The 144,179-nt window shown below is 36.7% G+C and overlaps 1 pseudogene; it reads right to left on the bottom strand.

Annotated features, from left to right (window-relative positions):
- Nucleotides 1-37,499: 37,499 nt before the first annotated feature.
- On the bottom strand, nucleotides 37,500-121,888 carry LOC125930379 (tubulin alpha-1 chain-like; annotated as a pseudogene).
- Between the last annotated feature and the right edge of the window lie 22,291 nt (nucleotides 121,889-144,179).

The raw sequence follows: 144,179 nt of genomic DNA, 5'->3' as shown, positions 1-144,179 counted from the left end.
TATATATATATATATATATATATATATATATATATCTGGCAGAAACCCTGATAATGAGGAATGGTTCTATAATTTCCTAAAAGTTTATGTATAAATTTCACATACTAGCAAATCTAAATACATCTGCTATTAAAAGCACAAGTGTGCCCCCTTCTGAATAAATGAAATATTGAGTCCTATATTTGCTCTTAAAATAACTACCTCCCTCTTTCTGGACCAAACTGAATAAATGAATTTGGGCAAATACTAGCAGCAAGTTTTAAGAGCACTCTTTTCTAGAAACATTCAAGATCAAAGGCATTTAAAAAATGTTCAGATGTTATCTGATTTGTCTGTTTATATTTGTCTTTTGCCACAGGAGAAATCTTCTAAAATAAAGCACCAAGAAGCAAGTTTGATCTTACCCTGAGCAGAGAACCAAAAGCCAGTTTGCTACATAACCCAGAGTGGAGCAGAATGAGCTGGGTAGAGAGATGGCAATTCTTTCAGAAATTGCAACAGTGATAAAGATGCCAGGAAGAAGTGAAGTGACATTTCACTGAAACATCAATATATTTTGAAAGACAGTGGCTACATAAGGTAAGTATCTATGTTGATTTCAAGTTCTCTCCTCTCCCAGTTTTGCAGCTGAGGAAATTAAGGCTCGGAATGAGTAAGTGTGTTTTGGAAAATCATTTAATAATCAAGCCATACCTTCTTACCCTCAATCCAGTGTTGTACCTGCAGTAAAATGTACTGATCCAAATTAATTATGCTGTTAGTTTTATATCTATCTGATAGACTTCATCTTTAAATCCATTCTTTTCGATAGACTCTCTTTTAATCTCCCTTCCTGTAAATTCAAAACCAAAAATAATTGTGACCAAAATATGGCACCATGTTTGATTTGATTATTTTAGGCAGTGTGCCACTTGACAATTACAAAATGCTATAGAAACTAAATGTTGATGATGATGAAAATGATAACAGTAATATTTATGATTATGTCAGTCGTGAAATGAAATGTTATGATAAAGTCCTACATTATTAGAAGCTGATAGTTAAATGCTATCTTAAATTACAGTTAGATTTAATCTTAAACCACCTGAATAAATGAATTAATTCAGAATTAAGTTCTCCAATTCATAGACAGGAAATATGGTCCTTTGTCTTCTACCTGCTGTTATAGAGGCAAAGATAGCTTATTTCCTTTCAAATACAAAGGTGGGCTGATTAGGCCTATAGCAATTATGACAGATTTTAGTGGAATGGGTAGCTAAATCAGTTATCTTCTTTCCCAAATCTTATCATCTCAATAGATTAAAAAAACAGATGGGAATTGATGAAATTCATAGAAATATATTAAGATTTTTATTTCTTTAGGAAATTACATAATCTCTTGGCCATTTGACTTCAGTTGAATGTAGTTTTTCACAGATAATATAAAAAATCTACATCCCCCATGTAAATATATTATTTTCTTTTTTTTCTTTTTTTTTTTTTTTTTTTTTTTTTTTTTTTTTTTTTTTTTTTTTTGCCAATGCATTCCCTGAAAACATCAATGGCTGATGTTCTCAGAACTTTGGATGAAATAAACACAGGTCTTTGGATGAAATAAAAGCAGTCTATCGACTTAAATTCTTTTCCAACACCATTCTTCCATGATACTACAAAGATTTCCAACAATGTATTTATTACTGAATGAGGTCTTCAGAACACTGCATTAAAAAAAGTACAGAATATTGAATCTTTAAATTGTTGTCCCCAATGAATACAACTAACAGACAAAAGTACATTTGTAAATGTCAGTTGCCATAAGGGTTACACTTTTGCTAATGATCAATCCCAAGATTAAATCAATCATTGTGCAAATACTATAAAACCATGAAATTTCTACACTAACTTCCTTATATTCTCTTGAAGTCCCATCACTAACTTGTGCCAATATTCATCTACATTTAACCCATGCTCACTCCTTTCTACTGCATAATTCAATATCATCAACTGCATTTTTTAAATGTTTATTTATTTATCTTGAAAGAGAGAGAGAGAGCACACACACGCGCGAGCAGGGGAGGGACAGAAACAGCTGAAAGAATCCCAAGTAGGCTCCGTGGGCTGTCAGTGTGCAGTCCTACAAGGTGGGGACTCGCCAACCATGAGATCAGGACCTGAGCCGAAATCAAGAGTTGGACACTTAACCGACTGAGCACCTAGGCACCACTCATCAATTGGATTTGGTCTGGAAACCTGTTATTTGGGCCGAGGTAAGTCATTTTCAGAGAATCAACATATGTAAAAAGCTCTATGACTGAATTAATAGCCACTGTATTCATTGCCTAAAAATATGTTCTCAAGTAAAACATGCACTATGATCCTCAACTCACAGTCATTGCTGATTATTCATAATTGTGCAATGAACCATTGTGTAAACAACCTCTATACTTCTTATTTAGGGAAATTTTAAAACATCCAGACTAGTAATTACATTGAATAATAGCTTAATTTAAATCATAAAAGACCTCTAGTGGATTGTTTATTTCTTTTCCACTATGTGATATGTTTCACACAGAAAGGAGTTATACATACTCATGAATCAATATGCACAACCAAAAATTAATACTGAAAATAAATGCATTTTATTCTATTTTTTCTTTAAATTGTAGAAATTGAGTCCAATATTCCCATTGCCACTTATCCCAACCTTTACTTCATATGGACACCACCTCCTGACCTTTGAAATTGACCAATTTGTGTTTTTCATCTGACAATTATTTAACTATGAACACTTCCTCTAACTATTATATTTTTGTCAGGGGATTTGTGTATGTGTGCATATGTGTGTGTGTGTTTTTTATCTGAAGTGATTATTAGTGTGGCATCCAATTCTCTTTCTCAAATAACTGCAAATCATCTCTTCATTGTGAAACTGGTAACTGAAAATCACTATCAACCCTTGTGGTCCTTGCTTGAGTGATAGAGATATAAACCTATCTAATCAACATGCCTCTTATTGCAAAGACTGGTTCAGCAATGACCAATTAAAATAGATTCAGTCTCATTACAGCACTGAGAATTAAAACAACGAGATACTACTACACATTTTTTTTGAATGGCTAAAATCTCAAACAATGGAACAACAAATACTGACCAGGATGTGGATCAATTGGAACTGTCATTCATTGCCATTGAGAATTCAAAAAGGTATGACCACTTGGGAAGACAGCCTAGCAGTTCCTCACAAAGCTAAACATAGTCTTACAACATGATCAATATGCCAGCAATAATGCTCCCTGGTATTTATCCAAATGAAAACATGTCTACACAGAACCTGCACACAAATGTTTATAGTAACTTTATTCAAAAGTGCCAAAACTTAGAAGCATTCAAGAAGTTCTTCAGTAGATGAATGGATAAACAAACTGGTATATACAATTGAATACTAATCCAAAATAAAAAGAAATGGGCTATCAAGTCACAAAAAGATATGGAAGAACCTTAGATACATATTGCTAAGTGAAATAAACCAGTCTGAAAAGACTAAATATTCTATGATTGCAACTAGACAACATTCTGTAGGAAGCAAAGCCATCACTGGTTGCCAGAGGTTCAGCAGGAGGGAGGGAAGGATAAATAAATGAATCACAGGGAACTTTTAGGGCAGTACAACTAGACCTTGTGATACTGTAATGGCACATATGTGACATTGTGCATTGGTCACAACCCATACAACTGTATAGCAGAAGGAGTGAATCCTAATGTAAACACACTACGGACTTTAGTAAATGAAAATATATCAATACCAACTCCTCAACTGTAATAAATTTACCACATTAATGCAAGATATTAATAGGAGAAACTGCATGTAGGGAGAAATAGTATATGAGAACTCTATTTTCTGTTCAACTTATCTGTAAACCTAAACTTCTCTAACAAAAAAAAAATCTATTCATTAAAAACAACTGATACAATGAATCACAATTCCAGAAACTGTTAGAATTACTGGAGAAAAGAAAAGCCGATTAAAGACTACTTAGGGCTACCGCGGGAAGAAAGCTTACACATAAACAAAGCCAGTATCAGTAAAACAAGGTGAATGACAGGAAAACAGAGAGAGAGAATGACATGGAATCTTGTATCTTCTCAGTCTTCTGGAAGGCAGCTGTGCGTAAACTCAGCCCTATCCTTATGCATCTCAAAAATATCAGCCAATAGAACACCTTTGGCTCAGAATGAGTAGGGTTTTCTGCCACTTGCAACCAAAAGACTTCTTAATAATACAGCCCTACAGACACAGATCAATATCACAATCCTTATTTTAGATTATGAAATAGAATCCAAGATTACTTTTAGAGTGGGGAAAAGAACATTTTCAAGTAACATGATGACAGACCTTCAGAAATGGAGGTAAAGACAATGAAATAGATTTTTGTCCAAGCAATGTTTTTAACATTGGATATGGCAGACACATAGACGGTCCACGGAATTATCTCAGTGGCTACTGAGATAAGTAGAGAATAAGCAGAGACCGCAGGTGAATGTAAGCAGTGCACAGATAAGGCTCCCAAAATCAACAACAGTTCCTCTTCTTTGTTTATTGAGCATCTTTCTAAGTTCTTCTTTGAACAAAGAATTGTTCAGTCAAGATGAAGTTTGAAAAACATTATATTTGGAACATGAGTAGTTCCCAAGTTCAGGCCATGCTCAGTACCAGAGGAGGCCTCCAAATGAACCACTGAAATAATAACATGGAAAGTGAATTTAGCAACAACTTCTTGTTATAACAGGTACACTGGCTGGATCAGAACAACCGCCACCTTTCTAAGAAGAGAAGATCAGCCTCCACAGGTATAGAGAAGCTTAGTATCTTGGAAAATCCACTTTGATGTCATAATATAGAAAAAAAAAAGAGAAAAGACGTCAGCACAGAGGTGTCTGGAGAGCAAGAACCAAATGACATCAATCTCAATGTATACCTTGTAGATGAGGAGTCTGATTTTATGTAGGATCTCTCAAGATGGTCTTTCCAAATTACTCTTTCTTCCTAGCATCTTCTATTCCATGGTATTTTATGGAATAAATGAATGGATGAATGAACAAGCCCCTCGAATTGTTCAAAGCAATGCCCCTACTGCTGTCACATTAATATCCGTTGTTCAGTCTCATAGTACCAGCTATTTAGGGTAGGTATTTTAGTCTTAATGCGATACTGTTAAAATGACCTCCTAGCAAGTAATGCTCAGTTTTTGGTTCTCTCACAGTCTCAGCCCATCATTTTCTAATCTATCTCCAAATCATCATTTCCACTCCAAATTTCTTCCAGGCAATTTCTGAAATGTTTAATTTAATTTTTAATACTGAGGTTCATTCCTATTCAACACAACTCTTGCCTTCTGACAAACTTATTTTGTGTCTGTAGGAAGACTTGTACACAGCTATAAGAAGTTAATAACAAACATGATAATATTAATAACACTGCTGTGTCACACTGTACTTACTTCTAAAAGACTGAAATATATGATCCATTTTAGGAGCTTCTAATTTCTAAATAAAACACTGACTGACTTCTCTAAGGTGTCCTGAGGATTCCACCCCCAAAAAACTGTCTGTTTAACAGGTACAATTGGCAATTCTGCCAACTGGGATTCCTGCTGCTAATGTGGTTTCCCATATTGTTGTGTAGGAAGCATTCGTGACATCAGCTTCAGAACTAACCATGGAAATAGCAGATCTCACACACACCTACTCTCCACAAATCATCATGGACAGCTTCCCTCTTTCATATTTGTAGGAAAGAGGGGAGCAGATGATTTGTGTTTCTTGAGGGGGTGGAGATAAAAATTCCCCAGCTATTTGTTGTACATCACAGTCATGGAAAATGTTTCAAGAAAAATTTGAAGCAGAAATGAATAATTTTGGACTCTGATTTTGCCTCTACTGCTCTCTCAAGAAGTGTACATAACAAGAATGTTTTTCTTTTTATCTCAGAGTTCTGGCAAACATTTCAGAGACTGAGGATTAATCCAATTGCTGAAAAACTGTTTTTAGTCATAAGAAACATGGAAAGCAATTTTTATGAGCATTCTGAATGACTATTTTTATGTCAATAATATTGAAGATGGAAAAAATAACAAATTAAGGCTCTTTCTTTTTAATTAGCTCATTTAAAGGGCAATGTAGTTTTTATAGAAACAGGTATACTTTGACAAATGTATATCCTAAAGAGAAAAGTTTCTAACAGATTAAGCTGTATGAGAATTTTGCCACAGGATTTCTTTCTCACTCAACAAATTTATGTGATTTTGAACATGGCTGTTCATGATTAGGCTTAAAAAAATAATCTATGTTGTAGCTCCGTTTTTATCTGTAAGATTTTAGCTTTTAAGCTTCTTTGTACAAGCCTCAAAAGAAGCTTCAAGTAGTCAGTTTGGGCTATGCCAAGTGTCGGGTTTTAGTCCTACACACATAAACCTCATGCTCACATATATGAATTTAAACACATTTTGATTTACAGGTGGAAATTAGTATTATAACAGGTAGATGGGAACAATAATGTTATATTAACAAGAGAATTCCTAGGCATAGAATCAGGAGCTCATGTTATGATTGAAAGAGATACAAAACCATTAACTTATGAGAGAGGGATATGGTCCAAACAATGTCAAAAAATCAAGGCTAATTGTGAGGTGGTAAGATGGGTATTTTTCTACCAGCTAAACTAGCTCCACCATATGGAGTACACAATCAGTTCCCAGTGTATTTGACTCAACAGTTTTTAAAGAACAAGATTTTAACTATTTTTCACTGAGGAGGAATTTTCCTTATTCAAATGTTATAAGTAAAGTAAGACTCTTTTGATATTCTTATTAGTTCATTATTTTAAATTTGCATGGTTCAATTTGGAGAAATATGGCTATACCATAAGACAGGTTAAGGTGCTCAGCACAAGAAAATTTCTCTCACATGATAAACCTTATCAGGATGGTTTATCTCACAGGATAAACCTTCTCTCACATGATAAACCTTATCAGGAGGATGCTATAGCCATCCTCATTCATGTTTGCTGACACTGTTCCTAAAAGAGAAGTAGGGGGTGCCTGGGTGGCTCAGTCGGTTAAGTGTCCCATTCTTGATTTCAGTTCACGTCATGATCTCATGGTTTGTGAGTTCAAGAACCACAACGGGTTCCGTGCTGACACCAAGCCTGCTTGGGATTCTCTCTCTCCCTCTCTCTCTGCCCCTCCTCCATTCATTCTTTCTGTCTCTCTCTCAAAAATAAATAAATCAACTAAAAAAAAATTTTAAAAGAGAAGTAGAAATAGTTTATACTAAAATAAATTATATTTATTGACCTTGCCCCTACTAACTCATATTTAAGTTATGCTTTTGGTATCAAGTCAACCATGGGAGACCCACAGAGCAGGTATCTAATTTTATTTCTGCACTTTTAATGAGAAGGCACAGAAGAGCACCCATCTATAAAAGAAGCTCTTCATACCTATTTCACACTTTTGTTTCAAGAAATGGCTGTAGATCTATGCACCTAAATACACCTAAAAGAGACATGAAGAATATTAAACCCTATGACATTTTCCTTTGGAGGTTTTTTTTTTTTTTTTTTTTTTTTTTTTGAGCTTGTGAAGAAGGACTGCAGAGATTATATAATGTAGTCCATTAAGTTTTACAATGAATATTCTTTAGACCCAAAGAGGTAGACTTAATTGTACTCCAAAATGTTTAATCCTATAGGCTTGAGTCCTTAACTCCAAATAGTTGGTATAGCGTGTGTCATTCTGCCCAGTTGTTATTTGCTAAATGAAGGTCACTGCATGGGTTCAATGAGAGACGGAGTACACAAAGGACAATGCTGTTTGCAGGTCTTCTGGTCAAGATCTTCCTATCTGGCGTCCAATTAACTGGTTTTTTGGTTTTTTTTTTTAACTTAAAAATGTTTATTTATTTTGAGAGAGAGAAAGAAAGTGGGGGCAGGGGTGAAGAGCAGAGACAGAGGGAGAGAGAATCCCAACCAGTCTCCATGCTCAGCACAGAGCTCAATATGTGGTTCAAACCCACGAACCACAAGATCGTGACCTGAGCCAAAATCAAGAGTCAGAGGCTTATTTATATTATACTAATTATATATATTTTTTACTTATTTGTAAAATGAGAAATTTAGAAGCAACCTCTTAAGATGTATAATGTGAAGACTTAGTAAAGATGAAATGCATAGCACAGAGAGTACTCAACAAATTTTAGACATTGTGATTAGTATTACCATTATCAGTCCAGTATATTTTTTTTATTGTTCATTTATTTTTGAGAAAGAGAGAGAGAGGTACAGAGTGCAAGTGTGGGAGGGTCAGAAGGAGAGGGAGACACAGAATCTGAAGCAGTCTCCAGGCTCTGAGCTGTCAGAGACTGATGCGGGGCTCGAACTCACAAACAATGAGATCAGACCTGAGCCGAAGTGAGACGCTTAACCGAGTGAGCCACTCAGGCGCCCCTGTCCAGTATATTTCTAAATAAGTCAGTAGATGGATGGATGGACAGATAGACAGATAGATAGATAAAATAGCATATAATAGAACTTTATTCAGAACATTTTCTGTCCTTTGTGTAAACTGCCAGTCTTTATTTCTTACTTTTCTTCTCCAGAATATATATTTTTCCAAGTGTATTTTCCAAGTGTATGTGTGTGTATATTGTTTTTCCAGTGTATTTTCCAAGGAACATTTCTAACATCCAACAAAACTCATGCAAGATAATTAAGTACCAATGTAATGGGGAAAACGCACCAACAAAATATGGCCAAAATCTTTTCCTCACTACGTTATATTGATCACCACAGTTCCTAAGTTCTCTAGGAAAGTCTTAGCAAAATCTTCTCTCCACAATGGAATTACTATATAAATACTGTAACAAGAAATGATAAGGCAATTGTTTACCGTTCTGAAAAACAGTTTTAGAAACTTCTAGGGAAACTATATCCTGCAAAGTGACGGTTTCCTGAAACACTTAAGTAAGGATTTGATCAATAAAATACCTATCTCTACAAAAGTAATAAATTAAATGTGAAGCTCCTGTTAACCAAGTGATATCTGCAAACGAAAATGAGAGTAACTGCCAATGTGTATTCTCCGTGTGTTACAAAAAAGTCAAGTTAATTGATATAATGTACCTTCATCATACTTTAGTATCACGTCTCAACCCAGAGCATATTATTATTCACATTTAGTATATACAACACAATACATATGCATGTCAAAATAAAGAAAGCTACTGGGTATATAAACCACAATTTCTTTCTCCACAATGGAATACTCCTTGGCAATGAGAGAGAATGAAATATGGCCTTTTGTAGGAACGTGGATGGAACTGGAGAGTGTCATGCTAAGTGAAATAAGTCATACGGAGAAAGACAGATACATGTTTTCACTCTTATGTGGATCCTGAGAAACTTAACAGAAGATCACGGCAGTTGGGTGGGGGGGGGGGGGGAAAAAAAAAGTAGAGGGGGAGGAAAACAAAACCGAAGGGGGGGGGGGGGGGGGGGGGGGGGAAAGAAGGATGGGTTTTGGGCATTGAGGACGGCACCTGTTGGGATGAGCACTGGGTGTTGTATGGAAACCAGTTTGATAGTAAATTTCGTATTAAAAAAAAAAGCTACTGGGGCTGTTTGTTTCTTTTGCTTTTTTGTTTGCTTGTTTGTTTTTGATAAAACGCTGCATTCAAGTACAAGAGCTATCTAGGATTATGAAAAAAAGTGAAAGAAAATGGTGGTGTAAAGAGAAATCAAATTAATGGATAGCTATCTGTTCAATGACTGTTTGCTTGTGAATTATTATCAGCTCTCTTAAAATTTGCAGAAGTTCTTGCTAACCATGTCACTTCTTTCCATCTCTCACAGGTCTTCAGAATAAAGTTGCAGAGCACACGGTTCTGGGTTCAGGCTCTAGTTCCTCTTTTAGCTCAATTCCTGTCTAGGTCAAAGTCTCAGTCTTCTCATCTTTAAAGTGAGGTCAATAATAGTGTATTTCTTATAAAATGCTTAGCATAAATGCTTTGCACATAGTTAAGTATGCAAATACATATGTTACATATAAACTGTTTTTTGTTTTTCTAGGCAATGTTCAAATGCTACTTGCTCAGCAAAAGTCAAATGATTTTAAAATTAGCCCAAACCAATTATTTTTTCCTGGCTCCCATTCTACTTGGCCATGCAGAGTGTGAGATTTTTCACACAGGAGACATTTAAAATTTAATTAATTACAGTTATTTTTGCTACTTCTTCTTTACTTAGACATGAAGACTGAACTTATTCATTTATTCAATTACTTGTTTTTACTCTTCCACACTTACTTTCCCGCTTCTCCTAATACTCTTAAGTGTCAGGGAGCTGCCTCTTTTTCTAACCCTGTCTGATTCTAGTGGTAGCACATAGGGGTTCTTGCCCTCAGTACAATTGCTATTTGATGCTGGATAATCCTTTGTTGATGAGGCAATCTTGTGCATTACAGGACGGTTAGCAGCATTCCTGGCCTTCACCAATGAGATGCTAAGCAGCACCCCACCTCCTTGTGACAATCAGCAATGTCTGCAGACATTGTTAAATATCTCATGTAAAAACTACCCCCAACTGAGAAGCACTACTATAACATTGGTTAACCACATGCTTTAGAGTAGGAAAGTCAGCTCCTTTCCCTGTTTTACACAATAGCAGGCATTCAATAATAACTTGTGAAAATAATGGTTGAAAAGTATAAAAAAAAATCACCTCGCCTTTCCAGTCCTTAGTTTCTTGGTCTCTAAATAATACAGGAATCTGTTTTGAAGAGTTTATTGAATGACCCCTAATGGGATTTAAATGAGGTAATACACTGACCCTCAAACAACATGTAATTTTTTTAACGTGAATTTGAGAGAGAAAGGGAGCGTGTGTGAATAGGGGAGGGTACAGAGAGAAGGAGACAAACAATCCCAAGCAGGCTCCCTGCTGTCAGCACAGAGCCCAATGCAGGCTCAAACCCATAAACTGTAAGATCATGACCTAAGCTAAAATCAAGAGTCAGACGCTTAACCTACTGAGCCACCCAGGCACCCCAAAGGCACATATTTGAACTGCATGGGTCTACTTATATGTGGATTTTTTTTAACAAATTTTTTAAAATTTTTTTATTGTTTATTTATTTTTGAGAGAGAGACAGTATAAGTGGGGGGAGGAGCAGAGAGAGAGGGAGACACAGAATCTGAAGCAGGCTCCAGGCTCTGAGCTGTCAGCACAGAGCCCAATGTGGGGCTCGAACTCATGAACCATGAGATCATGACCTGAGCTGAAGTCAGACGATTACCGACTGAGGCACTCAGGCACCCCAAATATGTGGATTTTTTAAATAAATACAACAGAGTCCTGCATATATATTTTCTTTTATGATTTTTTAAATAATATTTTTTCTTCTCTAGATTACTTTATTGTAAGAATATAGTATATGGTACATAGAACATACAAAATATGTGTTAACTGTTTATGTTATTGATTAGGCTTCTGCACAACAATAGGCATTAGTATCTAAGTTTCAAGGGAATCAAAAGCTGCATGCAAAATTTTGACTGCACAGAGATCGGTGCCCCTAACCCTTCTACCATTTAGGGTTCAACTGTATATGTCAGCTCCTGGGTTTAGTTTGGAGCAGAAATCAAGTGGGATTAAACTTGCAAATATTTGATTGGAGAAAATGGTCATGTGAGAGATAAAGGGATGAGACTTGAAAAACTGGAGCCAAAGGACCATGAGGCAAGTTTGACTCTAGAAGGAGGGTTGGGTGGGAGTGCCCTTACCGGCCATACAGTCTAACAAAGTTTCAACAGGCTGAGGGAGTGTCCTGGGGCTATACTCAGTCATTAAAGGAGTCCCATCTGCCTTAGAATCTCTGCCATGCTTGTCCCTCACCAGGAGTCATCCATGGGAGATGCAGCTCCAGTGCACCCACAGCGAAGGGTTTCAGAGCTCACCAGCTGGAGCCCTTGATCAGTTACGCTCCTCGTAATTAGAGGTCTGCCAGATTCATGTTCATGGATGCCATGTATTATGCATAATGCTTCAAACAGATTAAGGTCTTATTATTATTAATTATTACCATCCTCATTATAATTACTAGTCTTATTCATAGGCCAGCTACGCTATGCAGCCGCCCCCATGTGCTGGCTCTCTTCTGAAATTCTATAGCACATACTGTTTGCATCACCTTCTTCGCATTCATCAGACATCTCTACAAGGACATCTAATGGGAATCCCAAAATTAACATGTCCAAAACAATACCTTCAATTCTGTCTACCTGGCAACATCTTCCTTCCCAGTCACTGCCATCTCAAAAACGGGCACCATCATCCAATCCAGTTGCCCAAACCTCTGGAATTATCTTTCACTCCTCTCACACATCACATTTGATTCAAAAGCAAATCTTGTCACTTGGCCTCCTGAATCCAACTATTTATTTCTTCCCCATGTTCTGCCCTTCATTCCATCTGCCATCTTTCCAGAGTAACAATTTGCACCGAGAAATGCTTGGGCCCAACTGCTAACATTGTTACCTATGCCAGAAGCTGGCAAATTTTTTCTTAAAAGGCTAGATAGTAAATATCTTAAACTTAGCAGGACAAGAGGCAAAATCAAGGATTTTATGTAGGTCTTATAGAATCATTTAAAATGTAACCATTTTAAAACACAGAAATTATTCTTAGCTCTCAGACTAACTGGCAAAAGCAGTCAATGAAATAGATTTGGTCACGGGTTGTAGTCTGCCAACTACCAGCCCAAACTATCATCTCTCAGCACATAGGTCATCTTTCCAACTTTTTGACTTCCAACAAACACTATTCTTTACAAGATAGCAGGATGAGTCTTTTATAATGAAAATAAATTATATAACTCCATTTCCCTCGACCTTTCAACAGCTTCTTGTAACAATTGTTACAAAATTCAAAATCCTTACTTTGACCTTTAAGAGCTTATTGATTTACCTCCCACCTCATCTCTTTGATTTCATTCTCCATCACACTGCCTCTTAATTTCATCCTGCAGCCACACTGGTTCTTGAGTTACTTCAAATGCTATTTGCATGCTCTGCCTCAGGGCCTTTGCACTGGTGTTCTCTTCTGCTGTCCTCTGAAAGAGCCACCTCACATTTGTCTCTGCTAAAATCTTTATTTTTCAGAGAAGTCTTTCCTTAATGCCATATCTAAAATGTCACTGTTCTGTCACCCTCTCTCTTCTTACCCTGCATTGTATTTCTTCACACTCACTACTGCCAGGTAGGATGTTCATTTGTTGGTAGCATATCTCCTCCACTAACATGTTAGCTACAAAAATACAAGGATTTGATAGTTTGAAGACACCTCCACGTGAGAAGAGTTCCTGACACTGAATAAAAAAGGCTGTAATATTTTTTTAATAAAAAATAGAGTTATATGACTTTTGAATCATTTATTGCATCATGTAGGTTAATGCAAAACACCTGAAGATTTGAGACCCATCTTTCATTTCTTTCTATTCTGTTACTCTTATTACTTACACATAATTGGTACTAAACGTTTATCACCATTAAACCCATCAAGCATATCTCACAGTTATCTCCTTTCTTTCACTAAAACAGATATGTTTCTTTGTTTTGTTACTAGGAAAACAAGTACTTATTGTTTTTCTTTTCTGATAATAAAACTAGTGCATACTGTCCATTAAGAAAAAGTACAGAAACAAAATATATACAAATTAAAACTCCCCTAAACTCTCAGTTCTAAGAGACAATCAGCAAATGAGTTGACCAAGCCCTTTATTGTTTTTCTATGCACAAATTACATCATTTTTACTGTACTAAAAACAGGATCATAGTCCCCATAATGCTTTAATGCTTGGTGACCTTTCGTTGTCATTGTTGTTAACACTAGGTCTCTGATATATGTCCATGACAAGAATTTATAATTTGAGATTTTGCCTTTGAAAAATTAACAAGGAAAGTAATTGTCCTATTAATTAGGAAATTTATAGATGAAATTATTGCAGAAGTGACAAATATGGGATTTTTAGTGAGTAAGATGACATTTGGAAGTCAATGGTAGATGGTGAGGTCTAGATATAAAGTAGACATCGTGTCATCTGCAGGTTAACAGATTATCTAAAACACACAGATTAACAGTCTAAATTTTACAGGAGTAGGAATAAGATTGAGAAGTATAATAAAAGAAGTAGCAAAACTGCAACAGAACAGTCAAATGGATATGCTTTTTGGCAATAATTGTGAAAAGTCTGGAAATGAGTAAGTGGGAACTGCTAGTGGCTGCTATATAGAGAGAATATAAACAAGATTAAATAGATCAAGTTATAGCATGATGACTTCTTTAACAATCTGGAAAAGGTTTGGGAAACATTTAACCAAAGACACACACTTTATCTGCAAAATTAAGATCAGAAAACCTATTTTCTGGTTAACATGAACATACACATTTCAAATGGTCTGTTATTGCATTGTAGAACCTAAATTATTATTGCTGTTATCTTTTTCCAGGAACCTTAACTTTCAGTTAGAGATGTCAAACATTTTCACACGGCAGAAGTGATACATTAACAAAATAAAGGTCAAAAAAAATTTGTTATCATTTTTAAAGTGAGTTGTTTACATGCAATCATTTTTGGCATGCATGGGGTTATTAGTGTTTATATTGACCAATCTTTTTGCTGTGTGTTTTCTTTAAACTTTTCAATTGCTTTCTGCTCAGATGTTGAGTGTCTACCTTGATTTCATCTCTGTTCAGTGATTCTAGACTAATCCTTTGAGCCAAAAGCTATTGCTGCTAAGGCAGTACTTATGATATGCCCATAACCCCTGCTTGAGATGTAGCCCTTCTCTGTATTTATTCCTCCCCTGGCTGTTGGAGCCATGTGGAAACATTCTAAGTCCCATTATAATGATTTTTTAAATGTTAATTTATTTTTTGAGCGAAAGCAAGTGAGCATGTGTAAGAAGAGGAGGGGCAAGAGGGAGAATCCCACAGATTCAGATCTCAGCACAGATCTCAGGAATCTTGAGATCACAACCAGAGACTAAATTACCAACTGGATGCTTAACCCACTGAGCCACCCAGGCACTCCCCCTTTTTTTTTTATAATAATTTTTTAATGTTTATTTATTTATTTTTTTGAGAGACAGCATGCATGTGAGGGAGCGCACCTGGGGGGGAGGGGCAGAAAGAGGGAGAAAGAGAATAAGTCCCTTTAAATGAAAGCATGCTTAGAATGTGTGGAACCATACATCACTCTTTTCAGCACAATCAAAGGTGGCTTTATGCTTTATTACATGACATCTTATGAGAGCTGTCAATTTTCTTAAGTTCATTCCGTTTACTTTGAAATTGAAATATGTTCTCCACATGTAATCTAAATGGGTTTGAGAGTAAAGTTAAGGCAAAATATATTAGCTTAACATGTATAAGTCTAAGATATCCTCACCCTGCATCTCTTAATATTTCTCAATGGTGATCATGGCTTTTGGGGTGATCTCCTGAATTTCAGTAACTTAATCTATATGGAATCTCATTTTTAAGTGGCACTCTCATCTGTGGCTATATATAATAATTATAATTAATATTAATAATGTACTCAGTATATATGAGACACTACTTTTAAGCACGTTACACATACAAACTTATTAAGGCCTTAGAACAAAGATGAATATTATTATCTCTATTTCAGATAATGAAGGTGAGCCTCAGAGAGGTTAAGTAACTCACCCAAAGCCACACTGGAAGTAAATGGCAAAACTGATAAATGAACCATGAAATCTGGCTCCAACACCCATTCTGTTAATAATTATGCTCTATTCTTCTTATTAAATTAAATGATCTGTTGATCATTGGCATCTTTTAGCAGCTGCAATATTATTAATGCAAGATCAGTAAAAGACTAATAATGTGTGACAAGGGGAAAACTGAGATTGGCCCTGCTTAGTATGATCTCAAGGCATCAAGAATTAGTTTATTTGAGGCAACAGCTGTGTTTAATATTATTATTGGCACATGGCCCATGGCAGGAACTCAATAAAGGGAGGATGAATCCATTCAGTCAACAAATACACACTAAATTCCTGTTATTTTGAAGCACTGTGCTAAGGTGCTCTCAATATTAGGATAGATAAGTCAACAGATGCCTGTACCCTTAAGGAATTTACATCCCAATGAGAGAGAAAAAAATTCACAAGCCAGTATCAGATGGTGATGAGCTCCATGAATGAAATCAGCAGGGTGACAGGTCTGAGAGGATAGGGTATAACTTAAAAGAGAGTATGTACTCAGAAATGGCCTCTTGGAAGAGATGACATTTCAGCAGACCTGAAGAGTATCTGTTTTAACTTGATAAAAGAGCAATGTCTTGCAATACGAGTAGTACGTGATGCCAGATGTCACATAATCACAGGTGAGCCAATGGTTCTTCTCTCTCTCTCTCTCTCTCTCTCTCTCTCTCTCTGTCTCTGCGGGATTGTGGGTAATAGTCTCCCGTGCTTGGATGCTCAGTCTCAGGCCATGGTGTCTGGCAGATCTCAGTGATTTTTCAGAATATTGGAAGGTGCCCACAACTGGCACTAGTGTATTTTTTGTCACTTCCAAGCACCTATGGACAGTCCTTTGCTTTTCCATACAAGAGTAAGCTTAGGAATGTTTTGCTTCATTCTTTGTCAGGCTGCCTGCATATATAGACCCTTTCCTCTGCCAACTTATTGCCAGTTACATTAAATACATTATATGACAAGAGCTAATTATTACTGCACATTGGTCAAGATGTGTGCAAGTATATACAATGACTCTCATGCAGAAAATGATGCCATTGAGCCAAGAGACAGCAGTGAATCCGTTAGTGGTAGTGAAAGTCGTCCTACACAATTACCCTCCGCTCTCTTGTCTCCCTCACACCAGCCACAAAGGTTTTCAAAGGTAAATGCAGGTTGGGGAGGAGCCAAGATGGCGGAACAGCATGGAGGTTTTTTGTGTGTCTCGAGTCCATGAAATACAGCCAGACCAACACTAAACCATCCTACACACCTAGAAAACTGATTGGAGTATTAACACAACAATCTGCACAACCTGAACCACAGAATTCAGCAGGTACATGGCACGGAGAGGTGAACTTAGGGAGAAAGAAGCCAGCGGCGGGCAGGGAGCTGCCTTTGCAGGCAGAGAGAGGATGGAGACTAGGGCAGGGGAGAATACGGGAAAAGCACCCCTCCCCAAAAGCAGCTGGAGAGAAAGTGGAAAATTGGAAACAGCCACAGGGACTAAACTAAAAAGGGAGAAAGGAGAAAGGAGAGGGTTTAAATTCCAATAAGACTGTAAACAAGGGGAGCACAAAGGCTGCAACTCTGCAGCTCCATACCTGGTGGTGCTCTGGTAGGAAGGGCGAATCCCCAGGAACAGAGCAGGGTCCGGGAGGTTCTCAGGCCACACAGGGAAAAATCGGTTCCACTGCTGGAAGGACATTTGGTAGAGACTGTTGAAGCCACCTGGTCCCAGCAGACCCCAGAAAATGGCCACATTTGCTGGTGCTGGAACAAGGATGTTAAGGGTGAAGCCTGATGCCAGATGTGTGTTGTGATTTTCCATAATCCCTGAAAATCTGCTGCTACACTATCTCGCAAACTTTTTCTGGGGTGGGCTAGCACCTGGCCACAGTCTTGGGGCACCGGCGGCAGCAGAGTCCAGCAGGTGTTCCTGGGTGCAGCCGGCATTCGGCCATTGCTTGGTGAGACCCTCCCACAGAGGAGCAGAATGGGTCAAAGCCACAGTCCTTCAGAAGTAAGGGGCCAGGGAAAATAGGCACATCTGAGACAAAACTCGGTAGAGAGGTACTGCCTGGGGCTTGGTCACAGACAGTGAAGAAGCAGGGAGTGGACGAAAGTTGAAGACAGAGGACGGGTGCCTCAATGCTGATCGGAGAGAACAGAGTTCCCATACTAGAAACTGGATAGCCGAGTGACACCATTTTCACCACTCCTGCGCATGTGCATACGCATCTACCAGCACTGTAACAATTCACCCCAGTACGCTAGCAGCGCCACCTAGTGGAGAGCGGACCTGTTACACTGAGCCCCGCCCAACTGGGCCAACTTTGCTCTTCAAGAACACAAATCTCACCACCAGCTTAGAGTTTATGGACTATAAAGCGCTACCATAGACAGACTTCTAGAGGAAAATGAAGTAATTTCAGTCCTACTTCAATCTGTCAGCAGGTTCATCTATTCAATTTTCTTTCTTTATTTAATTTTTCTCTTTTACACTTATTTTCTTTTTCTTGAACACAGAAAGAGAAAAAATGCATTTTTATTTTCAATTTTTATTAAAAATATTTTTCTTTAATTTTTTTACTATATTTTTTACTTTTGTATAAGTTTTTTCAAATTCTATCTTAATTCCATCATTTTATTTTAGACTACTTCAATGTATTCACCTTTTCAAATTTTCAAATGATTTCCTTCTTTTCTTTTTGCTTTTCCTTTTTCCTCTTTTTTGTTTCTTTTCTTTTTCTTGAATGCAGAAAGTGAAAAACTTCATTTTTAGTTTCAATTTCTATTAAAAATATTTTCCTTTAATTTTTTTACTATATTTTTTTCTTTTATGTAAAGTTTTTCAAATTCTATATTACTTCCATGATTTTATTGTAGTCTACTACAGTGTATTCATTTTTTCAAATTTTCAAACGATTTCGTGTTTTTCTTTTCTTTTTCATTTTTTTCTTTTTCTTGAATACAATAAGAGAAAAAAATTCATTTTTATTTTTAATTTTTATTAAAAATATTTTTATTTTTTTCCTACTATATTCTTTATTTTGTGTAGATTTTTTCAAATTCTATTTTACTCCCATCATCTCATTTTAGTCTACTTCAGTATATTCATTTTTTCAAATTCCCAAACGATTTCCTTTTTTCCCCCTTTTTTCCCTCTAATCTGTCAAACCACTTTCAACATCCAGACCAAAACACACCTAGGCTCTTGAATCATTTATTTGATTTGTGTGTGTGTGTGTGTGTGTGTGTGTGTGTGTTTAATTTTTTAATTTTAATATTTTTTTAATTTTTTTATTTTAATTTTTCTACTTCATTAATTCCTTTTCTCCATTCAAAATGACAAAACGAAGCAATTCACCCCAAAAGAAAGAGCACAAAGAAACAACAGCCTGGGATTTAACCAACACAGATACAAGCAAGACGTCTGAACCAGAATTTAGAATCACTATAATAAGAACACTAGCTGGAGTCAAAAACAGATTAGAATCTCTTTCTGCAGAGATAAAAGAAGTAAAAAAGTAGTCAGAATGAAATTAAAAATACTATAACTGAGCCGCAATCATGGATGGATGCAGTGGTGGCAAGGTTGGATGAGGCAGAACGAAGAATCAGCAATACAGAGGACAAACTTATAGACAAAAACAAAGCAGAAAAAAAGAAGGAGATTAAGGCAAAAGAGCATGATTTAAGAATTAGAGAAATCAGTGACTCATTAAAAAGGAACAAGATCAGAATCATAGGGGTCCCAACAGAGGAAGAGAGAGAAAGAGGGGTAGAAGGGTTATATGAGCAAATCATAGCAGAAAACTTTCCTAACCTGGGGAAAGACACAGACATCAAAATCCAGGAAGCACAGAGGACCCCCATTAGATTCAACAAAAACCGACCATCAAAAAGGCATATCTGTCAAATTCACAAAATACTCAGACAAGGAGAGAATAATGAAACGAGCAAGGAAAAAAAGTCCCTCACCTACAAGGAAAGACAGATCAGGTTTGCAGCAGACCTATCCACAGAAACTTGGCAGGCCAGAAAGGAGTGGTGGGATATATTCAGTGTGCTGAATCGGAAAAATATGCAGCCAAGAATTCTTTATCCAGCCATGCTGTCATTCAAAATAAAAGGAGAGATAAAAAGTTTCCCAGACAAACAAAAATTAAAGGAGTCTGTGACCACTAAACCATCCCTGCAAGAAATTTAAAGGGGGACTCTCTGAGGGGAGAAAAGATCAAATATATATATATATATATATATAGAGAGAGAGAGAGAGAGAGAGAGAGAGAAATACATATATACATACATACACACATACATACATACATACATACCAAAAGCAACAAAGATTAGAAAGGACCAGAGAACACCACCAGAAACTCCAACTCTACAAGCATCGTAATGGCAATAAATTTGTATCTTTCAGTACTCACTCTAAACATCAACGGATCAAATGCTCCAATCAAAAGACACAGGGTAAAAGAATGGATAAGAAAACAAGATCCATCTATATGCTGTTTACAAGAGACCCACTTTAGACCTAAAGACACCTTCAGATTGAAAACAAGGGGATAGAGAGCCATCTATCATGCTAATAGTCAACCAAAGAAAGCCAGAGTAGCCATACTTATATCAGAAAATTTAGACTTTAAAATAAAGACTGTATGAAGAGATGCAGAAGGGCATTATATCATAATCAAGGGGTCTATCCACCAAGAAGCCCTAACAATCGTAAACATTTATGCGCCAAATGTGGCAACACCCAAATATATAAATCAGTTAATCATAAACATAAACTCATCGATAGTAATACCATAATAGTAGGGGACTTCAACACCCCATTCACAGCAAGGGACAGATCATCTAATCAAAAAATCAACAAGAAAACAATGACTTTGAATGACACATTGGACCAGATGGACTTAACAGATATATTCAAAACATTTCATCCTAAAGCAGTGGAATACACATTCTTCTCCAGTGCACATGGAACATTCTCCAGATTAGACCATACACTGGGACACAAATCATCCCTAAGTAAGTACAAAAAGATGGAGATTATACCGTGCATATTTTCAGACCACAACGCTATGAAACTCGAAATCAACCACAAGAAAAAAATTGGAAAGGTAACAAATACTTGGAGACTGAAGAACATCCTACTAAAGAATGAATGGGCTAACCAAGCAGTTAAAGAGGAAATTAAAAAGTATATGGAAGTCTATGAAAATGATAACACCACAACCCAAAACCTCTGGGACGCAGCAAAGGTGGTCATAGGAAGAAAGTATATAGCAATCCAGGCCTTCATAAAGATGGAAGAAAAATCTCAGATACACAACCTAACCTTACTCCTTAAGGAAATGGGAAAAGAACAGCAAATAAAACCCCAAACCAGCAGAAGACAAGAAATAATAAAGATTAGGGCAGAAATTAATGCTATCAAAACCAAAAAAAAAACAAAAAACAAAAAAAAACAAAAACAAAAACAAAAACAAAAAAAAACAGTAGAACAGATCAATGAAACCAGAAGCTGGTTCTTTGAAAGAATTAACAAAATTGATAAACCACTAGCCAGTTTGATCAAAAAGAAAAAGGAAAGAACTCAAATAAATAAAATCAAGAATGAAAGAGGAGATATCATAACACAACAGAAATAAAAACAATAATCAGAGAATATTATGAGCAATTATATGCCAATAAAATGGGTAATTTGGAAGAAATGGACAAATTCCTAGAAACATATATACTACCAAAACTGAAAGAGAAAGAAATAGAAAATTTGAACAGACCCATAACCAGTAAAGAAATCGAAATAGTAATAAAAAATCTGCCAAAAATTAAGAGTCCAGGGCCAGATGGCTGTCCAGGGGAATTCTACCAAACATTTAAGGAAGAGTTAACACCTATTCTCTTGAAGGTGTTCCAAAAAAACAGAAATGGAAGGAAAACTTCCAAACTCTTTCTATGAAGCCAGCATTACCTTGATTCCAAAATCAGACAGAGACCCCACTAAAAAGGAGAACTATAGACCAGTTTCCCTGATGAACATGGATGCAAAAATCCTCAATAAGATATTAGCCAACCAGATCCAACAATACATAAAAAAATTATTCACCACGACCAATTGGGATTTATACCTGGAATGCAGGGCTGGTTCAATAGCTATAAAACAATTAATGTCATTCATCACATCAATAAAAGAAAGGACAAGAACCATATGATCCTCTCAAAAAATGCAGAGAAAGCATTTGACAAAATACAGCATCCTTTCTTGATAAAAACCCTCAAGAAAGTAGGGATGGAAGGAGCATACCTCGAGATCATAAAAGCCGTATATGAACAATGCTAATATCATCCTGAATGGGGAAAAACTGACAGCTTTCCCCCTAAGGTCAGGAACAAGACAGGGATGTCCACTCTCGCCACTGTTATTCAACATAGTACTGGAAGTCTTAGCCTCTGCAATCAGACAACACAAAGAAATAAAAGGCATCCAATCAGCCAGGAGGTCAAACTTTCACTCTTTGCAGATGATATGATACTCTATATGGAAAACCCAAAAGATTCCACCAGAAAACTGCTAGAATTGATTCATGAATTCAGCAAAGTTGCAGGATATAAAATCAATGCACAGAAATCGGTTGCATTCCTATACACCAACAATGAATCAACAGAAAGAGAAATCAAGGAATTGATCCCATTTACAGTTGCACAAAAAACCATAAAATACCTAGGAATAAATCTAACCAAACAGGTGAAGAATTTATACACTGAAAGCTACAGAAAGCTTATGAAAGAAATTGAAAAAGACACAAAAAAATGGAAAAAGATTCCATGGTCCCGGATAGGAAGAACAAATATTGTTAAAATGTCGATAATACCCAAAGCAATCCACATATACAATGCAATCCCTATCAAAGTAACACCAGCATTCTTCATAGGGCTAGAACAAATAATCCTAAAATTTATATGGAACCAGAAAAGACCTGGAATAGCCAAAGCGATCTTGAAAAAGAAAACCAAAGCAGGAGGCATCACAATCCCAGACTTCAAGCTATACTACAAAGCTGTAATCATCAAGATAGTATGGTACTGGCACAAGAACAGACACTCAGATCAACGGAACAGAATAGAGAACCCAGAAATGGACCCACAAACGTATGGCCAACTAATCTTTGACAAAGCAGGAAAGAATATCCAATGGAATAAAGGCAGTCTCTTCAGCAAGTCGTGCTGGGAAAACTGGACAGCGACATACAGAAGAATGAACCTGGACCACTTTCTTACAGCATACACAAAAATAAACTCAAAATGGATGAAAGACCTCAATGTAAGACAGGAAGCCATCAAAATCTTAGAGGAGAAAGCAGGCAAAAACCTCTTTGATCTTGTCCACAGCAACTTCTTACCAGCGAAGGAAACAATCAGCAAAACTAAAAGGCAACTGACAGAATGGGAGAAGATATTTGCAAATGGCATATCAGATAAAGGTTTAGTATCTAAAATCTATAAAGAACTTATCAAACTCAACACCCAAAAAACAAATAATCCAGTGAAGAAATGGGTAAAAGAAATGAATAGACACTTCCCCAAAGAAGATATCCAGATGGCCAACTGACACATGAGAAAATGCTCCACATCACTCATCATCAGGGAAATACAAATCAAAGCCACAATGAGATACCACCTTATACCTGTCAGAATGGCTAACATTAACAACTCAGGCAACAACAGATGTTGGTGAGGATGCGGAGAAAGAGGATCTCTTTTGCATTGTTGGTGAGAATGCATGGTGGTGTAGCCACTCTGGAAAACAGTATGGATGTTCCTCAAAAAACTAAAAATAGAACTACCCTAAGATGCAGCAATTGCACTACTAGGCATTTATCCACAGGATATAGGTGTCCTGTTTCAAAGAGACACATGCACCCCCATGTTTATAGCAGCACTATATGTAGCCAAAGTATGGAAAGAGCCCAAATGTCCATCTGATGGAGAATGGATAAAGAACATGCGGTGTGTGTGTGTATATATATATATATATATATATACACACACACACACACACACACACACACAATGGAGTATTACTCAGCAATCAAAAAGAATGAAATCTTGCCATTTGCAACTATGTGGATGGAACTGGAGGGTATTAAGTGAAATTAGTCAGAGAAAGACAAAAATCATATGACTTCACTCATATGAGGACTTTAAGAGACAAAACAGATGAACATAAGGGAAGGGAAACAAAAATAATATAAAAACAGGGAGGGGGACAAAACAAAAGAGACTCATAAACATGGAGAACAAACTGAGGGTACTGGAGGGGTTATGGGAGGGGGGATGGGGTAAATGGGTAAGGGGCACTAAGGAATCTACTCCTGAAATCATTGTTGCACTATATGCTAACTAATTTGGATGTAAATTTAAAAAAATAAAAATAAAACAAGTCAAAGGTAAGTGCAGGTTAATTTGTTTATTTTTCTTCTTACTATATTTTGTATTTTCTTTATTATTTTTTATTTTATTTCAGTATTGTAATCATTTTTATAGGAATATTTTTGGGTTGTGGAACGAATCATCTGAGTTTCCATTATTTCTTATTCACTTTGATATACAAATGCTCTGGATTACAAGCATTTTCAGAATAAATTATGCTCACAAACCAAGGTCTTACTGTACTTATCTTCTCACATTAGCTCTATTTTAAACACTGTATTTCATTTAAAGGTTTACTTTTGGTCTTCATTAGAGATTCTATGCCTCTGTTTCTCTTTTTCATCTATAAGAGTTTCTGTGTCAGTAAAGATTGTGTGCCTCCGTTTCTCTTTCTAAACATGTAAAAAAATATTGTCTTACTTACCTTCAAGGGGTTATACAGGGATTGCAGAAGGTATTAGGTGTGAATTCTTTTAGAAAATATAAGCATGGCTATAGCATGCATAGAAGTGAAAACGTTCTCCCTTTTTACACTCCCAAAATGGTCCCTCACCACTTTTCCTCCCAATATCTGGGCAGATATGGTCCAGAAGAACAAGATCTTTGCAAGTTAATGCACATCTTTAAAAAGCTTAGTGATCCTGATAATTGGCAATGATGAGAATAGATGCTTTCCCAATGCTGTTGAAAAGAAGTCTCTCAGAGACCATTGATTTCATTTCGCATTGTCACTTAGAGTCTCATTAGCATGTCCCTTTATCCATCAACTTCCTTGATATGCCATGACAACAGAATAATTTACAGCAATCCTTTGTCTGACTCACAATGAATTCAAATTCAGTGGAGGCATTTGATTTAACACTCTGTCAAAACACTTCTGGAAACAGAACTGTCTTCACCTGACCCCAAATTCTCACATATCCCAGTACCTTACTAATGACACTTTATATCTGTAAATCCCTTTAATCTTTAGCAAAGTACTTTCAGATTCATTGATTTATTTGTTCAATTCAATGTAGGCTTACTATGTGCAAAGCACAGGGCTGGGCGCAGAGAGAAACAACAAAGAAATTATGGTCCTGCTTAACAGGGATCTAACTAGCAAAAGCTGAAGCAGAAGTGCTGAGCCGTGATATTGACAATTATTCTCAAAGTGTGGTCGCCAGAACAGCAGTAGACACATCACTGGTGGCACGTTACGAAATGTGTTAGAAAGGTGATGCATTGGGATCTAACCCAGACTAACTGAGTTAGAAACTTGAGGAAAAGTGGGAGGGGGCCAGTGACTGGGGTTTTAATAAGCACCCCCTCACATACAGATGACTACAATGCTCATAAAACCTAAGAAACACTGAGATACAGAAGAATATTTTCCAAAGTAAAAACTGGAACCATGTGCTCAGGTATAAGACTACCATAAAACTGGGTTACAATAGATAAAAGACCAGTAACTTCCAACCAGAGGTGGTTTTGGTCGATAGGGGATGTTTGACAATGTCTGCAGATATTTCTGATTGTCACTACTGGGGAAGGAGTGCTACCGCATCCAAGAAGTAAAGGCCAGAGATGCTGCTAAACATCTTTTAATGCAGAGCAGCCCTAAAAAAGTAATTATCTAGTCCAAAATATCAAGAATGCCAAACTAAGAAACCCTGAAATAGAAGTACAAGAGAGTTGTGGGAGCAGAGAAGAAGAAATGATTAATTTGTTAGGCAGTAATTGAGAAACCCAAGGATAAATCAGGGGACGGTGGATCTTAATACAGAACCTTAAAGGAGCAGATTTCTACCAGCTAAGAGAATGTAGTGGGAGGTGAATGTGGGGAGAGTGGAAGAATGGGAGGTTGGAATGGGAATTCTAGGTTGAGAAAACCACCTGAAGTAAAGCCAGGTAAGTAGGAAAGGGTGTAATTCTAACTGTTAGCCAATCCCAACTTCTCTCCCCATCCCTTTGACATATGTCTCTGGGCCACTTTTCTTCCTTCTTCCATGGGGAGAATATACCTTTGGATTTCCCCATGTCACTCTTGCCTTGCTTATTAATTAAAGATTCAGGCTACGCATCTATTTTAGGAACACTAAGTGTCTGTACTATTGTAGCCTTATAAGTAATCTTGCTATATTTCAAAATACTTATTTTATCTCAATTGATGGCAAAGAGTATTGGACGTTAGTTGAGGAGAGTGAGAATGAGAATCAAAATGCCCAGTTTGAATCACGGTTCTATGTAACTTGGGAATATGAGTTGTTGTAAGGCTCAAAGAAGATAATAGGTGTAAAGAAACTAACTTGTGACTGGTAAGTCACAGTAACAGCTAAATACATCCTAAGTATTTTTAATGAAACACTTGTGTGGATATATTTCACCCCAATGCTATGAGGAAATAATGGATTTTTCTTTTACACATGCAAAGAAACCAAAGCTCTGAGAGAATAAGCAGCTGATCCTGGATAACAAAACAGGCTTTTGTGGCTCTAGACCCTGGGGCTTGGTAACCTCAAGGCTTTGACTTCTAGTCTAAGTTGTCAGGCTCAAAGAAATATTCACCATAATTATTCAAATGAAGATTTCAATCTCAAGTAACTCATGTAATTAAAGAATGGATATTGGGCAATCAAGCTAGAAAATGCAAGTGGCTCTCTCTAAGGCAATGACAAACGATGGCAGGGAATGGGGAATTTCATATTGGGGGAAATTGTTTAGATACAATTATTTTACCAACACTACCTGAGCTTCACCTTGTCTCTGGAACTACAGTGGCTACTGGGCCATACTCAAAGAATTTGGAGTCTCGTTCAACACAGAGTCTGGCACAAGATGCTGTGGGAACAGGGAGGGGTCATCTAACCTGCCTGAAAGTGTTGATCTGGCAAGAAACAGTGTTCCAAGGGAGTTACAGTTGAAGCTGGGAAAGAGGTAGTTACAGGATGAAGTGTGTTTGGCTGGAGACAGATTCTGTTTAGCCTCACCTTATCTTCAGTGCTTTTCTGTCCACTTCTCCAAGATGTACAGAAGGAGAATATGGGCCCAAACTTGCACAGTTTGGAAATGCCCCTTCAAGTTCACACTTACCACAATCTCCAGAAAGAAAAGAGCAGAAAGGCCACCCTAATGTGTGAATTCTTTTAAACATCTAATAGTTTATGCATGAGAGAAAGCTTTGAATTCATGTTCCAACTGATACTCCTTTGTGCAAAGGTTTATAAAACAAAATCGAGTAAATTTCTGCCTTAGATACATACAGTGAATATATTTTGGTGATGACTACATAATATATATAACTAATGTTTGCTATGGTCACATTTTTGTTTTACATATAGGAATAGCAAAATGTCCACAGGGAGAGCATATGGGGAAACTGGATTCCAGTCTAAGGCCAATCAAAACTGGGTGTCCTGCTCTGGGTTCCGATGTTTTCTTCTATAAAAAGAGGAACCTATGACTTGATATTCTTTAGCAACATGTTATTATGCATGGAGTCAGATGCAACATGTAATGATCCTAGAAACAGAGAGTTAATTCCTCTTTTCTTCCCTCTTGTTCAGTCTCCATTCCCCCTTTCCTAAATAACATTTTCATCCCAGCGTATGAATTTTTAGATAATGCTTTAGAAAAAAATATTGGGTGTCTGAAAATTATGCCCACTCAGAACTTCTGCACATTCATTTATAACATATTTTGATTATATATATATATATATATATATATATATTTCATTCATTCATTCATTCATACAGCAGTGAGTCTCTGAGGCTATGCTGTTGACAAAGCCAAGGGCCTTTCAATTATGTTTTTTTATCTGTGTATATGCTACCTGTGTCAGTATGTGAAGAAGGGCCTGCCTCATAAGGGGCATAGGTCTTTCTCCCAGCAAGCCTGGTCTGTCTCACCCATAGTTGTCCTCAGCATCAAATAACAGTCTTGTACTCACAGGTCTGAGCCTGCTTCCTGCCACCTGTCAACCTCCTTTTCCAACAGGCCCAGATGTTTCTCTCACTGAGACTGGCATATTATTTTGCTGGTAAATGAACCTACAGTATAGATTTACCATGGCAGCCTCCTGTACAAGTTTCTCCAGAGAAACCCCACAGGCTCTCCAGTCCACGAAGTTTCTTTCAACAAAATATTTATTTTGAAATAGAAGTTGCTCTGTTTGAAGACAGAGGATCATAGAAGGTCATATAACAGAAAAGCAAATGGATGCTATAATTCTGTGCCATACAAACGAGCAAAGACACACACATCCAAATGCACGCACATAGCAGCTGTTTTGTGAGAACAAAAGGAAACGTGGACATTTTCTATGTGCACAATTGTCGTTACAATAGCATTTGTATTTGAAAGACAATGTAAAATGTCTTATGCCTGAGTGGTGACTCAGCTTCTATCTACCTAGATTTATTTTTATATAAAGAGCAAATGGAAATCAAGATGAAATGTTTGAGCAAACCATACTGAAAAATCACTTGAACGATGGTCTAATCTTATCCTCTATTTCAAATCTTCTAAAATATTTTGTCTCCATCCTGGGCTTGTCTAGAAGACTGAACACTGAAGGGGGGAAAATCCCCAGCAAGGAGAAGTAACTAATTCCTGATTTCTAAATATTGAACATTGGCAAATTTTAAAACTATTTTCCACATCACTTTATATTTTCACCTTTATATCTTCCCAGAAATACTGTCTTTGAAGAGAATGACAGTCAGAAAAGGGATTAAATAGCACATTTCTTTCCGAATGCTGATGCTCATGTCAGGAAGAGACTATATAGTGCTGTATAAATCAGCTGTTGGTTTGAGTTATGGGAAGGAGTTGGTCTTGTTTATATATCTTAGATATCAATAAAACGGTCAAAAGGAGGCAATCAAAGTCAACATTACAGTGATAATATACTTGCCACAGTTTGTTCCAGCACCTATGTTATCTGTTCCCCTTTCCTCACAAACACAGAGGAAAACAAGCCACAAATAAAGCCTCTGAAACTACAAAGTTTCCAACATGCGTCTCAGCCCTGCTCTGCTCCCTGCCCCAGCCATCAATTCTTTTCCCAACATTCACATCATGAGCCCTGGGAAGACATCTGAGACCTAACAGAAGAACCAGGAGGAGAAAGTTTTATGTATAAGGCAGAAAACTACAGGACCACTACAAACGTTAAAACAGGACTAACCATTCAAGAGAGGGCGAAGCTCAGACAAAGAGAAATTCTCATTTTAGTTTTCACAGAAACATGAACTGGGTGAAGAAAAAGAGAAAATGAAAGAGAGAGAGAAAGCAAGCATACTTCTTTGATACTTGGGCCTTACTCCTCCAAGCTAGTTTATCAGGGTAAAAATTGTGACTAAGACTCATTGGCTGTATAGTAATAAATACTGGAAATCTTTCCAGACCAGTGTGCCTCCAAATTTAGATTTACCAGTACTACTTTCTTGATTTGGCTTTACTTACATACAATTTATATTATAACCATTTTTTTAATTTTTAATTTTTTTTAATGATTATATATTTTAGAGAGAGATAGAATAGAGCACGAGCGGGGGAAGTGCAGAGAGAGAGGGAGACACAGAATCCAAAGCAGACTCCAGGCTTTGAGCTGTCAGCACAGAGCCTGACACAGGGCTTGAACTCACAAACCAAGAGATCATGACCTGAGCCGGAGTCAGACACTTAACCGACTGAGCCATCCAGGTGCCCCTATATTATTACCATTTCTAAAATCTGGGCTGAGCCTTCTTACTAGATTGATTTAAATAAATATATTTATAGAAAGATACTTCATATCTTCATACATTTCATTACTTTAAAGGCAAAACCACCATCATTCTGGTATAAATTGAATACACCTCTAAAATTAAAGGCAAAGAAAGGAAAATGGTGCTCAGAGAGTCTACATGTGGACAGAAGGCTCTGAGCCTCAGGTCTGGGTCTTTAAAGGATTAACCATCCCCTTTCACCAGAGATGTAGGGGTCAATGCTTAACAACAACTGGAGGAAGGAGGGTGACTTACAGTATTTTATGATTTCTGTGGTGTAAATACTCCTACTATGGATAATTTTAAGGTCTCAAGGTGACATCACTGAACTGAAGGAGAGAAGCAAAGCATCAGCTCTCAAGACATCAACAAGGCAGCTTTAACACAACGCTGCCCTCAAATAATCAGAAGAACCAAAAAGAGAATTAAAACAGTAACATTTTCCTGATTATTTGTTTCCATTTAATTGAATTCCATTGTAGTATTATACCCAAGATCATATTTAGTGCTCTGCTATATATCACCGCTTTAGAAAACAGAAGTCTTAGGTAACCTCCCAGGCTCTACTTCTCAATTATTTTATTTATTTATTTATTTATTTATTTATTTATTTATTTACATTGAGGCACTTTAATAGTAAGATCTTTCTTTGGAAAAGGTAATTGTTTTTTTATCTCAAAGCCTGATTTCACAGGTAAGACTGTACGTGATACTTGTTCCACCTTCTACATTAAGTTTGATCCATAAAGAGTACATAATAAATAAAAATACGAATATCACAGGAATCAGCATCCATTTCAACTTTATGAAATACAAGGTAAACACAAGCTAAAAGAGAAAATATCTTAACATCTTTAATATTAACTTTTCCTTTTTGGGAAGGAAAGGGGGGTTTCTCTCTGAACTTATCAGAAATTTTCAAAATGTTGGCATGAGACAAAGTTTTCAGGCAAGAAAATATGTACATATTTTATTCTCATTCAATTCCCCCACTTACACTGTGCATCCTCTTTAAACTTCCTTTACCCTTCCCACTACTTTTCCTATTGTTCTCAGACAGAAAGTAAATTTTAGGAGAGTTTTGTTTATTTAGATGAATCCTAATGGCATTTTCAGGCACCAAATGACACAGCTGAGAATAATGAAGCTCTTACATTAAATCAAAAGGCTCATGATTTCATCCCAACAATGCAGATTCAGCAACTAAGACCTTGAAAGCATCTATATGGAATTCAAATGTGTAAAAGCAAAGAAGGAAAATGTCCTGAATTTCTTCAGAATGCCACATCAAATCAAATAAGAAGAAAGTTACCAGATTTGTAAGAATCTGATGTTCCTTTAATGGGCAAAGATTCAATGGCATCCAGAAATGAGATGTGAACATTCAGAATATAGTAGGGGGAAACTCTGTCCTGTCACTTCCATTTTATGAATTTATGTGGAGATTAAATTATTACAGCCTGCTTCAGTTCCCAACCAGTTCCTCAGGAATACAGGAGAAATTTAAGGGTGATTTAAAGGAGCATTTACATCGACAGAGAGAGGGCATAATTTGTCAGGGGAGACTCTTACTTACTTCCTTATTCTCCATAATGTTCAAGTGAACTGACATTTTAGCAAATTGAAAGGCTTAACTGTTTAAAGAGAGGTTCTGGATTTCAAAAAATGGGTAAAAGCGTCGTGAATAATGACTTGTTTGCTCACTTACCATCTCCCTACCTCGGACGCTCTCTTCTTTGCTGATAACCTGGTCTCAAGCTGGAATCCACATGACCCATGGATCACATCTCTGCAATATTCCCCTGCAAAGAATATCCCCACATCAGCATGATTGCCAGGTGCCTAAAGATGACATTCAAGGTCACAGTGATCTGGTCCCTGCCAGATCATCACTTGTCATTCTTCCCTTGAACTTCACCCAGTAACAGAGCTCTTTTTCTTTTCCTGCCTCAGTAAACTTGTTTACCTACGAGGTTCTTTTCTTCTTCCTACCGCTCTACCCCAATTAATAATAAGATATTAGCTTATATTTATAGTGTACTCACTACACTCCAGGTATTATTCTAATTATTTCACTTAATTCTCAATCAACAATGACAGGTATGGGCTATTATAATTACTATTTTAAACAAGTTAAATAACTTGCCCATGGTCATGCAGATAGTTAGTTTTAGAAACCGAGATTCAAAACTAGTGCTTCACCACTAGGCAATATTCTTTCTATTTTCCCTTAAGCACAACCCATCTCTTCAGACTCAGAGTCACCAACTCCAGCAAGATTTCCCCTTTTTCACTCTCCACGTGGGGGTAAATAGTCTTTTTCTTTGCCATATATATATTCTTTTGCTTTCTATACTGCATTTGCCACACTGTATTATAACTAATCATTCATGTATCTCTCTATACTTCTAGATTATCAGAGACCATGGCTCATTTATTTTTATAACCCAGTGTGTGCCACCTAATAAATGTAAGTTGAATGTCAATGTAAATAAATATTTCACATTACAGCAAAAAAATCAAAGGCTTGTAAGGCACTTCAGAATATGATATTTACCTGTAATTCTCTGTTCCACTATCTTCTATAGTGCATACACCCAGAGCTTAAGTAAATATTTGTGAAGTGAATGAAAAGGTTCATGATAGAATTTTAGTGGAAACTAAAATCTTTGTAGTAAATATTCAGACTATTCTAAAATAAAGAAATAGAGTATCAAATTAAATCCAGATAGATGAGAGCCTGTGGGTTAGATATATCTTGCATACAAATTAAATATTTGGAGAATTTATTAACTGGCCTATGCAAATGGGCTGCATTCAACAATTCTGAGTCAAATATAAACAGGTAAGCCTGAAGCAAATGGTGATTTGATAACTGTAGTTTGGGGGAAAAAATCATCTTCAATTTTTTTCCTATCTTACTAAGTATAAATAGGCCACCAAATCAATGCTGGAAAAACTGATACCTTTTTGATTTGTTAACTATTTTGGAAGTTTGTGTGTAGTCAAACAATTGAATATGTATATTAGCCTCCAAAAATTAAATAGAACTATTCCAATAAACAAAATCATATAACATTAAAGTTTTAAAGGAAAATCTCATACTGTAAGTAAGTCAGTATAAACACTACTTATGAAGGGCCTCCTACAGCCCTTGCACTTCCTTTATGTTTTCTTCCATTTCTTTTTTGAATGACTAACACATGCACATAGTATACCATCAAAACTTACAAACACGAGGCATCTGGGTGGCTCTGTCAGTTAAGCGTCCCACTTCAGCTCAGGTCATGATCTCACAGCTTGTGCGCTCAAGCCCCACGTGGGGCTCTATGCTGATAGCTCAGGGCCTAGAGCCTCCTTCAAATTCTGTGTCTCACTGCCCCTACCCTGCTCGTGCTGTCTCTCATAAATGAATAAATGTTTAAAAATAAAAAGTAAACTTACAAACGTAACATCCAGGAAAAGTAACATGCCTTCTTTCTTTGTTCTCCTGTTAGCTTTCTTATATATAAGCACTATTACCCTTTTTGTGTGAATTCTTCCAGATATAATCTAAGCCTATACCACCACAAATAGTGATATAATCAAGCTATACCACAAGACTGAATCCAGGATCTTATTCAACATTGAAAGTAGTTCTAACTATTGCAACAAATGTTTGAGTAATGATTCTCATACATATGTCTTTCTGTATTACCTATTAAGTTTTAAATTTTAGAGTGCTTGAAGAAAAAATAGAATTTATTAAATCAAAACATAGGTACATTTTAAATGTTGGTAACTATTATTAAATTTATTATCAAGCTGACCTCTTGCAGAAGTTTTACAATTTATTTTTAATTTTATATATATGTATATATATATATATATACATATATATATGTATATGTGTGTATATTTATTTATTTATTTATTTATTTATTTTTGAGAGACACAGCATGAACTGGGGAGGAGCAGAGAGAGAAAGGGAAAGAAGATCTGAAATAGACTGTGCTGACAGCAGCAAGCTGACACAAGGCTCGAACTCACAAACCATGAGGTCATGACCTGAGCTGAAGTTGGAAGCTCAACTGACTGAGCCACCCAGGTGCCCCAGAAGTTTCACAATTTACTATTGTAACAATGAAAGAGAATGTTTCTTTTTCTATGCCTCTCATGGATGAATGGAAAAAGGCGGTCAATGCAGCTTTCTATGTTTCTATGTTGTAAGTAGAGCTTGGCATCTTTTCAAGTATTCAAAAGCCATAATTTATTTTTCTGTAAACATTTTTTCATCCTACACCTATTTTTTTCCCATTGGTTTGTTTCCCAATACATAAAAAAAAAACTTTATGTAGTAAAAATGAGTGTTATCTGTATTTATGCTATTTGTTGAAAATATCTTTTCCTAGTTTGTACTCTTGCCTTTTAACACTGCTAATGGAGTTTCTTCTGTTTTTCTAGGCAAAATGTTGATATAGTTGAATGTATCAATTTTGGGGTATGGTTTTTACCACTTAAGCCATTCTAAGAAAAGTCTGCCTCACTCCAAAACAATAATGCTTCCGTGTTTGCATCAAGTATAACCACGTTTTCATTTATATCTTTTTTATATTTCACCCAGTATTCTCCATGGTATTTATCAAATGATCTATCTTTTCTTCCTTGATATATGCTCCATTTTTGAAATACAAAAAAATCCCTATTTATATGGGTTTATATGTGAACTCTATTCTGTTCCAATAATTCATCTGACATTACTTCTGGTGGATAATGTCTATAGTATGATTTGGAGAGTTGATTCTCATATCTTTCTAGTCTTTTTTTTTTTTGAACTTTTCTATTATCTAATGACTATTTTCCAATATGATCTACAGAATCTGTTTAATTCCAAAGGGAAAAACATCCTGTTGTTATTTTTACTGGATTTGCATTAAATGTATAGATTAATTTAGGGCAAATTGAAATCCTCACTGCATAGAGTCCACCTAGTCAGGATCAGTATGCTTTTCCCTCCACTCAAGTTTCCTTTTAGGTATCACTAACATTTATAGCTTCTTCAAAAAATATACCTTCAATAGTTTTTGGTTTATCCATAGTTATTTCATCTTTCAATTTCTATTAGAAGTAGGATCTCTTCTGCCACTTTAAAATACAGCTGTTTGCATACAGCAAGTCTACTGATTTTTTAATATTAATTTTGTAATTTTCTGTATTCTCTCATTTGGTATAAGTTCCCAGCTGATTTTCTTATGTTTTTCAGGCATGCTGTATTTCTTGTCCTCTTCTTTCCAATTTTTTTTTTTTTTTAATTTATTTTTGGGACAGAGAGAGACAGAGCATGAACGGGGGAGGGGCAGAGAGAGAGGGAGACACAGAATGGGAAGCAGGCTCCAGGCTCCGAGCCATCAGCCCAGAGCCTGACGCGGGGCTCGAACTCACGGACCGCGAGATCGTGACCTGGCTGAAGTCGGACGCTTAACCGACTGTGCCACCCAGGCGCCCCTCTTCTTTCCAATTTTTAATGCCACAATGATACTTCTAAACAGAACCATCCTTGTTTATATCTTAAGTTCCAGAAAAAGTTACAGTATTTTCCAATTAGGCTAAATATAGACTTTGGGGGAATATACAGTTGCAAATACTAATTCTATCTTTTGACTTGCATATTCAAAGCATTTTGATTTTCATTCCACCTGTATACAATGTAAATGTTTAAGATTATATATTTTTCTCTGAGCACTCTTTTAGTTGCATCTCATACATTCTATATGTATTACTTTCCTTATCATTTTTTATATATACTGAATTTTTTACTTTGATTTCTTTGCTAAACCAACATTAAGGTAATATGCTCACCTGATCTCTTTCTCTTCATTCATCTCTATCATATTCTTGCCAGTTATCCTTGATTTTTTTTTCCTCTCTCTCCCCCTCGCTCTTTCATTTATTTTACCAGGTTGTCAGGCATGATTTACAATTTTGATCTTAATTTCTAGGTTTTGTTGCATTGGAATTACAGTTGTCTGTAATATTTTGTCATTTATTCTTTTAGTAAGTAATTTAATTGGCACTAGGATACTAGGTACTATCTTTTTCAGGGTATAGATGTTGATATATTTAAATTACATCTACTTCATCTACTTAAATTTGTCATTTATTTTTCTGTGAACTCACCTTTGGTATACTTGATCTTACTTGGCCTGAGATAAATAATTGATTGTTTCCTATGACCAGTGTGTTTTTCCTAATTTTCCACTGAACTGCTGTACTTTTTATGAATTGTATTAATCAGAATTTTGTTTCCCCGGTGTATTCCTAGGGTTGCCGTAACAAAGGACCACAATGTGGTCATTTAGAACAAAATGACTGTATTGCCTTTCAGTTTGGGAGTTTAGAAGTCCAAAATCAAGGTGTCAACAGAGCCACTCTTTCTCTGAAGACTCTAGGAGAGGGTGCTTCCTTGATTCTTTCCAACTTCTCACGGTTGCTGGTAATTTTTGTTTGTGGTTTGGTTTGTGACAGTTTAACTCCAACCTCTGCCCTCCATCTTCACATATCCATCTTCCCTCTGTATAGCTCTGTCCAAACTTCTCTCTTTTAAGAACCCAGTCATGGGATTAGAGCTCATCCTAATCCAGTAGGACCTCATCCTAACTTGATTACATTTAAAAGACCTTATTTCCCATGAGTAAGGTCACATTCACAGGTACAGGGATTAGGACTTTAACGTCTTCCATAGGAACACAGTTCAACCTACATCATCTTTATTATGCAATGCTTTTCAAAGTTGTGATTTATATTTGTCTGTATTAAGAGCATAAATATTGTATTATATGTGTGGGCTCAGTATGCTGTTACAGTCCTTTTATTTTTAATCTTTCTGCTTTGGATTTATCACACACATACAGTACTGTTTTGCTTGTGCTTTGTAATACAGACTAAGACTCTTTCCTTTCAATAAGTGTATCCCATTTATATTATAATATATTATTTATATTCATTCCAGCATCATATTTTATGATATGTTTCCTCTTTTATTGCTTTATTTTTTCTGTGTTCTGTATATTTCTTTCCTTTGTTGTGCGTGACTTGGGTAGCATACTATGTTTTGGAAATTTTCTTTTCTCTTTTGGGTCATTTTAATGTTTTATTTTATATCTAAAACATTATTTTGTACACTTGATCTCCTATTTTGTAGACACTAGAAACAATGATGGATTAATATATCTAATTCCTTTTTTCCAACACCAGTTTAGTAGGTATTGCTATAATCATTAGTTCTTCTAATGCTTACTCTATGCCTTAAACTATACTCAAATACCAAGTGCTACCAGCTATAAACCCATTAGAGAAATGGACAATTTGGGTCTGTAACAAAGTGCTGTGTTTTAAAGCACATGTCAGTAATTGTATATGAGAGTATACACTGCTATACACAAATTAAATGATCAAAGTACAACTTTTCAACGTTCAAAACAGAATAAACTTCCCAGCAAAAGCAGTACCTTGCTGACATTCTTAACCTTAGTATTCCTCTTCCTCTTCACTCTCTCTTTCAACAGAATCCACATCAAACTCTTCAGAATCCTTTGTCAATGGCAGCCATGTCTTCACGAGCCTCAAAAAACTCCTTCCTCCATGCTCTCAACCACATACCAATGAGCAAAGGCACATTTAGCATACATCAGGCCAAATCTGTGGTCTAGGTGAGCCCAGGCCTCAGCAATGGCTATGGCTTTGCCCAGCATGCACACAGCTCACTCTCCAGACCTTCAGGTCTCTAAGTACCACAGTGGGAGGCTGTTATTTAATGCTGACTTTGAAGCCAGTGGAGCACAAGCCTACAAACTGGATGGTATGCATGGTCTTGATGGTGACAGTGGCAGCACTGACACCTCTGGGAACCACACTGCCATGGTACAACAGGCAGCAAGCCATGTATTTACCATGGCAAGAGTCAAATTTTGCCATCTGGTTGGCTGAGTCAAAGCATGTACTGGTAGGCTTTTCATGGTACAGAAAACTGTTCATGGTAGGCTTTCTCAGCAGAGATGACAGGAGCATATGTGGCCAGAAGGAATGGATACAGTGATAGGGTACCAGGGTAGTCTGGAATCCTGTCTGATCAGCATTCAGGGCTCCATCAAATCTGAGGGAAGCAGTGATGAAGAACACAATTTGACATATCAACCTAATTCGGTTAGTATAGGTTAGGCATTCAATACTGAGATTTCTATCACAGATGTCCTAGATGACCTTGTTGTCTACCATGAAGCCACAGAGTGCTTCAGGGTGGTGTGGGTAGTGAGGACAGAGTAATAGGGCTCAACAACAGCTGTGGAAATCTGGGGGTGGGGGAGCGCTGGGTAAATGGAGAACTCCAGCTTGGACTTCTTGCCATAATCAACAAAGAAAAATTCCATCAGCAAGGAGGTGAACCTTGAACCAGCGCCCCCTCTAAAGCTGTGGAAAACCAAGAAGCCCTGAAGACCTGTGCACTGGTCAGCTAGTTTCCAAATTCACACCCAGACAAGGTCAGTGATCTCCTTGCCAATGGTGTAGCACCCTTGGACATAGTTGCCGGCAGCATCTTCCTCACCTGTGATGAGCTGCTCAGGGTGGAAAAGCTGGCAGTAAGTGGCAGTGCAAACTTCATCAATAGCTGTGGGTTCCAGGTCTACAAACACTGCACTGAGCACATGATTGCTAGCACCTGTCTCACTGAATAAGGTGTTGAAGGAGTCATCTCCCCCAATGGTCTTGTCACTTGGCAACTGACCCTTGGGCTGGATGCCATCCATGTTCCAGGCAACAGAGCTCCCAGGAGGCGTTGCCAATCTGGTTGCTGCTTTGGAGCTGCCAAGCAGATGGTGGACAGAAAGAGGAGAGGTGGTTGCTTCTTACAGCAAGACTCAGGTGGTCAATAGAAGAGAATCTGCTAAATGATATTTTTAAACTTCTGTTTACAAAAGATGAAAAAATCAATATTCTTACATAACTGTCTAATTTCCGTCCGAACTTTTACCAGTCACGTTGTTTCTTTGTTGTCATTCTATTCACATTATATACTGAAACTGATTCAAAGGGTTATTCTTTACTTAGTTTTAAAGTTAATTGCATTTTTATGCTCACTTCTGGTTTTTTGTTTTCTTTTGTTTATTTTTGCTACATATCTCTATTCAGTTGATGTCCAGCTGAGGTTTAATCCTTTAACAGTCTTTTCAGGGTAGATTTGTAGGAAATAAATTCTCATAGTGCCTGTAAGTATCTACTCTTGCCTTTCTATTGAAACAATTTGTCTAGATATAACGTTTTTCTCAACTTTATTTCCTGGATGATTGTGCATTTATCCAAACACTGTTTTTTAATGATGTATATTGTTGGGAACTTTAAGGATAGCCTGATATTTTTCCCTTATAAATTATCTGACTTTTGCCAGAATGCTCAAAGAATTATATACTTATCTTTAAAAGTCATAACTTTACTAGGTTGTATTTCAATTTTAAACATACCTTAAACTCGTTTTTCTTTAGTCATCATGTGCTTTCCAATCTTTACTTCTAGACTGTATTCTTAAATGGTATTTTAGAATAGGTTTTCAGTTTCCACCTTGATAGGAGGTTTTTATTCAAGGATACAAAATGTATACTGACACTCCTTTATCTGTTTTTGGTATCCTTTTTTTTTTTCCTTATTAAATCCATTATCAGTTTCTACTCTATGTGTTTACTTTCTTTAGCGTGTCTTGTCTTCTATATTTGTATTGTGTTTTAAAAAGTCCCTGAAGTCTTATTAGTTTGATTTTGTTTTGCTTTCAGATAGTGTCTTAATTTCTGAGATAGTTTTATTTTTCACTTATTTCCTGAGCTCTGCCAACTCAGTTTTCACCTGTTTCTGTTGGGCATAATTATAATTTCTTCCTAGAAATCATCTATGCATCAACTTACTTTTAATCTAGGATTGTTTCTTTAAATTTTTCTGGGTTCATAGCAATAACTTTGGTTGCAATATTTTGCAACTCATGGGATTTTGCCATCCCAATGGCAACATTTTTCTGAAGTATGTTCTCTTTTTGCCTTTTGCTTTTCTATATCCATTCCTCCTTTTCTCTAACCTCCCCCACAACCTACACCTGCTCCTTATAATATCTTTATACAGATATTCCTTTTACAATATTGCTTACTTTTAATTAGATGAGTCTTAGTAGCAACCTGTGCATTTCAGTCATTTGTTACAAAGTATTGCTATTTGGGCCCCTCTGTATCTTCTTAACTTTTGCTGCATTCTGCTCCAAGAGTGACCCTCTCCTGGCACCCCATCAGATCCTTTCTTCCCATGGCACTCCTTCCTAACCATTTATGATTTTTGTGATTTGAAGTGTTCAGGTATCTATTAGTTTGTTTTTTGTTAGTGTCTTTTGTTTTCAGAGTTGTTCCAGATAAAAAAGAATAGAGGTATCCTCATTCTGCCACCCTATACATTATCTTATTGATGTTCTATGTCAAATGCCCAACACATATTACTGAGTACCTTCGCTGCTGATAGCAGAGCAGTAGGAAAAAAACAAAACCAACAAATGAACACAACTGACACATATCCCTTATCCCTTCCCCAATGAACTAAGAATAACTAATTAATACAAATAAATCAATCATTTAATTACATAGTGCCCTCTGCCCTGCATGTATTTCATTTGGCTTGCATAAAATATAATTTCAGTGGAGAAAGATTTGCAAACACACCCATACAATGACTATTCTATCAAAAATACATTAATAACTTTCAAATTAATGTCCTTGAGTCTAATTTCACCCCCCCCAATCCATCGTTGAAATAACAGCCAGAAATATATTATCATACAGCTTGTTTATCTGTGTAAAATACATTTAAAATAATTATCAAAACTGTGTTATTTCTTCCTGAGGAAGAATAATAAAATAGAAGTTGAGGAATAAATAATGTTTTTTTTTAAAAGAAATATATTCAAGCATCTTATATTTAAATGGTTGTAATATGTATCTTCTAGTTTTTTTCATACCATGTATTAATGGACTTTATTGATGTTCACCTGTAAAAGCTCCAGGATACAAAACCCTAGTTTAGATTTCCCTATGATGACTTCACAAATGTTTGTTTGCCTATTATTTTAATTTTACTGCCAGTTAAAGGGCTGGCTGGAATTCAGATTGTGAGTTGAACTACCTGGCCTCATCTAGAAATTTCCTTGTAGTTCCATGAACTCGGTTTTGCCATTGGCTTTCATGGGGATCAAGCCTGAATCAACTACCTGGGATGCAAGTAAATGTCTCTGGTAATTCAACCTTAGTAATGTCCCTCTGCTTTTCTCCTTTTAAAGAACACTGGAGGTGACTTTTGTTTGTTTGCTTTTATTTTTGAAACTAGTACAGCACTAGTGATTCTTAAAATTCAATTCCTTTTCTAATAAAATTTAAAAAAAGAAAAACGCATGGAAGTTATTTTTGACAGAGAATGAAGCTATTTGGAAGTATGCCCTGGAGAGAAGATGATAGAAAATTTCCCCCACACTAAACCTGAAATTTTTACATAAATTAACTTCAGGCAATTTAATTTTTTTTTCTGTTGACTTGCATTATCATCATGCTAGGCTAACAGGAGGCTAATAATAATGGTGGTGGGGTTTATTTTTTTATTTCATTTAAAATTTTTATTTATGTTATTTTATGTTTTTAAATAAGATTTTATTATTTTCAGTGCTAACACTAATTATCATATTACATGCCATACAAACATTGTTTCATCCAGTCTCACAATGAAAATAACCTCATTTTAGAGATTAAAAAAAGTCACAGCTTACAGGAAACAAATAACTTATTCAAAGTTGTATAGTTACAGTTAGTAATGGCAGAACCAAAGTCCAAATCCAGGTTTGTCAAATACCCAACCCCACACTCCCAACCTTTACCTTATACCACCTCTGTTCTAGTCCCAGACATTGTCACTCTGGAAACTGGGGAGGCATATGAATGCTTGGGCCCCATTTCTAGCATTTCTGACTTGGCAGAATGGGGAGGGAGCCCATTTGTCTGTGACCTCCACGTAATTCTCTTCTGTATCACTGCTTTAGGAAATATCTTTATTGAACTAAACACTATAATTTAAAAAGTTTCATATTGTTTCTACACATGAGTTCATTTTTCAACTAAGTTTAAAATAGTCTTTAAAATATAAGACAAGACAAATTTTAAAAATCTCAAAAAAAATATTCCCTTTAACCTCACCACTCAAAGACAGCTATTTTTCATATTTTGATATGTTTTCTTCTTTTTAGGTATAAGTATATATTTTTTATTGTTTCTTTTATGCCATCTACAATAATGTTCTAGATAAGACATTTTTGATTTCTGTATTTAATGTTGTAGTATAAGTAGTTGTATGATAACTATGGTCCTTATAAAGCTTGCGTCAGGGTTTTCTAGTTGTTAAGAAAACATGAATCCAATTGGAATTGGTTTTTATAAAAGTGAGAATTTATTGGTTAATGTACTGTACCACAGAAAGAACAGAGTGAAACTGATTCAGTGACAAAACACCATCAGATTTGCTGTCTTTGTTTTTCGTTATTTTCTCTTCCCCCTGAATTTTTCTCACACTGCTTCTTGCTATGTTTTGAATTTGCCTCTCAGACTTCCTATTCCCATGATTTCCATGTGGTCAGAACTACAGGCTCCCATCTTAAGAGCTCAATGCTCAAAACAGAAATTTCCTGTGCTTATTTTGATATGGAAACCTATTTTGGCCCTTGTCTTGGGTCAGGTGTCCATCTCTTACGCCAGCTGGCATAATCAGTAAAAGTAAAGTTTTATGATTCATGTAACTTGGTCCCATGCCTACTTTTGAAGCTGGGAGATAATGTTCTACAACATAACCACAAAATGGAGGTCAACTTACTGTTTAACTTTTTCCACATGGAAAATATATATATGTTGCCAGAAATAAAATTGATAAACCAAAGTTTAAGGATTTGATATAGTTTTCTTAATTGCTTATGACAAATACTTTACTAATTTACATTGCTACAATCACTGCTTAAAAGCACCATGTTTACCATATACATGGTAATTACATTAACAGCTTAATGTAAATCATCTGGGTATATGTACTACAAAAATAATTTCTAGTCATTAGGGCAGACAAAATATTTAAAAGACTATGAAGTTTAGTTATTAGATGATTCCCATGTGTATTTTGTTTATGGATTTTTACATATATGATTATTTTTCCTGAAATTTAAAAACTAAAGGTATATGAATTATTCATTAGTGACATTATTTCATCTAGCTTAAGCAAAGTTCAATTGTGTAGTAGAAAATTGTTTCTCAAATTTTAAGTATTTTGTGTTATTTATCTTGTAGTATGTTTTATGTTACAGTATGACTTTGTGTCATATGTGACAATGTATATAACACAGACAAAGATGACCACACAAAAAAGAGATGAGTCTGCTAGAAAAAAAAAAGATATAAGAATATAAAGGCACTTGGTAAAATTCAGATAAATTAAAAATATCAACAGATGCTCACACTGTCAAAAACAAACAACAAAAATGTAATTTTTCTGTTCTGCCATAAATTTGTTAGGAGTCTGTGTTACCTAACTTACATATAGTGCTCATAGGAAATTATGTAATATACATATCTAACATGTAGATCAATATCTGTGTATTAATAACCAGTCAAAGTAAGTAGGGCTGTGGGAAATTTGGGGGATATAGGAAAATTCAAGATAGACCTAGTGCAGTAAACAAAAGCAAATTAAAATATATGTGGAAATCGTGGTAGAGGAACAAAAGAACTGACTTCAAAAAAGCTTTCATTCTCCAAATGTTAGCAATGAAAAACATTAAGTATTTAATTATTATAATCAACTGAAAATCAATCAAAGCTGTATAAAGCTTCTATGATAATGCACAAGAGAAAATAGTTTCAAATGTAACTCACACACGAGTTTCCAAGAATTTTCACACACACTTAAATTGCAACTAAATTACATGAGTTCTACACCCAGGTTGTTTTGGTCAAAACTTAAGTTGGCAGTTAAAGATGGCTTAGTTTCAAAATCATAGAATTCAAAATATAAATAAAGAAGTTATAAATGATGAAATAAAAGTGTACTGAAATACCACAGCAGTTGGTATTTAAAAAAAATTTTAATGTTTATTTTTCAGAGAGAGAGAGAGAGAGAGAGAGAGAGAGAACATGAACGGGGGAGGGGCAGAGAGAGAAGGGAAAAAAAAGAATCTGAAGGAGGCTCCAGGCTCCGAGCTGTCAGCACAGAGCCCAACACAGGCCTCGAACTCACAAACACTGAGATCATGACCTGATTCGAAATCGGATGGTTAATCAACTGAGCCACTCAGGTACCCCAATAGCATTTGATATTTTAAATAAAAACTCATAGATGTCATTCACAAATAAGTAATCTTAACATGAAGATTAAAAATTGCTGAACAACCATCAATAGAAAAATACACAACAAAACACTAAAATCAACTGGGAAATAGGTTATTTATACAAATGTGTGTACACACACACATTGCTTCAGGATATTTCTTCAGCACTACTAATTCCTACAAACTTTTTAAAACAGACAGTTATTTAAAGATGGATAAGGGTCATACTGGATTACATCATCCACTGAAAATAGTCAAACTGCCCAAATCCAGTGGGTGCACTGAACCTGACTACGAGGGGGTTGGGGGATGAGGAGCTCATACCAAAAGAACTGAAATAATAAATTATATATTAATACTCATCAAAATATTAAAATTATATTTGTAAGATTTAGTGAAAACTAAAAAGACTAAAAATCATAATGTTATGTCTAAAGGTTGTGTACGTTTATAATTTCATGATTCAAGAAACATCTCTCAGCTTATAAAATCTTCTAATCTGGATAAAATTTAAGTAAAGCATCTTATTTGCCAATATATAACTTCTAAAAAATGGAATATCACTAAAATTAAAAATGAAACAATCCAAAAATCAGGAAATAGATTTTACAACTTATAAATAAAACTGAAACTTAGAAATTCCTGCCTACAAGGGGCACCTAGGTGGCTCATTATCTTGAGCGTCTGACTCTTGGACTGTTGATTTCAGCTCAAGTCATGATCTCATGGTCTTGAGATGGAGCCCCTGGTCGGGCTCCATGGGGCCCAACATGGAGATTTGCTTCTTAAGATTCTCTCTCTGCCCTTTCCCTCTGACCCTCCCTTGCTTGTGCATGCTCTTTTTCTGTCTCTCTCAAAAAACAAAAACAATGACAAAAAAAAATTGTGGCCTACAAATTGTAATTGATAGAAAACTTTAAATTCTAGTGACTTTTACATTGTAACACTGTGGTCCTCTCTGGATTGTTACCACCAAACTCAAAGCATACAATGAATCAGCACCAGGTACCCATATTTATTTTGCCTTCAGTAGGTCAAGGAAAATATTAATTTTTAATACCTTGAAACTCTCTTTTCAATAATGAGGGGGAAAAAAAAGATTGTTCCTGAAGACCATCTGAAAGACTTCCCTTTAAAAAACTAATTTATTAGCCTTGTCAAAAGTACTTTCAGCTGGAGGGCGCTGAAAAATAAAAGGGGAGAGATGAGCATACGTAGCAGGTATAGAAAACATTTTCAAACATTTTTATTACACATCAAAACAAAGAAAAGGGGTAACAGTTGAAAGAAGTTTCAGGGTTTAAGATGGGATTTATTTTTAAATATGAGAGGTAGTTTTGTATGATTCTATGTTGATGGGAGTGAAAAAGGAATAAAGAATGAGAGTCTAAAGCTTTCTGTGAATAAGCACAATGGACTGGAGCAATGTATTAATGTTGGCTGTACTTGGGGACAAAGCAAAATCCATTCATTATAACAGGAGGGGAGACAGGTTCAGGAGCAGATCTGGGAAAGGGATGGCGAGGAAGAAGTGGAGGAAGGGACAAAGAAGATGGAATAAAATGACTATTTTTCTATAAAAATGAGTCAGAGAAGGAGAAAGAAGATACAAAATTGTCCTCTGAGAGAGCAGGAGATCATCAGAAAAATGTTAGCTAAAGACCCAGTTGAGATCTGTGGGTAGAAATGTAAATGGCATCAATCAGCCAAGTCATTCGCTCCCTCAGATGTTTAGCAGCGCAAGCAGAAATCTAGAAGCAGTGAGGGTTGAAATCTTGCTGAGTGAATACAACAGAGAAAGAGGGGTACAAGGGAACTGTGGGTGTGTACAAACAAATGTTTATCTGAAAGACCATGAAATCTGTACTGGAAAGGAAAGGGGCAAGAAAAGTATGAGAAGCAACTGATAAAACCTCTGATGAAACATTTTGCTGGTGGAGCAGGTACCATAGACAGATTACTGCCCTTAACCAACAACAGCAACAACAAAACAACAACAGAAAAACAAAAAACAAAAAAGAACCAGCAATGGCTTTGAGAGGGTGAGACATGGTCCAGCCATCAGTTGGAGGCAAGTTGGATATTCATCCCACTTCTAGATCCTGTGCTGTGAAACATCAAGGGGGACAAACAGGCTCCACTTAGAGGACTACGGAGAAAGGAGAGAGACCCAGGGACAGCAAATTTCAGTTGGAGTAAATGTGACTGGCAAAACAGGCAAGTTTGTCAATGACAGATAGTGAGTGCCAATGGGCACAGGGGAAGGACCATGGGGCTATAGAGGTGTGGAAGATTGGATCTGAAAAACAGTATTAACAGCTTACAACTTACGAATTTACTCAAGGAAGTTGCATCAGGAATGGTGCATACTTCTCTTACACACATAAATTCCCCTTTATGCAACAAATGCAATGAGGAATAAACCTTTCCAGGCTTCTGGGAGAATTCTGGGTTCACAAACTGTCACTTTACAGTTTAAATAATGGTAACAAGGAACAGAGAAGAACCTGCCTAGTGGAGCCGCCTTAAATGGACTAATGTTGAATGTCATGACCACTTATCTATGAACCCACAGAATGATTTTTAAAAAGTCCCAAATTCCCTCCCAGACACAAATGACTATTATGGTGAGCAAAATATGATTCTACTTAGGCAAAGAGAGATTCAGACCAGAGAGAGAGAGAGAGAGAGAGAGAGAGACAGAGACAGAGACAGAGACAGAGAGAGAGACAGAGTTGGGGGCGGGGGGAGAAAGGATATGTGTGTGTGGTAAAGGAATCTCACAGAGGATGAAACAAGCATTACTTTGAGTAAACAACAAAGGTATAATGTAACAACCTTTTGGTATTCTCCTAGCCTTTGTTTCCTGCCTTTATTTTAAAGTTTTTGTTTAAATTCTAGTTAGTTAACATACAATGTAACACTGGTTTCAGGAGTAGAATTTAGTGATTCATAACTTACATATAACCTGGTGCACCTCCCAACAAGTGCCCTCCTAATATACCATTGCCCATTTAGCCCGTCTCAAACCCACTCCCCTGGGTCAACTGCAGTTTGTTCTCTAGTTAAGAGTCTCTCATGGTTTCCCTCCCTCTCTTTTTTCCCCCTTCCTCTATGTTCATCTGTTTTGTTTCTTAAATTCCATGTATAAGTGAAATCATATGGTATTTGTCTTTCTCTGGCTGACTTATTTCACTTAGCATAATATATTTTAGCTCCATCCACATCATTGTAAAAGGCAAGATTTCATTCTTTTTGATGGCTGAGCAATATTACATTGTGTGTGTGTGTGTATACATTTACATAAGTATATGGATATATACTTTATCCATTCTTTATCCATTCATCAGTCGATGGACATTTGGGCTCTTTCCATTGTTTGGCTATTGTTGATAATTCTGCTATTAACATCTACATTTTGAATCTGTATTTTTGTATCCTTTGGGTAAATACTGAGTAATACAATTGCTGAGTCATAGGATAGTTCTAGTTTTAGTTTTTCTGAGGAATCTCCATACTGTTTTCCAGAATGGCTACACCAGTTTGCATTCCCACCAAAAGTGCAAGGTTTCCCTTTCTCCACATCCTCGCTAACATCTGTTGTTTCTTGTAGTCTCAATTTTAGCCATTCAGACAGATGTGAGGTGGTATCTTATTGTGGTTTTGATCTGTATTTCCCTGATGAGGAGCGATGTTGAGCATCTTTTCAAGTGTCTGTTAGCCATCTGGATGTCTTCTTTGGAAAAATATCTATCCATAACTTCTGCCCATTTCTGCAATGGATTATTTATTATTTTTGGGGGGGGGGTTGAATTTTGTAAGTTCTGTATAGATTTTGGATACTAACCCTTTATCAGATATGCCATTTGCAAATATCTTTTCCCATTCCATCTGTTGCCTTTCGGTTTTGTTGATTGTTTCCTTAGTGATGCAGAAGCTTTTTATCTTGGTGAAGTCCTGATAGTTCATTTTTGCTTTTGTTTCCCTTGCCTAAAGAGATGTGCTAGTAAGATGTGCTATAGCCAAGGTCAACAAGGTTACTGCCTGTGCTCTCCTCTAGAATTTTAATGGACTCCTGTCTCACATTTAGGTATGTCATCCATTTTGAATTTACTTTTGTGTATGGTCCAAGAAAGTGGTCCAGTTTGGGGCAACTGGGTGGCTCAGTAGGTTAAGCATCTGACTTTGGCTCAGGTCATGATCTCACAGTTCCGTGAGTTCGAGCCCTGCGTTAGGCTCTGTGCTGACAGCTCAGAGCTTGGAGTCTGCTTCAGATTCTGCGTGCTCCCCTTTCTCTCTGTGCCTCCCCTGCTCACACTCTGTGTGTGTCTCTCTCTCAAAAATAAACACTTAAAAAAAGTGGTTCAGTTTTTCTTTGCATGTCAATGTCCAGTTTTCCCAACACCATTTTTTGAAGAGACTTTTTTTCCATTGGATATTCTTTCCTGCTTTGTTGAAGATTAGTTGACCATATAGTTGTGGGTCCATTTCTGGGTTTTCTATTCTGTTTCACTGATCTAAGTGTCTGTTTTTGTGCCAGTAGCATATTGTCTTGATGCCTACAGCTTTGTAATATAGCTTTAAGTCTGGAACCATGGTGTCTCCAGCTTTATTTTTCTTTTTCAAGATTGCTTTGGCTATTTGGGGTCTTTTGTCATTCCAAACAAATTTTAGGATCATTTGCTCTGGCTCTATGAAAAATTCTTTGACAGGGATTGCAATAAAAGTGTAAACTGCTTTGGGTAGTACAAACATTTTAACAATATTTGGTCTTCCAATCCATGAGCATGAAATGTTTTTCCATTTCTTTGTGTCATCTTCAATTTCTCTCATCAGTGTTCCATGGTTTTCAGAGTATAAATCTTTTACCTCTTTGGTTAGGTTTATTCCTAGCATCTTATGGTTTTTGGTGTAACTGTAAATGGGATCTATTCCTTGATTTCTCTTTCTGCTGTTTCATTACGGGTGTATAGAAATGCAACAGATTTCTGTATGTTGATTTTGTATCCTGCAAGCTTGCTGAATTCGTGTATCAGTTGTAGCAATTTTTTGGTGTAGTCTTTCAGGTTTTCTACATAGATATCATGTCATCTATGAATAGTTAAAGTTTGACCTTTTCCTTGTTGGTCTGGATGCCTTTTATTTCTCTTTATAGTCTGACTGCTGAGGCTAAGACTTCTGGTACTGTATTAAGTAACAATGGTGGGATTGGACATCCTGGTCTGGTTCCTGACCCTTAGAGGAAAAGCTCTCAGTTTTTCCCCATTGAGGATGATATTAGCTGTGGGTCTTTCACATATAGCCTTATGATGTTGAAGTATGTTCCATCTAGCCCTACTTTGTTGAGGGTTTTTATCAAGAATGTATGCTATAATTTGCCAAATGCTTTTTCTGCATCTATTGACAGGATCATATGGTTCTTATCCTTTCTTTTATTAAAGTGGTATATCACATTGATTGCGAATGTCCCCTATAGCCCAGGAATAAAACCCACTTGATAGTGGTGAATAATTCCTTTAAGGCACTGTTGGATTCAATTTGCCAGTATCTTGTTGAGAATTTTTGCACCCATGTTCATCAGGGATATTGGCCTGCATTTTTTTTTCCAGTGGGGTCTTTGTCTGGTTTTGGAATCAAGGCAATGCTGGCCTCATAGAGGGAGTTTGAACATTTTCCTTTCATTTCTATTTTTGGAACAGTTTGAGAATAGGTATTAACTCTTCTTTAAATGTTTGGTAAAATTCCCCTGGGAAGCCATGTGGCCCTGGACTTTTGTTTGTTGGGAGATTTTTGATTATTGATTCAGGTTTTTTTCTGGTTATGGGTCTGTTAAAATTTTCAATTTCTTCCTGTTTCAGTTTTGGTAGTTTACATGTTTCTAGGAATTAATCTATTTCTTCCAGATAGCCCAGTTTGTTGGCATATAGTTTTTCATAATATTCTCTTATAATTGTTAGTATTTCTGTGGTGTTGGTTGTGATCTCTCTTCTTTCATTCATGATTTTATTTATTTGGGTTCTTTCTCTTTTCTTTTTGATAAGTCTGGCTAGAAGTTTATCGATTTTATTAATTCTTCCTCCTATCCATTGATCTGTTATACTGTTTTGTTTGTTTCCATACCATTTATTTCTGCTCTAATATTTATTAATTCCCTTCTTCTGTTGGCTTTAGGCTTTATTTTCTGTTCCTTTTCTAGCTCCTCTAGGCGTAAGCTTAGGTTGTATATTTGAGACTTTTCTTGCTTCTTGATGTAGGCCTGTATTGCTATATCTTCCCTGTTAGGACTGCTTTTTCTGCATCCCAAATGGCTTGGACTGTTGTGTTTTCATTTTCATTTGCTTCCATATATTTTTTTAATTTCTTCTTTAATTTCCTGGTTAACCCATTCATTCTTCAGATTATGATGAGACCGATGTGCTGCCTACTACACTAAGAAAGCAGGTAACCCATTCATTCTTTAGTAGAACGTTCTTCAACCTCCATGTATTTGTGGTCTTTCCAAATTTCTTCTTGTGGTTGACTTCAAGTTTCATAGCATCGTGCTATGAAAATATGCATGGTATGATCTCAATCCTTTTGTACTTGTCAACACCCAATTTGTGACCCAGTATGTGATCTATTCTGGAGAAAGTTCCATGTATACTCAAAAATAATACATATTTTAAACGAAGAATTGAGCTCATTCTGAAAGATAAAATCATCCTTGTTTTTTGGAAAGTGTACAGTATGCTTCTAATGCTAAAAAAATTACAGATTCTTTCTGCCAAAATTTATAATAAGTAAATAAAAGTTGCCCCTAATTCTCCAATCTGTCTACCACACTACTATAATTTTAAGGTGAACTCTTTAATCTCTTTTTATATGTATATAAAAATGATGTTTTCGTTGACATCATATCTGTACATAATGTGAATAGTTTTCCATATTTTACTTTGTTGTTTTATTTTTTAACATCAGTTTGTGCAACTTTTCCCATGTCACTTCTTGTCATCAAACTCATAATTTTTAAGGACTGTGGAGCTTACTATAGAAAATCCATATTTATCAATTTCTTATTAATGGATACTTTGTTTCTCATGTTTTTGCTACTATAAAAAAGACCACAGAAATATACTTAATACATCATTGAATGTCTGATTATTCCCTTGAGTTAAATTCCTAGAAATGAGATTCTGAGGTCATTCTGAACTCAAAAGGTTCATTCTGAACATGACTATATCTCCTCTTGATTTATCTATTTTTAAAGCCTGTCATTGTTTTTAAAGCAGGTGACTCTTAGGGCTCCTGAGACTAGCTAAAAGCAAAACCTTCAGTGGAAATTATTTTCACTAGGACCTTAAAATAGACCTATAAATATATCTATTAAATTTATAAGTAGTCTTATTTCAGCAGCTGCTTAACTTTGGAACAGCCATGATCTGGTTCAGGGTAGTTCAGAGGCCAATGAAAGAGCTGTTAAAAATTAATGCAGATAAAAATAGAATCTCATGGGGTGTGTGGGTGGCTCAGTCTGTTAGGTGTATGACTGATTTTGCTTCAGGTCATGATCTCGTGGTTAGTGAGTTCAAGCCCTGCTTCAGTCTCTGCACTGACAGTGTGGAGCCTGCTTGGGATTCTTTCTCTCTCTTTCACTCTCTCAAAAACAGAAAAAAAAAAACTTAAAAAAATAGAATCTCTATTGTACATAAGGAACATGACCCCAGATAATACCAAAACATTATGACCTTTGGTACCTACAATTTTTTTTTATAGCAATGGTTTTGCTTTTAGGACACAAATAAGATGTTCCAATTCACTGTTCAAGTAACCATTTACCTGGTGTCACATAAACTGTCCCCAATTTCAAAAGGAAATTAATAATAAATTTCAATTTGAGGCAAGTCAAAGGTACATATACATTATGGAGCTAATTTCAAAACAATGACACAAAATTAAAATGAAATAGCTTCTAAAATTTGAGAGCCTTTGGACACAGTAAATCTTAGTTATGGGAGAAAGTGAAACATCTGATGATAAGATCCAGTCTGATAAGATGCAATAAAAATCATTGCTTCCAAAGCATGATACATAAGGTCAGAAGGATCAATATAAAATGTGAAATGAACACACAAATTGCATAGTCCTAGTCACCCAAAGTATTTGGAAGTGACAGGGGAATTAAATACCAAGTAAAGTGGAATATTAAATGAGGTTGAACACACCATACATCATTCCTAAATCTATCTAGGTATTCCTAAAATGTGTGCCACTTTTTCCCTGGAAATAACTAAGATCTAAGCCAAGGTTAAATAAAAACTAAAGTGAGAACATGAATATGATGAAATTTAAATGATGGCATTGTGTATATTTGAGGGGAAAGAGATGACAAGATGGGGTGACTGGCAGCAGTAAAACAGGGTTAAGAGAACAACAGATATTTATTCTTACAAAACACAGTCTGACTTACTGGCTTACTCTTACACCTAACCTTGAAATTATTATGGCAAAACCCAGAGGAATTCAAATTGCCAAAAAACTACTGACAATGAATCACATAGCAGCATGACATTTGTCCCACAAAGACCTCTGACTTACTCACATAACTCTTTAACAAGCACAAAGGCATTTTTTAAAGTTTTTTTGAAACATACTCCCTTGGTAGTAAAAAGTGCCTTGGAAAGAAGAATACCTTTGCAGTTTGTCATGGCTGGATTTCAGCTCTGTCTTTGCTACTTGCTGGTTGGTAAGCTGGAACAATTTACAGACTCCCCTGTGCCTCAGTTTCCTTATCTGTAAAATGGAGATAAGTCTTCTGAATGTTAACCAAGCTAAAATATAAGCACAATGTCTGTTAACTTCCCCAAACTGTTAATTTCTCTTTTTTCCTGCCATACTTAAACCTCTAGAAGCTGCAAAAATATGAATTGATTTTAATTTAACTGTTGTCTTTAATTTGAGGATAAAATCAGTTTCTGAGATGAAATGTAAAGGGAGGGGGAGGTGATGAGAAACATGGATTAATGGTACAGACTATAGTTTACATGGTGCTTTTCAGGCCCATCTCAAAATCTCATGAACAGTTAGAAAACGTAATATTATACCATCTTCTATACACAAAACCTGAGGCTGTAGGTGACAATGACTTTGAGACTAATGTTCTCCTTCTCATACTAATACTGTCTTACATGCTCTGTTATGAATGAGGGTAATGTTTAAAAATTGTTTAATTTTTCTTACACTTTTTACAGTACCTGGTTTTCATCTTATTGCCAGAATTTCTAGGTATCTATCTGCCTGATAGAATTTACTATAGAAGAAATGCCAAAAGGAGACACTATCGCTGACAGTCAAAATTCAGTAGGACAACAGCCTTGAAAAATATGTTACCGTCCTCATAACAGATCTGCTACATTATTTTCTGTCTTTTCATTTCACGTGACTGACCTAGTCAGACTCACTGCAAAATTCACCCACTGTGTAGAGACCAAGACCTTCCAAATTGCTTGACTACAGAAGGTACCATCCTCACTGTATTCATTGTGTAGAGATCAAGACCTCTTAGTTGCTGAACTACAAAAGGTACCATCCTCACAGTAGTCAATGGTTTTCTCCAAAGAATGCCATTACATAGAAAACATAAAATGCAAGGAGATACTTCTATCCCACATAAAGTCAGATGGATTTAGACCAGAGTCAAGAAGATGGACGGGAAATGAAGGGAAAACAACTTCTGCTGTCCACTTAGGTGATGCAAAGGAGAAGGTCAGGGCAGAGTTGTTCATGAAGGGAATAGGTCAGGTGTCCCAGATGGGAAAATGCATCTGATAGTTCAGGAAATCATGAATGATAGGAGTGATTGCCCTATTAATCTGGAAAGGGACTGCCTTGTAGAGTGCTCCCACAACCATGTGGAGGACAGGCACATAAAAACAGAACGCTGTAGAGAGTTGGGTTCCCGGATGGCCCTCAGATCTGATATGGGAAAGGTATATCTAGAGCAGGTGAACAGGTGGGATGTTGAGCAGATTAGGGGTTCTGTTCCCAGGACTGCAGACCAACTGGGATTGACAGTTAGACAATAAGGGCATGGATAGCACCAGCAAGAGCTCACATGTTTCTGAGGTAGCCAGAAAGTATCACAGGGCCCTGTCTATACCCAGAGAAAGGATGATGGCTATAGTCCTAAATGCCAACAGGGCTAACAGTTCCAAAATGGACAAAGGACATCACTCTGGAGGCCAGGGCAACAGAACAGTGGCAAGAGGAAGCATAAGCAATCCCTCTCCTGTACCCAGACATCTTCTTTAGGAAGGAAGCAGGGATATTTGGGGTAGAGCAGTCTTTGAGACAGAGTAAGGGATTATGTTCAAATAATCTAAACAATTTCCAAATACCTTGAATAAATTTGTATTAATAACTTGTAGATCAGGTTGGAGGAGGCAAATACAAATAGTTACAGAACACAGACAAAAGTTGCATTTTTCTCTCCATAGCTAAGATGAATAAGAATTATCTGAGAAATGCTACTACCCATGAGCTGTGCAGTTTACATCTGCATGTCTCCTAGAATTTACAAAACACCTCCAAATACATTGACTTTAGAATCAGATTATCAAGCTAGAAAATGTGGATTTTGCCAAGAGGTCTGAGGCTACATAAAACAAGAGAAGCAGGAAAGAAAGATAAATGGGGGAGGTTAGTTATAATAATCTTGAAATGAAAGAATAAGACTGAGATCTTGCTCTGCCACATATGGGAACACACTATAAAGCTGCAACAATTACATCAGTACAGTGCTGAAGTAGACATGAGACATCAGGACAACAGAGTAGAGTCTGGAATAGACATACATATATATGAATTTCCACATATATACAAATTCTTATACGAAAATATAGAATTCCAAATTAGTAAGTGGAGGATGAACCATTCAGTAGTAGGAGTATCTATAATAGGTTATCATCTTGTGTGGAAAAAAATGTTAGATAACTACCTGGCATCCCCCTCCCCCACAGACACACCTTCCAAATGGAATTTATGACAGAAAATACATTTTAAAATACTGAAAAAAGGGGTGCCTGGGTGGCTCAGTCGGTTGAGCGTCCAACTTCATCTCAGGTCATGATCTCACACTCCGTGAGTTCGAGCCCCGCATCGGGCTCTGTGCTGACAGCTCAGAGACGGGAGCCTGCTTCCAGTTCCATGTCTCCCTCTGTCTCTGCCCCTCCCCCGCTCATGCTCTGTCTCTCTCTGCCTCAAAAATAAAAACAGTAAAAAAAAATTTAAAAAATACTGAAAAAAATATATATACAAACACACACACACACACACATATTTGGAGAAAGCATACTTCCTCAAGAATAAAATAAAAGCCACAAGCTATAAAAGAATTAAATAATTTTCATTTTAATTGAACAATTAATATTCAATTTAATTAAAACATAATTTTTAAGAAACAAAAACTAAATTCCTATATGGAAAATAACACTATAAATAACTTTAAACTCACAGATGAATCAGCAAATTATTTACAAATATAAAGACTGATGTACTCAGATAAAAACTATTAGATAGAGTATTTATTAGTGTAATTTGTTGTAGGACAATTTGGTTATAATAGTTAACATTTTAATTGAGGATACATAAACTGCCCCATTCACTTACACCAAGACAATACTTTGAGAAAGAAGGGACGATGTTAGGGAGGGAGGTATTTGTGAGAAACTAGGGATTTACACTCAAAAGAGACATTTTTCCTAAATGCACTGAATTACATGCTGATTTAAATATTTCTTACTGTTAGCCATCTGGATGTCTTCTTTGGAAAACTATCTCTTCATGTCTTCTGCTCATTTATTCCTTAGATTATTGGTTTTTGGGTGTTGAGTTTGGTAAGTTGTTTATAGATTTTGAATACTAACCCTATATCTGATACGTCATTTGCAAATATCTTCTCCCATTCCATTGGTTGCCTTTTGGTTTTGTTGATCCAAATGGCTAAGAGACACATGAAAAGATGCTCAATATCACTCATCATCAGGGAAATACAAATCAAAACCACAATGAGATACCACCTCACAACTGTCAGAATGGCTAAAATTAACAACTCAGGAAACAACACATGTTGGCGAGGATGTGGAGAACACTTTTGTGTTTTGTGATGGGGAACACTTTTGCACTGTTGGTGGGAATGCAAACCACTGCAATCACTCTGGAAAACAGTATGCAGGTTCTTCAAAAAATTAAAAATACAGCTACCATATGACCCAGTAATTACACTACTGAGAATTTATCCAAAGAATATAATAATGCTGTTTTTTAGGGGCACATGTATCCCAATGTTTATAGCAGCACTATCAACAATAGCCAAATTATGGAGAGTCCAAATGTCCATCAACTGATGAATGGATAAAGAAGATGTGGCACATGTACACGCACACACACACACACACACACACACACACTTGAATACTAGTCGGCAATGAAAAATAATGAAATCTTGCCATTTGCAACAACGGACGGAACTAGAGGGTGTTATGCTAAGCAAAATAAGTCAGTCAGAGCAAGACAGATATTGTACAATTTCGCTCATGTGGAAATTAAGAAACTCAACACAAACATAGGGTAAGGGAAGGAAAAATAAGACAAAAACAGAGGGGGAGGCAAACTGTAAGAGACTCCTAAATAGAGAAAAAACTGAGGATTGCTGGAGGGGAGATGGGGGGAGGGATGGGTTAAGTGGGTGATGGGCATTAAGGAGGGCACTTTTCAGGATGAGTACTGGGTATTACATGTAAGAGATGAATCACTGGGTTCTACCATTGAAGCCAAGACTACAGTATATGTTCACTAACATGAATATAAACAAAACAAAACAAAACTAATATAAATGAATAAATATTTCCTACTAGTAATCAGTAGGTACATTATTAGGTTTTTGTCACATGGAATAAATGTCTCTACAAATGCATACAGATATGCACAAGGATAAGAAGTGAAGTACTGTTTAACAGGAAAAATAGCAGTTACCTATTACTGAGTAAAACTGACGTAGATTTCCATGGTCTAATGTGGACAAAGTTCAGTAACATGTTCCCAGATTAAAGGAAGTAAACTGTAGAAATGTACATGTAGTATAAAATAGTTTCATAAAAAGTGACAATACAAAAACCCATTATATATATATATATATATATATATATATATATATATATATATATATTTGTGATTGTGTTTTGTATATGCATATAAAATCTAGAATGATCTTCACCAAACTTTTAACGGTGTTTACATTTAGGAAGTAAAAATGGAAAGGAGAAATTGCTATTTTAATTATGCCTTCTTCATTCTTTTCAGTTTACTTTTTTTATTTTTCTTCCTTCCCTTCCTTCCATACTCCTTTCCTTTTCTTTCCCTTCCTTTTCTTCATAATTTAAAACATGAAAAGGGCTGCTATTTATTTTATAACATGTTAAATGACTAAACCATCTTTGTATAACAAAGCAGGGTGTAATCCTGTATGCTGATTAGAATCACAATTTTGTTTAAGAAAATTAGTAAACACACTCAAAGATTTAGTCTTGATTGCAGTTGGGAGGGGGGGAATTGACCAACATACGAATAACTGCTATGGATAATTTAGTTTACTTAATCTTACTTCTAACTCAACACTGATGTGACTACTTTTATTATCCAGAAAAAAAATGCTATTAAAATGACAAAAATTCAAGTCACCTACCTATTTTAAAATATCTCTTTTTGTACCTAATCCTTAGGCAATTTTGAATTGATGACTTAATTTGTTACTTCAGCAAACACTTAAGAAAGTACCTGTCTTAGGCCGAGTCCCCTAGGAGACCCTGAGATCAGGGTTTGATTTGGGTGAAAGTGATTTATTTATTAAGTGCTCCCACAGGATATCAGTAAGGGACTGTGGGGAGAAGAGGAACAGGAAAGGGAAGAAAGCCCAATAAAGAGGGGGTTTCAGACAATGTCTCTCTGGAGTTTCTAAGTCTATTCCAGCAAGAGATCTTAGGAGCTTTAACTAAATTCAGTTATCCAGCTCCAGACAAAGTGGTTGGGTTTCAGTTATTAGTTGACTAAGGGCCACTGCTGAAGCTGGGGGTAGGTGGGAAATAAACTAGGCAGCATGTGGGTAAAGGATTCCAAAGCCCTAAGGCAGGAGAGGGATGCACCTAAAGAGAGAAAGAGATCCAAGGACATCTGGGCAGAGCACAGGGGTACCCATTTCAGAAAGAATTTTATTTTATTTAAAAATACTTCATTTGTCCAAAATATCGAGTTAAACAAAAGACTTTTTTCCTGTTATTGCACAACAGGCCAAAAAAAAATTTTTTTTTCAAAACTACCAATTAATTAAGCAGTTCTAATTTAGGGAGGTTTCTAAGAATTCCCAGAAAGGCAAACAATTTAACAGCTTCAAATTTAGTCAGACCAAAGTACAAAGTTCTTAATATTTCATGGACTTAAGCTTTCCAGTTCTAAGATCAAAACAGTTTCTACTGTTTTGAAACAGTAGCTCCTGTTTCTACTTTTTCTTCAGGATCTGTTTATTTTTTCAATTGTCAGCATTCTATTCTACCGTCTGGGAAACTTAGTAAACAAATAATGTAAGTTTGTTTTAGAAAACTCTAAATATTTCACAGAGATAATCCCAGTTATTTATTGTTTAATTATCCTAACGCTTCTCTGGACACTAGGGAAAATGAGTGCTTTGAGGCTGATTGCATGCAAAATTTCAACTACAGTGCAAAGGAAATAACTCAAAACAAGATATACCCAAAGATGGAAAGTAAGTGCTCAGAGACCCTACTAGTCGTGATGCTACATGAACATGCTTTCATTTTCCCCCACAGAATTCTTATATTCTTACACATTTCTCCGTGTCACCTTCGGCAAGTCATTGAATCTCTTAACTTCAGTTCCCCTATTCATTTCCTGATAGGGCTGTAGCACGCAGTGAGCACTGAGGAAATGCTCGTTCAGTCTACGAGTAGATGAAGGATATACCAATCTTATTTTGATCTCTGCATCTTAGTGCGTGTGGCTCTACACATCTAGAACATACTTATCTTTTTTCTTACCCATCCATATTCCTTTCCGTTGCTACTTAACACATTTCACAAATTTAGAGGCTTAAAGCAACACTCAGGCATTATCTCAGTTTCCATGAGCCAGAAGTCCAAGCATAGCTGAGCTGAATCCTCTGCTCAGGGTTTCACAAGGCAACAAATAGAGTGTCAGTTGGGCTGCACTCCTTCTCTGGGTCTTCTTCCAGGCTCATGTGGTTGGTGGTGGAATTCAGTTCCTTGCAGGTATGGAACTGAGGCTTCTGTGTTCTTGCTGTGTATGGGCTGGAGGCTGCTCTCCATTCCTCGAGGGCACTCACAGTTCCTTTCACAACACAGCAACTCACTTCTTCAGAATCAGCAAGGGAGGACACTTACCTTACCTCACTCTGCTGTGCTCAGATGCAGCATACATATATATGTGTGGGGTTAGAAGCAAGTGAGTCACAGGTCTGCTCACACTCAAGGGAAAGGATCTCACAGGAGCATGACTCTCTTTTGATTGCCAAACACCAGAATCTAAATAGGACAGAACTAAGATATATCTAGGGTGCTATTTTTCATCAGTTATCACATCTTATAAAACACACAGACAAAAACACACAGACACACACACACCACGCATTTACCGCTAAGTGGTAAGTGGGTACTGGTTGAGATTTTTCCTACCCTGGAATCTTGGAAATACAGCAGTCTTTACACATCCTTTGGTCATGCTACCCATCAGCAAATGATGCTAAATTTTCTACAGAGAGACTTAGAGGATTCTAAAAGGATTCATTTCTTCCCGATTCATGTGTCTTCACTCTATTCCAAACCGCAAATAAATCATGTCTGAAAAAGCCTCTTGGTTGTATTTCATGCTTCCAGTCTTCCGTAACTCCACTGAACGATACCCATGCTATGCCCTAGACTATTAACACACAGCAATCTCATGTGATCCTTATGGCACAGGCCAGATGCTTTCTTTGCTTAAAACATTTGAAAGCACTTAAATATCTCCTATTTCAACAGCAGATATATAAAGAGTAAGAATGATTTATATATTATTTTTTTGTTTGGGTAACAAAAACAGTATCAAAATAATGTTTTCAAAAAGTTAAACAGGCAAAGTGTCAAGTGCATATGAATGAAGGCAAGTGACTTATGGTGAAATAAAAGTACATAAAGCTTTGTTTTTAAGATGTACAAACAAGACTAGCTGAAGGCATTTTGTTTTTAATTTTAATTTTTCTTAAAATTAACATGTATAAGAAAACCTACGTTTCTGTAGATCAGTGTGGGGAGCACAAAAATTACTAATCAATCGAGTGTTACCTACAGTCAGCTACGATCTAAATGGGAAAAGCGATTCTACTCAAGTGTGCTGTTTTCCAAGGCTGTCTGCTGAGTCTGACAAAACTCACGTCAGTCCCTCACACTAAGGAAGCTCATCATAAATACTGATGTTATGAAGTAATTAGTACTGTAATTAGAATAAGTGAAAATTAAATTCTAAGAAGGAAAAAAAAAAACCTTTAAAACAGGATCATTGATGGCCAAGACCTATACAATTTGACATAGCGAACAGAACCGACTATTTTCTTCCATCTGCTTTAGGAGCATTAGGCTTTAGCTGTAGTTTTTAAACATGCAAGAAATCGATACATGGTTAAGTTCAGATTTGAAAACCATGGAGCTATTTATTCATTTATTATTATTTTTTTTACCATGTGTTTATTTTTGAGAGACAGACAGAGCATGAGCGGGGGAGGGGCAGACAGAGAGGGAGACACAGAATCCAAAGCAGGCTCCAGGCTCTGAGCTGTCAGCATACAGCCCAGTGTGGGACTCAAAGTCACAAACCATGAGATCATGACCTGAGCCAAAGTCAGATGCTTTACCTACTGAAAACCCAGGCACCCCAACTACTTATTCATTTATGAACAAACAATATGAGCCTTTCTTGGGGGCTTTGCTGAATTTGGAGAAGTTAAGCAGGGATGTTTAGTATTCTGATGATTCCCCAAAACCTACTTTGGTGACTAATGTTTATTTAAAGCTAAAAAAAATAGGGGTAAATTTGTTAACAAATTAGCATGCCTTGCCCAAGGAATTATACAGAAATGAAATAATTGATTCTCATTCTTCCACAGCTCAAACAAAATTTCTTTTATTAGTATTCATTATTAAATATTTCTAACTACTGATTATCCTGTGGTACATTAGCATATGACTCTAGCAGCATTTCTTGCCCATGGTTAAAGAAAAGTAATCCTCCAGACATGCTAAAATAAAATACAGCTAAATCTTTCTGGACAGCTGAAAATGTTCTTTAATGATCAGTAAATAAATATGTGTGGTAAAAATTGTAGTATCTGATGGTGTATCCTAATAATCTTTTGTATGTTCATTCTATTTTGTTTTATTTACCGTACCATGAACAATACTAACATTATACCATTTTGGCTTAAAAGGCCCATTCTTAGACTACTGTTTCCTTTTAATTAAATATAACAGTTTTTTTAAAGTGGCCAAAATCCTCTTTATTTTATTTATTTATTTATTTATTTATTTATTTATTTATATTTAATTTAATGTTTATTTTTGAGAGATAAAGAGACAGAGCACGAGTGGGGAGGGGCAGAGAGAGAGGGAGACACAGGATCCAAAGCAGGCTCCAGGCTCTGAGCTGTCAGCACAGGGCCCAATGCAGGGCTTGAACCCACGAACCATGAGACCATGACCTGAGCCGAAGTTGGCATTCAACTGAATGAGCCACCCAGGCGCCCCCAAAATCCTCTTTAGATGTTTCCTTTGCACCATTTATACTATGCCTGATTCATTTTATTTTAGATTCTAATATCCAAGCCTTAAAAAGAATCAGAAGTCATTGTCTTCAACAGAACTGCTCCAATAAGCAGTTTGACTTAAATGTCAAACAAAAGTAAGTCATGGCATGCCTTGATGTTATTACCAGTCTACAGGAGTCATCATGCTTGCTTGAGCCACACAGATTTTAAGGGAAACTGTTCTGCTTACCCTTGTCATATCTGAGCCATGTTTTATACCTTGTGTCACAGTCCACTCCTTGGCCTCAGCTATAGAGCTCAGGTGAGTAGTTAACAAAAGACCTGCTATCTATAAATCAGTCAGTACCTAAAAGAAATGAGGTAGGGTAATCTGATCATTCCTTAGGAATTTGAACTAGGAAACACAAAGTAATAGGAACAATTAATAGTAACATAAATGCATAAAAGGAGAAGGGAGAACAGAAAATAAACTCCTGAAAACTAAGAAAAAAAAAACAGAAAAGAAAGAAAAATTATAAGGAAGCTGTGACACAAAGGTAGTGTGTCAAGATGATAGAGAAACTCCATGGGAAGGATCCACATGTGTTCCAAGAGAAAAATGAGAATAGCTAATTCACAGAATTGGCAGTTTCTAAAGCTTTTCATCTATGGGTATCTCACAGTAACCTTATTCTTCTTCTGAAGATTCTTGAATGTCTGTTTAAATCCATACATCAACAGAAACAATAACAAATAATTTGATACTTCATGTCTTGGTGTAATATTCAAACTATTAAATAATCAGTTAGCAACCCGAATGAATGTATGCTAAATGTAAATACATTTACTCATACATCCAGTGGCCTAAAATATTCACCCTGATAGCTCCATGTAATATATATATATATGTCTAAATCAGAGCTGGTAACATTATACAAATCATCCTCTGTTCACCTTTGCCTTTGCCATCAGTGCAAAAATGATCATAAAGTTTGAAAGTAGCAGCAGGATTCCAATCTGGGCCTCTTTGATTTCTAAGTCATATTAATTCTAATTAAAGATTAGATTAAAAAACAGGACTAGCTGTCATTTATGGAGTAGCTGTAATATATGCCAATCACTTCATTTAGTGTTTACAACAATTATTACTGTACCCATCCTAGAGATGAAGAAACTGAAAATTTGAACAACTGGCTCAAGGTCACACAACCAATATATTTTGGAAGCAATTTTTAATGATGGTCTAACTCTTGAGCTGCCATTTTTAACTGTGACATGATACTGCCCCCACTAGAAGATATTACTTATGATGTGGCTTCCAAGAAAGTCTAACACAAAACGAGCAATGTAATAACTGTATATCATTGCAGTAGCCACACAGCACTATCAGGGAAAGCTTTGTTTGTATAATTTGACTGCTCTTCTGAGATCAAGAGTGAGCATTAACTGCCAAGTGCACAGTGAACCTAGCTTTGAGTTGTTACTTGTAGGCTGGCACCTATAGTTTATGGGACATAATGCTAAGACATAATGTGACAAGATGGCTCAGCTGCCCCTAAGCAGTCTCAGAAACTGAGAGTCACTAGGTAGCCTAAATCATCTAGAACACTTGAATCATGAGTCTAGAGAGAGCAATAAGAGGTGCAGAGCACAAAGGGAAGAGACGTTCAAGGAAAACCAACAATCAACAGAACACTTCTTTGTCTTTACCACAATAAAACCTGCATTTTTCCCCCAGTAAGTTGTTCCTGTAGCTTTATGAATTAATCAAGAGTTCCAAAGAGCTAAGATAAAGAAGGTCAGGAAATAAATATCCATCATAAACCAAATTTCACCAGCACTTATTTAATAAGTGTTTACTTAATTTAAACATATAATGATGCTGCTGTGTGTCACATTATTCTTAAAGCTCAATAAGGGAGGGGCGCCTGGGTGGCTCGGTCGGTTAAGCGTCCGACTTCGGCTCAGGTCATGATCTCACGGTCCGTGGGTTCGAGCCCCGCGTCGGGCTCTGTGCTGACAGCTCAGAGCCTGGAGCCTGTTTCAGATTCTGTGTCTCCCTCTCTCTGTGACCCTCCCCCGTTCATGCTCTGTCTCTCTCTGTCTCAAAAATAAATAAACGTTAAAAAAAAAAAAAGCTCAATAAGGGAAAGGTCAGAATTTTATTTGGTTTCCAATTTTAACATCCTATGGTCACTGAACCAATTCAGTTCAACAAGTATCAGATTAAACTCCCACCATTTATGCAGCGGTATGCTAAGTGTCCAGGAAAAATGCAGGAGTAAAATCAGACATCATGCCTGCCTCAAGAAGCTCATATTAGAACACTGTTACTACTAACAGCTACTCTTAGTAAAGTATCATCACCAAAGTCCATTCATTTACTCATTCATTTAACAGTACGCATCTCCTTTGTACCAAATGCAATGCTACAGTTTAAAGCAAAACTAGAGTTTAAAAAAGAAATGACAGGTCAGTGAAATATCTGGAAGAGCCAATGAAATACCTGGAAAGTCGAAAGTGAGATTTCTGCTTCCCTAGGCTGACAAAGCTAAGAGCCTATCCAAGTTAAGGGAATTTCACCAGGGACCTGTTAGAAATCGGGGAATAGTCTCCTTCTCAGCAAGTATCATGGTCCACTGTGGGAAATGGGAAGCTAGTCAAAATGCCAGTTATCCTTGGAGCCCTGACCCTCTGACTGAGTCAATATATTTCGACTGATAAGATTTGATGAGAATGGAAAAATCAGCTGCTATAGTCTTCCACAGTTATTGATGAAAAGAGGTGGTGAGACGATGGTAGCCTGCCAAGGACTGGATTCATTTGGTTTACAGGGCCCATTTGGTCCAATTAGATTTGCTTACAGAATAATATTCTAATTTCTTCATGCTAGCATAGAAATAGTCCCATTAATCTTGGCTATTCTAGCTAATTTGACTTTATTTCTTTTTATACTGCTCTAATCACATAGATCTCCAGATTACCTCACTAAATTTTCAGCAGTGACAAACTAAAATTTTTGCATTTATTTTTCCCTTCTCCTGGAATTTCATTCTGGTTCTTCTTCCTTGGAGTTCCTCTCCATCCTTCCTTCAAGCTCAAATCTCACATTTTTAAAAAGCATTTCCTAAGCGCCTCTAGACTACATCAATCTCATGTTGTCTATGGCATTTTTTGTCTGTATAAAGTATTTTAGATGTACCATACATAAAGCTGTATGGCGTAGCTGTTATAGGAGTCTCCCTCAAAATTCACACGTTGAAATAGCAACCCTCCTCCCCCATTTAGGAGGTGGGCTCATTGGGATATGATTAGGTCTTGAGTGGAACCTCTATGAACGGGATTAGCACCCTAAAAAGGAGGCAAGAGAGGTTGCTTCCTCTCTGCTCTCCATTGTTTGTGGCCACCTGAAATCAGGAGGCAGGCCTTCACCAGACACCAAATCTGCCGGCACTTTGATCTTTGACATCACAGCCCCTGCAACAGTGAGAAATAAATGTTTATTGTCTATGATATTCTTTTATAACAGCCTGAAATGATGACAATAGCACATTTTTCCTGTGTGTATGTCTTCATGCTGCCAGTAACTGACTTACAAGCTACCAGAGAACAGTGAATAATTCTCACACTTCTGTTCTTTTCTAGGCTCTTTGTGCTTAAGACTGTGTTTATGTCCACACAAAAAAGAGCAAAACTTGGTCACCAATGCTTATGCAGAAACTCTTTGTGATTTGGAGGAACATTATTAAATGACTCCATCAGCTTTCTCTTCTTTAGGTTGAAAACAAAAAGTCTGATGACATTTCTACCTAATTTTTTTCTACCCAAGATCAATCTAAGTGTGGCTTTCCTACCACACTAGTAGTTACTAGATCCTTTGGCTCTTAAATTTATTGCAGGGAAACAGTGTCTTAGCAATAGAATATGCTACCAGAATAGCAATAATAATAGTGCTTAAGGAAGAATGAAAACAAAAAGTCAAGGTAGACAGTTTTTATAAAATTAAACTCACATCTGTTTTTAGTTTGGCCCTGGAGATAAATATTTTATACAATATAACTTTTGAAAGAATTCATTAGATTATATAGGCAAAGCACCAGATGAGAAGAAATCAATGAATGTTACAGTATATTCTGTCATTTACTATTTATAGGACCTAACAAGGACCCTTGATAACAATTAAAAAATGACAGAACTGCACTATATAATCTCTATGACTCCTTTCTCTTCTAAATTTAATGAAGTAGTTCCAACTGTTAAATCTCATGTATCTATGTTTATATGGAAAAAATAATCTGCAAATCATATTAGTTCCTATTGATCTTCTGTAATTTTTTTATTGTGGTAAGAACATTTAATATGAGCTTTATCCTCTTGACAAATTTTTAAGTGCACAATGCAGTACTGTTAAGTATCATAATGTTGTACAGGAGATCTCTAGACCTTATTCATCTTGCATAAATGAAACTATATATCCACTGAAGAGCAACTCCCCATTTCCCCCTCTCCTCAATCTCTGACAACCACCATCCTGTTCTGTTTCTATAAGCTTGACTATCTCAGATATCTAATATAAGCAGAATCATGCTATATTTGTCTTTCTGTGACTGGCTTATTTACTTCAGCACAATGTTCTCCTGGTTCATCCATGTCATTGTGTATAGCAGAATTCCCTTCTTTTAAGGCTAAATAATATTCCACTATATGTTTATGTCCCATTTTATCTATCCATTCATCTGTCAATGGACATTTAGGTCATTTCCATATCTTGGCTATTGTCAATAATAATGCAATGAACTGGGAGGGCAGATATCTCTTTAAGATGCTGGTATCAATTCTTTTGGTTATATACCCAGAAGTGGAATTGCTAAATCATGTGGTAATTCCATTTCTACTTTTCTGATGAATCTCCATACTGTTTTCCATACTGGATGCACCACTTAAACTCCCAACAACAGTGTACAAGTATTCCAATTTCTCCACATCCTTGCCAAAACTCACTCTTTTGTTTTCTAAGAATTTTTGATCAGCAAGATCTTTAATTAATTTTAAAATTTTGGGGAAAAAATTTCACTATTTAACTTCTTTTAGGCCACCTTCCTTTTTAATAGTGTTTAATAAATGAAGGTAGTTTGACTTGATATTTTCAAAATATTTCCTCCAGTAACAATCTCTATATTTGCTTCCACACTTTAGAATTTAGATCTATGGCTCTTACTTAATCCCATTCTAAATTTAGAACAACTCCCATGCTATGCAAAAATAAACAAACTTCTGGACTAGTATCGTTGTTGGTCAATACTAATTTTGTCACATAGTGATGTTGAATGTATCTTTTCTTCTTACATGAAATCCAAACTCTGTAAAACCCATTTTAGCAAATGTAGTTTCAGTGGTTAGTTACCTGTGTATTATCAAGCCATCCTTATATTAAGTGATTTACTGGCCATTTATTAAGTATATGAAAAAGCACCATTTATTAATTAAGCATATAATTTTGCAGGTTGGCAATTTGGAATAGGTGGTTCTTCTACTCTTGGTTATATTCACTGATGGGTATATTATCAGCTTACAGGTCAGCCGAAGATTGGCTGGTCTATGACATCAATAGGCACAGCTTCCCTTGTTCCACATGGTGTCTCACCCTCTAGTTTATTCACCTGACAGCATGCAGAGATCCAAGAAATTAAGAGGAAACATGCAAGGTCTTCCGATGCTTAGGCTTAAAACTCCCCCTGTCACATCAGACATATTCTATTGCCCAAAGCAGGTCCCAACCCACAAAGCCAGACCAGCTACAAAAGACAGAGATAGAACTCTACTTCTTGAGGAGACAAGCATATATACAGAGAGACAGAAACAACTGTGGTCATTTTTTCAACCAATTCCCACATGACACTTCCTTATTTTACTTCATGCCTAAGATCCTATCTTGACACTGTATTCTGAGAGACTATTTTCTCCTTCAAAGTTTTGTTGCTCAGTCGAAATACAAAAGTCTACCCTCCAAATACAATCTCCATGTTCTGCTTTTAATAACTTATGTCAGACCTCTTTTTCCCCCAGGTTTATTTATTTATTTTGAGAGAGGGAGGGATGGGGGGAATCCCAAGTCGGCTCTGCACTGTCAGCGTAGAATCCAACTTGGGGCTTGATCTCACGAACCAAGAGATCATGACCTGAGCTGAGATCAAGAGTCAGATGCTTAACCAACTGGGCCATCCAGGTGCCCCCAGACCTTTTTGATGTCAGATTTTCACCTGATTATTTTACACTCCTGCATTCTCCTCTAACTGTGCTCCACACACTTACTGGTCTCTAAGCCTGAATGAGCCAGGTCAAATGACCTTCTCATTATTCTCCATTTCAGTCATATCTTGCATTGCCCTTTCTATCACTGGATGAGCCTCTATCTTGACACTCACTAAATCATATATACAATAAATGATTCTAAAATGGCTCTTAATATGAAGAATGCAGGGAAGTGGTAGGCAGAGAAGTCAGACAGAAAATAAAACTAATGGCTCAATAGTGACAACAGAGTAAAATCCAGTAGAATCTGCATTAAGTCCAGAGGATGGAAAGAAATCATGAGATAGGTGTGCTGATGGCACCACTGCCAACCACAATTTCTAAAATAAAATGTAAGGGGGAAGGAACCTTGTAGTTGGCTCCCTTTAGTAAACCCCAAGTCAAAGATGAGACGAGATGATTATTCTGCAAATACCTGGTTATTCTGAAAATAACCTGGAAAAAGGAATCAAATTAGCCGTTGTAAGTGCCAAGCCAATGATAATGCTTAATGGAGTCTTTCTTAGGACAAGATTCAAATAACACATGTTACCAAGAACTGGACATTTCATTTGTAGATTGTATGGAGGCCATCAATTCCAATATAGAAAGGTAGAGGACTGGGAGCTGTGAAAAGCAGCTGTTTTATATTTATGCATGGCTCAGGAGTCTGAACAATTTAGAACTAATTATATGTTCAGCGTGAACTCACTTTACCAGAAACTTGTGACCTGAAATTGGCCTGCTTAATGGATTTATCATGGTAAACTAGAGAGTCATTTTCAACTGGACTAACAAATCACTGATGTGACCTTCAGGGATACAAGTGAATGTTATGGCATTTATTATCCAAAGAAGAAAATAGATTGATGCCAACAATTTAAAGAAGAAATTTGCTAAAGACAGGGGCTGCAGTTGTTCTCTTTGAATGGTGATGACTGGGTAACTTGGTAATAATTCAGAGTCAGAAACAGAAAAGTAAAACTACTAACTGAAGACCCAGTCAGGAATCAAGATGGTCAAGACAATGCAGTCTAGCCAGAGTCAGACAGATGGAGGACAAGTGGGAAAAGGGCAGAAAGCAGAAACTGGAAGGAGAGGCCAGGGGAAAAGTGTCATTAAGACTTCTAGTACAAACAAGCACTTCTCAGTCCCAAACCCTCTGTGGTCACTAAGAGTCAGGGTATACAAAGTGCTACCCTGAAACTTTTAACACTAATGGTGGGGACATTCACAATTTATATAATTACAGATCTCACTGGTGATCCATACTTACCACCTAAATATCAACTGTTAAACGTACAGATATATTTAAATCAAGAACAAATGATATTCCAAGTATAGATAATATAATGTGTAAAAATGTTGAGTATTTATTTTAAACACAGCCAACTGTAATATGATGCAATCCTTACCTAACAACTCTTCTAAATCCTTCATAGTTTTTATATAAAGTTATCATACTCTTTTTTCATTTAATAACCACAAACTATCTAAGAAAGCTTCAAGATCTGAAGAGAAATGAGACTTCCTCCATTGCCTGTTCTCACAAACACATATTTGTAACACTAAGATAGCAGTATGCCCCAATCTCTTTCCACTTTATACATATATGAGAATTTCTAGCTTAGGATCTTGTCCTTCTAGAATATTTAGTATTTCAGAAAGGATATTATTAACATGATCACTCAAGCCAAACCCATTCCCAACTCAGTGACAATAAACTATGACTACTGGGGGGAAAAAGTTTTCAGCAAGCCATGGAAAAATTCCATTAGATTAAAAAAAATCTTGGGGCACCTGAGTTGCTCAGCAGGTCATAACCTCACAGTTACATGAGTTCAAGCCCCACATAGGGCTTTGTGCTGCTAGCTTGGAACCTGGAGCCTGCTTCCGATTCTCTCTCTCTCTCTCTGTTCCTCTCCAACTCACATTCTGTCTGTCTCTGTCTCTGTCTCTCGCTCAAAAATAAAGATTTTTTTTTAATTTTTAATAAAAAATAAAATCTTTATATAATTTAAAATTTTACTGTTCCAATCCATGTGTGTATATGTGCTGACTATAATCACTTTCCAGAATCTTAATTTATTTCATCATCTGGTTAAACACTGTTTGATGCTGATAACCTTCAAGAAAAATGATTTCCTGGTCTTTTATCAAAAATGGGTGTCAGTATGTGATTAAAATATGCATAAGCATAGACGAGATGATTGGAGAGAAAAAGACTCTGAACATGCTTTCATTTGAAATACTTACCATCATCATAATCATCTGTAAATTAATATATATCTTTCTTACTTTGTTCTCTGAAATTGACTAACACATCTACTGTGAAGGGAATATCTTGGTTTCTTTGCTGGTTAAATGTTCATGATTGATGAGAATCCTGTACTTTCAGATCTATTATGCCCAGGTTAAAATTTTGCAGACCTGATAATTAAAACATGATATTCTTAGTCCTTATAAATTTATGTTCTTTTATCAGAATGATATGAATTTATGTGTTTATGATTAAGAGCTAAAGGAGAATGCACAAAATTAGAAATAATACATGTGTCTGAATGGTGAAATTAGTGAGAGGTCTTCCTTCTCTTTTGTCAAGTCATTTTAAAAGTTGTTGGAATATTGATTGATACGAAAAATAAACTATTTGTAATTACTCAAATATCTAAAAATGTTCAATGCTGAACACTTAGGTGTAATTTTATGTAAATTTATAATACAATTGTCTTAAAAATATAATTAAGTGGGGTGCCTGGGTGGCTAAGTTGGTTAAGCATCCAACTTCGGCTCAGGTCATGATCTCATGGGTTTCAGCCCTGCATCAGGTTCTATCCTGACAGCTCAGAGCCTGGAGCCTGTTTCAGATTCTGTGTCTCCCTCTTTCTGCCCCCCCACCGCCTGCTAGCACCATCTCTCTCTCTCTCTCAAAAATAAATAAACATTTTTAAAAACTGTAATTAAGTAATTATTATATACTAGAAGAAAATGACAAGCTGTTTTATATTACTAAAATAAAATATGTGAGCTATGTATATTAGAAAGCATGTAGAATTAAGTCATATGTGTATAATTTAACCATATTTAACAATTTATCAGATTTCTAGAAACTTGCATATAACAGATCCCCACACTCTGAAATAAAAAACTGACTAACATCCAAATCTTGCTCTGAATTCCCATGCTAAAGCCAAAGGTTTAACTCTATTACTTTACAGCCTATTAACTCTTTGGTAGCTTACTATACTGTATAAACTTTCTTACCTAGTTTTCCAGCCCATGGCAGATTAAAAATAAGGATTTGGGGAAGGAATATGAGGTGGAGGAGGGAAATGGTGAAAATGCAATAAAAGCAATAGCTGACAGTCTGGCAGACAGGTAAAAACAGAAATGAGCTGTGTATTATATCATCACCATAAAAAATAGCAACAACAACAATATCCAATATTTACTACATCTTTCTTTTATACTATATACCTTTTCACTATATGCAAGTCACTAAGGATTTGCATGGATTATTTTATTCTGGTTCTCAAAACAACTCTGTAAGATATGTATAATAATTATTACCCTTTTTTACATGATAACTCTAAGGCTGGGAGGAGGTAATGTGTCCAAAGTCACAGAGCTAGCAAGTTACAGAAGTGGAAGTCAAACCAAAACATCCACTCCTTCCACATATTAATGGTATAACTGTGATCAATACACTTTGTGTAATAAAGTATGCAATGATCCTTACAAAATGACTTGTGTTAAAAAGAAGTAATGCATAAGGACATAAGGTTCAGTTATCCAGAAAACCTACACACATGGGTACACGTTTTCTAATCAATGAAATGCTGGTGTTTCTCTCCACTCACTAATTTTTACTTCTAAGTTAAAACACAATTCACTTTGAATAAAATTAAATAAGATTTTCAACAAAGTGTACTTACAGAACACAGTATTTTTCTTTCAAAACACTTTAAATTCTTTTAAAATTTTCCAGAAACAGGATAACAGTTCTCTTCAGGGTGTTTAATAAAGGCTAAATAGATGTTCTTGTATTAGCTTGTAAAATGCTGAGTCAAACACTAAGGGTAATTTAGTCTTGAGAACTTTCAAAAGAGTTATACAGTTAAGTCACCTAGGGGCCATATCCTATCTGCTAGTTCTACCTTATTATGGGCTTTTAAGAGAAAATAACAGTGGTATTTGCTTTCTTGAGCCATATTCAGAAACTAGTATTAATAAAAAGCATGCCTGTGTTTGTGCAGTTGAGTTTCCCAAGCACTAAAGCTTTTTGAAGTGTACCCACTAGAGAGGCCAAAGCTCTTTGTGCAATGGTATGTTTGTTGAAAGTTAAGCCAAGGTGACACTTAAGTGTAAACTGTTGAATCATCTTGTTGGAGTTGATTAGCTTCAAACTTTATTGTGCTGAATAGGTAATATTACTAGGATGCCATTTGCCCAGAGTTTCCTGCAATGTATTCTGACAGTTTTGGAGCCAACTGGCCTAGGTCTAGTCTAAGTGTCTTAAAAACCATTGGTGCTACAAAGACTTTCCCTTAGAGAGAACAGAACCTGAGCTCAGCACTCCCCACCAATAGTGGCCTGGGAGTTCCCAGTAGTGCCTGGGAAGACTTTAAGCCATGTTTTACTGGGGGAATCAGCAAAGTCAGATATGCAGGAGTCACACATAGACAGATATGTCTTACTTCATCTGGGCTCAAGATCCAATTGAAACAGGTATCTACAGCTGAACAAATAATAATGGAAGGTGGGGCACCTGGGTAGCTGAGTTAGTTGAGCGTCCAACTCTTGATTTTGGCTCAGGTTATGATCTTGGCATTGTGGTATCAAGCCCCACATTGGGTTCCACACTGAACGTGGAGCCTGCGTGGGATTCTCTCTCCCTCTCTCTCTCTCTCTCTCTTTCTCTCTCTCCTTCTTCCCCTCTCTCCCGCTCATGTTCCCTCTCTCTTTCTCTCTCTCAAATAAAAAATTAAAAACAAACAAATATGATGGAACCTGCCCTTTAAAAGGAACACCTACATCACCTGATACCTTAGAAGGAAGATAAAAGGTCATAAATAACATTATTTATTATTACTGCTTGATTTTTTTTAATTTTGTTTTTTATTTTAGAGAGAGGGGGAGAGAGAACATGAGTTGGGGTGAGGGCCAGAAAGAGAGAGAAAGAGAGAGAGAGAAAGAGAGAGAGAGAGAGAGAATATCTCAAGCAGGTTCCACGCTGTGCATGGGTCCAGATTCAGGGCTCAATATCACAACCAGGGGATCATGACCTGAGCTGAAATCAAGAGTCAGATACTCAACTGACTGGGCCACCCAAGTGCCCCTAATGCTTGACTATTTTTGAGCTCACGAACTGAGCTCACCTGGTTATCAGAAATACATACATACAAGACCTTACAAAGTCTGGTTTGTTGCCATCATTGACGTTCAAGTTGAGATTAAGGTTACACATAATTTCATGTATACTGGAGGCATAACTGGGCATCAGAACTACGTGCCCTTGACAGTTTTGGGTCTTACATAACTTACCTGCAAGTACCTGGACTAGTTTGGTGAATTAATTTTTTTTTGGCATCAGAAGTCTTTTTTAAAATGGGACACTATGTAGAAAACACCAGTTACATTAGAGCTGGTCTGACCGAGACAGAGTGGAGGTTGGAACTCACCCCACCTAAACACCAAGGAACCTTCCAAAGAAATATGTGGCACAGAGGAAAACCACTAGACTGGATAATCTCAAAGGTTTATGATTGTGTCCCTTTAAGTGATGTTTATTATACTGATCTGCTGTGATTTCAAAACCAAACTTGTGCACAGAAAAAAATAAATCTGCCACATGTAACATATATACTAAAACAGCTGGTCATTCTTTTGCCACTTTTGAGGCACCATAATTCTGGGAATGCATCATCTTTCTGGACCATGACCTCAGTTAATAAATTTTAAGTCTTTTTTTTTTCTAATTTAACAGGCTACATGATTTTTTTGTTAAGTGACATCAGGACATACTACTAAATTTAGAAATATTGGAGTTTTTTCAAAGCACTCAAAAGAGATGATTTTACTGATCACTTGTGAAAAAATCTGTAGGGAAGAGGGCAGATCCCTGAACTGAAAAGGATAATTTTAGGACCTGTTGGAAAGGAAAAGCTGTGCCACGTTACTGTCTAATTTGATGGATTTTTAAATTTTTGATGGATTTTAATCCTCATTTGATGCTTATTAGAATCACCTGAGGCTCTTTTAAAACATACATGTGTTCAAACTCCATCCCGGCAAATTAAATCTGAGTCTCTAGAGGTGTCCTAAGACATATTTTGTTTTGTTTACATAACTTTTACCTGTGGAATAGTTGCACATTTGCAAAAGATAACTGAAAAATTTCAAAGATAATTTAGAGTCGCCCTATACCCCACACCCAATTTCCCTTATTATTATCATTTCACACTAATATGATACATTTGTTATAATGATTATACCAAAAGTGATGCGTGGTTATTAATTAAAGGCCATACTTGAGGGGCGCCTGGGTGGCTCAATCAGTTAAGCATCTGGATCCTGATTTCAGCTCAGGTCATGATCTCACAGTTTGAGGGGAAGGAGCCCTGTGTTGGGCTCCACACTAACAGTTCCAGAGCCTGCTTGGCATTCTCTCTCCCTCTCTTTCTGGCTCTCCCCGTCTTGTGCATGCATGGGCTGTCTCTCTCAGGTATGCACTCCCTCCCAAAAATAAACAAACAAACAAACATTAAGAGAAAAAAATAAAGCCCATACTGAGTCAGCATGTCTTAGTTTTTACCTAATGCCCTTTTTTCTGTTCCAGGATCCCAGCCAGGGCACATTACATTTAGTCCTCATGTTTCCTTAGGCTTCTCTTGGCCATGACAATTTCTCAGACTTTCCTGGGTTTTATGACTTTTGACAGTTTTGAGGAATACTGATCAGGAATTTTGTAGAACATCTAACAACTGAGATCTGCCTGATTTTTTTTTCCAAGAATGAACTGAAGTTAGGGGTTTTTGAGGAAAAAAAAAAAAAAACAGAGATAAAGTACCATTCTCATCATATCACATTGAGAGTACATGTCATCAACACGATATTACTGTTGAAAACAACCTTGATAATTTGGCTAAAATAGCTATTTATCAGGCTTCTCATTGTAAAAGTACAACTTCTTCCACCTTTGTTACTACATTCTTCAGAAGGAAGTCATTATATACACTTACAGAGAAGGTAGTTATGTTATATCCTTCTGGAAAGTGGAATGATTACATAAATTACTTGGAATTCTTCTGCTCAGGAGACTTGAGTGTTTTTATTTATGTATGTACTTACTTATTCATTTATTCATGTAGTCATTTATTTCATTATTTATATTATATTATATATTATTTATATTAGTATTGACTCATGGGTATTTAGTTTATACTTTAGGTTATATTCCAATATTATGTTATTTATTTTGTAATTCCAATTGTTGCAAAATAGACTATTGAGAGCTCTTTTATGTGGCTTCTCTATCCCCTTTACATACCCCTATCATTATGTTTTCTGAGCTCTAGACTTATCTGCATATTCCCTGCCCCTGCCTTACAGTAAACCATTTCTCCAAGAAGCCCTGTTTGGTTCCTTTTATTGGAGCATGATATTAGAAGCCAATATCTGGGAGTATGGTGTGCCCACTGCTTCTGAGGTACTGTTGCTTCTAACTCTGTCAAAGAATAGAGTTAGAAATTACATGTGTGCATTACTAACCCATAAATAAGCATGTATCTATAATAAACTAAATATGAGTTCATGCTGATGTCGACAGCTCTAACCCGTTACCCCATGGATGATTCTAGCCTTCTGCCCTTCCTTATCTAAAACCTTCCCTCCAGTAATGAGAAACCTAGCTTCAATTATTCACCATCTATTTACTTAATGGTTCAATTCAACTCTATCTATATGTGTATAGCAGCTTCAGGATTATTAATCTGTGCCTCTGTAGACACTAACTTTACCAACTAGAGTACAGTGTTTCTGGAGAGTTTATGTTACCTTTAGTCTTTAGTCTCTACTCAATTCTAAAGTTACTTAGTGCAACACCTTTTCCCTCCACCTTATTCAGTAAGGTTATGTATTTATTACATAGTTAGATTCTTTGTTTACAGTCAGCATTCTATCTTGGGATTCTCTGATCTCTTAATCGACACTTTAAGTATGCACTTTAATTTTGTGGGTTTTGACAAATGCACAGTGTGAAGTATCCACCATTAAAATATCATATAGAATATTTCTACCACTTTAAAAATTAGAATGAAGTTTTTTAAAGCTCACCAGGAGATTCTAGTGTGCACCCAGAATCAAGAACTAGACTTTCTGTCAAGGTCAGGTTCTGGTGAATCCAAGAGCTTAGTTTTAGTGTTTTGTGTCTGCTTGCTTTTTAGCTCAGAATCTAGAAGAATGCTGTGTTTCTTACTGAATGACACTGCCAAGTCAGCTAACTTCTCTGTCCAGAAGTATCCCCTCACTGAGCATTTCAACACCTGCTTCAGTGTGGTTTGAGGTCTTAAATGGATTAATGGAAGTAAAGGACAATGACAAAGTTGAAAAGGAGTAGGTATTTAGTAAATATCAGCCATTATTGCATTGTTTTCATTATTGCTCCCTTTATTCAGGAGGTATTCCAATCCAGTTTGTCAATGATGTCCCTACAGCTTCTTAACATGCTTTACAAAGACAAAGTCTTCTGTTTTTGCTTTTTAATTTTAATGCATTCTAGGTTAGACACTGACTAGGTCACTGCCCCCAGAATCACTTGGGGTGATAGAAAACCTCTGATGCCTAGTAGGCAGCCAGAGTCACTAAATTAGAATCTCTGATGGTGGTGGTGGGGCAGAGAAACTGGCTTCCATACTGTGTAATTATCCCCAGGTGAGTTCAATGTGGAGCCAAGTTGAAGAACCACTAAACAGAGGGTGAGGGTTCCTTCTCTATTCCAACTCCTTCAGATTTCTCTGACTCACACTTGAGAAAAGACTTTAAGACGTCACATTATGACCAAAAAGAACAGCTTGGCTGAATGTGCACATGAGTCACAGAAAATGAATATTATAGCTGTGATGAGTAACTTTCCCTGACTATAAACATGTTTCCAAATCCAATTCTCAGAACTGTGTTTAATTCCAATAGCACAACATAGTTAAGGTGAGGACAACTTCACCTTCACATCTGTCCCATCAGTTCTTCCAGATCAAATGACTGACTCTCTAACCTTGTCATAATTTCCTATTCCAAAGGGAGGCTATTGACATCTTGATGATGTGTGTTTATACCTCAATAATTTCTGTTCCAGGGTTTTATTTAATACTGATCATTTGTCTGGTGACACAAATATATATATTTTCTATCCTCTCAATTTCTCTCTTGCCCTCCCTCTCCCCTTCTACCACTCCCTTCTTCTTTCTCTTCTTCTTTCCTTCACTTCAGCGTTTCCCAAACTATTTTTAAATAACTTACTTTAATGTGAGATGTTAAAAGATTTTGAAATATAGTGCTGCCTTGGTCTTTTAGGAAATATCATATCCTCCTGCGAACATTTGCAAAACAAGTTAGCTTATTAAAAAAAACCATGATATTCTCAAACTATATAATTCTATTCATATTAAATTGTCCATTCACATATGATAAAAAATATTTTGGAGTATGATAGGAGAGGGATGCACAGTTCTTATAAAAAATCCTGTACAGGATAGGAAATAATTACATAATTATAATTATATAAGATACATAAAATAAATATCTTATGTACTTCTCCTGTCCCAAATGGTGCAGTTCAGGGTCACTTACAATGTGAAACCCATTTTCTACACTCAAAATCCTAGCCTAACCTACTTTATAAGTTTTAGAATGAATTTATATTAGACAGTTTTGGGGGCACCTGGGTGGTTCAGTTGATTGAGCATCTGACTTCAGCTCAGGTCATGATCTCATAGTTCATGGGTTCGAGCCCCGCATCGGGTTCACTGCTATCATTGCGAAGGCCTCTTTGGATCCTCTGTCACCCTCTCTCTCTGCCCCACCCCCTGCTTGTGCTCTCTCTCTCTCTCTCTCAAAAATAAACATTTAAAAAAATTAGACAATCTTAAATGTTCATATTCAAAATTCAGTAAACATCTACCACTTTTCAAGCATTTGTATATATGTCATCTCATTAATTCTTTACATTAACCTGTAAGAAATTATCCTATAACCAGGAAAGCAGCAGGGGAAAGACTCAGAAAAAGTAAAATATTAGTCTGAACTAGGGTTCTTGACCTTGACACTACCGATATTTTTTGGCCAGATAATTCTTTGCTGTATGAAGGGCTAATTTGTGTTTTCTAAGATGTTAAGCAGCACCCATGGCCTCTACATACTATATCACAGTAGCATGTATCTCCCCCAAGTTGTGAAAATCAAAATATCTACACACATTGCCAAATATTCTAAATGGGATGAAAGTGCCCTGTTAGTTGAGAACCACTGGTTGAAACCCACATAGCAAATGAAACGCCAGAAGTCAGTATTTTCAATTTTCTGTCTAGACACTTAGCTGCTTCTCAAATTTAATGCCTTTATAGCTCAAGACCTATCACTTATCATTAATTGCTAACCCCTTGCTAAGAAGCTATCATCTTTATCACATGATGCATTATCTCTTACTGGTAAAACCAGCTAGTGCAAATGAGTTCTGTTCTCAAGTATAACTTGGCATGGGCCATGGAAACAGACAGAAGCCAGTGGCTCTTGCCTTGCAAATGTGTAGCATTGGTACAAACTAAAATGTCCAAATGAATCCCCATCACCAGTAAAACAGATGGTGGGTCTGTAATTTCATCTCTGGATATACAGCACAACATTATAGCTGGATCTCCACAGCATAATAATCTCCCAGAGTAAGTGGCATTTTCCAAACTGGCATCAAGTTTCTTTATCATTATTAAATCCTTCTAGCACAATGATGATAATTAGATTTTTCGTTATCTTCCTGGAATTTTTTTATTCTTCTAAATGTTAGCCAGATTTTTGTTCCATAAATTCTTCTTTATCTCAATTATGGGATTTCTCTTGGTTCTGTAACTGCATTAGAAGTCAACTTCCCTAATTTCTTCATCACCTGCATCATCTTCTTCTTTCTTTGTAAAGCTGTGATTCTTTTTGTGTGGAGAAAGAATTCCCATATTCATTTTTTTGTCTGTTCATAGGTACCTGCCCTATCAATAAATTACCTCTTTCCTGCCTCTGAAAAAGCTAACGGCCCAATTTCTACCTTCCCTCATTATGTAATAACTCATCCTCATATCTATATCTATAGGTATATACATAATATACACATACATACACACACAGATACAAAGATGCAAAGGTAATTTATTCTTAAAATAATTTTAAAAAAAGAATTATGAGCTGACATTTCCTTCCACATAGTTTTCCTAGATAAAAGCTTTAATTAAGTAGAAATATCCAGTTGAGTCTCTTTTGATACAGAATTTCAGAAGATGCCCAAGTTAAAGCCAAAACGTCTAACTTGACTGTGGTGTATTTTGTCCCAAGGCTGCATTGTGCCAGGTCCAAGATATGAAAAGTAAAGACTATACCGCTCATTTCTCTGGATCTTAGCAGTTTCTAGAAAGACCCAGAATGTTCTGCAGACCTAGAGCCAAAGTGCTTAAGCATGAAAAGATTCCTATTTGTCATAACACGAAGGTTTGCTTTTTTCAAATTCTTTGCAAATTTTCAAATGAACCAGAGATTTTTATAAGTTTTTATTTAAATTTAATTACTTAACACAGTATAATATTAGTTGCAGGTATGCTATATAGTGATTCATTACTTCCATACAACACCCAGTGCTCATCACAACAAGTACATTTCCCATCACCTATTTCACAATACCCTCACCCACTTCTCTGGTAACCATCAGTATGTTGTCTATAGTTTAGAGTCTGTTTCTTGGTTTGCCTCCCTCTTTCTCTTTTTCCCCTTTGCTCAAAAATCCCCAACATTGGAAACTCTTAACTACCCATGAGATGATCTTTTATCAAATATTACTTGAAAGATTCTCCCTACTCCAAACTTCTCCCTACTCCAAACCTTCTTATAAACCTCACCCTATTACTACTACTTATCTTCTTAAAGACTGATTCCCTGCTTCTAATAATTAGCATCAAGATCTAGAAGTTCTTGGTCACAGTAAAAATATATCTTCCTGAAATAATTTTTAAAACAATTAGTAGGTATATTGCAGGGTAGGTTTTGGTTTCCTAAAACTTCATTTTAAAGAGCAACTGTTTTTTTTTTTTTTAAAAAACAGATCATCTCAAAACTGTTGAAAACACACTTTGAGCCTTCTCCATTCTGAATTCTGAGCTATAATACCCAAGTGAGCCTCTCCATCCCCATGGACCTGTGTATTTAGCAAATCCTTTGAAGTCTTGAGATTCATAACCAGATGAAATTCATAACCAGAAGATTCCATGACTGGAAACAGAACTCTGGAATGGGGTGAGCTTCAGCACTACAGGGCCAGAGGAGAGAATCTCACAATTTTCTGATCTCAGCATTTGCCTAGCACTGTGCCTAGAACATTATTAGGTATCCAACAGATATCTGTCAAATCATGAAACAATAACATTAGCACAATATGATCAAGAGCAACAGCCACATGTATTATTTATTTTGGCTAAGAAATAGGTTTAAAGCTTTACATATTTATTTTGTGTCATTCCTACAAAGATTTTTTTTTCCAGACAATAATATTACTGACTTTCATTTCATAGTGTCAATAAACTAAGGCTTAAAGAGGTTGTATTGACTCAGGGCATGCTTGAACCAAGAATGTGAATCTCCAAAACATGCACTCTAACTATTATACTCCATGGCCTCTGTTTCTCCTGGTCTTCCTTCCACAAGTATTTATTGTTAGTGTACCTGTTCTAGGTACAGGGATACAGCAATAAAAAGGGACATACTATCCCTATCTTGTGGAACTTAAATTCTTTTTTTTTTAATTTTTTTAAGTTTATGTATTTATTTTGAGAGAGTGAGCAAGCACAAGTAGGGGAGGGGCAGAGAGAAGGAGAGACAGAATCCTAAGCAGGTTCTGCACCATCAGTGCAGAGCTTGATGTGGGACTTGAACTCACAAACTGTGATATCATGACCTGAGCTGAGATCAAAAGTCAGAGGCTTAACCGACTGCGCCACCCATGTGCCCCAGTGGAACTTAAATTCTTATGTGAAAAGACAGAAAATACCCATGAAACATAACAGGTATATATGTTATATAGTATGTTAGGAGGTAATAATCACTATGGAATAAATTTGGAGAAGGGGAGGGGAATGAGGAGTATGAAAGCAGGTAATACCATTCTAAATAATCGGTCAGCATACACATATTGAAATAATGACATCTTAAAAAGACTTGAAGAGGGAGAGAGGTCATGAATACATCTTTTTTTTTTTTATTTAAAAAAAATTTTTTTAACGTTTTATTTATTTTTGAGACAGAGAGAGACAGAGCATGAACGGGGGAGGGAGAGAGAGAGAGGGAGACACAGAATCGGAAGCAGGCTCCAGGCTCTGAGCCGTCAGCCCAGAGCCCGACACGGGGCTCGAACTCACGGACCAAGAGATCGCGACCTGAGCTGAAGTCGGACACTTAACTGACTGAGCCACCCAGGCGCCCCTGAATACATCTTCTTAAAAACCAGCGCTACCTAGAGACATACCAATACTTAAGGTCTTAATTCTTTGTACTCAATTCCTCTAACAATGGAGACAATGTCCTACGATTATAGAACCGTACAATAAAACCAGGCATTAATCTGAAAACGTCTATCAGTTAGCTTTTTAACCATGGCAAAATCAATCACATACCACCCATCTTATCCCCCTCTCTGACTTTACTTATTTCCACAGCACTCATACCATTTAATGTAAATGTATTTTACTTATTTGCTTATTTTCTTTCTGTGCCATGATAATGTAACATGAATACAATGAGAGCAGGAATTTATCTCCATTTTGTTCATACATATCTCCAATTATCCAGAGGACTGCCTGACATATAAAAGACCCTCAATAAATATTATGGAGTAAATGAGTCCCATACAAAAGATCTGGCAGTGTCAGACACTAGATCAACATCTCCTGGGAGGGTGACCTAACATCTGAAAAGGTGTATCAGTCTACTGCTCATCTGTAGAAACAAACAAACAAAAAGCCTTCTTTGTACTACCTCAAGGAGTAGGTGCCAAGTAATGTGCCCAACACAGGAGGAAATGCAGCTGGAACTGTCTTTATGTGCTATCCAACTAATCACTGAATGTTTTATTTCATCACTACATAAATTGCTCATTGTCCCTGTTTTGCTAAGTGAGAAAACTCAATCACTCAGGAGTCTAAAGTGATTAAGATTCAAAGTATATGTTCTGGATGAGTAACAGCTGGAGAGCATGTTCAACCTCAGTACCTAGCTCAATGACTGAAACTCAAAATGAATGCTGAAAAGATAACTAAATGGACAAAATCTGCATTTCCTTACTATTAGGGGATAACTTCGACATCTCACTAGCTTAATAAAATCAATATTTATTTCTGGTCATGTGACTTTAGTTTATAGAACAGATACTTTTCTTTTCCTATTTGGTAGCTCGGAGACCTCTCTTTCTCATCTGCAAGATAATGGGGTTGATAACATAGATATCTTTTGACTTTCTCCCCAGCATCCATCTTCCCCTCTTCTTTTAGCATTGTGAATTTCCATTTGTAGAGAAGCCATTTGGGTTCTCATTTGGGTTGTATTGGCTGTACTTCCAAATGAAGGGGTGGGCTCTGAATCACTAAGGTAAAGCAATGCATTCCATCTCCTTGTGATGGGAACCATATGAAAACTGAGAAGGAAATACATTTTGTAAATGAAGAGTGGAGTAATGGGAAGTGATACAGTTCTTATGAGATTTTGAGCCACTAGATCAAGCCTTTCTTGAAGCTTGACTTATATTCAGACTACTAATTTACAGAGACCATTACTTCCTTTTTCCTTAAGTGAGTTTAAGTCATGTATTCGGTTGCTTGAGGGGAAAGAGTCCTGATAGAGATGATCTAACTGGTATAACCTCTAAAGTCCCTTTCAACTCTCAAGTCCTGAGCCTCTGTTTATTTGTCTCCTGATTGAGGATTATTCAGAATTAAAAGCAAAATAAATTCAAAAGGGCTGCCAAAGACAGACCAAGAGTACTCCAGAGAGATATGGCCAAGGTGAGAAACCTTGGCAGAAAGACTCTCTGAAGGCACATTCATCTGCAGGGAACTGATTTATGGTAGGCTCATGTCTGCAGTATTTTATAACTTTAATGGCCAGTAAATAAAAAGAAATTGTTTCTGTCAGCTTACCACCTCTCTTATCATGAATGGGAGAAGCAGAAGTGCCCAATCTTCTAAAAATTACATAAAAGACAACCCAGGGCTCTGAATGCATCTTCTCCAAGGAGGAAAATAATTTTGTATTTTTACAGTAGATGCAGCATGTTAACATCACATAACAGATTCAGTAATGATCATTACTTTTTATAAGCTTAAAAGAACACTTCATTTGTACTTCACAGTGATGTTTAAAATTTAGATATAAAGATGCTAAAATATATTTCTTACTTGACTGAGTTGTATCATGCAGCTGAGAGGGGCAGGAAATAACTGATTGTTCTAAGTGCCTGGGTGCTAGTGACACCATAGTATGAAACTTCCTGAGACACTGTTAAAATTTCCTAAAACACTTCCTAAAACTATATATTACCTGCATGTACCTCTTTTCCTCACTTTAGATGTTATTTTTATTTATTTATACTGATACAATTTATCTTAAAACTCTTCATTAGTTCATTGCTATGCATTCAATTTATATTTTTTAATTAAGTGACACTGAATTCTGGTTACTAAATTATTTCTTTTAGTTCACAATGAAATATCTTAGAACCCTGAAGGAGAAACACACTGGGATAGTGAAACATGCCACTAATGAATGTAATATTTAAAACAGTAAATTCTGAAGCCTATTCCCAAATACAAATTCTACTACTTATGAGGTTTATGACCAAATTAAAGTCATTTCACTCCTCTGTGCCGTATTTCCTTAATTTATAAAACAGGGATTATAATAACAGTGTTACAAGGGCTGTTGTGACAATAAAATGTGTTAACTTACATAAATACTTAGAGCAGTACCTGGTACAGTTAATGGTTTTTTGGCTCCTGACACTGCATTTCCATTTGTGGTAGTCTTTTATAAAGTTACTTCAGTTAAGTGAAATACAATTATTGTGAGAAAAATGTTAAAAGGACACTCAGAGTGGTATGTAGAAATGAAAAACTGTCAAGTACTATCTTGTTCAAAAAGAAGATAATAGAAAGAATGAAGGGTAAGCAGAATCTGAAGAGCAAATATTAAAGAGTCATATGGATGTGAAAATATGTATTTTATGATTCAGATGTAAAACACATTCCAAGCAGGAAAAATAAAATGTAATTCAAATCTAGGCTCTGTATTATAGAGAGACTTCAGAATACCTTGTGGATTGTACAGAGAAAATAAGAGTTGAATTTGAAAGGCAAGAAAACTAAACTCATCTTAGATTATTTCATACATCTATCCCAGACAAGGTAAGTCTGAAACACCTACTGGATGGTACCAGTAGCAATGAAAATGAAGAGAGTGATTCAGAAAACAATTCAGATGAAATACCAGGGTTTAGAGGTTCATTACCTAAAAGAGAGTGAAGACAGAGATAACACGGTACCAAAAATGACTGCCAAATTTTAAGCAAATATACTCAGGAAGCTGTTCTCTAAGACAAGAGCAGAACCAGCATGAGATTGGGAAGATCTTAAGTTCTTGAGTTCTTAAATGAACTCAGGAATATGAGGAAATCTATAAAACCTCAAGCAAATTTGCCCTGAAGCTTAGAGGTCAAACTTAAGAAAAGATTTAGTAGTTATCAAAATACAGTTGATAAATAAAGCTGTGGGATGAAGTCACCAAGAACACCCAGCAGAGAAGGGGACCAAGAAGAAAATCTTGGAATAAGACTACAAACAAAATATTAAACACACAGAGAAAATCTTCAATTAAAGAATTAGAAAGAGCAGTCAATCTCAGTATCATATAAACCTGAAGAATAAAGAGTTTGGGCAAGTGATGGTTATATATCAGACTGTAAGAAAATGGAAATTCAACTTTAAATTAGTTTAATCATAGGGAATTTTACAGAAATTTCACATAGGTCAGTTCTTCAATAGATTGCATTTAAATAGCTTAAAAGTGGCAAAGATTGAAGTTCTGCAAAATTTCTGCTCCACCATCTTTAGCATGTGAGTGCCTTTCAGATGCCCCAGTTCCAGATATAACATGTGTACATCATGAAGCCCAGTGGAACAACAGGCATGTTTCATTTATACCTCCTTTTATTCACAGAAAATCTTCCCCACACAATCATCCCCTGACAACTGCCCAGGTTCAATGGCTCACCTTGTTTCACTGCTCATTGTTCATGTTCATAGGCTATGCTTATTCCCAAACGAATCAATGGTAAGGAGAACAGATTTCACCTATGATTCACTTAAACTTGATAAAGATCCTTTCCTGGTCACACAGTCTGGCAGAAATGAACCATAAATTAGATTCTGCCACAAGTAAGGTGGGAGCAAAGGAAGGTTTTAGGTAAGAACTAAGAGTGCCTCCTAAAATGCTTAGGATTAAATGATACACAAGAGTCAAAAGAATTAGAAAGTAACAAGAGACCACTGAACATATTCCTTAAACAGGTGTTATCTGGCATTTCTTTTATAAACCAGGCACTGTTGAATGTGTGGAATATAAAGATAAGTAAGGCAGAGTCCTTGCCATTTAGGTGCCTATGGTTGATAGAGAAGTGTGCAGGACAATGATGAGACTGAGGACCAAGTAGTAGAGGCCCAACCTGTTTATTTTATCAAGGATATTATACCACAAACCAATTTCCACAGAAATGAATTTGCTCAAATACGATTTGAGAACATTATCTTATCCAGCAAGACAAACTTTTATATTTTTGATTTGGGAGAAAGTAAAATCAGGTGGAACTTTCTCTTTGATCATATTACTGGCCAGGTATACTATTTGTAGACAGTGCAACTTAATTTGAGGATTTTTACCTGTAAATGCTACAAAGTTTATTTTAGTTTAATAATCAGTTTTTATTAATGAATATCATATTGAGTCTGATCTTATGGCAAGTAGGGTAATAGGACATAGGTTTACAGGAGAGAAAAAGGAAAGAATTTGAAGATCGAGGCACTGTGCAGTTCTTAAGCACTTACACATCTACATCTATGTTTATAAGTATATACCACTATGACACTAAAATTGAAAAAAGAATCAAAATTCACAGCTTAGGATATTCTGTGTTGTTAAAGTTTTATTTGGCCTCATAATATTCATTGTTTGTTCATTAAACTAACAAATACTTTATGGACAAAACTTCATTTTTAATCTCCTCCTATTAACTTAAAAAATAACGGGCACCTGGGTGGCTCAGTCAGTTAAGCGTCCTTCTTCAGCTCAGGTCATGATCTCATGGTTCGTGGGTTAAAGCCCTGCATCGGGCTCTGTACTAACAGCTCAAAGCCTGGAGCCTGTTTGGGATTCTGTGTATCTCTCTATCCCTCTCCCACTCATGCTCGCTCACTCTGTCTCAAAAATAAATAAACATTAAAAATATTAAAAAAAATTATTCCCATTACTGCAAACCACCCAGTACAAAGAACAAATGGCCTGTTTTTTCTCTAAATTTAACATTCTATCTACTTATTTTTTTTCATCTTAAAGCTTTCCAATACATTAGCATAGCCACTCAAATTTGTCAACTTTTATAAGTGTGCCAAAGATAAAATATTAGACAAATGAAAGATAATGTAGACTTCTTTTTGGGGAAAAAATGAAGTAAAAAAATCCTGACCTCAACATTCATAATGTTTTTTTTTTTTTAATTTTTCTCCTATTGTTGGATGAGTACATAGAAGATTAGCTGTAGATTCTCTAATTGGAGATTTCACTCAGATACATCTCTGTGAGTCCAGTAAAGAAATTATAAATCATGAGGCATGTGGGTGGCTCAGCAAGTTAAGTGTCCAACTCCCGATTTCAGCTCAGGTCATGATCGTGGTTTATGGGACTGAGCCCATGTTGGGCTCTGTGCTGACAGCATGGAGGATGCTTGGGATTCTTTCTCTCCCTCTCTGACCCTTTCCTGCTTGTGCTTGCACTTTCTCTCTCTTTTTCTCTCAAAATAAAGAAATATATTTTAAAAAATTGATCCACAAATATATGGCCAACTAATCTTTGATAAAGCAGGGAAGAGAATTTGATGAAAAAACAGATAGTCTCTTCAACAAATGGTGCTAGGAGAACTGGACAGCAACATGCAGAAAAATGAAACTGGACTACTTTCTTACATCATACACAACAATAAATTCAAAATGGATGCAAGACCTAAATGTGAGACAGGAAACCATCAAAATCCTATAGGAGAAAACAGGCAACTACCTCTTTGACCTTGACTGCAGCAACTTTTTACTTGACAGGTCTCTGAAGGCAATGGAAATAAAAGCAAAAAATGAACTATTGGGACCTCATCAAGATAAAAAGTTTCTGCACAGCAAAGGAAACAATCAACAAAACTAAAAGGCAACTGACAGAATGGGAGAAGATACTTGCAAATATATATCAGATAAAGGATTAGTATAAAACATCTATAAATAACTTACCAAACTAGAAGAACTTACCTGGAAAACAAATAATGAGGTGAAGAAACGGGCAGAAGACATGAATAGACACTTTTCCAAAACGACATCTAGATGGCAAACAGACACATGGAAAAATGCTCAACATAGCTCATCATCAGGGAAATACAAATCAAAACCACTTTGAGATACCACCGGTCAGAGTGGTTAAAAGTAACAATTCAGGAAACAACAGATGTTGGCAAGGATGTGTAGAAAGGGGAACCTCTTGCATAGTTGGTAGGAATGCAAACAGGTGCAGCCACTCTGGAAAACAGTCTGGAGTTTCCTCAAAAAATTAAAAATAGAATTACCCTATGACCCAACAATGTCACTACTGGGAATTTATCCAAAGGACACTGGAGTGCTGATTTGTAAGGGCACATGTACCCCAATGTTTATAGCAGCAATATCAACAAGAGCCAAATTACGGAAAGAGCCCAAACATTCATCAACTGATGAGTGGATAAGAAGATGTGGTATATATATAATGAAATACTACTCAGCAATGAAAAAGAATGAAATCTTGACATTTGCAACAATGTGAACAGAACTGGAGGGTATTATGCTAAGTGAAATAGGTCAGTCAGAGAAAGACAGATATCATATAATTTCACTCATATGTGGAATTTGAGAAACTTAACAGAAGACTATAGGGGAAGGGAGGGAAAAATAAGTTACAAACAGAGAGGGAGGAAAACCATAAGAGACTTAAATACACGGAGAAAATCAGGGTTAATGGGAATGGGGGGTGGAGGGGAGGAGGGTGGAGGGTGATGGACATTGAGGGGGGCACTTGTTGAGATGAGCACCAGGCATTGTATGTAAGTGATGAATCATGGGAATCTTCTCCTGAAGCCAAGACTACACTGTATGTTACCTAACTTGACAATAAATTAAACAAAAATTATATATATACATATATATATATACACACACATATATATGTACATATATATACGATATATATACACACATATGTATCATATATATATATATACGTATACACATAACGTGTATATATATATATATGAAATATATATATGAAATATATATATATATATATGAAATTATAAATCAATTTTTACATGGAGCCATGACCAACCTATTAAGGGAAAAAGAGAGCTAAAAGTAAGAGGTATGTAAATGGAAACAGATAGGTAAATGTTAATGAGAATAAAGTCCAGAGTATGGCCATGAACCATTTACTCTACACGAGTTCAGTGTTTATAGTTGTTCTTCCACTGTCCACCACCAAAATTCATAAGTATACAGTAACTGAGCTAAAATATCCATACGAGGTAGACATTAGTCATAACTAAATTAAAAAATTTTAACAAGCTTTATGGTGTAACTTTATTAACTCAGAAAATACATATTTAGGATTGCTTGGGTGGCTCAGTCAGTTAAGCCTCTGACTCTTGATTTTGGCTTAAGTCATGATCTCATGGTTCGTGGGTTCAAGCCCTGCATCCAGCTCTACACTGGCAATGGGAAGTCTGCTTGGGATTCTCTCTTTTCCTCCCCCTCTGCCCCTCCTCACTCACGCTTACTCTGTCCGTTTGTCTGTCTCGCTCTCTCATTCTCAAAATAAATAAACTTAAAAGAAAGAAAATAAATATTTATTACATTTATTACAATTGCTTACATTTTAATTCTACTGAGTTGTACACAATGATTCCATGAAGTGAGACTGAACATCAACTCTGTGCAAAAAGTTTAAGCTCTCCCATTACTGTCTTTGTAGAAACAACAGGTTATATGAGTTTATGTGTAGAGAGAATAAAGTCATTCTTTCTTTTATATTTCTTTGGTATGGAGAGCACACACCATGCAAATAAAATAATCAATGAAATTAGGTACTAACATAGCAGAGAAAAACAGGCATTCAGATAACTATCATAACATATAATCAGTGATATTGCTTAAGAGAGGCAAGCGATAGGTTATATTATATATTAAAATGTCACTTGTTCCTGAATCCACAGCCTTGCCATTACCTCATCATAGCCTTGGAGCCATGTGACTTTGGGCTCTTCACTTTGCACTTGGTCTATGACCAGCTTTGGCCAAAGATATATGGGCAGAAATGACAGTGTGACATTTCTGAGAAAAGGCTTTAAGAGGTCTTTTATGTTTCTACTTGGCCTTTTATGCCACATTTAGAACCACATTTGGGTGGCAACTCAGTCATCATCACAAGGAATACACACAATAGTTAATCCTATAGTCCCAGAAGGGGAAAGAGGACAGCCACATGTGCTGACCTGTAGACTTGCAGTAAAAGAAATGCTACCTACACCATCTGAAGCCCAACCTACCCATAAACACATTAGCAATAATACATGATTATTGTTTTAATTTCCTGAGTATTGGAGAAGTTTGTTATGTATATTATTTTTACAAAATTTAACCAATACAACACACAAAAAAATTAGAAAATTTAGAAAACAGTTACACCCACCTTGGGAGGGTATTGCAGGTGTTTTTGCTTTAAATGATGGGCAGATAGAACCTGGCCATCTGAGAATGTTGAAGATGGGTGCTTCATATTTAAAGAGGAGTACGTAAGAAAACACATAGGAAATAGAATATCTATGCCTTTGTACACACAGAAAGTAATCTGGGAATAACATGTTTCAGCATAACTGCCTGGCCTTCAGAGGCATGCTTATTCAAATTTATAAAATGAGATTTAAAGAAGAGAATTGAGAAGGAAATGGAATAACATTTCCCTCTCTTTTCTCCCGCTCTGATGATCTAGAATGGTCATGATAATGAATGTCCATTCATTCATTTCAAGGGGACCTACACTGTGTCCTGGCTGCCTGGAAAGGGAGAAATGGATGGTTCTAAGATTAACTTGTAGATCTGTGATAATGACAGGAAGTGTCTCATACATTATATACTAATGTGGTATTAGGGGATTAACATAATTACATCATGTTAATATGGTATTAAGATGGTGACAAAAGTCAATTTATAAAATATTTTGTAGGGGCTATAAAATTGGATACCATTCACCCGTTCTTTGGTGTAAATGGAAAAAAATCTTTTACTGCCTCATAATACATGTCACTAAGTTCACTTTATTCTCTAAACACTTTATATACAATTTCATCATTAAGGTAAATCTGATAATAGTAACAATAAATTAGAAGAAACTAAAATTGTTTTTATAATTCTCAATTAACTTACATTGGATCTGTTTTCATTTTCATTAACTTAACTTTATTGACAAAATGTCTACACAAAGTTTAGCTTTAGGTTGCAGTATATTTTATATCATCAGCACACCATTTTATTTGTGTGATGTAACACATTTAATAAGAATGTTGTTCAAACAAGGCCTCAGATTCTCCTGTATACAGACTATGCAATGAAAGTAAATTAATTAGGCAATTTAAAAAATGTTCTCTACCCTATTAGGCTGCTATCAAATTTGGGAACTTGAAGAAGCACTCTCACTTATTTGTGACACGGTGTAAATAAAACTGGTAGATAATTTCAAATGTCATTTTGGCTACTACTGTTAATTTTCTTTTTCTTTCCCTATGGTTCCTGTAAGTAAGTGGTGAATAGCTGATAGCTGTAGAACTATTTCAAATTCCTATAAACCCAACCATCAAATAGGAAGGAAAGAGGTTTCAGCTATTCTCCAGATTCATTGCTCAGACTGTCTTCTACCTATGGATCTGGTTTGGCCAATGGTGCCAGAAAAGATAGAATGTCAATTCCAAGCCTCAGCCATAGGAGGTATTTTACAGAGATCTTTTATTACTAAATTCACTTAGCAATTGCCCAGTTTGCTAATTCACATTGTTCATATGCAGGTCTTTGGGATAGTCTTACGAATACTAAGGAATAGCCTGTCTCCCCTCAGACACTCTTCTTTCAGCCACAAAATTTCATGATGGCATCCACTAACATAAGGCTACAGATGCACTACCCCAAGCATGGAATCAGTGAGAGGCTGGGGACCTGACCGGGCTATCAGGAAAAAATACTGAGAACAGATGAAGGACGAAATCAACTTATTTTCCATCCAATGGATGTCTTTGATTGATTGTATATTTCTTGCCATTGGCAGAGAGCCACATTTGGATGTTAACTCAAATTATGGTTAACATTTAAGCCTATTTCAAAATCTTCATCTTTGTATTTGTAGTCAGGGCAATCAGTGTTTGCTGCACTGGTAGGCATTATTATTTTCAGAAGACATCTTGTTGAGTGGTATCAGTGATATATTAACAACATAAAGAAAACAAATAAAGAAAGAAGGATCTTGGGTGAATAACCTTCTTTTTCTTTTTGTAAATTTTTTTTCCTGAAGGAGGTAGATACCACTATGAACTGTGAATGAAGTGAGTTCCTGTCCAGCTCTCAGACTTAGGTCTGTGGGATCCTAGGTAGAAAATAATGGTCTATCAGAATTACCGTAGTTAAGACATCTAAAAACATCACCTTGTTTTCTCCCCCCATGATAAAGGAGAACATACCTATAGCAAATGCCATTATGTATTTCAGTGGCAAATCTTGTTACACAGCAAAGGAGATGAAAAAATGCACATTTTAATCTCTCTCATATTTAACTTCAGCATGCATTTTACACACAAGGCAGCCAATGTTCTTGCTTCAGGAACATACCATACCCCACACCCAATACAGATACCACTACCATACACAAGGAAAAGTAACTTATCCTTTTGAAAATATCTATAATTTATTAAGTTTAAAAAAAAGAGTTGAGAATGTGAAGAAAGCTGGAATAAAGAGGCTTATTCTGGGCAGATCTGTAAATATGTGCCAGTTCTTAGTTATCCTTCAATCCTTCCCAATCATCAAACTTGCCTCAAATATTTTATTGTGTTACTCTTAATAAACACCCACCAAAAATAGACTTAATAAGGGTTAATAAGAGTTTCTTAAAATAAAAACAACACTTTCAGCAGTTTTGTCAGGCATTTGTTCACATATTCATGCTACTTACCATAAATGCTTATGTAGACTTCTGAAACCTCCAGCTTCTACACAGGACAAGAAGTGACTCATTCAGACTGCTACTCTTCTCTCTACTCCATGAGGAAAATAACTGGTTTTGTCATTATTTGTTTTTTTAATGCCTGTGAATAATACAGAGATGGAGATTGTATTAGCTATCTATTGCTGCATAACCAATTACCCCAAACTGTTGAAACCTAAAACAACAATAGGTATTATCTTATAGTTTGTGTACATCAGCAATCTTGATGTGGTTCAGCTGGGTCTTTTGGCTCAGGATCATTTGCAAGGCTGCAGTCAAGGAGGTGGCCATGGCAATCACCTCATCCTAATGTTCCACTGCAAAAGGTCTCCTTCCAAGCTCACTTATGTCATTTTTGGCAGGATTCAGTTCCCTATGGACTTTTGGACTGAGGGCTTCAGGTGCATGCTGGCTTCTGGCTGAAGACTGCTCTTAGATGCATGTCTCAGCAGCTCATATCATGGCAGCCTGAATTACCAGACCAAGCAGGTGAGAAGATCCAGAGAGAGGGCACCAAAGTTTTAAGCCACCAGGGTTTTTTTTGTTGTTGTTTGTTTGTTTTGTAACTTAATATTTCAAGTGACATCTGCTATTTTGCTATATTCTATTCAACAAAATTTAGTAACTCTGACATACACTCTGGTGGAGTGGACTACAAAAAAGGCATGGATATTAGGAGAGAGTATCACTGAAAGCCATTTCAGAGCCTTCTACTACAGAAATGGTTACCTTTTGCAGGATATGGACCTAGAGGGAGAAGAATGGTTGTGGAGTCTTGGTGGAGAATTTAGGAAAATACACAGAACTGGCCACCAACATACCACAATCACATTCCGAGAAATATTTGCTTAAAACTGTCCTTTGAAAGAGATACTCCTATCATTTCCAATTTACAATGAACAAACCTGGAATTCGTCCAAGAAGTCACAGCCTTTGGGTGATGCTGAAGTATGAACAGAGGCATTTGAACCCCAAAACCCTTATTTTATCAACATAATTATTGTACTGGACGGAAGAAGGCAGGAAGTGTTATAGAAAGGGAGCTATTCAACTGCCAATAATACATATCCCCCCCAAAAAAAGCTTAAATATTATAAATCTTATCAAACAACAGGAGAAATTTCTTTTCTGCCTCTTCATTATCTTTTTGTCCTGGTTTTATGACAACCAACCTTCATAAGTTGAAGACAACTCAAAGTGGCATTGCTCAAAATAGAGGGATCTGATTCATACTATCTTCACTGAAAATTGTACTCAGATAATTATAGATTAACATGAAGTTATAAGGAATAGTACAGAGGAATAACATGAGAATATATGCACTGCACCCAGTATATGAATTTCCTATTGCTCTTGTAACAAATGACCACATACTTAGTGGCTTAAAGACAGCACAAACATTACCTGATCATTCTGGGGGTCAGAAGTCTAAAAGAAGATTCATTGGGATAAAAAACAAAATAATGGTATAACTGCATTCCTCCTGAAGACTCTGGGGCACAATCTGTTTGCTTTTTCTAGCTTCTAGAGACTGTACACGTTCCTTAGCTTAAGGACCCCCAGACAGTAATTACATCACTCTAATCTCTGCTTCTTCCATCTCCTTCTTTCCCTTATAAGGAACACTGTGATTACATTGGGCCTAGGTAATTAATTCAGTAAAATATCCCTCTCCTACAGCCTTAATCACATAAGCAAAGTCCCTTTTGTCATTCAGGGGACATATTCAGGTTCCAGGATTAGGACACAGATATGGGCAGGGGACATTTTTATGCCTACTAAACCTGATGTTCCCCAATGATAACATTTTGCAAAACCATACTATAATATTACAACCAGATTATCGGCATTAATATAACTCACCAATCTTATTCAGATTTCCACAGTTCTACTTATCGTCATGTATATGTTTAATTCTATACAACTTCATCACTAACGAAGGTCTATCCACAACCAACGTCAAGACAATGAAGAGTTCCATCACCACCAAATATCTTGTATGTATAATACTACCCTCCTTATTCACCCTCCCCCCAATATTTTCAACTCCTGGAAACTACTCATTTTCTATCCATTTAAAAAAATTTTTGTCATTTCAAAAATCTTATATAAATAAAACCATACTTTTCCAATCTTCTGGGATTGGCCTTTTCCATTCAGTGTAATTCCCTGGAGAATCATCTACGTTGTTAAACAACTCACTTGCTCACTGCTGAGTAGTACTGCATGGAATGTACGTACCATACATTTTTTTTAATGTTTATTTATTTTTGAGACAGAGAGAGACAGAGCATGAGCAGGGAAGGGGCAGAGAGAGAGGGAGACACAGAATGTGAAGCAGTCTCCAGGCTCTGAGCTGTCAGTACAGAGCCCGACGTGAGGCTCGAACTCACGGACTGTGAGATCATGACCTGAGCCGAAGTTGGACGCCTAACCGACTGAGCCACCCAGGCGCCCCTGTACCATATTGTTTTAAACCACTCACATGCTGAAGGACATCGGGGCTGTTTCCAGTTTGAGGCTATTAAAAATTAAACTGCTGTGAATATTTGTGTATAAGCTTTGGTGTGAAGGCAAGTTTTTACTTCTCTATAATAAATGCCAAGAGTACAATTATTGGATTGTATGGTTATATGTTTATTTTTGTAACAAACTTAGAAACTGTTTTCCAAAATGGCTGTACCATTTTGCTTTCCCACTAGCAATATAGAGTGATCCAGTTTCCTTGCATTCTTGCCAACATTATTGTCATCTAAAAAAAAAAAAAAAATTAGCTATCTCCTTAGGTCTGTACTGATATCTCATTAATGTTTCAGTATGCATTTATTTGATGGCTAGTGGTGTTGACAATTTTTTTATGTTCTTATTTGGCCCCTATATGTTCTCTTCAGTGAAATGTCTCAGTATTTTTTTTTAATTAGACTGTTCTGTTGTAGTGGTTTTGTTGTGTCTTAATGTTGAGTTTTAAGGGTTTTTTACACATTCTAGATACTAGTTCTCTTTCAAATATGAGTTTTACAAATATATTCCCCTTGTCTGTAGCTTGTTTTTTCATCCTCTTCATATGAATCTTCATAGCACAAAAGCTTTTAATTTTTATCGAGTCATATGTGTGAATTTTTCCTTTGATGGATTATAATTTTATTACCGAGACCATGAACTTTTTGCCTGAATTCAAATCCTGAATATTTTCTCCTATATTTTTTCTAAAAAGGTTTGTATTTTATGTTTTATATTTAAGTACACAATCCATTTTTTAACTTTTGTATAAGATGTGACACTTAAGTTGAGGATTATTATTTTGTCTATGGATGTCTAATTACACTAACACCATTTGTTTAAAAACTCATCTATCCTCCATTGATTTGCTTTTGCACTTGTGTAAAAAATCAGTTGGGCATATTTGTGAGGAGCTATTTCTGGATTCTCTATTCTCTTATATTGATCTATACATCAATCCCTCTGCCAGTAGCAAACTGCCTTGAATATTGTAGTTATGTAATAACCCTACATATCAGGTAAAGTGATTTCTCCCACTTTCTTCTTTGCTAAGACTGTTTTAGGTATTCTAGGAATTTTACCTTTCCATATACATTTTAGAACAAACTTCTCTATGCCTGTAAAAACAAAACAAAACAAAACAAAACAAAACAAAACAAAACAAAACAAAACTTGTTGGGATTGCATTAAGCCTGTACCTAAACTTGGGAATAACTTGTCTTTACTATGTTGAATCTTCCAATCCTTAAACAGAGAGTGTTTCTCCATTTGTTTAGGTCTTCTTTAATTTCTTTTAGCAACATTTTGTAAAAACCAACAAACAGAACCTGAACCTGTTTTAGGGTATACCTATTTTCTTATCTTTGAGTGGCTGTAAATGGTATTTCCTTTTATTTCAGTTTCTGCACATTCACTGTTAGTATACAGAAATGATTCCTTTAATGTGTTGATCTTATATCCTGAAACCTTGCTGAACTCACATATTAATTATAGGAGGTGTGGGATGTTTTTTTTTTTTCGTAGATTATTTGGGATCTTCTATGTAAACAGTTATGTCATTTACAACCAGGGACATTTTTATGTATTCCTTTTTTATCTGTATGCCTCACTATAATACCTAAAGACTCCAGTACTATATTGAGTAAGAATGGTGATAGTGAACATGCTAGCCTCATTCCCAATCTTAAGGGGAAAACATTCAGCCTTTTACCATTAAATATGACATGAGCTGTAAGTAATTTGTTATAGGGAATTAGTTGAGGTAATTCCCCTCTACCTTTGACTTGCTTGTCTCCTTAACATGAATGGGGTGTAGAATTTTGTCAATTTCTTTTTTCTGTGCTAACAAATAGGATCATGTAATTTTTCTTCTTCAATATGGTGTGTCAATATGGTGGGTTATACTGATTAACTCTTCTCCTCCTCCTTTTATTCTTCTTCCTCTTCCTTCTTCTCTGCTTTTGCTTCTTCATCTCTTTCTATTTTTCAAGGGGTGAACTATATTGATTTATCTTCAGGTTCACTGATTCTAACCCTTATTATATCCACTCTACTATTGAACCTGCCCATTGAATTATTTATTTCTAGCATTGTATTTTTTTTCCTTTTTTTTTAAACAACTTCTGTATTTTACATGAAATTTTTGTTTTCTTTTTTTCATTTGTTTCCAGAGACTTTGTAATTGATTGCTGAGGATTTTTATGACAGCTACTTTAAAGTTCTCATCAGATAATTTTAACATCTGATTCATCTCAATGATGACATCTGTCATTTGACTGTATTTTTCTCATTCAAGTTTTCATTTTCTTGGTTCCTAGTATGATGGGTAATTTTCAGTTGTATCCTAGACATAATGTCTATTGGGTTAGGAGATGCTGGAGTCTATTTAAGTGTTTCATTTGAGCAGGCAGTCACCCTGTCTCACTGTAACATGTTAATCCTAGTCTATTTTGAGGACTGGAGTTCCTTAATAGTTTAATTTTCATAGCCATTGTGGTGTTACTATTTTACTTTTATTGTTGTTTTGGTCTGATGCCCCTAGGGGTCCCACTGGCTCTTAATGGTGCTGCCTCAGGAGGAATTTAGGATAATTACTCAGGTGGGAGAACTGGGTATCCCCTTAGTGAAGAAAGAATTGCCAGATCTAGCAGGGAGATGTTCCGTGGCCAGATGCCCATTTGTGATTGGATCACTCTATCTGTGCTTCTCTACCTCCAAATGCTCCAGTGTCTCTGTTGTGGATAGAAAAGAAGACCTTGCAGGTCAGGACACCTTCCATGGCTAGGTCTCTCCTCTCAGTCTATCTGCCTGCACTGGTGTTTCCCAGGACAGGTAGGCATTCTTAGGCCTGCAGGGGGCATTCTTTTGGGATTTGCTATATAGCAAGGACCCCCTGCCTGCAGGGATCTGGAGAGAGCTTCCTAGAACAGGTGGTGTGATGCTCTGATGTCACTGGAAGAAGGTATCTCAGGCCCATGGTAACAAGAAGGCTCTTCTAACTAGTGAGCTGGTTATGTCTCTCAATATTTCTATTTTCTTTAATATAATTTATTGTCAAATTGGTTTCCATGCAACACCCAGTGCTCATCCCAACAGGTGCCCTCCTCCAATGCTCATCACCCACTTTCTGCTCTCCTCCACCCCCCATCAACCCTCAGTTTGTTCTCAATATCCAAGAGTCTCAGGGTTTGCCTCCATCCTTCTCTGTAGCTTTTTTCCCCCTTCCTCTCCCCCATGGTCTTCTGTTAAGTTTCTCAAGATCCACATATGAGTGAAAACATATGGTATCTGTCATTCTCTGACTGACTTATTTCACTTAGCATAATACCCTCCAGTTCCATCCATGTTGCTGCAAAATGGCCAGACTTCACTCTTTCTTATTGCCAAGTTATATTCCATTGTATATATAAACCACAATTTCTTTATCCATTTGTCAGTTGAGGACATTTAGGCTGTTTCCATAATTTGGCTATTGTTGAAAGTGCTGCTATAAACATTAGGGTACAAGTGCCCCTATGCATCAGCACTCCTGTATCTCTTGGGTCAATTCCTAGCAGTGCTATTGCTGGGTCATAGGGTAGATCTATTTTTAATTTTTTGAGGAACCTCCACACTGTTTTCCAGAGCGGCTGCACCATTTGCATTCCCACCAACAGTGCAAGAGGGTGCCTATTTCTCCACATCCTCGACAGCATCTATAGTCTCCTGATATGTTCATTTTAGTCACTCTTACCGGCGTGAGGTGGTATCTGAGTGTGGTTTTGATTTTTATTTCCCTGATGATGAGTGACGTTTAGCATCTTTTCATGTGTCTGTTGGCCATGTGGATGTCTTCTTTGGAAAAGTGTCTATTCATGTCTTCTACCCATTTCTTCACTGCATTATTTTTCAGGTGTGGAGTTTGGTGAGTTCTTTATAGATTTTGGATACTAGCCCTTTGTCTGATATGTCATTTGTAAATATCTTTTCCCATTCCATCGGTTGCCTTTTAGTTTTGTTGATTGTTTCCTTTGCAGTGCAGAAGCTTTTTATCTTCATGAGGTCCCAATAGTCCATTTTTGCTTTTAATTCCCTTGCCTTTGCAGATGTGTCAAGTAAGAAATTGCTGTGGTTGCGGTCAGAGAGGTTTTTTTCTGATTTCTCCTCTAGGGTTATGATGGTTTCCTATCTCACATTCAGGTCCTTCATCCATTTTAAGTTTATATTTGTGAATAGTGTAAGAAAGTGGTCTAGTTTCATTCTTCTGCATGTTGCAGTCTGGCTCTCACAGCACCATTTGTTAAAGAGACTGTCTTTTTTCCACTGGATATTCTTTCCTGCTTTGTCAAAGATTATTTGGCCATACATTTGCAAGTCCAATTCTGGGTTCTATATTCTATTCCATTGGTCTAAGTGTCTGTTTTTGTGCCAATACCATACTGTCTTGATGATGAAAGCTTTGTAGTAGAGGCTAAAGTCTGGGATTGTGATGTCTCCTGCTTTGGTTTTCTTCTTCAATATTACCTTGGCTATTTGGGGTCTTTTGTGGTTCCATACAAATTTTAGGATTGTTTGTTCTAGCTTCGAGAAGAATGTTGGTGCAATTTTGGGATTGCATTGAATGTGTAGATTACTTTGGGTAGTATTGACATTTCAACAATAATTATTCTTCCAATCCATGAGCATGGAATGTTTTCCATTTCTTTGTGTCTTCTTCCATTTCCTTCATAAGCTTTCTATAGCATACAGATTTTTTACATCTTTGGCTAGGTTTATTCCTAGGTATTTTATGGTTCTTGGTGCAATTGTGAAGGGGATCAGTTTCTTTATTTATCTTTCTGTTGCTTCAGTATTGGTGCACACAAATGCAACAGATTTCTGTACATTGATTTTGTACCCTGTGACTTTGTTGAAATCATGTATCAATTCTGGCAGACTTTTGGTGGAGTCTGTCAGGTTTTCCATGTGGAGTATCAGGTTGTCTGCAAAAAGTGAAAGTTTGACTTCATCTTTGCCAATTTTGATGCTTTTGATTTCCTTTTCTTGTCTGATTACTGATGCTAGGACTTCCAACACTATGTTAAGCAACAGAAGTGAGAGTGGACATCCCTGTTGTGTTCCTGATCTCACAGGAAACGCTCTCAGTTTTTCCCCATTGAGGATGATATTAGCTGTGGGCTTTTCATAAATGGCTTTCATGATGTTTAAGTATGTTCCTTCTATACTGACTTTCTTGGGGGTTTTTATTAAGAAAGATGCTGTATTTTGTCAAATGCTTTTCCTGTATCTATTGACAGGATCATATGGTTTTTATCTTTTCTTTTATTAATGTGATGAATCACATTGATTTCTTTGTGAATACTGAACCAGCCCTGCAGCCCAGGAATGAATCCCACTTGATCATGGTGAGTAATTCTTTTTATATGATGTTGAATTCGATTTGCTAGTATCTTGTTCAGAATTTTTACATGCATATTCATCCGGGATATTGGCCTGTAGCTCTCTTTTTTTGCTGGGCCTCTGTCTGGTTTGGGAATCAAAGTAATGCTGGATTCAAAGAATAAGTCCAGGAGTTTTCCTTCCATTTCTATTTCTTGGAACAGCATGAGAAGGATAGGTATTAACTCTACTTTAAATGTCTGGTAGAATTCCCCAGGGAAGCCATGTGGTCTGGTCCAAGACTCTTATTTTTGGGGAAATTTTTGATAACTGATTCAATTTCTTCATTAGTTATGGGTCTGAATGTTCAATTTTTCTATTTCTTCCCATTTGAGTTTTGGTACTGTGTGGGTTTAGGAATATGTCCATTTCTTTGAGGTTGTCCAGTTTGTTGGCATATAATTTTTCATAGGATTCCCTGATAATTGCTTGTATTTCTGAGGGATTTGTTGTAATAAATCAATTTTAATTCATGATTTTATCTGTGTGGGTCCTCTCTCTTTTATTTTCAAGAAGCCTGGCTAGAGGTTTATCAATTTTGTTTATTTTTTCAAAAAAAAAAAACAATTCTTGGTCTCATTGATCTGTTCTGTTTTGTTTTGTTTTGTTTTCGGATTCTATGTTGTTTATTAGTGCTCTGATCATTATTATGTCTCTTCTTCTGCTGGGTTTGGGGTGTCTCTGCTGTTCTGCTTCTAGTTCCTTTACATGTTACTGTTAGATTTTGCATTTTGGATTTTTCTTGTTTTTTGAGATAGGCTTGGATTGCAATGTATTTTCCACTTAAGACTGCCTTTGCTGCATCTCAAAGGGTCTGGATTATTGTATTTTCATTTCTGTATGTTTCCGTATTTTTTTTTAATTTCTTCTCTAATTGCTTGGTTGACCTGTTCATTCCTTAGCAGGATTTTCTTTAACTTCCATGCTTTTGGAGGTTTTCCAGACTTTTTCTGTGGTTGATTTCAAGTTTCATAGCACTGTGATCTGAAAGTGTGCATGGTATGATCTCAATTCTTTTATATTTATTGAGGGCTGTTTTGTGGCCCCGTATGTGGTCTATCTTGAAGAATGTTCTGTGTGTACTCAAGAAGAAGGTATATTCTGCTGCTTTGGGATGTAGAGTTCTAAATATATCTGTCAAGTTCCTCTGGTCCAATGTATAGTTCAGGGCCATTGTTTCTTTGCAGATTCTCTGTCTAGATGATCTGTCCATTGTTGTACGTGGAGTATTAAAGTCCCCTGCAATCAACATTCTTATCAATAAGACTGCTTATGTTTGTGATTGTTTTATATATTTGGGTGCTCCGAATTCGGTGCATAGACATTTATAATTGTTAGCTCTTCATGATGAATAGACCCTGTAATCATTTCTTGTTACAGTTTTTAAAGTCTAGTTTGTCTGATATAAGTATGTCTACTCCAGCTTTCTTTTAACTTCCAGTAGCATGATAGATAGTTCTCCATCCCCTCACTTTCAATCTGAAGGTGTCCTCAGGTCTAAAATGAGTCTCTCATAGACAGCAAATAGATGGGTCTTGTTTTTTTTAATCCATTCTGATACCCTACGTCCTCTGATTGGAGCGTTTAGTCCATTACATTCAGTGTTATTACTGAAAGATATGGGTTTAGAGTCATTGAGATGTCTGTAGGTTTCATGCTTATAGTGATGTCTCTGGTCCTTTGTGGTCCTTGCAACGTTTCACTCACAGACTCCCCCTTAGGATGTCTTGTAGGGGTGGTTTAGTGGTGATGAATTCCTTCGGTTTTTCTGTTTGGGAAAACCTTTATCTCTCCTTCTATTCTGAATGACAGGCTTGTTGGATGAAGGATTCTTGGCTGCATACTTTTCCTGTTCATCACATCAAAGATTTCCTGCCATTCCTTTCTGGCCTGCCAAGTTTCCATAGATAGGTCTGTAGTACCCTTATGTGTCTACCTTTGTGTGTTAATGCTTGTTTATCCCTAGTTGCTTTCAGAATTCTCTCCTTATCCTTGTATTTGCCAGTTTCACTATGATATGTTGTGCATAAGATCAATTCAAGTTATGTCTGCAGGAGTTCTCTCTGCCTCTTCGATTTCAATGCCTGTTTCCTTCCCCACATTGAGGAAGTTCTCAGCTATGATTTGTTCAAGTACACCTTCAGCCCGTTTCTCTCTCTCTTCTTCTGGAATTTCTATGATACAGACATTGTTCCATTTGATTGAATTACTTAGTTCGCTAATTCTCCCCTCGTGTTCCTGGAATTTTTTTATCTTTATTTTTCTCAGCTTCCTCTGTTTCCATTATTTTATCTTCTAATTCACCTACTCTCCCTTCTGCTTCTTCAATCTTCACTGTGGCCACCTCCATTTTATGTTGCACGTCATTTATAGCATTTTTTAATTCATCATGACTATTTTTTAGCCCCTTGATCTCTGTAGCAATTGATTATCTGCTGTCTTCTATGCTTTTTTCAAGCCCAGTGATTAATTTTGTGACTATTATTCTAAATTCTTGTTCAGTTATGTTGCTTATATCTGTTTTGATCAATATTTTAGCTGTCACTTTTTCCTGGAATTTCTTTTGAGGAGAATTCTTCCGTTTGCCATTTTGGCTAGTTTTCTGTCCTTTATGAGTTTTAAAAACTTGTTGTATACTCTGAACCTGCTAGCACTGCTATATTAAAGGGGGGATCATACACTGTCTAAGGCCTGCACCTTCAGGAGGTGTTTTTTTGGAGAGTGTTACTTGCTCTCTGTTGTTGTGACTTTGGTTATTTTATTTCCCTACTCCTAGTGATGTTTTGGACCCTCCACCAGGTGTGCTTTGATTTGTTCCTTGAAGTAACCCTACGCCCCTTAAGGTTGTCTCAGTTTCTCCCTGATAGTCTCTTTTCCTCCCAGACTCTTGGGGTTCAAAGTCCTTTGGCTTTAGCCCTTCTTTGTTTGAGAGATGCAGGAAGTACAGATACCCCTACTTCTCTGCCATGTTGGTCCCTCTCCGAGTAAAATCTCTTATGTTTCTCTTTCAAATGCCAACAGCAGCTTTAGCATCTCTCTTTGGAAGAGTGAGTCTCACCTCGGGTCTGATGAAAAGGATAGTGTTTCTCTGGCTTATTGTTAGTGGACCTCCAAATTGATCCTCTTTCCAATCCTGCAAGTTCTGTATTTTCCATGGGGTTCTGGCTCAGTTTGAATGGGGGATAGGGCTATCTGGGCTACTTTCTGTTCCTGGTTTGGGTGTCAGGAAACATTCAATCTAAGTACCCTTCTCCTGTTGAATGGGGGTCATAAAATACTCTGCAGCTGTGTTTATTCTCTAGTCCTAAGGTCCCTAATTTTAGTTTACCTTCTTACCACATTTCATAGGTCTTTGATGGTTGTCCCTTGTGCTACATTGAGAGTTGATAATTATATTTAGTTGCACCTATTTTTTCTTTAATTTAGGGGATGAGCAGGAAGACATGGTTCTATACCATCTTGTCCTGACCTTAACAAATCTATAATATGTTTTTCAAAACTACTTTTTCCAGTCTGAAAACTGTTCTCAGTATTTAAAATTGAATGTCAATAAACATGATATGTAAGTTGGATAGGAAAAACTATATAGCATCATTTTTCTCAGTCATTTCCATCATAATTTAGGGCTGTCAAGAGAAAGGGCCATTTATTTAATTAACTTCACAATTCAGAATCTTTAAGTTCTTTACAAAAAGCACTTAACGCTGTCATTATGTAACTCTATATGCATTGCATTGTCTCAGATGAGTGATGCTAAAAGAATAATTCAGATAAAAGAAGAAAACACATGAATGTGTGTAACAAGTTAATGTGACATACAAAATAAAATGCAACTAATTCCTATATTACTGACAATTCTAACTAACTCTAAAAGATAGCCATAGCTAAGCAACCTAAGAAATTTCATTTGAGAGCACTACCAGAAAGGACTATATAGAAAAAAAATTTAAGAAAATAAAATGTGTGCATGTGCATGTGTGTGTTTATAGAGATACAACTCCCAATGGTAAATTTAAAGGAATAGCAGGCATCTGTTGATTTTAACTGATGAATGTCATGGCATTCCTGCTAATGATGAAACAAGGAAATTCTGATTGTCATGTTATCTGCAGCAATGCAAACAGAAGGTGGTTTAAAAGATGATATATAACACCCAGGGAGCCTGAGGATTCAGAGGTAGCATCTATGACCCCAGAAACTTGCACCGTAGGAACAAATATTCAAGCCAGAACCTGAATATTTCATAGAATGCATCAGATTCTGTACCAGGTTGAATGATGGGTCCCAAAAGATGTCTGTATCCTCACCCACAAATCTGTATATTATTTTATGGCAAAAGGGACTTTGTACACATTATTATGTTAAAGATCTTAAAATATAGAAATTAGCCTAGCTTCTCAGGCAGGGTCACAAAAGATAATGACAGAAGTAGGACTGGTGTTATATGAGGGAGAGATCACAAGCGAAGGAAAGCAGGCAGCCTCTAGAAGCTGGAAAGGCAAAGAAATAGATTTTCCCCTATAGTCCCTAGGAGGAACACAGCCTTGCCAACACCTTGATTTTAAAACATCTGACCTCCAGAAATGTTAAGTTACTAGATTTATCTTGTTTCAAGCCCTAAATTTGTGGTAATTTGTTGTAGCACTAATAAAAAAACTAATAAAGCCTCCAAATAAGTTTTCCTCAAATTATGTTAACTGATACAATTTTATCAAAACTTCCTTTTCATTCCCTTTCTTATAACCCTATTGCTTTTCTGCCTGACAAATATGAGGGAAAAAAATATATTTTCTGGAGTTAATTTTGGAAACCATATTTCTACTATGAATTATACTTTAAATATCCTCTGAAGATACAAAGGAGATTTTTACATCAAATGGATTTGTGTGTGTGTGCATGGGCAGAGTGAGTGCAAACATTACTGACCATCTATATGCACACACACCCTTCTTAGATAATATCAAATATTAATATAAGTTCTATGCAGGCACAAGTTGTCTTTTGTTTTTGTTTTTTGGGTTTTTTTTTTGTTTTTTGTTTTTTGTTTTCTTGTTCACTCCTAGGTTCCCAGCACTTGGAACAATGTATATTTGTTGAACAATGAAAGGTTAAATTGAATAAAAATACAGACTATTATAATATATTCATTCTGAGTTAGCAGGACTAGGTGTCTTTTGAGTTCAAGCTCTCCAGCTAAATCTAGTTCTTTATTTTTTATATCGAATTATCTCAAACTGACTTTGTATGTGGCTTTAACTCAAAATTACAATGCATATGGTTTTGGGAGGACTTTAAAAGTTTCTATTTACCTATATTCTTACTGCTGACAAATTTCACTTGGTTGTGGTAATGAAAACAGAGATAGATTTATGTTAATGAAAACATGATGAGTAATTTTTTCTATAATTATCAAAAGAGTGGCTCAGAAGGGAGCCATATAGGGTGGAGTACATCCCAATGTTTTTGAAGAGGGAAGGATTAAAAATTCAACATGGAATACATTATGAAAAATTGATATGGATCAAATCCCATTACATCTAAACCTTTAGGGCATCTGGAGTGTTTACTGTGATGGAAGTTCATCATGAAAACACAGCTGGATATCACATTCCCAGGGAGAGGAGCTAAGTTAATATCACCCTCTCTGGTGAATTTACAAACATAAAAGATTACATTTTAATGGCATAAAGAAGGGAAGGGTTTAATATATAAATATGCATGCTTCTCCCCCTTTCCTTTTTCCAAGCTCCTGGATCATTGTAGGCAATCTCACTGCACTTTGCTTTAGGTGATGATAAATCCAAATCTTTATGCCAACACTGGTTATTGGAATTTTGGAGGTAAAGGGGAAGAGGAACAGGGAGGTAAGAAGCAATTATAACTTAATGAAATACAATATGTATTGTCAAATGGTATATTTTCTTCAGCATCTTTTATATTGACACTAAAATTTACGAAGAGAGAGCGAGAGAAAATAAGTTAAAAAAAAACATTTGTATAAACCATTATAATCAAATAATAAAAGTACTTTTATGTCACATAAAATAACTTTACTTAGTTACCATCTTTATTTTTAAATTTTTTAATGTTTATTTTAGTTTTGAGAGAGAGAGAGACAGAGCATGAGCAGGGGAGAGGGGACAGAGAGGGAGACACAGAACCCGAAGCAGGCTCCAGGCTCTGAGCTGTCAGCACAGAGCCCGACGCGATGCTCGAGCTAACAACCAGTGAGCTCATGACCTGAGCTGAAATAGGATGCTTAACCAACTGAGCCACCCAGGTGCCCCTTAATTATATTTTTAAAAGAACAACTGCAACTACTGATGACATAAACTGACTCATCTGCCCTTCTAAAATATCAATTAATCAAAATTTCTTGGTGAGATATATATATATATATTATATGTATAATATATATGATATATATATCATATATTATATATATCTGTATATACATATATATCTGTATATATATGTATATAATATATATCTGTGTGTGTGTATATACATATATCTGCAAATATATTTATACTACTTATAAATATATTTATACCACATAAAACATTTTGAAGTATCTTCCCAATTTTTGTGACAGATTTTTTTTTGAGGTTTATTTATGTTAGAGAAAGAGACAGAGAGAGAGAGAGAGAGAGAGAGAGAGAGAGAGAGAGAGACAGAAGGCAAGCAGGGAGGGGCACAGAGAGAAGGAGACAGAATCTGAAGCAGGCTCCAGGCTCTGAGCTGTCAGCACAGAGCCCCATGCAGGGCTCAAACTCATGGACCGTGAGATCATGACCTGAGCCCAAGTCAGACGCTCAACTGACTGAGACACTCAGGTGCCCCTGTGTGACAGATTTTAAATGAATATTTTATAAAATACTATTTTGCATTAAACCTAATATTGCAGAAAGTTTTACCTACAGTATTGCCAGGTTGATTTAATTTTCCTCAAACATCCTTATCATGTCCTCTTTCTGCCCTTCCTTCAGTGGCTTCCTGAGAGATGCAGATTAAACAGAAAACAGTGAAGTCTTTCAAGGCTTCACATGTTTTCTTGTTTGGTTTCTTCTTCTTCCCCTTCCTTCTCCTCCTCTTCATCTCACCCTCTTAACTCAGTCTCTCCAGTTAGTCATTAAGTCCTTGCTATGTGTTAAGCACAATTCTAACTGCTGGTATCACTACAGGAATAGGATAGTCAGGACCTCTGTTCTCAGGGAGTCCCTCTAATGAGGAAGAACGTTTAACAGAAAAAGCAATACTAGCCTTTAGCCAGGGAAGCCCAACTATAGGAGTTAAGAGCAAAATTTCTGGAGCTGAGTTTCAGTACTGGCTTTAGAACCAATAAGTGCCTGACTTTTTGATGAGTTACTTACTCTTCCTCAGGCTATAAATTTTTCACCTATAGACAAGGGATGCTGTTGTTGCTGCTGATAATAATAACAATAATAATAATTATTATTGCTATTATTATATGATGATGAATGATTAGTAACTGCTTTATACTTTCACCAAGAATACTAAATGAGGTAATACTTTTATTGTTAGGGACTGGATTTAATAACATGTGTATGCTTAAGGAGTTGAGTTGTATTTGAGAATTACCAACCATCTTCCTATGACTTATAAATGTTATGGTTTTAATAACCAAAAATATTCTCCTGGAATCAAACTTACTTGAAATAGGTAACCAGGATACCCGAAAATGGCCAACAGAATGATGTTCTTCCCAGTGCCCTTCTAAATTAAGGGCGTGAGTGTGATATTATTATCAGTAAATACATAACCTAATGTACTTGTGCAATCTACTGAAACCAGGGAGAAAGCAATGCCCAGGCTTGCAGCCTACTGCTCCTTCAGAGCCAGGTGGCATTCACACAGCACATGCTTCCCAAATCCTGATTGGCTGCCTGTCTTATCTGCTTCTTTTCAACCTGACAGGGGTCGATAAAGCACTGCAGAGAACAAAGAGGATGTGCAGAATAAAAATGGTGATGAAAAAATTGAGAATCTTGAATTACATTTGGTTTGGTGAATAAAGGACAGTCCATTCATTCTAGGATATGCATTTATTTGAAGCTCTAATTATTATTATTGAAAGACATGCAAGAGGGAGCATATGAAGCAAGGCCTGCAACTAGGCTCATTGTGAGATCATCAATGACCCAGGGAGCAAGAATAGGAGAAATAAAAGATAGCTTGTGAAATGAGTCACTGCGAGATCTTATGTTGGGTATTTTCACACAAATTTTTGTCCAGATCCTTTTCTGCTCATTAGTGAAATTACAGTGAAAGATAAATGAAGGGTGTCCACACAAAAAGCTTCAAGATCACCACGGTCATTACTTAAAAAAAAATGATTTGCATTTCATTGCAGGGATATAATAATTCCATTAACACAAAAAGAAAAAAAGAATGTAGGGCATAGAGGAAATGACTCGGCTTGTGGAACAGTGCCATGTAATAGGAATCATCCTGGACCAGGAATTAGAGATCCTGGTAGGAGTTTCCATACATGTCTACCTGGCAGTACAACCCCAGGCCACTTAAGAAATAAAATAAAACCTCTATAATGGGGAATGCCCTCATCTGCTCAGTGCAGGCAGCCTTTAAAACCTATTTCAGGGGCACCTGGGTGGCTCAGTCGGTTGAGCTTCCGACTTCGGCTCAGGTCATGATCTCACGGTCTGTAAGTTCGAGCCCCGCGTCAGGCTCTTTGCTGACAGCTCGGAGCCTGGAGCCTTCTTTGGATTCTGTGTCTCCCTCTCTCTCTGACCCTCCCCCATTCATGCTCTGTCTCTCTCTGTCTCAAAAATAAACATTAAAATTTTTTTTAAAAATAAAAAAAAATAAAACCTATTTCATATTTCTCAGTGTCATGCCAATTAAAGAAGAGAGAACCAAATGCAGTTCTCCTCATCAGCTATCACTACAAGCAACCCTGAAGACATTAATAATTCATTTAACTTCTTCCGATGGAGTTTTTTGGTTTGGATTAATACTTTTATCAAAGTATAGTTTTGTTTTTTCATCTATAGGTCTCAAACTCTTATTTGACTTATACATGCTTTAATTTTGTGTTGATAGTCACCACTTCTTCTATCCCCTTTCTCATCTTCTGTTTTTTTCTCTGGATGGATATGCTGTAAGCATACTAAACTCTAAAGCCTTTTTATTCCTAGTGTGCAAAATATGGGCTGGGAATGGGCCACAGTGGTATCAACCAGAAGTTTCTTAGGAATGCAGACTCTTGGGCTCCCTCTGCACCCTGATCAATCAGAGTCTGCATTTTTACAAGATTTCTGAGTGATCCATTTTCACATTAGGTATGAGCAGCACTGATCTAAGCACTGTCTGCTTCGCTTTGAATGATACTTTGTTCCATACCCCAGCTGCTGAGATAGGAAAAGAGATCCAAAATGAAGAACAGAGGTTATTAAAGCTAAAATGGCCCTCCCTGGTGGTCTAGCCCAGCCACATCATCTTAAAGTGAGGGGAATAGTAATATGCCCAAGGTCATGTTCTTCCTGAGCCAGGAGCAGAATTCAATCTGCTGCCTTGAGTCATGGCACTTTCATTTTAGCAAAGATATACTTTCCTACTTAATTTTTCCATTTTCTCTCTCCAGCCAGGGAAAAGTTAATCACAGGTTCTCTGGGTCACCCTTGGTCTTTGGACTCTCAAGGCTCCTGAGTGTGTGTACTTATGTATAGTAGAAAACAACCATAAACCGTTCATTGGAGACCAAGGCCATCTGGGTAACTCGAGGGGTGGCTTGGCTAATTCACCACCCTTTGCCTCTGGCTCCTCAATTACCGAGTAGGAGATGATTCATCTCTACAGAGACCTTTGACAGTCTCAGCTGAAAAGCCTCTGAGAAGTGCAAAGCATTACTGTGCCCTGCAAGTGAAAATCATGCCACTCCCCGAACTCTCTGGATTTGGAACTGAAACTAAAATTAGCAGCTGCCATTTGTCTATACAATACATTACTCCACACCTTATTGCCAGGGGTACAGCCAAAGTGGCTTTGCAAATTATTACTCAAAGGTTCTCTGTAAAAGTAACAGTATATGGTAGAGAGTACAATAGATTTGGAGTTAGAAGTTCTGGGTTTGAGCCCCAGATCCTCCACTGACCAGATGCATGCATTTTGGCTACTATTCCAATACTCTCAGCCTCTGCATCTTCATTTTAAATAGCCTTGTTACCACTTATGTCACCAGATTTTTTTCCTTGTTCTTGTTGTCAACGCCTTTGTCTCTTCCATGTGCCTATGGTCTCAGTGTCATGATCACCTTCCTGCTTCTCTACCATTCATACATTTCCCTTCCTCTTCTAAGACCACCAGTTTTCCATTTTGATGTCCAGGAGGCCCCAGGGAGGATGACTCTACTCTCAGCTCCTCCAGACTAAGCTAAAACAATGAGCATATTTGGTACCTCTGTCCATAATGAGTGAGTTCTGTGGTTGGGATGTGAACTAATGAGCTAGCCCAAAAGAGACAGTCTTGGGACTATCCAGGGAATGCTACAATCAAGAGGTCTCTTTCTCTTCACTGTGCTGACACAACATGATACATAGACCTGCCATGTCCATTTGTGTCCATACAAAGAAGCCAGCTTGAGGACAAAGCTGATCCACTAATTGTAGCTGAGCTAAAGCCCTAATCACAAAATAAACTTTTGGATAACGTTATACCTCAGTGAAACCTTATCCCTGTACTTTTCAGTTGTATGAACGAATTCTCTACATTTTTAAAACTACTTTGAGTCTGGTTTTCTATTTTGGGAAGCCTAAGCATAGTAACAAACATTTCAGTCTCAAGAAAACCTCTAAGTAGCCATGTATTGCATGGCTTTCCTCTACTACTCATAATTTATCCCACTCCAAAACAATATGCATATGGTGTCTGAAAAGGGTTCTTTGAACACTGAGGTAAATAAATATATCTCTTTATTTATTTTCTAAATAATAAACTGTAAACTGCAAAATCTAAAATGCTATTTTTCATAAAACTGTGAGTTTAAGGAAACTATTTGATCTGTGATACTTGCTTCGAGGTCAAGAAACTGATAAAATCCTTGGACCTTATCCCCCCAAATACTGACTGTACACATGTATGCAATTTTCACATAATTTCAAGGAGGTAATAAACAAACTTCACAGGACATTTATGATCTCTCCATGACTGCTCTCCTAGAACTGGTTCTTAATTTGTGGTCCATGGGCCCATGAGTCACCAAGGAGGTTAAGAACCATATACTATGTTAACCACCTGTGAGTTCTGTGAATTCCTCTACTGAATATATCCTATTAGCAAACTCCCACATCTAAGCTATAGTATAACTGAGTCAAAGCTTCATTACAATTAATGCTTTAATTAGAGATGTTCTGCTGAAACGTTCCATGTTTTCCTCTGAGCTTCATTTACATTTCTCTTTAAATTATTTCATAACACTAAGGATAACAGCAAAGGAAGTGACCCTGATACCAGTCAGACCACTTTTCTCTCATTGGGAATGATCTATAGATTTGGCTCCACAAAATCAATTGAATTGATAGAAAGTTCAATACTTGAATATAAATCGTAATTACATACAGCCAGGTTGGGAAGTTTTTGATAGCCATCCAAAGCACAGACTGAAATGGAAAAGACTAAGATAATTGAACTCAAGATCTCACTTACAGTGTAATTTTATATCCATTTAGAAGCAACTCCAGAGATATCAATGGCTCTGTCTTTGAATCAAGTCAGAGAAAAGGAGAGGGTGGCAGCAAGATAAAAGGAATCTGAAGGTAGGTTCAGTCTGGTGAGAGTATTTCCATCTTTTTCCCACTCAAACACAAACCTAGAATCAACAAATTCCTTGACACAAAAGAGTAACATTATATTTAGGATTCAACTTTGTAGAAAGAGCTTCCTTTAGGGAGTCAAGAAATTTTTATTTAAATTCCAATCTTTCTACTTTCTTGCCATGTGACATGGAGAATGTACCTAACTGATTTAAAACCATTGTCCATCTTTGATGTTTGGGCAAACAAAATCCCACATGACTGAGTGAAGGGTAGGTACTAGTTCTTGGAAATAGTCAGCACGATTACTTCACAGGATAGTCATGCTGGAATATGAATGTAAATGCAACTGTTAAATGGGGAGGTCAACTTACAAAAAGTTAAAATGGGATAGATACAAATGCTATCTGATCAGTATTTAAGCTGAGCCCCCAATTTTTATTATCCTGTGAGTCAGAAAGACAACCCATGAGCAACTGAGATTAAGGAGATAGTTGCTAGAATCCACCCAGGGAGCTCACTACTCTTTCATTTCAGGAAATTCCACTTCTGGAAGGAGGAGGATTCTTAGGGTCTGTCTCCCGTTTCCTCTAACCATTTTCTTACTTCTCTGTAAATATGCTCAGGATGAGAAGAAAGACACACAACCCCTGATAATAGGTTCTGACACAGAGTGGTCATATTCTTGGAAATTTACTGAGCCAAGGACAAAGGGTATGCTATTTATAAAATACATACCTCCCATTTAGGTTTTTCTTTTTTGGGGAGCTGGGAGATGCATTCTGGTGAGGTTTAGAAAGAGAAAAGGCAGGGGTGGATACAAGTATCTTCTAGAAAGAGAAGGATATAATGTACAGGACTGTTCTAGGTAGACAGAACAAGAAAGAGGGAATCATGCGGATGTTAGGAAGAAGCCTGAAGTAGAGGGAAGTGAAGCATGTGCCTACCTAGAGGTATTCCCTCAGCAGAACTCAAATTTTTTCTAGTTTGACAGTTTTTCATTTGTTTGTTTGTTTTTTAATATGAAATTGATTGTCAAATTGGTTTCCATACAACACCCAGCGCTCATCCCAACACGTACCCTCCTCAGTACCCATCACCCACCCTCCCCTCCCTCCCACTCCCCAACAACCCTCAGTTTGTTTTCAGTTTTTAAGAGTCTCTTATCTTATGGTTTGGCTTCCTCCCTCTAACTTTTTTTTTTCTCCTTCCCCTCCCCCATGGTTTTCTGTTAAGTTTCTCAGAATCCACACAGGAGTGAAAACATATGGTATCTGTCTTTCTCTGTATGACTTATTTCACTTAGCACAACACTCTCCAGTTCCATCCACGTTGCTACAAAAGGCCATATTTCATTCTCATCGCCATGTAGTATTCCATTGTGTATCAAAACCACAATTTCTTTATCCATTCATCAGTTGATGGACATTTAGGCTGTTTCCATAATTTGGCCATTGTTGAAAGTGCTGCTATAAACATTAGGGTACAAGTGCCCCTATGCATCAGCACTCCTGTATCTCTTCGGTCAATTCCTAGCAGTGCTATTGCTGGGTCATAGGGTAGATCTATTTTTAATTTTTTGAGGAACCTCCACACTGTTTTCCAGAGTGGTTGCACCAATTTGCATTCCCACCAACAGTGCAAGAGGGTTCCTATTTCTCCACATCCTCGCCAGCATCTATAGTCTCCTAATTTGTTCATTTTAGCCACTCTGACTGATGTGAGGGAATATCTCAGTGTGGTTTTGATTTGCATGTCCCTGATGACGAGTGACATTGAGCATCTTTTCATGTGTCCGTTGGCCATGTGGATGTCTTCTTTGGAAAAGTGTCTATTCATGTCTTTTGCCCATTTCTTCACTGCATTATTTGTTTTTTGGGTGTGGAGTTTGGTGAGTTCTTTATAGATTTTGCATACTAGCCCTTGTTCCAATATGTCACTTGCAAATATCTTTTTCCCTTTCCCTTGATTGCCTTTTAGTTTTGTTGACTGTTTCCTTTACAGTGCAGAAGCTTTTTACCTCCATGAGGTCCCAATAGTTCATTTTTGCTTTTAACTCCCTTGCCTTTGAGGATGTGTCAAGTAAGAAACTGCTGCGGCTGAGGTCAGAGAGGTTTTTTCTTGCTTTCTCCTCTAGGGTTTTGATGGTTTCCTGTCTCACATTCAGGTCCTTTATCCATTTTGAGTTTATTTTTGTGAATGGTATAAGAAAGTGGTCTAGTTTCATTCTTCTGCATGTTGTGGTCCAGCTCTCCCAGCACCATTTGTTAAAGAGACTGTCTTTTTCCCATTGAATATTCTTTGCTGCTTTGTCAAGGATTAGTTGGCCATACTTTTGTGGGTCTAATTCTGGGGTTTCTATTCTATTCCATTGGTCTATGTGTCTCTTTTTGTGCCAATACCATGCTGTCTTGATGAGTACAGCTTTGTAGTAGAGGCTAAAGTCTGGGACAGTGATGCCTCCTGCTTTGGTCTTCTTCTTCAAAATTACTTTGACTATTCAGGGTCTTTTGTGGTTCCATACAAATTTTAGGATTGCTTGTTCTAGCTTCGAGAAGAATGTTGGTGCAATTTTGATTGGGATTGCATTGAATGTGTAGATTGGCTTGGGTAGTACTGACATTTTAACAATATTTATTCTTCCAACCCATGGGCACAGAATGTTTTTCCATTTCTTTGTATCTCCTTCAATTACCTTCATAAGCTTTCTATAGTTTTCAGCATACAGATCTTGTACATCTTTGGTTAGATTTATCCCTAGGTATTTTATGCTTCTTGGTGCAATTGTGAATGGGATCAGTTTCTTTGTCTTTCTGTTGCTTCATTGTTAGTGTATAAGAGTGCAACTGATTTCTGTACATTGATTTTGTATCCTGCGACTTTGCTGAATTCATGTATCAGTTCTAGCAGACTTTTAGTGGAGTCTGTCGGGTTTTCCATGTGTAATATCATGTTATCTGCAAAAAGTGAAAGCTTGACTTCATCTTTGCCAATTTTGATGCCTTTGATTTCCTTTTGCTGTCTGATTGTTGATGCTAGAACTTCCAACACTATGTTAAACAACAGCGGTAAGAGTGGACATCCCTGTCGTGTTCCTGATCTCAGGGAAAAAGCTCTCAGTTTTTCCCCATTGAGGATGATGTTAGCTGTTGGCTTTTCATAAATGGCTTTTAGGATGTTTAAGTATGTTCCTCCTATCCCAACTTTCTCGAGGGTTTTTATTAAGGATGCTGAATTTTGTCAAATGCTTTTCTTCATCGATTGACAGGATCATATCAGGTTCTTATCTTTTCTTTTATTAATGTGATGTATCACATTGATTGATTTGTGAATGTTGAACCAGCCCTGCAGCCCAGGAATGAATCCCACTTGATCATGGTGAATAGTTCTTTTTATATGCTGTTGAATTTGATTTGCTAGTATCTTATTGAGAATTTTTGCATCCATAATCATCAGGGATATTGGTGTTTGTTTGTTTTAACTTTAGTTATGCTGATTATTGCTAAGCAAAGCAAAGGCTGGCTTGTTTTGTTTGTTTTTGAGCTTATTTATTTATTTTTAGAGAGAGAGAGAAAGAGAGTATAAGGAAGAGAGGGGCAGAGAGAGAAGGAGAGAGAGAGGGAAAGAGAAAGAATCCCAAGCAGGCTCTGCATTGTCAGCAAAGAGCCTTACAAGGAGCTCGAACTCTCGAAGTGTGAGACCATGACCACAGCTGAAATTATCAGATGCTTTCATCTGACCAAGCCAGATCATCAGACCCAGTCATATGCTTAACTGACTGAGCCACCCAGGCACCCCAGTTTGTTTGTTTTTTTAAGTTCAACTTATCTCTTCTTGTTGTTTTTGTTTTGTTGTTGGTGGTGGTGGTGTTGTTTTGTTTAAGTGGGCTACATGCTCAGCACAGAATCCTACACAGAACTTGAACTCACAACCTGAGACCAAGACCTGGGCTGAGATGAAGAGTCAGATGCCTAACCAACTAAGCGACCCAGGTGCCCCTCCTTTTTCTTATTTTTGACTTTGGGTCACAGTTAGACAATTTTCCCCCTCCAAGATTATAGTAGAATTTACCCATTTTTCCTAATACTAGTATTATTTTATATTTCACATTTAAACCAATACTAACAATTATGTTCTTGCATGATAATGCAAATTTACTATGTACAAAGAACTGTATGTGAACAACCCATTTAGTCCTCACTACAATACCAAGGTGCAGATTATATATATGTTCATTGTAAAAATGGAAATTGAGGGTCGGAGAAGGTAAGTAACTGCTATAAGGTCAAAGAGCTATTAAGCAGCAATGTGGCAGAGCCATGAACATAGCCTACCTTTAATTCTGGAGTACTTAAATGCATTAAGATGCTGGCTTCCTAGAAAGCACACAGAAGAATAAATTTATAAGACTGAGGTGGTAATTAATGGAAATAAGTGACAGTTTGTGCCATTTTATGAAGAAAGGAGACACTGTAAGACAAATTAATTCCCAATAAATATTATATTGTTTGGTTTTGGATATTTCTGCCCACCAATGCAATAATTTAGAAAAGTAATTTTTTTCAACGAATCTAATAATCACAATCAGGATTGGTCATTTTCCACTATATCTTCCACAAATACATTTCCTCAGTACTTGCTTATAAGTACTACCTAAGTTTACTTTCAAGAGGAAAAGGAGCTTATACATCACAAAACCTTGAAACTGATTAAAGACTGTCTGAAGGCATATCTCAAAATCCTGACTTATCCACTTGCTCAGTTTTAGTTGTGATAAATCATACATTATGCAAGAGCAAAGGAATTAAGAGAAAGTTCAGCAAAAATCAGTTGAACTTCCATTAGGAGAGCATTACAGCTGTCTCTCTCCTCCATCACACCATTAAGCATCTCATTATCACTAGCTCTCTTTGTCAGTTTTAACAATTTTCTTTTCATCTAAACACCACTTCATTCTCTGGCCCAACAAATGCAATTTTGACCTCATTAACCTGGTTGGTATTAACCTTGGAATAACAACAAGTTGAAACTATCCTCCATGAGCATTGTGAACTTGACTCATTCAAGGCAGGCAGGTTAGTTTCCTTGCCTTGATCAAAGGTTATACCTTTCAAATAGGTCAGCTAGCATGCCTTGAGGACCTAGAGTCTGGGTAAAAGTATGGCAATAAGTAAGTGGATATGAAGTCCCGTTCATTAATAGAAAATACTGTAGAAATAAATGTTCTTTTTTGTAGTGGAAAGAACTCTAATTTAGAAAACAGAGGACCCAAATTCTAGTCCCAGCTCAGATTTAATATACAATGGACCTGGACAAATCATTTTCTAGTTTTTCACTTCTTTGGTAGTAAAATAAAGGTATTAAATTGGAGGGTCTTAAGTTCTCTCCAGTTAAGAGACTCTAGTAGATGTCTGGTGCCTTGCCCAGATCCTCTTTTCAGACCAATGTACTCATCCTCCAGATGACCTGCAGGTAATTCTGTGACCTTCTTTGGAAAATCACCCTTGGCCAAGAAAGGGAGACACTCCTTGAGAGGTTATACAAGTCCCATTGTATACAAGTCCTGATCCTCACCTATTGAGGCAGCCTGTGATGGTCGCACACAACAAGCTAGCCTCTTACCAGATGGAGGGACAACTCTGGTACAAATTATGTCCCAGTATACCCCCTCACTCCCACAGTATCACACTAAACCCACACTTTGAGTCCACATAATTTTTTGGATTTACTTCTTCCCTGTCCTGCTTCCTTCACTCCTCACTTCCTGGAAAGCACTTCCTCAATAGTAATAATGCACCCAAATCTCAGCCTCTGGCTGCCTCTAGCTCTGCTCCTAAGGAACTCAAATGAGGATGCTATACCTTGCTGATGATTTGCCAGAATGAGCATTTTAGAGGAAAGACTTAACAAATTATTCCTCTCATGTATGATTTTAGAGATCAATAAGACATTTTGAGTAGTGTACTTCTAGACAGAGACTAATATTCATTAAGATCAAGGAAAGATCTCCCAAATAAATTATATTTTACCAGCCTAGAAAAGTGAATTCTACAAGAAGGAGCATGTCAGACAGAAAGAAGAACATGTGAAAAGGATGAGAGGAATAGCAGAAGTATAATTGTTCCAGGAGTGGAGATAAGATGACAGATAAACTTGGAGAGTACAGTCATGTGGTGGGAGAAAAGGAAGGGGCATCAAGAAAATGACATCACAGCTAATATTTTCTAACGCTTCACTCTCTATCAAGCCCTGTGTTCAGTATTTCCAACCTACCAATGTATTTCATGTATTCAACCACTGTAACAGGAATATATGTCAGACAGTATCAGTTGTTTTTATTTTACAAATAAGGAAACTGAGGCTCAGAAAAATTAAAGAGTCCCCAGAGGTAGGAAGTGGCAGACCCTGGAAAAAAACCTTGTCATTTCAGAGACTATCTTATAAAACTGCAAAATGTGATTGTCTCCCATAACCATTTACTACCTTTAGGCTATGTTAATGAATTCAGAGGACAATGAAGAACTGGAGGATACCAAACCGCAAAAACATATGGCTTTACTGAGGTGTGAAAAAATTCATCCTCTTAGCATTTTTTTATTAGAAACTTCCATCAAAGCAAACAGAAGACAAAATGAAAGTAAAGAGATTAGGAAGCCACTGGCTATTTTAGCCTCAGAGATGATACTGTGAGCTTTAGTCTGCTCAGGCTGCTATAACAAAATACCATAACTGTGTGGCTTCAACAACAGACACTTATTTTTCATGGTTCTGAAAGCTGGAAGTCCAAGATGAGTATGTGAGTTGATTAAGTTCCTGGTGAGTACCCTCCTTCTGTTTTGCAGTAACCTCCTTTCTTGGAGCTTCACAAACAGGAAAGAGAGAGAGCTAGCTCTTTGGACTCTTTTTCTAAAGTACTAATTTCATCTGAAGAGCCCAACTTCGTGACCTAATCTAACCCTAATTATCTCTAAAAGGCCCCATCTCTAAATACCATCACAACTGTGGGGGCAGGTATTGCTTCAACATATGAATGGGAGTGGAGTACAAACATTCAATCCAAAAAGTCTCAACCAGGAGGCATAGTAGAGATACTGAGAAGGGGACAGATTTGAGGGTAGTTGTAAATTTTTTACTTCTGGCAGAAGTTTAATAAAATAGTCATGTGAATTTTCTTGTTATAAGGCTGTCAGATTTAGCAAATAAAAATAAGAATTCCTAGTTATATTTTCATTTCAGATAAGCAAATTATAAATTTAACTTATATCCCATGCACTATGTGGAAAGTATTTATACTAAAAAATGATGTGTTGTTTATCTGAAATTCAAATTTAACTGAGCATACTGAATTTAATCCAGAAGCCCAAGTCTTGGACCATGTCTGGTTTTGGGATTTGGGAAGCTATACCTGCACAATTATCTGAGAGTAAAATAAGCTCTCCTACTACCACACAGGAAATGTAACAGAAATTGCCTTCTCTATATTCCCAGTATTCCAATATCTGCCAGACTTTCAGAAGGAGAATGAAAACCTACCCGTAAAATAATGATGTTTTGATTTTTCCAGCCTAGTAGAATATTTAGTCCTGTTGTTCACCAAATGATATTAATGAGAAAGTAGGTCACGGGATTGTTTCCCTGAAGGTCCAGTTAGCAATGAAAAGAATCATGACATTTTACATCTGAAAGGGATCAAACCATAATTTCATACAATGACCTTCTTTTCAGATGTAGAAATGGAGACCCCAAGTAGTTAGGGGGCTTATCAAAGGTCACACAGTGAATGACACTGATTCTGCACCACCCACTGTGCTTAGTCAAATAAAAGCACTTATCACTAATTCCTCAACACAACCCCGGTAGGTCATGTTATTATCACAATCTTATATGTAAGAGAAGTGTCTAAGTAAAGTGAACTAATTTTGCTTGAGGAAGCAGAGTAGAAAATAGCACAGGTATGATTTGAAATGAAACTCTCTGAATTCTGAGTCCATTCTCTCTTAATTTTTTCAAAATCTCTCTGTCTTACACATACACACACATACATGCATACACATACCATACACACAGAAACATATGCACACATGTGAATGCATGTACACATGCATATGCCACACACACACCCGATATCAAACTCCCCATGAACATAAAATAGTTCTACTACATAATGTATCACTGAAGGGGTTAAAAGAACTATGGATTTCTTTTCAGTTGAGCATTATTTTTTTTAAGCTTTTAAATTTTAATTCCAGTATTGTTGGAGAAACGAATAAAGTACTGTGCCAAAGATGGCTGATGGGACTAAAACAAGCTCTGGTCTCTAGCTTGGAGACCCCTCCTCCGGGTTCTTCTTGCCCTGTTTCACAAACGCGAAAACCCGCCACAGATATGGAAGCTGACAACTATAAATTACCCTCCCACCCTTCATTCAGGGCTCAGATCTTTGGAGAAACGGTCTCCTCTGAGCCCCCCAGTGTTAAATAAATCTCAGACTCACCAAGATCTCCGAGCACTTGATTTTTCCACCAGCATTCCAGCCTAGTTCTGTAACATATTTGGTTCCCTGACTGGGAAACCCAACTACGCTGGCCCATTGTTGCCACCAGCTTGGGAGAATTGCAAGGCAGTGACAGAACAAAGAATCGCAAGGGAGAAGGTGTGCCCTGACTGAATTTTGGCAGTCTCCCTCTCGGTTATGTTGGGCCAGCCCTGCTCCACTGTTCCTGCTGGAATCGAGAAGACTTGGCAGGTGAGGACCTGGACCTGACATCGGAACCAGTAAGGCTAGGGCACAATCTAGTCAGGCCTACTAGCAAAAGTGGAAGACGGACCTGATCACTCCCTGGAGACCTCAGAGGTCTCAGAGATAGGAATTCTGTGGGAGGGAATGTAATAACCTCTGGTGTGTATGTGAGTGTGAATGTGCCACTCGGTCTAGCTTGCCTGCCAAGTTCAGTTCTGTGGCTCCACAGGCAGGCACCCTTAAGGTCCCCAAAAGCCTACAGAGTCTGAGTGGGCCCGTCTGTGATTCCAAGGTGAATGGCACACAGTCTATGGTGGCATTGGAATAGTTTCCAATCGTAAGTCACAAAGCTGAGACTGCTATGGCTAAGCATCACCAATATTCCTTTGGGACACGGCCAGATGGGCATCTGACTGGTCTCCTCATGAGAGGGGGCATCCCTATCCTTCTGTCTGTCTTTGCAACTCTGCCTCATGGGAACATTATGGGGTCAAGACAGAGCAAAGAAGGGTTTTGGGGGAGACTATGGAATTAAGATAACCCCCAGCACGTTAAGGACCCTATGTGAGTCAGAATGACCCACTTTTGGTGTAGGAGAGCTCTCTGAGGGAACCGTGGATGTCCCAATGGTCTGCTGCATCTGGCATGTTGTCTCCAGAGACCCAGGTCACCCTGATCAATTTTCATACATCGACTCCTGGCTTGAAATTGCCCGAAACCCACCGACTTGGGTGCAATTCATCCATAGCAAGCAGAGCCAGGCAAAGGTTTTAGCCACTTTATCCAGAGACTCACCCAGGGAGCCAAAGAAGCAACCCACCGCTCCCCTAGTGTTTGCAGCAGACCCGGAGGAAGATCCCTTCTTTCTACCACTTTATGACTCACGGAGCTCCCTCACCCCTGCCCCTGAGCTTGAAACTCCTCCCCCGTCTGTTTCTCCTCCACCACTACTGCCACCACCACCGCCATCTCTCCTCCCCTCTTGGACCCGGAGAACCCTCCCCCACAAGAACCAGCAGCCAGATTGCACCCTCGGCCAGGCGCAGGTACTCTCCAGATGCCAGTCCACATCCGCCCGTACCAAGAGGCTCTCCTCCAGGGGATCAGAGCAGGGACTGAGAAGCCCATGAATATGACCAGCAGCAAGGGATACCCCCGATGATTATTATGAGATGCAAGGCTTACACCCTATTTGCTCCAGAGGTATAAGAGAGCCATGACAAAAGGACAGGGAAGGTCTAGCCACCAAAAGGGAGGAGGCCCAGAACCTCCTTAGCAAGGGGTCAATGAGCCTACTGCAAGGAAAAAGGACATTAAAAGAATAAATATCCCAACCAGGGAAAGTCCCAGAAACCCAGCTGATATCAGGAGGAACCTCGAGAAGGGGACCTTATTGGTCTGGCCGAGATAGAATCAGACTGAAGGGGACACTGACTATCTCTCCCTGTTCCTCTGCCTAATAGATGTGAGGGATTCTCCCTCATTTCCCAGGTTAACAGCTATAATTGGAGCCAACTGTGGTTAGTCTACCTCAGGATGGGGACTTTAAGGTGTGCTCCCAAGCAGTTGCTGAAACTCATTTGTTTTGGGGAAATTCCCGGTCTTCTCTGGCATAATGTGGACTCCATATTTCCACTTTGCAGGAAAAAAACATGGTGTCTGTTCTTCTGTCTGAGTTAAGGTTTTGAATTAGGTTTTCCTTCTCTGCCTTCTACTGGCACCTTGCCTCTTCTGCCTTCCCTTCCCCCTACTGTTTCTGCACCAACTTGGGTGTGGTCTATATAACTGGTTCCTCTACCTTCCTCAGTGCCTCAGGCACCATTGGCTCCTCCTCCCATCCTCAAGGTCAAGGAGTAAAGTGCACCCCCTTGTACATCTAAGTCTTTTCCAAATAGAATAAATTGCTAAAGCTTTGATTACTGAACATAAGTTTGTGTTTTTAACTTCTTATTGCAGAGAAATTAAGGCAATATGGACCTATTGGAAAACATGATTTGTACTTAATTGGTTCATGAATTTACCATCTAAAAAATTCTGGTGTAAACACCTCTCAGTTGGTTACTAGGTCCTCAATTGGAGACTAAGGTTTCCTAAGAGTTAAAATTCTGTTAAGTGTACTTAAGACTGATGGAAATAAGGAAAGCAACCCTGTATGTAGGAAAATAGGAGGTATGTAAGAAAGATAGAAGGAATGGAAATACATTTTTGTTGAGGGTAGAAGAAAGTAATTTTATACTAAATGAGACTGGTTATTTAGAGAGAAATGGTTTGGGGACAAAGTTTGAAGGCAAAGTAAAGTTGTAAAAGGTTCATGAAGGGAAATCTTTGGAAAGGAATTTTATGTGTGCTCAGGACGGACTAAGGTTGAGATGAATGGAATTTTAAAGTACACTGGTATAAGGTTGAAATTCTGCTTTTCTCCCTCAAATGACAAAGTTTTCTTGGACTGTTGATCTGCTCTTGATAAAACAATGCAAACAAAGCTTTGTCTTCTGGGAAAACCAAAGTCTTAGGTTTCATCTTTATCAGGTCTTTGATTACTTAGTTAAAACTTCTCAATGTTAAAGGAGCTAGGTTTTGGTAACAACTATATAATGCTATACATTCACCTTTAGGATTTTTCATTGCCACCTTGGTTGAATAAAGTTTTAAGATTTGTAATGATCTGTAATCCTATTTAGGATGTACTTATAACTTCCTCAGGTTTTAACAAACTTCCCAGGATTTAAATGGTAAATGAAGTCTTTTTGACCAATTAGGCCCTTTTATTTGGGATGCTAAGTTACTTAGAAAAGCATTGTTGTACAGTGGTAAACCTTAGGTTGTACTGCAAAGGTAAATGCTGTAACTGCCCAAATATATATGCAATTCCTGAAGTTTTAATGTTTTGGGATAAGGTCATCACTTAGTATTCTGATTACTTGAAGTGTTATGTGTCACAGAAATAACTGAATTTCTTTGTCAATTGCATCATAATGAACTCTCATCAGATCTTTAACAATGTCTATTTGTGAGATTTTGTCATTTATAATTGTTCTTAGTCTCTCACAAAACATGTTTCTTCTTCAAGAAGATTTATAAAAAGGACTTTGAGGACAAATACAGGTATTCGACATCTTTAAAATTAATACTAAAATGGGTAAGAATTTCTGGTACTAAAACGCTGCATTCAAATTGAACAAGAATTAGGAACATGGGATTAAATGAACCGAGGAAGATTACAGTTTTGTGATTCTTATTGAAACTATTGCTGGCTCTCTAATGTTTGCTCTTCCAAATTAAGGAAACTTTCTCTTAAGACATCTATGATATACAGAAATGTCACAAAGTATTCATTTGTAAACTGAAGCACTTATCTTTTTTCTCTACACAACTCCCTTGAAATTCCAAAACTCTCAGTGAGTATTCTTTCTTTCATGGCAATTATAATTGTTTGCATAAGTTCAATAAGAATCTGTTCATCTTGTAACAGGTCACCTGTTGGAAATACTGGTTATGTTACCAATGCTTTGACTGGAATGTCATATGTGAGAGTGATATTCATAGACTCAGATATGACCAGACAGCTTTAAGGAACTAGGGTTGGCTTTATAAAATGCGGAGCCATAAAGCCCCTTGTAAATGTTGGCCTGATGTCTTGCTTACAGAGTTCCCAGCAGCCTCACCAGGTGAGTAAACAAGGTCACTTCCTGGCAGGTGCAGGAACCTCAGGATATCTTGGGGACCTCATGAAGAGGAATTTGCCCAATTCTACAGGTATTGCAGGCCTGTCTGATGGCAAGTATTTGGCTTGGCTTCTGGCCTGGAAAGGCTACTATAAGTTCAACCCGGAGATTCCTTATAAAAGGTTCCAGCAAAGCAAACTTTAAAAGATCCTCATGATCAATCACGATTCTTGCTGAGCTTATGTAAATTAGGCAAGGTTTATTAACACTGGACTTGTTCTACAAATGCACTGGTCTCAATTTGGCTATCTCAAGAAAGGAGGGTTTTTAGAGGGAAAAAAAAAACTATGTTTCAACAATCCACCATGATGGATGTTAAATTCTAGTTATGATTGTCTTTAAATGTTTCTTGTTTACTTCAACTAGACAACTTGAGGTAAATTTCAGAAAAATTGTCACAGTATTTCATGTATAGACAATCTTCTGTGCTTGTTATTCTGTGGGGATAATATTAAGACCCCATGGGCATATGGTTATTTAAACAACTGGCAAATAGGATGGATCTCCATATATGCAAACCATGTCTTCCCTAAACCTAATCTGACAGTTACCAGAAACCCACCCCTTTCGAACACTTGGAGGTGGACTTTACAGATATACAACCAAATAGAGGACTCAGTTTCAGGTATCACCCTATGGGTCCATCACTCCAGAGTTAAGAAGGCCAACTCAGAGGAACCCTCAACCTGGCGAAGTGACCCAGATCCAGTCAACCCACTTAAACTGACCCTCAAAAAGACAGTAGCCCCTGAGATCTCCAGACCTGCTCCAGCCAGAACCTGGAAGTTGGCTGGCCTGTGCATGGCAGAAGCTTGAGGAATCAACATGAAGAATCAACTTCCGTCAGAGGTTCAGATGCAACTCTGCCAGCCCTTACCCCTCACTGGTGTCATAGCCCTGATCTCACTTCTTGCTGTTGGGCTAATAGAGACTGCACCAACAAACTAGGACATGGAATGGACGGCAGACTCCCTGTTAACCTGACAAAGCCAAATAAACTCCCTGGCAGCAGTGTTCCTCCAAAATAGGCAAGCTCTCAAGCTCCTCACTTCAGAAAAAGGAGGGACTTGTATCTTTCTGGGGGAGGAATGTTACTATTTTGTAAACCAATCAGGAATAGTCAGGACTAAGGTTAAGGAACTCAAGGAAAGAATTCAACGTAGACAACAGGAAAATATCAGTCAATGGAGAGGATGGGATCTCACAGACTGGGCATCCTGGCTCCCTGACCTGGCAGGGCCCCTCCTTTCCATAATTTTACTTGTGACCATTGGCCCCTGTATACTAAATACCCTGGTACGTTGTATTGAAAACACTGTTTCTCACCAAACTACAGCACATATATTAGCCCTCCGAGAGTACCAACCTGTAAAATTGAAAGGTGATGCCTACTAAAAGTTTTTTTAAAAGGCATCAAAGGGGGGAATGTTGGAAAAATGAATAAAGTACTGTGCCAAAGATGGCCAACAGGACTAAAACAAGCTCTGGTCTCTAGCTTAGAGACCCCTCCTCCAGGTTCTTCTTGCCCTGTTTGCCGCACGCACGAAAACCTGCCACAGATATGGAAGCTGACAACTATAAATTACCCTCCCCCTGCTTCATTCGGGGCCCAGATATTTGGAGAAATGGTCTCCTCTGAGCCCACAGATGTTAAATAAATCTCCAATCCACCAAGATCTCCGAGTGCCGCTTGGTTTTTCTGCCAGCGTTCCAGCCTGGTTCTGTAACAGTATGAAAGGTGATTCAACAATTCTATACATTACTCAGTTCTGATCATAAGTGTGCTCTTAATCTCCTTCACCTATTTCACACATTCCCACCACTCACCTCCCTTCTGGTAACCAACAGTTTGTTCTCTATAGTTAAGAGTCTGTTTATTTGTTTCACTCTTTTTTCCTCATTTGTTTTGTTTCTTAAGTTCTACATTTAAATCATATGGTATTTGTCTTTTTGTGACTAGCTTATTTCGCTTACTGTTATACTCTCTAGCCCATCCATGTTGCAAATGGCAAGATTCATCTTTTTTATTAATTTGCAGAGTTTTAAATACAAATCCAGTGCAAAGACAAAAAATAAACAACTAGGGATAGGCTAGGAGCACCATTCTCACACAGATTTATATGAGGCTTCAATACCATAAAATAACACCAAGGTTAGCCTGTAACTTCTTGACTGGGATACCCGCATTCTGTTACGTGTTTTCTAGTCTTGACTTCTGCTTCATTAAGCAAATTTTTCTTTTCTTTTTTTTTTTTTTTTTTTTATTTTTTTTTTTTTCTTTATTAAAAAAATTTTTTTTTTTTTTTTTTTTTTTTTTTGTTAATATAATTTATTATCAAGTTAGGTAACATACATTGTATACAGTTTGTTCTTTTCAATAGAGCACTTGAATTTGAATATTTCCTGCATTTTTAATAGATTTTACTTTTTAGAGAAGTTTTAGGTTCATGACAAAACTGAGCAGAGAGTATAGAGATTTTCTGTATACTCAACCTATCACCCCCACGGCCTCCCCTACTATCCCCCACCAGAATGGTACATATGTTATGACTGATGGGCCAACAGTGACACATCATTATCACCCAAAGTCCATAGTTTTCATTAGAGCTCACTGTTATTATATATTTTTGTGACTTTTCACAAATATATAATGGCACATATCTATCATTATAGTTACTGCCTGCATCTAGATTCTGAGTTACCAATTGCAAATCTGACTCGGAGTCAGATTTTGATAGCAATTGCAAATCAAACTAGAGTTTGTTTTAGAAAACAAAGCATCTTCACATGCTATAGAAATCTTGGGCCACCATACAGTTAATGAAATGTTTGAGTAGGAATTCATAAAAAGGCATAAAAGCAGTAGGTACTAGGCAACAGTGTAGCTTTGACAACCTTCACAACATTTCTAAATACTGTCTTAAAATCTGCTTCAGGAAATGTATATGATGTTCCAGTATTAAGTACACATACTTAAACATACAAATAATGAATTTTTCATGGGAGTCCAGAGTGAGTCTAAATTGTTTCTATTGTTTCTATGCTAAGTTTTAATTTTTTTTGTAATTATTACCTTGTTTACTACAGACCTATGAACATTAATGTAGCAAGGTAAAGATAAAATTTTGTATTTATTCCAAATGGAAGAATGACCTTTTCATTCTTATTATTCAACTAAGGAGATTAATTTGTAGCAAAATGATCTTTATTATTTTAAAATCTCTTGTGCTACGCCACTTACGCACCTAAGCAATCTAGCTCACACTGGTGAGCTCACTTTGAATATATGAATGTACCAAAAGAGACAACTTTCTTGATACTGGCTTGCTTTAAAAAGAACAGTTTAGAATTTTATCAGATATTTATAAGGAGTTTTAATTTCTCAAGCTCCTTTTTTTCCCCTAATACATCTAAAAAATTGTACTGACTTACTCACCCAGTGCTTGGAATATATGGAATGCTCAAGAACTTTTTAATTTTTTTAAGTTCATTTATTTATTTTGAGACAGAGAGAGAGAAAGAGAGATAAAGAATCCTAAGCAGGCTCCATACTGTCAGTACAGAGCCCAGTACAGGGCTTGAACTCACAAAGGGCAAGATCATGACCTGAGCTGAAATCAAGAGATGGAGGCTTAACGGACTGAGACACCCAGGCACCCCTCAAGAACTTCTAAATACCTAGCTCAACATGCCTTAGTATGTTGGACTCAAATTTTTTTTGACTAAATTAAAATGATGTAATTATAGAAAGGAGTGCTAGAATTAGTGGTGTTCACATTATCAACACAATTATTAACAAAAGCCATATCCAAGACATTGAAAAGTCCTAATGATTACATCACCAAAGAATAGCTCAAATCTTTCCATTTGTCTCAATAACCACTTCTACCACTCCTACCCAAATCTGGCAGTTTCCAGACAGTCCGTAATAGCCTCCAATCTTCAAATTCTAGCTCCATAGCCCCTCCTGTTCCATCTCCCCTCACTGAAACCTACCACTTATATCGTTCATTGATTATGGGAGTTTTATAAAGTATATTCTGAATCAACTATCCACCTTCAGCTGCCCATTACTCTTAGAATAAAGTCAAAAATCATTCACTGCACTGCAATCCCCTGAAAGATTTATCTTATCATGATCATTATACTACAACCAGCTCCGTATTCACTCATAGTGATCCTTTAACTCATAAGACCTTTTCAGTCTCAAAGCATGTTGTTCCTTCCTTTTCTTTGTCTTCCAGTTAATTCCAGCTCATCCTCAAGTCTACCCTACACGTCTCTATTCCAGGGCATCCTCTTCTGACTTCCCTAACAAGTCAGGTAGCCATGTTATAAGCTCTCATAGCACTCTGAAGTTTTCTTTCGTCTCACTTACCACAATTTTATTCAAAGTTATAACTGTGAATATCTGTGTGATGTGTTTCTTCTCCATCAAGTTCCCTGAACCCACATGTGTGTTTTTCATCACATGGTACTTACTCTTGGCTACGAATTAAAATCACCTGGAGAGACTTTTAAAATCCTGGTGTCTGGGCCATGCCCCAGGATGAAATAAATCAGAAACCCGGAGTGCTGATCTGGCTATCAGTTGTTTTTGTTTTTGCTTTTACTTAAAGTTTCTTACTATTTTATTTGTAAAGCTTTTAGCACATTTCAAATGGAATTCAAGGTTGAAAAAAATCTGACTTCACCTAATATTTGGCATAAAACAGATGCTCAAGAAGCATTTGTTGTATGAACGAAAGCCTAGCTTAAGAATATGAGACAACCATAAGATAAGGACTGATAAGGAAGTAAAAAAGTAACCAAGTTTAAATACAATAGGAAATTTTTGAAGAATCTTATGTGAATTAGGTTGAACTTTGATCTAAAAGGTGGAGATCAAAAAAATAATAATAATCGTTATCCCTATCCTCTAAGAAGACACAATCTAAGTGTACCTAATGCTTGACACATAAGCAAACTGTAAGAGAAGATAAGAAACTTGTTACTAAAAAAAAAAAGTCACTGCCCAACAGTAGAAATGTTTTGTTGGAATGGGGAGCAGTGACAGAGAAGAAATTGCAGAGGTAACAGAACTGGGGCCACCTGCATCTACACAGTTTAACCAAACAAACCTGAGAAATGAGGAGACCTCCATCAGCATAACTATTTGTTCCAGGGCAATGTTGCCCAGAAAGATAAGACTGTAAATCAAGAGATACCTTCCTTGTTTGCTTCTGTAAATTCCTATAAACCAATATACTTGAACAAACACTTTGCTCACCTGGGCAAATAGACTTCCTATTGGGACATTAGACTGTTCATGTGGGCAAACAGCTCATTTGTCAAATTCACTTCAAGGCTCTCACTTTGCTGTGATCACCCATGATAAACTACTATATTAGGAACTTTGTCCTGTCCTAATTAGTTTCCCACCTTAAAACACTTGTGTTATACTATTTGCACCTAGACATCAAAACCTTCAAAATTTGCTGCTGACCTCCCCCGTGTGAAGCCCTACTAAGATTCTTTAAAGGTGTCACAGAAATAAGAAACCCTTTAGAAAAATCTTTGGCATTGATCAAGGAAAATTTGTATCCTTGAAAGAAACCAGCCTTGCTATTAAGAACACTACTTTTTCCCTGTATGTCTACATCACAAACACTATGTAAATTATTATGGTCAGGGTTTGTATTTCACTTCAAAGACAGGGTGATAGTGCATGAGCATAGGTATTAAACAAGAGGGGTTTCATGACATTAGAAATGTGACTAACAAAAACTAAGACAAGAGGTCTCATGTCCAATTGAAAGAGCCCCCTGTCCAATGGGAAGTAAAGTGGTCTGTGTTAGAGACTGTCTTAAAGCACAGCTAGTCACTATTTGTGCCTGTATAGAGTGGTACAGAGAGCTCCCTGGGGCCCCGGACATCTTCAACTCAAAAAGAGTTGTAAGAGGCCTTGTTTAAGCTACATCTACCAACTGCACTTTTCAAGACTCCTTTTGTTGATTTCACACTTGTAGGACCCAAAGGGATCACAGAGTAAGTGATTAACATCCTCTATTCCAGGACAAAACACTTTGCTTCAAGTCAGTACTGCTGTATTCACTAGGTACAAATAGATCAACAAACCAAGTTTTTATTTGACGCAAATAATTAGCTTGAAACCAAGACAAAACTATTAGGTTGTAACTCAAATTGTAAGGGTCCCTTATATTTTTTTAAAGAAAAAAAATTTAGAGCATTCTTAGGTTCACAGAAAAATTGAGAGAAAAATTTATTATCCTTTTGACATCTGCCTCCACAAAGGCACAGCATCCTCCATTAATAACCTCTCATAGGGTAGTACAATTGTTGGAACTGATGAACCTATATTGACATATCATTGTCACCTCCAAGTCCACATTACAGTTCACTTGGGTGTTGTAATTTCTTTGGGTTTGGAGAAATATACATTGACATGCATCATCATTATAGGGTCATAAAGAGTATATCCACTGCCCTAAAAATTCTCTGTGCTCCAATTGTTCATCCCTCTCCCCACCCTCACCCTTGGCACCCACTGATCATTTCAGTGTCTCTTTTGACTGTTTTAAACTTTCCAGAATATCATAAAATTTGTAGCCTTTCAGATTGGCTTCTTTCATTTAGTAATTTAGTAATATGCATTTTAGGTTCTTCCATGTCTTTTCATGGCTTGATAGTTTATTTCTTTTTAGCACTGAATTATATTCCATTGTCTAGATGTACCACAGCTTGCATATTCACCTACTGAAGGATATTTTGCATTCCCACCAGCACTGAATGAAAATTCTTATTGCTCCACATCTTAATCAGCATTTTGTGTTTTCAGTGTTCTGGATTTTGGCCATTGTAACAGATGTATAGTAGTATCTCACTATTGTTTTAATTTGCATTTCCCTGATGACATATGATAGGAGCACCTTTTTGTGTCTTTTGCAAACATTCTCTCCTGTTAATAAGTGGCTTCTCCTTCCTTGACATTGTCTTTTGCAGAGCAGAAGTTTGGTGTTATTGTTTTTGTTTCTTTTAAGTTTATTTTTGAGAGAGAGAGAGAGAGAAGAGACAGAGCGTGAGTGGGGGAGGGGCAGAGAGAGAGGGAAACACAGAATCCAAAGCAGACTCCAGGCTCTGAGCTGTCAGCACAGAGCCCAACATGGGGCTGAACCCACAAACCACATCATGACCTGAGCCAAAGTCAGAAGCTTAACCCACTGAGCCACCAAGGTGTCCTTGTTTTTGTTTTTTAATGAAATCTAGCTCATCAATTATTTCTTTTTTGTACTGCACCTTTGGTGTTGTATCTAAAAATCATCACCATAATTCTAATTATATTAGTTACATATTTTGACAAGAGCATTTGAAAACATAAACAAATTGTACCTTAGAGATTTGTTTCAGAAATTATCTTCAAATAGATATTCAAGTTCGTCTGTATCAACTCCCTAGTGTCCACTAATATTAAGGCCGTTCCTTCATTCTTTCCTTCCTCTCTTAATAAGACTACAAGAATTCTTGACTAATGATTCCACAGTGAATTTTTTTTTCTTATATCCATGAGAAAACCTGTCCACTGTTGCCATGTTTTCTACAGTAAAAAAACTATATATGACTTACCTTAGACTTTGGGTTTGACAGGATAAATTTAAGAGTATTTCACACAAGGAAATTGTAAAATTCTTCATTAAATAAAACAAAACTCATTTAGGGGCGCCTGGGTGGCTTGGTCGGTTAAGTGTCCAACTTCGGCTCGGGTCATCATCTCACGGTCCGTGAGTTCGAGTCCCGCATCGGGCTCTGTGCTGACCACTCAGAGCCTGGAGCCTGTTTCAGATTCTGTGTCTCCCTTTCTCTCTGCCCCTCCCCGTTCATGCTCTGTCTCTCTCTGTCTCAAAAATAAATAAACTTTAAAAAAAATTAAAAGAAAACTCATTTGATGAGTGCTTTAGAGCATAATTTACTGAGCATGTTTTCTATACTAGGCAATGTGGCAAGGATTAAACACTAAATCTTGCCTAATTTACTCACCACAGCAAAGATATGTCTACTCCAGAATAACAAATACCATCATATCACCTGCTGGCCTATCTTACCTTTACTTGTAGCATAAGTATGTATTTTTTACCTTTTTGTGTTTATTATTTTGCATCTTCTTAAAATTAAAACCTTAAAAATAATGCTATGAAACAGTAAACATGGTATCTCTTCTAGGGGAAAGTAACAACAACAACAACAACAACAACAACAACAACGAAACTTCTTTAACTTTTACCTCCTGAAAGAATTTCTCTTTGCCAAGGAAGCTGCCCTCTTAACCATTTTGAATGCTGTGGTACATGTGCATATGAGTTCAGTAAGAGGGAAATCACGGCATGTGAGAAATTATAAGGTAGAAAATGGAGGTGATAATGAAGAAAAAAATCTTTTATGAATAAGAGATTAGTCTCTTTGCTCTGGATACAGATGGCTGATCTAAGACTGATAGATAAAGGAAAAGACGTTAGTTCGCTAGCAGAAGTGTTCTCACAACTAAACTAATTTAGTAAAAGGGAATGTGATGTCTCATGAAACCTTTGACTCTGGGAATATCAAGTTCTTAGAATAGGTAGCCACTTATCAAGTAGGTTCAAGTGAAAGTCAGCAATGGGGAAGACACATGAGATAATTTTAGTTGGTAGCATTAAGAACTTTAACTATATAACAAAGTTATTCTTCACTCTTCCTAGGTCCCAAGGAGAGAAAAATTCCATTTAGGGCTAGTATGACTCCAACAATTCATAATATTTTTAACTGGAAGAATGCAGGCCTCAGACTCAGAGTATTTAAGGGATAATTATAATTCACTAGGACATAATTACAGGCATACTTCAGAGTTACTATGGTTCGGTTCTAGACTACTGCAAGAAAGCAAATATTGCAATAAAGTGAGACAAATAAATATTTTGATTTCTTAGTGCATATAAAACTTATGTTTACTCTATATGGTCATCCGTTAAGTGTGCCAAAGCATTAGGTCTAAAAAGCAATGTACATACCTTAATTTAAAAATACTGCTAAAAATGCTGATAATCATCTGAGCTTTCAGCAAGTCATAGCAATGAACACAGAGCAGACCATAATAATAATGAAAACAGTTTGAAATATTGCAAGAATTACCAAAATGTGACACAGAGATATGAAGTGAGTAAATGCTGTTAGAAAAATGGCACCAATATACTTGCTTGATACAGGGTTGCCACAAAGCTTCCATTTGTAAAAAACACTATATTCTACAAAGCACAACAAAACAAGGTGTACCTGTTTGTTGTTTTGTTACCTTCATATTCATTTTCATCGTTACCTTTTATTTATGGAAATCATTTTAAATTTTCATTTATGATAGGATATAAAGTTTACTGTTTAAATAAGTTTATGTGCATAAAATGTGAAATGACTTAAAAATATTAAGTAAATGAGAGTATAGTGGCAACAGTTATAGAAAAAAATGTAAAGTAGTATTCAAATAGTGAAGTTTGGAAAATGTTGAAGTAGATTATAAGTAGATTAGCTTATTCTGAAATCAAATAGCTCCAAGTGTAGTATAGTATTCTACAGGTTTTGGGGGCGGGTAAGAAACATTTCTATTGGCCCCAGTCTTAACAATTTCCAATGTAAATAATATGTAACACAAGTCAGTTAGCAACAAAATAGAAGTGAAAAACTGTTCAGAAGCTATCTTCAACTATACACCCAAAATAAACAGAATATTTATATTTTGGATGAGGGAGAGTAGGGTTTCTTATACTTCTATTTGTTAATTACAAGTGATTATATGTACTTATTACAAAAGTAATTATAACAATTATAACATATGTTATAACATTATAACATAAAGTAAAAGTAACGTTATCATTAATTTTGTAATAAATCAATAAATAAATAATAATTAGTAAAATAATACCTTGAGGAAGTTAAAGTAAGCTATCCTAATAAAAAGATACTGTATAGACTCTATGACAGTTAGGGGTTCCCAGAGAAACAGAACAAATAGGGTGTGTGTGTGTGTTTGTGTGTGTGTGTACACTATAAAGTTTAAGGAACTGGCTCATTCAATTGTGGGAGCTGGCAAGTCTAAAATACATAGGGCAAGCCAACAGTCTAGATACTCAGAGAGAAGTTGCTATTATAGTCTTGAGTTTGAAGGCTGTAGGGCTGGCTGGCAAGATATTCAGTGAGGATTTCTGTTACAATCTTAAAACACAATTTTTTCTCTGGAAACCTCAGTTTTTGTTCTTATGGCCTTTGACTGATTGAATGAGGCCCACTCACATTCTAAAAGGTAATCTGTTTATTTAAAGACAAATGACTGTAGATGTCAATCAAATCTACAAAATATCTTGACAACATCTAGACTCTTGTTTGACCAAACAACTGAGCACTATAGCCTAGGCAAGTTGACACATAAAATGTAACCAACACATATCCTTAGGATGGTATTATAATTTTTTGAAACAGGAATAGATTAGAGAGAGGACAAACACTGGCTTCAGACCACTCTTCTTCAATTTTCAAGTTTGTATAAACTTGAATCAATTTCTTGCAACTTTTAAAACTTGTTTTCCTCCAGTGAAAATGGCAACAGTTGATGAACAGATTACCTGAAAAAAGTTCTTATGAAGAGTGAGGCATTGTGCCTAATAGTAAATGCTCAATAAATAGTAGAAATTATTAAGAACAAATATGTAGACATCTTTCTACTTGATAATAACATCTATTTTGACATCTATATAATTTGACATCTATATAATGTGTTGCTCTGAGTGAGGAAAATGTCGTCTGGAATTATTTAGGATTTCTTTCTTAAGCAAAAGCCTTGCTCATTAATAGTGTACTGGCTTAGTTTTGATAACTTATTAAAACCTCATTTTGATCCACTAGGTACATACTTTCTCATTATAACATATAGTGTCTCAACACAGAAATTCTAAAGCTGTAGTGTTACTTGGGATGAGTTATACTGTATATTTTGCATTTATTTGTTCTTATTTTACACATGCTATCTATATGTAGTCTGGTTTGTAATCCATTCAGGTCTTGAGAATTTTTTTTTCTGATATGTGAAATGCATATTCTATACATTTCATTAATTCAAAAAAGTTTTAAATTTTAAAAGTTTTAAATGATTCGAAATCATTTTAAGTTGATTTTTTAAGATTATTTATTTATTCTGAGAAAGAGAAAGAGAATGAGTGGGGAAGGGGAGAGAGGGAGGGAGAGAGAGGATCACAAGCAGGCTCTGTGCTATCAGCGTGGGCTCTTAAGTTAATTTTTAGCATGGAGCCCTTAAATTGATTTTTTTTTTATCTTTGAAGTGTTCATCTATATACTTTGGAACCATTACTTTTTTAAAATATAGCTTTATTTTTATGTATTTTTTAAAAAAACTTTATTTTGTAAAAATACTAAAGGAAAAAATTATAATCACAAAAATACAAAAAAGTAAAAAAAAAACCCCTCTATTTAAAAAATTACTAATATTGTTCATACATTTCAGACCTTGCTTATGCAAATAAGAAAATACAGATCTTCCTTGACTTACAATGGGGTTACATCTCAACAAACCCATCGTAAGATGAAAATGCCCTAAGGTGGAAATGCATTTAATACACTTAACTTATGAAACACCATAGCTTAGCCTATGCTACCTTAAACATGTTCTTTTTAGCCTACAGTTGGGAAAAATCATCTAACAAACCTATATTATAATAAAATGTTGAATATCTCATGTAATTTATTGACTGCTTGTACTGAAAGTGAAAATAATGTTCTGGGGATATATAATAGTTCTAAGTACATCAGTTGTTTACCCTAGTGACTGCAGGGCTGATGGAACTGTGGCTCATTGCCACTGTCCAGCATTAGGAGAGAGGATCCTGTTGTATATCACTAGGCTAGGAAAAGGTCAAAAATTCAAATTCTGGTTCTACTAAATACATTTACTTTCACACCACCATAAAGTTGAAAAATCCCAAGTTTAACTGTTTTAAGTCAGGGACATTTGTAAATAAACATTTGTAAGTAATAAAGATTACTTACCTCTGTCTCAAGTGGACTCTTTGTCTCCCTGGCACATAGTGGGCACTGACAGAATTCTCAGAATATATCAGTGAGAATCTGGAAAGTGGAGAGAAGAGACCATTATAATAATATATAGTTTCGGTAAATTGAAATTTTACACTTAAACCGCCCTCTAGGACTGACTTACCTCAGGGGTCCACTACCGTAAATACCTAACAACAAGATATGGTGGGCCGAAAGAGCTTGCTATTTTATATACATATGATTTTTGGAAGGACTAAATTATGTTACAGACCCTACAACAAGGTCTGGAATATATTCTCAGTAAGTATGATTTTAAGAGTGCTAGGGATGATCTGAACAAATATATATCTTTATAACTTAATCTATGAAACACCTTAGGATAATGTTCTATTATATCCAAAAGTTTAGGCTTCTCAATAGGTTTTTGGAATTATGAATTGGGTAAGCATCATGAATAATTCCAACTGAAATAGATTCTTTCCTCTTTCCACATTGGGGATCAAGAAGTATTTGTTAAAACAGATAGGCAAAACGTTGGGATCCTAGAACTAGGAACTAACTATGTTTTAGACTTGCTTAAAACAAGGAATCCATTACTTGAACAGCGTGTGGAACATTTATAGAAAAATTCCCTCTGGCTACCCTGGTATTTTGCAAATATATTGGCAAATGCCAGCAATTTGCATGTTAGAAATATCTTCTCTTATTTAGAATATCAAATAGTTTGGTTATGAAATTATGGTCCCCACATTCTATAAAGACTTGGTATATTTAGTTTAAATATAAATTACAGTTTGCAAAGTACCCAAATAATCTAGGGAAAGCTTATATTTTCAACCGTAGAAGCTGTGTATGTGAAAACATGGTCAGGCATATGGATACAAGTAGAAGATGTCATGAGATCCATTTCCCTCTGGAAGAATGGTTTCATTTTCCTCTCTAGTGGCAACTTATATAAAAGACATTAAAAATTTAAAAATTAAAAAAACATCAGGGGCGCCCAGGTGGCTCAGTCAGTTGGGTGACCAACTTTAGTTCAGGTCATGACCTCACAATTTCTAAGTTCAAGCCCCCCGTCAGGCTCTCTGCTGACAGCTTGGAGCCTAGAGCCTGCTTTGGATTCTGTACCTCCCTCTCCTCTTTAAGCTCTGTCTCTCTCTGTCTCTCAAAAATAAATAAATGTTAATTTTTTTAAATACAATACAATAAAATAAAATAAAATAAATAATAAAACTTCAAAGCATCACATCTCTATGCTGACTCCTACCTCCTGAAAAGTCCCAGGGCTAGTTGTGTAAGAATGGAGATGCCTAAACAGTACAAGCTGGAGCTGACAATTACTACACACCTAGGGTATATCACGGTTTCGTTCTTAACTTCACAATCTCCTGTAGTTTTCACCAGAATACTGTGAATTTCTCTACAATGCAGACAAAGGAAGAGAGCTTCAGAAAAATTAATGACTTTTGCAGGGGCAAAGACAAGTAGTTCATGGGCCTGAATTGGCACTCAAATATTTTTTTAAGGATTTTTTAAAGATTTTATTTTTAAATGATTTCTACACCCAACATGAGGTTCAACCTTATGACCATGAGATCAAGAGTCCCACACTCTACCAACTGAGCTAGCCAAGTGCACCAACACTCATGTCTTTTGAGTCCTAATCCAGTTCTCTTTTTACGACTTCTTGTCTGACTCTCTAATAGGAAATGATACTTACAAAATACCTATGGCTACCTATTATAATAAATAGTTAAGAAAATAACCAACCAAAGGTATTTTACCACAGTTAATACTTTATACTATCAGAATTTGATTTCAGGTCTGGACGTTTAAGTAATATGGAATAAGCTTTATATTTGTCTTTCCTTTTAGATCGTAAATGTGTAAGTCCCATGAAACTAAGGAATGTATTCCTGTGTTCACTGTCGAAACTCTGGTGCCTAGCACAATGCTTGTCATAGAGTTATGGCTCAGGTAAATGCATACTAAATCAATATAAACCATTGATGACAGGTCATCCATGGCTCCAAACTGGGAATTGGTTAATGTGTTTGATAGGATGTTGCATGTAGGGATGTTTACCTTGATTAATTGCTTCTCTCTTTCTCTCTTTCTCTCCCATTTGCTGACTTGCTTATGAAATCCCAAACTAGTGAAACAATGAGTTATGGAGAGAGAGTGCCCCATTGCCAAAACAGGAACTTCATTACTTGTAAAGCTGGATTTGAGAATCCTTGGAGCATTTAAATTGAACTTGATCCTTTTTCTTTACCCTCAAACCCAGAATCCTGGTATTCCTTTGTGGAGGAGTGGATCTAAAGGCTGCTAGAAGACAGACATGAGGCTGAATCAAGTCTACCTTTAGGTACTTTGGTACCAAGACGAGTGAAGGCAAGAGACAGAGGAAACCAATGAAAGTATCTTCAGAGAGACCACTGAATGTTTCTGTAGCAGTATTATCCATTCCTCTTTCACCAGGGAAAGAATTACGAGGAGTAGAATTCAGGGATGAGACAGATGTCTTCTCTCCAATGGGAAAGAGTGAAAATTCTATCCTTTCCATGAAAATGCATGGATGGATGCTCTGGGCATATCACTGCCCACAGTGATATGAGATGAGAAACAGAAATGAACAAACAGGGAAAGAGAATGCCAGAGAAAGCATAAGGCTTATTCTGAGTGCCTTTTATAGCTAGGTGATGTACACATGTTTCTCAGCTGTATCATTCAGCTATTTTTGCCTCTTTTGCCATGTGAGCAGAAAGATAGCAACTCAGAGCTCAGAGCATTTCCAGTGCTGATTGGAAAATTTAACTAGATGTCCTCAAACCTTCTTTTAACTAAGATTTTTGTGATGCAGTGGGCTTGAAAAGCAATAAATAAAGCAATCCCTTTAATTTAAACTAAATAGGGTGAACAGATTTTCAAGTGTAGCAATTTAGGCCTGTGGGCAGGCAGGCACCATGACAGAAAGACAGAGATAAGACAATAGCAGCTGGAAAAGGCAGCCCAGAAAATGTCTCTGCCAAAATAGCCTAAAACCAAGAAAATAATAGTCTCAGGAGAATCTAAGCCTGAGACAGGATTCAAGGTGAATCAGAAGTGAGTATTCAAACAGTAATCTATTTAGAAGATTAGCAGAGAATTAACTGATAAAAGGAAAATCTAAGGATTAAAAATAGGCATTATTTAGAAGATTTTCCCATAATGAGTTGTCTACTTTATTGTTCAATTATATTTGTGTCCTGCTACTTTATTAGATTTACTTTATGCCTAGTAAAAAAAGCAATACATGGTTGATGAGTAAAGTCTAAGATCCTCCAATCAGAATTCATATTTTCCTTACCTCTATGGCCAAAGTACAGAGTCTGAATCTATTATAACACTACTCTCTGCACAGGGATCCTGGAAATAAAGGAAAAATATTTTTACAACATAGTGATTGAAGAAAAGCACAGAATCAGGAAATTCCAGAGGAAGAATAAAGGGTCCATGATGATTTGGAGGGAGGTAGCATTTTGGGGAGATTTGGGATGGGTGCAATGAGGAAAAAACAAAACTCCAGAATGATGTGCATGTTTGTCTTGAATATATGGCTAATCTATTAGTTCCTTAAAAGCAGGGTCACCCAATCTGTAATGTTTGGCACATCTCTAGTCACATGAAGGTGCTCAATTGCTTGAATTGTTTTGAATAGCTTGTACTAGTGAAAATAATGAAAACATAATTAAAAGCATATTTGTAGCAAAAGACAATTAAGTTCAGTTGTACACATGATAAATGTAAAGTTCTTATAGGAGCACTAAGTGAAAATGTCCCATTGCTTATTGGATATGTAGGAATGAGGCAGATGGGAGAAAGAGTCTAGATATGTGGAAGCAGTGATAAACGAGCAAACAAATGCTAACTGAAGGCCAACATAATACAAAGAGAACATGCAACCTGAAAAGAGAAGAAATTACCAGGCAGATGACATAGGAGTAACAACAGAGATGTAGAAGGAAGATCAGAGATGTAGAAGGAAGACCAGCAACATATGGTTTCATGGAATTCAAGGGAAAAAAAAAACTCATAAAGAGGGTACTCAATGGTACATTTCATTGGGTACAAATTATACAGCAATAAAAAAAAAAATAACTTAGTCCCAGAAATCTTTTACTAATTCATTTTGCCCTGGATTATTTTGCTACTCAAGATTGACTGCCTTAGTTGGTGCACTGAAACAGCAGCCTCTAGTGGTTACGGTGTGGAGAATTCTAGGATTGACAGACCAGATATTGTTTTTTCACTTAGTACATGTTCAACTAAATCTACCTGAAAAAAAAAAATCAACTGTTTTTAAATCAAGAAGAAATAAACGCTTTGTGTGATCTCCTGCTAGGGCAAAGAATTAACGCTGCCTTAAAGTGAAAATCCTGGGATTATACTGGTAAAACAGTTAAGATGGTTTTCCTAAAATATTGATACATGTCACTATCACTGATTGCCAGCTCTGTGGCATTTTGAAGTTGACAAGAGTAGCTTCATTGCTCTCCCCTCTCTGCAATCTATGTTCTGATAAGAGGATAGCACACCAAGAGTTACACTTGGGTCTCAGTTTATGGTCAGTTATTTTTTCCTTTATAGTAATTTTTATTAAAAAGCTAAAAAGTTTATTTTCACCCTAATAAGCCTCACAAGGTTGCCCATAATCCGACATTAACAGTAACAGTTCTGAATCTCAAGTTTCTACCCCACCTGTCAGGGTCTCTTTTCTACCTCCTAGCTCATCATATCTCCCTATACAATGCAATCATGTTCTTCCAAACCTCAAGATTCCTGAGAACTCCCTCTACTAGTTAATGAGACCAAGCACTGGGTCTTGCAAGAACACAGTTTAATAAGTAATGGCTGACCCTTCCTCACAGTTCTTGTAAAATGTTTTGTTTCCACTCATCAAAGTTCAAGATCAAAGGCTGCTGCACGGCAAAGGACATAATGAACAAAACCAAAAGGCAGCTGAAGGGATGGGAGAAGATATTTGCAAACAGCATATCTGATAAAGGGTTAGTATCCAAAATCTATAAAGAACTTATCAAACTCAACACCCAAAAAACAAATAATCCAGCAAAGAAATGGGCAGCAGCCATGAGGAGACATTTTTCTAAAGAAGACAGATGGCTAAAAGACACATGAAAAAAATGCTCAACATCGCTCATCATCAGGGAAATACAAATCAAAACCACAACGAGATACCACCTCACACCTGTCAGAATAGCTGACATTAACAACGCAGGAAACGAGATGTTGGCAAAGATGCGGAGAAAGGGAAACCTCAGACCTTTCTTAAAAGCCCATCACCCTCAACCTACATTAAGTCCCTCCCTAGCTCTGCCTAACTTTGTCAAAGACTTCTTTGCTTCCTTAATCTCCATTCCTCATCTCTTCCACTGGTGACAGTAAGTTTCTCTAAATTCTTCACTTATGTTTTGCATTGACATGTCTTAAGTCCAGGTATTTTAGCAAAAGCAAATATCCTAAAAGGGAGGGATTCATCAAGAAGAAAGCTTCATTCACACCACTGATTGATTATAGTTTTGTAAGTCTTTAAAATCCCAAGTTTGTTTTCATTTTCAAAACCTGTTCATATCATATGGTGAAGTGAAATATCAATTTTTAAAAATATAATTTTACATTTGTTACTACATCTTATTTATTGAGGCTATGTCTCCAGGGCCACCCCCCCCACCAAAAAAAAAGGCTACACTTAGAGTTGCCTAAATCTAACTTATTTAGGAGGCATAATTTTTTTTTTTTTGAGAGAGAGAGAGAGAGAGCAAGTGCAAGCAGGGGAGAGTTAAAGACAGGCAAAGAAAGAGAATCTTAAAGTAGGCTCCATGCTCAGCTCAGAGCCTAACACAGCACTTGATCCCATGACCCTGGGATCATGACATGAGCCAAAATCAAGAGTTAGATGCTCAACCGAGCCACCCAGGTGCCCTGCATAAACCGTTTTATTTTGATAGTGACATTATTCCACTGTTTTACTTATATTACTGAAAAAAAAGAAAGAAAACCTTTGCTTTCTAGTTAAAGAAAAGCCAAATAAGAAAAAGTTGTTTTAAAATAATAAAAACATTTATCAGAAAAACAAAAAAATTAAAAATAAATAAATAAATAAATAAATAAAAAGTCTGGGAGGCATCCAGGAATTCCAGAGCTTTCTCAAGGTGCATTAGGGCATGGTGCAATGAATGTGAGATTCTACCACATACTATTGCTGTGTTTAGGAAAGTCATGGAGTGTATATTCATGATTCACAGGAATGCTCTTGGGATCAAACAAGATACCATATATAAAAGTGTTTTTTATAGTGTTATGCTCATCCAAAATTGTAGTTAAAGAGAATTATTTAGATGGTGTGGAAACAAGTATGTAAATCAAGCTCCAAAAGAATTTTGCTTTATTTTTCTAACCAGGTTTTATATATATCATGATCCAATGACTTAAATAACCTCCAAGTG

The sequence above is a fragment of the Panthera uncia genome, chromosome A2 (genome assembly GCF_023721935.1).
Source record: "Panthera uncia isolate 11264 chromosome A2, Puncia_PCG_1.0, whole genome shotgun sequence".
In the NCBI taxonomy this organism is placed as follows: Eukaryota; Metazoa; Chordata; class Mammalia; order Carnivora; family Felidae; genus Panthera; species Panthera uncia.
This window is presented reverse-complemented; position numbering and strand designations above follow the sequence as displayed.